At 44.1% G+C, this 127,447-nt stretch overlaps 1 protein-coding gene and 1 non-coding gene across 2 annotated transcripts; both read right to left on the bottom strand.

Moving 5' to 3' along the window:
* Window positions 1–52,373: 52,373 nt before the first annotated feature.
* Window positions 52,374–125,377, bottom strand: BARX2 (BARX homeobox 2). The gene is made up of 4 exons (XM_032359348.1): window positions 124,808–125,377; window positions 67,221–67,521; window positions 62,572–62,656; window positions 52,374–53,356 (listed from the first exon to the last, which is right to left on the bottom strand). The coding sequence occupies exons 1-4, from the start codon at window positions 124,992–124,994 to the stop codon at window positions 53,090–53,092; spliced, it is 840 nt and encodes a 279-aa protein (XP_032215239.1). The 5' UTR covers window positions 124,995–125,377; the 3' UTR covers window positions 52,374–53,089.
* On the bottom strand, window positions 57,200–57,301 carry LOC116600411. The gene has a single exon (XR_004289625.1). It is a non-coding gene; the product is annotated as a U6 spliceosomal RNA (small nuclear RNA).
* Window positions 125,378–127,447: the final 2,070 nt, after the last annotated feature.

Below are 127,447 nucleotides of genomic sequence, written 5' to 3'. Positions count from 1 at the left end.
CTAAGTACCAGTAATACTGGAAGGACGGACAGATGGATGGATGGAATCATGGATGGATGGATGGATGGATGGGTGGATGGATGAATGGGAGCTTTTCTCAGTGCTCCTCTCTTAAAATTACATTCAAGCATCCCTGCACAAAGCATTTGGCTTCCACAGCTGTGGGAAGCAGGGAAATTCCCCCCACTACTCCCAGTTCAGTTTTCTGACCTGCTGCATAATCTACCATCCCAGAGAGGAACACTGGAGTATGGAGAGAGAGCATGATGGGGCAGTCAGGGTGGCTCCTCCTTTGAGAATAATAAGAATAATTAGAGGATAGAAGAACAGTGTAGGTTGTTTGAACTGAAAGGCACCCAAGGTGACTTTTTTTGGTCTCTTGAAGATCTACTCTGTGCTAGGACTGGGACACATGCACTTTCTGCTGTCCAGAGGTTGAGTCTAGTGAGGAAGACAGACATCGGACAAGAAACCCCAGGGAAGACTGGCAGGATTGCTCAATGACGTTTTATTTATTTATTTTTGGGGGGGATATTGAAGCGTTTATTTTTTCTTTGGTTTTGTATTTTGACTTAAGTTGGAAACCTTATAACCCATTTAAATTGAACAAAGCAATTAAAACTAAACAGATTAACAAATATTAACATAACCCTTGTATTTGACTAGTGGTATAGCTCCTAATATCTTTTTTTTAAATTAAATTGATTTATTTATTTTCAGCATAACAGTATCATTATTTTTTTCACCACACCCAGTGCTCCATGCAATCTGTGCCCTCTATAATACCCACCCCCTGGTACCCCGACCTCCCACCCCCCCGCCACTTCAAACCCCTCAGATTGTTTTTCAGAGTCCATAGTCTCTCATGCTTCACCTCCCCTTCCAATTAACCCCAACTCCCTTCTCCTCTCTAACACCCCTTGTCCTCCATGATATTTGTTATGCTCCACAAATAAGTGAAACCATATGATAATTGACTCTCTCTGCTTGACTTATTTCACTCAGCATCATCTCTTCCAGTCCCGTCCATGTTGCTACAAAAGTTGGGTATTCATCCTTTCTGATGGAGGCATAATACTCCATAGTGTATATGGACCACATCTTCCTTATCCATTCGTCCGTTGAAGGGCATCTTGGTTCTTTCCATAGTTTGGCGACCATGGCCATTGCTGCTATAAACATTTACCCCAAAGGTACAGATGTCGTGAAAAGAAGGGCCATCTGTACCCCAATGATGTTTTATTTTAACCTGGGCTCCACAGTTCTAGGGAAGTTCCTGTTGCTGAGTCAAAAGCAGACCCCCTCCCCCACTTTTTAAGATTTAATTAATTTATTTTATAGAGAGTGAGATAGCACACAAGCAGTGGAGAGGGAAAAGCAGGCTATCCATCAAGCAAGGAGTCTGATGCAGGGCTCGATCCCAGGACCCTGAGATCATGACCTGAGCCAAAGGCAGACTCCTAACTGACTGAACCACCCAGGTGCCCCTCAAAAGCAGATCCTTGCCTGTCTATTATTTTCCAAAAGCTTGAGAAGCTCCTTGGATGACTCAGCTGGAATGGGTCACAGCGTGAGGAGGGATGGGGTCCCCAAGACAGGGAAACTGATAGAATCCTATGAGAATGGCAAGTGGGGGAGAGCTGGGAAGTTGGAGAACCTCAGAAGCAGCAGATGGCTTTGGGATACACCAGGGAGGTTTGGGGACTCCCAGCCTCCACAGAGGTTCGTGGGCTTAGTCATGGTGCTGAAGCTGTCATCAGGGACCACGTGGAGTTACATCATGAAGACAGCAGTGGTGGCGGTGTTGGGTAGGCAGAACGAGGTCCATTCCCCCAGGATCAATCTCACAGCCCTGAGATCATGACCTGGGCTGAAATTAAGAGTTGGACACTCAGCCAACTAAGCCACCCAGGTGCCCCTAGAAATCATTATTAAGAGTCAACACATTCCTTTCCAGCTATGATGGAGTAGCTTGTAGCACGCCAACACACCTGCTGAGAACAACTAGAAAAGCCAGGCAAAATGCAGATCATCTCTCTCTCTCTTTGAAACTCTTCTTGCAGATTTTCTCTTTGAAGGCACTGGGGATCTATCAAGCAGCTAGGACTTGAGGGGCCACATCCTATAAAGAGGGGAAGCTTATTGAGTTTGGAGTTGTGGGGCAAGAGGTGAAGAAATGGAAAGAGAGTGTGCTGCTAAGAGGCAGAGAATCAGAAGAGCTTAAGGCAACCTTACGAGGTGGAGAGGTACAAATGGAAGTCTCTCCAAGGTGGCCAGGACTTGAGGGCTAAAACCCGGGAGAGGAGTGGGCCTGACACCCAGCACGGATCCCTGAGGCCTTTACTCTCAAATCTGTGTACAGAAGAGAATAAGTAGTCAAGTGAAAGAGACTGAGAGTCAGGAAAAAGCTATTACGAGTGTCTCAGTCTATAGGACAAAAATTAAGATTTAGTATCTCCTCAGGGATGGGGGTGGGAAGGTCCTAGAGCAGACCTTGGGTTCTCAGTGGGGACCCCTGAAGATCTACACTCTAAGGGTGAGAACAAACCCGCCGTATATAGAATCTTACAAAGACTGCAAATAGATCTCAAGTCAACTTAATTCATGTTGGGTTGAGGAGCTCTGATTCCCAGTTACCTGCCAGGGGATAGATCTCTCTTTTCTAGAGAGGAAGCATCCTTCAGAACCTCTACAATATTCAATGCACAATATCCAATATCCAACAAATGATTATCAGACATAGGAAGAAATAGAACCAATGGAAAAAAACAGAAGAGGGGAAATAGACACATAGGTGATCCAGATAGGAATTATCCGACACAGATTATAAAATACCTATGACTATAATCAAAAGAATGGACAACAAAACAAATAGTCCTACCATAGAAACAGAAGCCTTAAAAATATCAAATAGAATCCTAAATCTGAAAAATACAATAACTGAAATTATGACATGGATATTGCCAAAATCAGATTGAACATAGTCAGAGAGAGGATTAGCATGTTGGAAGATAAACCTAGCTAGAGACAGACAGTAGACTATGTGCAGATGGCCCAGTGCTTGCTGGGATCACATTCCCAAACATTAGTATGCCAGCTGTGGCTTCAGGCTTTGCTTTGGGGAGTGCCTGAGGTTGAGATCAAATGAGCTCTGTTTACCATGAGATCATCACTGCTGGGCCGGCAGGGGGTGGGGCCACTCTAACTCCAGCTGCAGCATTACAGAAACAAAGTATCTTCAGAATATTCTCTTCCCGCTCTTCCTAAGGCCAAACAGTGTTGGGGACTAGATCTCAAATGAGATATCCTACCAGATTGCCACCTCCAGCTCCAAGCCTTGAGGTCTTATTGGCTGTAACCGTCAAAAGAGACCCCACATGAGGGGTTGTTTGAAACCAGCTAGCTGTGCAGACATATGCACTTATACCGGGAATTACGTGTAGATGATGTTTTAAATCACCTAACTGTTGCAGGGAGGCCCCAGACTGGATGAGTCTTCCCAGCTGTAGATCACTCTAGACCCTACTTAATGATGCTTGTGGGGAACAGACATATACTTTCCCAAGTGTTGTGTGCTAGACATGTCACATTCCTTTATTTTCTTTAAGTCAAAATAAATCCAGTTTTGAGCACCCCGTCTTATTAAGATGGTGGCAAATGCCATCTCTGTCACCATGGGCAGCACAGTGTGGTGGTGACAAGCCCAGATTCTGAAGCCTGACTCTTGGGTTCGAAATCCAGCTCTGCCACTTACGAGCAGAGCTTACTCTGCTTCTCATGAGTATCTGTGTGCTATTATTATCCCCACTTTACATGACAAATACCTTCTTGGTTGGCTGGTGGTGAGGATTAGTGAGTAAATATGTGTAGAAGGCTTTAGAACACTGCCTGGTGTTTTAACCACATTACCTGGGATAAGGTAGGGTGAGGCTAGACATACACCAAGACAGAGAAATTGGGAAGAATTTCCAGGTGGTGTTGGCTCCCAGCCCCCTGCCAAGAACACAGCAGGCCGTGCAGGGCTGCTTGGGGAAGCAGTGGGGCGGGTCGTGAGACAGAGGTGGGAACTATGGGCAGGTCCCTCTGTTGTGGCTTTGGAGGGAAAGAACAGGCAGGGCCGGGCAAGCAGGCTTAGGAATGGGTAGCTTAAATCATTTCACAGGGTTCTGAGGCAGAGCAGTTGCCCTAGAGCCTAGCCCTGGACAGTTAGGGTAGCTGGAGGGTGATCTGGAATGTGAGAGCCCTATCAAACAGGCAATTAGGGTTAGATGTACTCCACTACTCAGGAAGGAGAGCTGACTGGCTTCTAGTCAGGGCCTGAAAACTGGGTCAAGACAGCATTTTTTGAAAACTGTATTATGCCTGGGACATAGAAAATTCTCAGTGATGGCCAATTCATAAGCAATTATGACTCAGGGTCAGAGGTCAAGAGGGAGGTTCTCACACTCTGACCCCCTCCCAGGAATGCTGTGACAAATTATCACAATGTAATGACTTAGGGCACAAATTGATTATTTCCCAATTCTGGAAGTCAGTCATCTAAAATAGGTCTCATGGGGCTAAAATCAAGGTGTCCAAAGGCTTCATTCGTTCTGGAGACTCTAGGGTGAAATCAGTGTCCATATTTGGCCAGATTCTAGAGGACACCTGCATTCGTGGGCTCAAAGCCCCATCCTCTGTGCTCAAATCCAAAAGCATCTTCAAGTCGCTCTGTAACTATGACTCTCCTGCCTCGGCCTTTTACTTTAAGAACCCTGGTTTTGGGGTACCTGGGTGGCTCAGTGGGTTAAAGCCTCTGCCTTCGGCTCAGGTCATGATCTCAGGGTCCTGGGATCGAGCCTCGCATCGCGCTCTCCTCTCAGCAGGGAACCTGCTTCCCTTCCTCTCTCTCCGCCTGCCTCTCTGCCTACTTGTGATCTCTGTCTGTCAAATAAATAAATAAAATCTTTAAAAAAACAAACAAACCTGGTTTTCTTGAGCCCACCTGGATAATCCAAAAAAATCTCCCTATCTCTAGGTCCTTAATTTACTCTTGTCTGCAAAGTCACTTTTGCAGGGGTGCCTGGGGGGTTCAGTCAGTTAAGCATCTGTCTTCAGCTCAGGTCATTATCCTGGAGTCCTGGGATCCCGACCCTCATGGGGCTCCCTGCTCAGTGGGAAGTCTGCTTCTCCCTCTGCCTCTCACCTCACTCATGCTCTTTCTCACTGTATCTCTCTCCAATAAGTAAATAAAATCTTTTTTAAAAAAATTGTTTAAGTTCCCTTTGCCATGTAAAGTAACATAGTAGGTTCTGGGGATTGGCACATGGATAGATCACTGGGGGATCCTGGGGGATCCCTGTTTTGGCTCAGCAGGGCATCTGCTTAAGATTATCTCTCTCTCTTTCCCTCTGTCCCTCCCCCCATTTGGGCTCTCTCTCTCTCTCAAATAAATAAATAAACAAATAAATATCTTTTAAAAAATAACAACAACAACAAAAGATTTCTAAAACACCAGTTTATTGAGTCGATTTCAGTGACCCTCACTGTCCTTTCTAGTTCTCATCAGCTGTGAGTTCAAACACATTGTTCTCCCATTTCAGGCCCTTCTTAGCCTCTTAGGAACCACCTTCCAGTCACGATGAGTGGCATGCTGGGAAACCTCTTAGTCGTCACTCAGAGCCCCTCATGGCCCTTTGCTCTGTCCGTCCAACCTCTCCCCTCCTTCACTGATACCATCTTGCACATCTCCCTATTTCCTGACATTTGCGGAGTCATGCCCTTAACACTTCTGAGTGACAGTCATCTCCCCACAGGGACAATCAGGGCCCCTCTACCTGCCCTGTGTTCCCCTTTTAACACCAAGCCTTCCCTCAAACTCAGACACAGACACTGCTGACATCTTCTGTTTTTCTTTAGACATTTGGGGACAAGAAGAGAACTTCCATTGCCCTACTACTATTAGCATGAGCTTTCCGACTTTCCTGGGGATTCCTCTGTTACTCAAACTTCACTCCTGGTCTCCTTTCCAGTCTCCCCCCAGGTAACCCACCTAGCGGCATTCTTTCACTTGACTTTCCAATTTAATCTTGCTCTTCTCCCTTGTAACCTGTTGTCCTGGAAAAGTATGGGTTTGGGAGTCAGATAGACTAGAGTTGGCATCCTAGCTCCGCCATTTATTTGGGAACTCACCCAGTGTTTTGAGTTTACCACCATAGATGATAAAATGAAGATAATCATTTCTGCCTCACATCATTGTTGTAGGGAATAAATGATACCATCTCTCCAAAGCACCTAGCCAGAGCCTGATTATTTTCTTCCCTCTTCATATGCTAAAACCCTGTCCATTTTGCCAGTACCCCCTCCTCCCTCACCTCCTTATCCTCTTTCATCCTTTTCTTCCTATGACTCATTAGGATTTATGGGAAAGAAACCCAGGTTCTAGCTTCTTCTTTGTCACTGACCTAGTAGCAGAACCTTGAGCAAATCACTAGCTCTCTCTGATTTTCACCTATAAAAGAAGGCCTGCAGGAGACGACCTTTGGGATTCTGTTCTGAAACACACTGTAATATAAAGCAGTTCTGGAATTCTGTCTCTTTCACAGAGACTTTTCAACTGTTGAAGACAGTGGCAATTCTTTCTCCTTTACCCACATTCCATTGCCTTGTTTGAACATGTCCCTTCTGCTTTATTTTTGCTCTTTACACTAAAAACATTTATCTGTAAGGATTTATGTCAGCATGGCTGGGGGCAGGGTGGTGAAATGATTTCTTTACGTTGATAGGGAGAGTCTTAGCTCTGCAAGAACAAAAATGTTGCCCTCAAGGGGGAAAAGCTGTCCTTTGTGGAGACTGTGTCCTCTCCATCCCCATCCACAAAAGAGCCTGATGGCAATGCTTGGCTGAGTTCATGACAAGCAACAATCAATCACTCTTCCTCCCTCCCTTCCTTCCTTCCTTTCTTCCTTCCTTGCTTCTTTCCTTGGTGTAGGCTCACAAGAAATACACAAAAGCATTTTACCAAAGTTTTTTTCAATCTCTAGATTCGATTCAATCTATTTACATGTTCATGCATTCTTTCTTTTAGTTAACAAATTGCTATTGAATGTGTATTTTCTGGGAGATACCGTGTTAATTTTTATGATTGTAAATGTGAATAAGACATAATTCTTGCCTTCCAGGAACTCACTGTCTACTTAGCTCACTCATTTAACAACTCTCTTACTATCTTGTGTCACTCTGGGTTCTCGGAAGCAGTCTGTGAGATAGAATTTGAAGTATGAGATGTTTATTAGGGATGGAAATCTGCTAATGGAGGCCAGGGGAAAGCAAAAGTGGATAGAAAAAAAAGTTGACCGTGATGCAGGCCTGATAGGACCTTGGGACCCCACAGAGAACTCTGGAGTGGGGAATATTCCTCAGTCATGCCACAGTAGCCCAAATACCGGCCTTTATGCCCCTGAGTGCCAGTTTCCTATAACAAAGCACAAAGCAGAAATTTATTCCCTCACAGTCTTGGAAGCCCAAAGCCCAACATCAAGGTGTCTGCAGGGCAGACCCCTTTCAAAGGCGCCAGCAGAAATTCCTTCCTTGTCTCTTCTAGGTCCTGGTGGCTCCAGGCACGCCTTGACGTGTGACAGCAACACTCTAGTCTCTGCCTCTGTCTCCACAGACCTTCTCCTCTGTGTGCAAGTCTCAAATCTCCCTCTGCTTTTCTCTTATAAGAACATCCCTCACTATATCTGAGGCCTATTCTAACTCCAAAATGATCCCATCTTGAGAGCCTTCATTTAATTAGATTCACAAAGGCTCTTTTTTTCCAACAAAGTTCTCATTCATAGGTTCAGGGGGTTAGGACACGGATATATCTTTTGGGGATCGCCACTCAACCCACTACACCTTGCCTCAGTCACTGAACAGACTGTCCCCCAAAGGGTACAATTCTCAGGTATGCCACCATCTATAACTGAGGCAGACTCTCACGTTATTGACTGTTGGCGGCTGTCTGCTGGCCATGTTCTCCACAGATGGGCAGTAAGTTCTTCCTTGCAGATGGTCTAGGTGGCACAGCTTGTCTACTACACATAGCCGAGCTCTATGCTAAGAATCAAGACAAAGTGGTGATAAAATCAGAGAGCCTCTGTCCTTACCACACTTACAGTGCAATAGGGGAAGATGGATATTAATCATATAACCCCACAACTCTAGGTAAAACACATCAGTAGCTCACGCTACCAAGTATAGTCATGTGTTGCCATCAGAATATGTGGAGTGGAGACCTGATGGTGCTTGATTTGGAGTAAACAATATTCAGGACAGAGAGAAGAGCTTAAGCAAAGTTGGGTCCTGAGCCTTCAAGAGTGAAGGAAGCCAGTGAGGCCAGAATCAAAGAGTGGAGAGGGATAAGGTGTGCCATGAGATTGGGGAGGGGAGGTGCTCTGGGGAATGTGAAAGCTCTGACTTCAACAACACAATTCTTTTTTTTTTTTTTTTAAAGATTTTATTTATTTATTTGACAGAGAGAAATCACAAGTAGTCGGAGAGGCAGGCAGAGAGAGAGAGAGGGAAGAAGGCTCCCTGCTGAGCAGAGAGCCCGATGCGGGACTCGATCCCAGGACCCCGAGATCATGACCCGAGCCGAAGGCAGCGGCTCAACCCACTGAGCCACCCAGGCGCCCCTGAACAACACAATTCTATTGAAGAGTTTCAAGAAAGAGTATGATGGCGTGCCAAGTGTTGGAAAGAGATCAGACTAAGCTGCGCATGAAGGTGAGGTTTATGACCATAATGGTAGGGCAAGGACAAGATTTCAGCAGAGAGACAGTCATGGCAGTGGACCAGCCAGGAGCTGATAGAACCTCAGTCCTGGGGGATGATAGTAATGATGGAGAGAAACTGATGGATTCCAGAGAGATTTAATGGATATTTAACAGGATTTGGAGATGGACTGGGAGAGAAGTGCAGGAGGAAAAGATGTTCGGGATGAATGCTAGGTTTCTACCAGCGGATAAGGGAAGCTGATTCTCACTGAAATAGGGAGCATTAGAACGACCAGGTGTGAATGAGCATGGAATCTTCAAGAAGATGGGAAGAGTTTTCCATATGTGGTCTAAAGGGAGACCAAGAGTTGAGAGAGAGGTTTAGCACTCTCCTGCCTCCCTTCACCTGCCACTGTTGAGTGCACACTGATGCCTCTCCATCTTCATGAACAAATCTTCCCCTTTGAGGTTTATTCTTCCTGTCCATGTGATATTATTGCCCTCTCTTATCATTGACAGGTACTGACTCATCTCTTGGTCCCTCCCCACATTTGGTGAGAATTTTGGCTTGTGGCCCAGACTTCCTACTTCATGTCAAACTGACATTCTGGGTGACCTCTGTATTTATGTAGATGTCTGGATCTCACTGACTCTACTTTACCTTGGCTACTTATCCTACTCACCTTGTCCGTCTCAGCCCCCAAACTGTACCATGTCGGATCTTAAATGTCATATCCTACTGTCTGAATACAATCTTCTATCCTTCCAGTTTGCTTGTAATTGACTCCCATAACTGCTGTTTTTGTTCCCTTCATTTTCTCCTGGTCAGCCACCCCTGGCCTCACTTCCTTCCTTTCCAGCTTACATGGAGAGGGGTATTTCCACATTGCATGGCCCTATCTGAGCGTAACCTTGAATTTTGTGTCTTAGTTTCCACATTCACCAGCATTCTCAGTTCCCCTTCAATTTTGTCTTTCCTTATGTTAGGCAAAGCATAAACCAGGATTAATCCTGACTATGCCTCCTCCTCTACTTCTGCCAGGATGCTCACACTGCTGGAGATAGTCATCAGGTTGTAAGACTGGTCTCCAACCTCGGCTTTGCCCTTGGACTCCTGGAGAAGTCACCAGCAAATAAGGTACCTGTGACATGCTCTTGGTTGAGGTTGTCCAAGGAAAGTGGGAGACAGGATGGAAGATGTTAGATTGCAGTAGATCGAGGCACGCATGGATAATGAAGTGGAGACTAAGCAGGAATACTTATTCAGAAAACTTGATAGAAAAGGGAAGGGGAAAGATAGGGGAGTAGGTTTAGTACCCTAACTGTAGGATAAGAGAGATGAAAGTGTGTTCACATGTTCAGAGGAAAGGGCTAATTAAGAGGGAGAGGTTGGGATTATAGGAGAGGGGGTGTTTGCAACTAAATGTCCAGCAAGAAAGGGATAATGAAGCAGATGACTGACCTCAACTCAGTGGAATATTTTATACATATGGAAAGGAGACATATACCATTGTTATGCTATATTACTATAAGTCCATAAACGGTGTGTCCATCTGCATAAAGTTTGGACAGGAATAAAGAAAAATGAGGAGTTCTTATGTTAATGGAACAGATTCAAGGTTAGGTATTCAAGGCCGGAAATTCTAGCCTTATTTGTGGAGACAGATGAATCTGGGTTCATAGCTTGATTTGTCACTTTCTTTGTTAGTCATTAAAAGCATCTAAACCTTGGTTTTCTCAAATATGTAAAATGGGGGTAATAATAATTCTTTTTCATGGTTGCAAGGATTAAATGAGACAAAGCATGTCCTTATGGTCTGTGGCATACAGTAAGTGCTTAGTAAATGTTACTGATTATTATCATTGTTGTTACTAGCTCTGCCAATGTTCTGAGTCAGATGCTCTGTCTTCAGATGTCCTCACAGCAATTATAGCATAGCATAGTGGAATGAGGAAAGGCTTTGGAATTGGACATACCCTACAGTTCTACCCCTGATTTAGCAGAATAAATTTAAATGAGTTAGTTAATTTCTGAGACTCAGTTTCCACAATTTTAAAAAAGAACATCTACCTCTTGGAGCACCTGGGTGGCTCAGTCAGTAGATAGTCTGTCTGTTGGTTTCCATTCGTGTCCCGGTCTTAGGGTTATGGGACTGAATCCCTCGTCAGGCTCTGGGTTCAGCAGGGCATCTGCTTGGAATTCTCTCTCCCTCTCTCTCCCCCTCTGCCCTTGCTCATGTTCTCTCTTTATATCTGTCTAACATGAATAAATAAAAATAAAAATATATTTTTTAAAAAGAATATCTACCTTTTAAAATCAAAATCAAAATTCTTACTCTACAAGATCTTGGCCATGCTTGTCTCTCCAGCTTCACCTTATATTTCTTCCCTGTTGCCCTACACTCCAAACTGATTCCTCCTACACAGCCTTCAGATCTGTGTCCTCATTTCCTGCCATTTATTTGCTTCAAGTTTCTTTATTTCCTCCCTATCACTCTACTGATTTATAAACTATATGCTCTAATTCTGTAAGTATTTTATGTGAATATGTTTTAGCTACCATGAGTACCTTTTCATAGCATGTAAGTCACTTGCCCAGTATTTTAATTTCACTGTTTTTATACCCCCGTTAATGAACCATCTTTATTTTTCCTGTTTAGTAGTCTATTCATGTATTTACCTATGGGCTTATCAATTTCTTTGCTCAAGATTCCTTCTAATACTTTTTGAGTTAGTTCTTTTTTATATATACAATTTAATAACTCTTCCAGTGAGTTTCTGTTCATGATAAATTCTTAATTTTCATTTATCCAAAAATATTTTAATTTCGCTGCCATTATTGCATGATACTTTAACTGGGTATAGGATTCTAGGTTTTTGATGTTAATCTCTTATCACTTTGAAGATAGTATTCTATTGCCAATGGTTAGTGTTTTAAGTCAGCTGTTAGTCTACCTCCCATTTCTCTGAAGGTATCTTAGCATTCTCTATGTTTAAAAAGATTTCTCTATGTCTTTCTGGTTAAAAATATTTTTCTTCATCTTAAAAAGATTCATAGGGGCACCAGGGTGGCTCAGTGGGTTAAAGCCGCTGCCTTTGGCTCAGGTCATGGTCTCAGGGTCCTGGGATCGAGTCCCACATCAGGCTCTCTGCTCAGCAGGGAGCCTGCTTCTCTCTCTCTCTCTCTCTCTCTGCCTGCCTCTCCATCTACTTGTGATCTCTCTCTGTCAAATAAATAAATAAAATCTTTAAAAAAAAAAAAAAAGATTCGTAGTTTAGTTAAATTGTGTCTGGGTGTGGGTCTTCTTCATCATGTTAAATATTCAGTATGTTCCCTATATCTGAGGATTCATTTCTTTAATGATTCTAGGAAATTGTCTTTGAACATTTTCTTTTCCCTATTTTCTCAATTCTGTCATTTTAAAACCCATAGTAGATGTAACTTTGTGTTCTCAGTCTATTCTCTGTGTCTGTTTATCTCTTTTCCAATTTTCCATTTTTTCTCTTTCTGAGCTTCAGTTTCTTTAATTTTTTTGACCTCATCTTTCAGTTTATTAATTTTTTCTTCAGCAGTCTCTAATCTACTTAATTCATTTTAATCTGAGTGTATTTTTTTTCTTCTAAAATTTTAATTTTGTTCTTTTTTATAATTTCCTCATTTTTTTAAAGCATTTTTGGTCCTATTTTTGTCAATCCCAATTTTGTATGTTTAATAATTTTAAATATATTTATCTTATGGGCCTTTTCATCTCATTCTGTTACTGAAGTTCTCAGGGATCTAATTTTTTAAGGTCTGATATTGTTTTGTTTTGTTTTTTATACTCCTGATGACTTGCTTCTTTCTGTGTTTGATAATGTTAAATTATGAACACATCTTGATAAGTCATTTATTTGTGATTTTATTTGTGGAAATTTGTAGAATTTATGGATTACATCTATATTTATGTAGAGGTGAAAGGAAGGCTTTCTGTCCCTCCAGGGAATTTCTGTTTTTTTCTTGCCTAAGATATCAACATAAGACCACCTTTTATGTTGCTTCCTGCCTAAGGTCATAGATGTTTAAACCCCAAATTCTTTGAATTTATGTAATTATAAAATTTCATGGGCTCCTACTTCCCTCCACCAGAATCCAGACTAAGACAAATAAGTGTCCTCATATCCCTTTATCAGTTGTTTTGCTTGTTTGTTTGTTTTAAGTCTATTCTTTCACTAATACTGTGAGTGTCTTGGATTATGTGAATATCTCAGTTTTTTAAAAAATTTATTTATTTGTGTGTGAGAGAGAGAGCATGAGAGCACAGGCAGACAAAGTGGTAGGCAGAGGCAGAGGGAGAAGCAGGCTCCCTGCCCAGCAAGGAGCCCGATGTGGGACTCGATCCCAGGAAACTGGAATCATGACCTGAGCCGAAGGCAGCCACTTAACCAACTGAGCCACCCAGGCATCCCAGTATCTCAGTTTTAAGTAACCACCTTTGTGGAAGTGCCGAAGGTCTTCTTTCTTGAACTAGTGTAAGTATTTCAATCTAAGCTCCATAAGGGCAAAGATAATGTGTAATTTGCTTAACAGTAAACCTCCAGGGCCCCACACCAGTGCTTGATACATCATAGGTCACAAATAAAGGTATGTGGAATGGAAGGAGTTGTGGGATTTAAGTGAGAAATGGTATGGAATTAGCACATAATAGGCGTACAACTACTAGAAGGCATTTGTTCATGGTGTCCTTTACTTTCTTCCTCATTTACATGGATTCTTGCTTCTGAAAAAATTAAAAATCTTCAATGGGACCACATTATCTTATTGTGAACCTACGATTTCCCTACCATTCTCGTAAGCCAGTTAGATTTAAAACAGCCCCAGATATGGGGGTGTGAAGTCTCTTCCTCACACCTGCACACCTGGGTGCAATTATATTTTTTGAAATGTATTGTGGGGAGGGTGTGGATGGAAGACAGAGATGGGCATCTGATCCTACTGGGCTAGCCCCTTTGACCTATATCCCAACATATTTTCTTCAGGTCTTTCTCTTCAGTCTGTTGCATTCTCCAGCATCCACCTGGGCTCTTATTGGACTAGCACAGAACTAAGCCCCAAAAGATGAAAGTTCTATCCAAGTTCTGCCACTGACAAGCTATATGATCTTAGGCAGTTCACTTAACATTCTTATATTTTGTTCTTAATAAGGAAAATTAAAAATTGGGGCCCCACTGAAAAATCTTCCATCATATGAATAGTTTATAACCTACTATAAAATTGCTTGCCTGTCAGACTATCTTCAACCTCCCATCACTACCAAAGCAGGATGCTTCTTTCTGCAGCTTGCTTGTCTAACTTCTGTCCGTCATTGTGCCAGTTGCTTCCTCCTTTCAATCCATACCTTCATCACTGGCTTATCCCCTATTATAACACGTAAGCTACTTGAAGGTGGAGTAGTATCTGTATAGAATATACAGATTAATAAATGATTATCATTATTACAATAATAATTATACTTTATTTTTACCCTGATCCTTTGAGCTCAAATTAATCCTGCCCTACCTTCCTAAATCCACAAGTAAAGAATTGTTTGGAATCTCCTAATAGAAGGATTTGTATTTTCCAAGTGTCTCACTCCCTGTGACACCTTGTCACTATCCTCTCTTGTTTACCAAGGAGATGACAGTGGCACAAGGGAGGGAAGAGTTCCTTCCAGAGCCTTGCAAGGATTCAATAACTCCCCATATCCTCTCAGATTACAATAGCAATGAATAGCCTAGAAGGGGAATATAACTGAGGTTCCGTGGTCCTAGTGTTGGTTTTACTAGAATATCTTGGTGTCTTAAGGCAAGTCACTTCACCTCTCAGTCTCATTGTATCTCTCTGTCATAAGAAGGATTAGATGAGATGGCTGGTAAGCATGGACCTTAAAGTCACAGAGATCACAGTTCAAATATGGGTTCTGCTGCCTTAGCAGCTATATACCTTTGGAGTCATTAAACTCTCTGAGGCACAGTTGCCTCCATTTCCTAATTGTCCAGCCTAGGTTAGCTATTAAGCTCAATATTTCTATCTTAATTCACTCCACTTCATTTCCTGTCCCAACTAATTCAGTTATCTCACATCTTCCCTCACTGTTTTCGCTTTTCACCTTTTTCTCCCTCCCAAGGCAGCTCTCATTCTTCACATTTACTGGCCTCCACCTAGTCTCATACCCCTCAGAATCACACAGACTCAGGCTTAAAGCTTACCAGGGATTTCCATCCTTTCTCATATGCCTATGATCAGCACCAAGGAAACATGCCCAATTAAGAGTCTCCCCATCTCTACCACCACTACCACCACCCAGCCCTTGCTTACGACCCTCCAGTGATAAGGAGCACACACCTGCTGAATCGGCCTTTGCCATTTTAGGTTACCTCTCTATTCATCTCATCTATTCCAGCAGACTAGCTTTTTTCCATGTGCTGAAAATATGGCCCTTTAGTTTTTCATCTTATCACTTCACTACCAAGAGAGAAGAAGGCTTTAATTATCTGGATCTCAAACATAGTAATCCTGGAAAAGATATTTGTTGCCCTAGTTCAGAGGAAAACATAACTCCTAAAAAAGCCATATAAATGGGGCAAGGATGTAGTTGCCAGGAGAAAGGGAACGAGCTTAGCTGATAGAGCAGAATTATATTTCACAAGGTTGTTGTTCTAAAAGCATACAAAAGGACTAACATGGAGGATATGGGGACATGGAGAGGAGAGGGGCATTAGGGGAAACTGGAGGGAGAGACCAACCATGAAAGACTGTGGACTCTGAAGAACTAACTGAGGGTTTTGGAGGGGTTGGGTGAGCCTGGCGGTGGGTATTGTGGAGGGCACATCTGCATGGAGCACTGGGTATGGTGCATAAACCATGAATTTTGGAACACTGAAAAGAAATTTTAAAAATAAATAAAAAAATTTTTAGAAAGCATACAAAAAGCAAAAATCAAAAATCAAATATAGCATAGATCGCCCTTTTAAAAACCATAGGTAAAAACTGTGTTAGAGACTGAAATCCAGTATCTCCCTAACTCCAAAGTCACCAGTGCCTCTTACAGTGTTGGAAGGCACTAGAAGAATGGTGTGCATTAGGTTCAGCGGCCATGTGATCCAAAAGGAAGCAAACACAAACAAACAAAATCTCTGAGCTGACATTCACATTCGTCTCACTAAGATTTACTATGCGGGGGCCCACATGTGCTGTTTGGTGCTGTGTGGAAATCCCTCAGGATTGCTTGAGTACTTTTGAAATAACATCTAACTTCCTCCCTCATTCTTCCTCTCTCTTTTTAATATGGCCATTACAGGTGAGCTCATGCAAATTTAAACCATAGAGGTGGCCTTTCCACCCTATTTCTACAAGCCTCTTTAAAAATCTTACAGCTTAATTTAAAGAACAGACTGGTAATGAGCCAAGAGGATTGTCGTAATAGAAGCAAATAAAAGGTCATGGGAGTCCATTGAAGAAATTCAGTATAGGATGGGTCAGGAAAGCGGCCCATAAGACAGGACAATCAATTCTTCGGGAGACCTGAAGAACAGAGAAGAGTTAGCCAGAGTGAGGAGAAAAGTGATCCAGGCAGAATGTACGAAGGTCAGGAGGCAAGTTGGAGCATATCGTACTAGTTCAGAGTAGGCTCTAAACACTGCAGATATATGACAGGAGAGGCAGGGGACTGATGACCAAGAATAGCCTTGAATACTGTAACTAGGGAGTTTGGATATTATTCTAAAAGCAGTAGGAAGCCACTGAAGCCGAACAGAAACATGATCCGGTTGTGTAGTACAAAGAAAATTATGGCTGTGCTTTGCAAGTGAGAGTAAAGAACAACAATGTACTAGAAGAGATAAATGAAGAACATCCCAATAACGCAGGTAAGAGAGGATAGGGGCCTAGATCATTGGCTGTGGAGGTTTAGTCCACAAGCGAAAGGAATTAGTGACACTCTCCCAAGTGCCTGGCTTGAACAATTGAATGGTGGTGCCATTTGCTTACATAAAGAATAATGGGAGTATCTTCCCATTTTCCAATGGGCTTTAAATTACTCTTCCCACTTCCCATCCAGCCACCTCTGTTCTTCCTCTCTCTTCCCACTTCCGGACAACGAAGACCAGCAGAGCAAAGCCTTTCCTATCTTCATTGCATAGGAGTCTAGACAAAAAGAGCTCAGAAAGGACCTTCTAACTTCAAGACTTCTCATTTCTTAGTCCTTAAAATGGTGACTTGATGGAAACAGAGAAAAGATGGGGCATGATGGGATATGGAGAAAGATCTACCTATGGGGTAAAGAGTGATTTGGATGGCAGTTGAGAGATGACTGCAGTCCTCCCCTTTCCCTTGGTAACTCAAATTCTGGGATGCCAACTTCCTTGCTGTTCCCAGTTTCTCCATATCAAAGCCTTCCTGGTGATGGCTCACTTTGGCCATGGTTGCCTCATCATCTTCTTTGTTTGTTTGTTTGTTTGTTTTTTTTAAGATTTTATTTATTTATTTGACAGACAGAGATCACAAGTAGGCAGAGACGCAGGGAGAGAGAGAGAGAAGCAGGCTCCCCACTGAGCAGAGAGCCCGATGTGGGGCTCAATCTCAGGACCCTGAGATCATGACCTGAGCCGAAGGCAGAGGCACCTGATGGTTGCCTCATCTTACTCAGAGTGTCAAAGGTCTATTTCACCTGACAGGAGACTGCCACACAAAGAGCCATTGAGAAAAGGAAATCTAACACGTGAAACCTTGAACATGATGGATTCCTCCTGACCCTTCCCTTTTTGGTTATAGACCAAAGGGCACACATGAATCCCAGGTTTTAGGATTAAGAGATTACCTTTAAAAAAAAAAAAAGAAAAATAGATAGTGTTAATTAATTTTTATTTGAGGCCTCCACCCTTTTTCTGCTCTCTATTCCTCTTTTGTCTAGTCCCAGGGAAAACCTGTGGGAGAGGCCCAGCCCGTCATCAGAATTGCTTCTTTGGCAGCAGGGGCACTAACTGTGGCCACTGTGAGCCACCCTGCCCCAGCCACTCCTCTTCCCCTTCCAGCTCTTACACAACAGCCGAGCAGACAGATGGGGAGTCCAGTTTGTGCTTTTCCTTCTGGGCTCCCAGGCTCTTCAAAGAATCCCTTTGTTAGTTAATGTCAACCTTTCCCCAAAGGCCTGAAGTGGGAGCCAAGGAGGCTGAGCCCAGGTGAGGTGAAGGCTTCTGTGAGGGGTGCCGGAAGGATGGGGATTTGCTGGTTGCCTCTGGGGTCACCTTGGCATCTGTGTGTTTTCCAGGGTGAGAGTGGTCTAGGACTTTCAAAGTTGTTTATAATCTCACCTACTAAAGGAAGCCCTCCTAATTATTCCCATTCTTGCTCCAAGTGTCTCTTCGTTGGGCATCCTCTCGGGCTGGTCTGCAAGTAATGCCTCTTCCTGAGGCATTTCAAAGACCACTGAACACACAGAAAAAGGTAAATGCTTGGGTCAGAGGCAAATTCAAAGCCAAGACTCAATCAAAAGTCTGTGCTCTTTCTACCTCACTAAGTTCTCTGGCCCATTCAATACTCTAGAATCAATTACATAGTTTCAGGTGCCCAGTGGGGAGAGGCCGAGTCCTCTTGTAGGACATATACCACTCTCTTGCGATGCTCAGTGTCCACTCATGACCTGAAGTCGCTTCAATACAGTGAACTCTGTCTTTCTGGAATCCTGAGCAGTTAAAGAGTATTTAACTCTCCTCTAGGCCATAGCACACCTCTTTTCCAAGCAAGCCCTCTCAAGGACTCCTGACATGGTGACGTTCGGGTTAGGGTGCAAAACCACTGGCCCCAAGAAAGGGAGTGGGATGGAAAGCTTTCATAACTTGTATTATATTCTCCATCTTTGATGCATTTTCACCGACAGGAGTAAAGAAAGAGGCAGCTAATGTTGGAGAGACTGCACAGAGGAGCATTTCAGAGAATGAACTTGAAACCAGATGGCACAAGTGGACCTCAATGCTGGTGGTATTCATTCGTTGGATGGACTTGGAAAAATTTACTTCTCTCTCTCTCAACTTTATTTCTTTCTCTTTAAAATGGGATTTATAATATATCTATATAAGTAAACTGTCATGAGGATTAAATGCAGTAGGATAATTAGAAAGTACTTAGCATGTAGTGCTTCTTCAATAAGTGGTAGGTGGTGTAATGAAAGAATTCTGTTCTGACCAGCCCCGGGTTAAAACTGAATTCTGTCTCATTTGGGTCTTTGACCTTGAGCAAGTCACTTAAGCTCTTTGGAACTTAGTATCCTTTCCTTTAATGAGAGATTAGACTGAGGACCTTCAGGTTCCCTCCCAGCAATTTCAATTCCTTCCAGAATTTTGAAAAATCAAAATTCTTTGATTTTATGTGTCTATCTGCCTCATACCCATGTCTGACTCCCAGTTCACCTGTAAGCTTCTCAGTGGCAGAGACCATTTCACTTTTAACCCTAGAGCCAACAACAAAAGCAAGGTTTAGTGGACAATTGTGTTTTTTCTAGTAGGAAAAACCTAGTGCTAGGTGTTGGGATTATCTTTCTTGGTGCCTTAGGGATCCACTGAGGGAGGTTTATCAGCTGCTCCGAACTTAGACGCCACAGAGACATCCTGTCAAGGCCAAATCATCAAACATGCTGGGGAAAGGTTGGCTGAGGGCTGGTGACTTGGTGCCTGGCGGGCCCCGGCTCATCTAACTGGGCTTGAATCCAGCCAGAATGAAGGAACACCAGGCATATTATGCTGGAAGCATGACACTCGGCTCCCTCCTCCTTTTACTTTCCAGACAGGGCTAAGCGGGACAGATCTCTGACCGGGTTACTCTGCCATGCAGGAGGCACGAAAAAGTTAAACGCCCACCCTGTTCTCTCTCCTCAGTTCTTTTTCTAAAACAGACAAACAAATTAACAAAACCCAGAAACTCCTCCAAATTCAGATCTACTGGAATTCTAATTCCTCCCTTCTTTCTAATTTTTTCTGACCAGGTGATTTTAGTTAGACTACCTCTGTTGGCTTCAGAAGAAAAGATTTATTTTCAGTTTGATTCCCGAGTACGTCTCATTAGGGAAGATGGGTGGACAGATGTGGGATTAGTAGATTATAACAGGAGCCAGCAAGGAGGTTTGATTCTGGAAATGAGGCCAACCCAGGGCTTTTAAAAAGGGACAACAAGTGACAACTCAAGATGCCTAAAAGCCTGGGACGCTGACAGACATGACCACTAATCATGGGACACACTTCATGTGTGTGCAGTGTAGACACAGCTTTGAGATCTTCAGCTTTGTGGGATAATAGGAACATTTGATTAGTCACAAAGCCTCGTGGGTCCCACATTCATAATTTCCTTCCCCACTTTCCATTCCTTCCTGCTGCTGCTGCAGTGACCTGCCCCAAGGTGCCAAGGTTTCACAAGTCTGTGAATGCAAGTGGGAAGATCTGAATGCCTATCTGCCGCAAGAAGAATCCAGCCCTTCTCAAAGTTTCCCTGGATGTCTGGGATTCTTCAGGTTTATCATGGATGCTCGTAACATATGCGGTCTTCTGATCAATACACACACACACACACACACACACACACACACATGTGCACCTCCACCAATTCTGTCACCAACACTTTCCATAGGATGCCCATGTTTGACCTGGGCTGGGTTCTACACCAAAAAGGGAAAAGTCTCCCTGCCCCCTGTGCTGTAATTTGGTCACTGCTTTGATCTGGGGGTCCACAGAGATCACTGTGGAATTGGCTCCTTTTTCTTTTAGCTCTACTACTTTTCTCCCCAGGGTCTCCAAACTAGTCTAACAGGCAGCTATCAGGCCATTCAACCATTCTCCTCAAGGTTTCCTCTTCTTTCCCCAAACCTCTGGATGATTTTTGTTAAGGGGGAGAGAGTCCTACGCACATTGGTATATTCAGTCAAGAACCTGGGGTAGGGAGGAGAGGTCTAATGTCATTTCTCAGAAGCATCCAAGTCCACTGTGGCCAAGCAAAGATGTCCCGTTAGAGCAGCTGAACCACCATTATCTTCTGTTTGAACTATTGATTACCAAATTCTTCCTGGTTATCAGTCTCTCTTTCTTCCAGTATACCACCCACACAGCTTCCAGAGTGTGGAAGCTTCTAATCCGACAACAATTGACCATTGTTCACAGAACAAAGAGTACGTTTTTCAAGGACCTGCCAAATCTAATGATTGGCAATGCCACCAATACTACCGCCAATACCACCTCCTCTGCACCCCAGAATCCAGCCACTTGGTTCTCTTTCCAATTTCCTAAATAAGCCAGGTGTTGTTGTTTCTTGATCTTTCGTTGACTCTGTTTTTCACTTGAATTCCTCTCCCAGCTAACTATCCATATACTCTCTAGTTGATTAAATCTTACTGAAATCTCAAAGCCCAGCTTATATAGCATTATGAAGAAACTCCAGCTTCCTCTTTCCCCAAGAACCAGAATTCTTAGAAATGGTTGGGGCTTCGAATTGGGGAATCCCATGTTTATATCCCAGTTCTGTTTCGTAGCTATGTGAAATATTTAGAAAGTTATAAACTCTATTGGCTTCCCCTTTCTCATCTGCAAAATGAGGATAATAACTTTTTTCCTGGGAATATTTTACAGATTAAATATATATGTGAGATACATGAGATAATATATGTGAAGTGCCTGGCAGAAATTCTTGTGACTATCATTTATGAGTTATCTTCTCCAAGCTTCAGTTCTTCATCAACTAAAGTGACTAAAATACCAAAAGTGAATGTATTTTTTTAAAGTGATCTATCAAGTGCTAAATGCAATTCACTAATTTCAGTATTTTTGACTTACAGCTATAGGTGGTTTATCCTTACCTGCCTGTATTCCTGTGGTTTGCTGAATGACGCAATACTTGGTTCTGCAGTTAAGTGTTGTCCCTGGGTTTTTCATTTGTGTTCTACAGTTTTATCTACTTTGGGAGGAAGATCAGAAGATATTCAAACTATGGTGTCACTACTGCCATTTTCCCATTACAACAACACTCCATTTTTTTTTTTTGCAGCTTTATTGAGGTGTAATTGACAAAATTATAAGAATTTCAAACATAAATCATGATGATAGGCTATACATATACATTGTGAAAAATTTCCTCCCTCCCACATCCATCCCCTCACTTATTTGATGTTTTTTCTTTTTATTTTTTTTGTGAGAACATTTAACATTTATGTCCTACTTCCTCCGCAAATTGTAATTAAAATGCAGTGTTATTAACTTCAGTCAACATATTTTACATTAGATCTTCAGACTTTATTCACCTTCTAAGTGGAAGATTGTACCCTCCCTTTTACTAACCTATCCCCACTCCACCACCTCTCAGCCCCTGGAAACCACTTTCCTACTCTGTTGCTACAACGTCAACTCTTTGAAATTCCACATTGAAGTGATAACAGGCAGTATTTGTCTTTCTCTCTCTGGCTTATTTCACTTAGCAAAATGCCCTGACTTTCCATCCATGTTGTCACAAATGGCAAGATTTCCTTCTTTCTTATGCCTGAATAATATTCTGTTGTGTCTCTCTTCTTTATCCATTCATTGATCGATCGATTCTTAGCTAATGTAAAATGCAAATAATGCTGCAATAAACATGGGAGTGCAACTATCTCTTTGATATCCGATTTTAGTTTCTTTTAGATATATACCCAGAAATGGGATTGCTGAATCATTTTTTAAAAAAATATTTTATTTATTTATTTGTCAGAGAGAAGGAGAGAGAGAGAGAGCGCACACAAGCAGGCAGAGAGGCAGGCAGAGGCGGAGAGAGAAGCAGGCTCCCTGCCGAGCAAGGAGCCCATGCGGGACTCGATCCCAGGACTCTGGGATCATGACCTGAGCCGAAGGCAGCGGCTTAACCCACTGAGCCACACAGGCGTCCCCTGAATCTTATGGTAGTTCTATTTTTGCATCACATCACATGCCCTCCTTAATGCCCATCCCCCACTTACCCCATCCCCTTCCCTGGTAGTTCTATTTTTAATGTTTTCAGGAACTGTTATACTGTTTTCCATAGTGGTTGCACCGATTTACATTTCCACCAACAATGCACAAGTGTTCCCTTTGTTCCACATTAACACTTGTTAGATCATGTCTTTTTGATTACAGCCATTCTAAGAGGTGTGAGGTAATATCTCATTGTGGTTTTGATTTGCATTTCCCTGATGATTAGGGATGCTGAGTACCATTTTGTGTAGCTGTTAGCCATCTGTATGTCTTCCTTTGGAAAAACATCTATTCAGATCCTCTGTCCATCTTTTAACAGATCATTTGCTTGCTAAAAGTTGTTTGAGTTCCTTATATATTTTAGATATTAACCCCTTATCAGATACATGATTTGCAAGTATTTTCTTTCATTTAGTGAATTGCCTGTTCCTTTTGTTGATATTGACCCACTACTAATATCACACTTAATGGCAAAATATTAAACACTTTGCCCTTAAGGTTAAACAAGAGGAGGATGCCTACTTGTATCACTTCTATTCAACACTGTATTGGAAATCCTACCCAATGTAATAAGGTGAGAAAAAAAAAACAGGCAAAGATTAGAAAATAAGAAATAATATAGTATCTATTTGCAAATGATAATAATATAATATAATATAATTATATATTTATATTGTATAATTATATGTTATATATAATTATATTATCATTATAATTATTTATACAGAAAATTCTAACAAATCTAGCAAAAAAAAAGAAACCTTAGTAGAAAAAGTGAATTTCCTCAATTTGTGGGATATAAGAAAAATATAAAGAGCCATTGTGTTTTTATGTTACAAGCAAAAACTGGACAATGAATTTTTTAAATACCATTTATAGTAATGTAAAAAAAATATGAAATAGTTAGGCATAAATTTAACAAAGAGCATTCCAAACCTATTAATAAAAATTACATAACACTGCTGAGAGAAATTTTGAAAGACCTATACAAATGGAGAGATATACTATATTTGCAGGCTGGTGGATGCAGCACTGTTGAAACAGCAATTCTCTCTAGGTTGATCTGCAGATTTAATGCAAACACAATTGATGCAGGGCCTTTGTATACACTGAGCAGCTGCTACTAAAACTAATGTGATAATGCAATAGACCTAGAACATCCAAAAGAATCCTATAAAACAATGACCATGGAGAAACAAAAAAGTGTTCACACCAGAACCTTTATTTTCTAGCAGCTATATTTATAATTGCCCTGAAATGGAAATAATCCAAATGTTCTTTAATGAGCGAGTGGATAAACAAACTGCAATGTGTTCATAAAATGGAATATTACCCAACAAATAAAAGAAATGTTATTGATACATACAACACCTTGTTTGAATTTCAGAGACATCTTTCTGGATGAAAGGAGCCTGTCTCAAATGTTTACACATACTATCTGATTCCATTTAGATTACATTTTCTAAAAGACAAAGCTATAATGACAGACTAGATTAGTGATTATCAGGGTTTAAGAGCAGGGAAAAGGTGTCAGTGTTCTGTATTCTGAGTGTGGTAATGGTTACATAGATTTATGTATGTGTTAAAATTAATATAATGATACAGTTTTAAATTTGTTTTTCCTAGATGTTCATTTTAAAAATCAAATCTTAAAGAGGAACAAATTTAAAAGACAAAATATCTAACTTCAGAACATATTATAAGTTGTAATGATCAAGACTAGTGCTACTGGCATGAGAATAAATCAATGGTCAATAAAATGATACAGAGACCCACATTTATACAGCAATCTGATTTTCCATAAAGACATAAAGTCAAGCCAATGGGAAAAGACAATCTTTTCTACGAGGATGCTGGAACAACTTCATACAGAAAACAATGAACTCTGACTGCATTTCCTACACAGCAATTAATTCAAAACAAATTAGAGATCTAAACATAAAAATAATTAGAGATTTAAACATAGAAACTATAAAACTACCGGAAGAAAACTTCAGAGGCTATCTCTATGACCAAAAGGTAGATGGAGATTACTTCAGCAAGATTCAGGATTCAGATTCATAAAAGAAATAATTGATAAATTAGATTTCACCAAAATTAAACACTTCCCTCAACAAAAGAAACCATGAAGAAAATGAATAATTAAGCCACAGGCCAGGAGGAAATGTTTGTAAGGCACATACATCTGCCTAAGGAATTATACCCAGGATTTCCCTTTAATGGTGGAGGATCTTTCAGAGACCCAGTGAATTTTCCCACTATAAGGCCAGTTCATATAGACGGCCTAAAAAATGGTGTGAAGTGTCTATAGAACTCAGAACATATCCTGAAAGTTCCTTCTTGCCTAACCTCTACTGTGTTTTTGTTTTCTGATAATCAGAATCTCTCTCTCTTTTTTTCTTACTGGGAAAGACACAAATGCTACACCCCTCCATGGAAGGCCTGATTTAAATGCATACCAGAAGCTTTGTTGCATCAGTCAGGTCTGTGTTTGCAAACAACAGCGACCAGCCTGGCTAGTTCATTAAAAAAAAAAGAATGTGCAGAATTGTTAAGGGATATTATGAGCTCACCTATTTTCCAGGGGAGCCAGAGAGGCAGAATCTGGGGCTGGGCAGCAATCACACTTAAGAGCTTCTCTAGCAGAAAGATCTCCACAGATGCTGCTGGGCACCTGTAATGCCCGGAACCAGATGCCAGAAATTCTACCAGTGTCACCCGTGAAGTCTCAGCCTTCTTCCCCAGCATGCTCCCACACATATAGACACCTCCTCACATGGCCTATTGTGGAATTCCAGCAGAATCTATCTGATTGACAAAATCTTGATTGCATTTTTGCACTTTAGTTGGCTTCTTTCTAGAAAAGGAGGTCTTAAAATATAGGAAATTAGGGGATGCCTAGCTGGCTTAGTGGGAAGAGCATGCAACTCTTGATCTCATGGTCATAAGTTCAAGCCCCACATTGGGCCTGGAGCCTACAATTAATTAATTAATTAATAGGAAATTAGCAAAACATTAGCAGGCTGTTCAAAAATGCTGGCTGCCAAGATAATCTTCTCTACACATACCAAACAGATGAGTTAAATGGAGGACATGATAGGAATCACTGTATCTGCATCTTTTAAGTCTTTAAAGTTAAACAAATCTTTGTAATTTCCCTAGGACTGTAGAATTTCTTGTGTTTCCAACTGTGAGAACTGGGAATTTGGTGAGCACCCAGACCCTCTATTGTAGTTGCTAGAGATACACCTCTGTTTATCAGACCTAGGAATTTTTTTAAATCTCTTCTAGAGTTGAAATAAAACACTAATGAACGGACCATTTCAGTCCTTGAGAATGTATGAGCAATTAGTAATGCTAATGATTGTTCTAGTTACCATGTTAAGCCTGCTAAGTTATGGTGGTTATGGGGCACCTGGGAGGCTCAGTGGGTTAAAGCCTCTGAGCTTCGGCTCAGGTCGTGATTCCCAGGTTCTGGGATCGAGCCCCGCATCAGGCTCTCTGCTCAGCAGTGAGTCTGCTTCCCCCCTCTCTCTTTCTGTCTGCCTCTTTGCCTACTTGTGATCTCTGTCTGTCAAATAAATAAATAAAATCTTAAAAAAAATTATGATGGTTATTATGATGGTTATCCCTTTCACCCTCATTCTTGTACAACAAAGGCTGGAAAACTGAAAGCTACATTTCTTGGACACCTTTACAGCTGGACTCTAGATGGAATTTAGGTTCCACCAAATGATGTTTTTTGCATAAAATTTGGAAGGTCTAATTGAGGAAGAAACCATGCTTTTGCTGCTTCTATTGGTTCCCCTAGCATAATTACATAGCTTGTGTATGGCTGTACTGAGTTTTTCTTTGTCAGGGTTGGCTGGATTCCCAGTATTCAGTCCTTAAATTTATGGGTTTTAAGAGGTGGGACAGGGGAGGGGAGCATTTTGTTTTGCTAGTATGGACCTAATCGGCATCATTTCATTCTGGAGTTAGCTATTACATGATGGTGGCTTATTAGTCTATGGATGGTGGGTATGGTATATTTCTAGAGCTACACTTATAGTGGTGACTTTTGATTCGCTATCTTCCTGATTCTTGAAAATGTAGGAGCTCAACTGACTGGCAGTATTGCTGTAAATGTCAATCCCTCAACCCTTCTAAGGATTTTTGTAAACACTAAATTGCTATACTTAATCTCTTTCTGGCAGAATGCTTTTTGTGACTTCTCATTGAGCCTTTCCTAATATAGATGTTAGATGGTTTCCTTTACACACTGCCTTAGCTGCACCCACTAAATTTGATACGTTGTGTTTTTATTCAGTTCAAAATACTTTCTGAATTCCCTTGTACTTTGTTTTTTTAGCCTATGGGTTATTTAGTTGTGGTTAGTTTCTAAATATTTGGAAATCCTCCTAGTATGTTTTTGCTATTGATATCTAATTCAATTCCACTGTAGAGAGACAACAAATTTGATTTGAATCCTTTAAAATTTATTGAGATTTGTTTTATAGCCTAGAATATGCTTTATCTTGGTAAAGGAGTGTTGTATACCTTTACTGATTTTCTATCTCTGCTTTTACTTTTACTTAGGTGTTTCTTTGTATTTGAAGTGGGTTTCTTGAGGCAGCATATAGTTGGATCTTGGTATTTTAACCCGTCTTAGAATCTCTGCTTTCTAATTGGAATGCTGTGATCATTTACATTTAATTGAGTCTTTCATCTTACTATTTGTTTTCTATTTGTTCCACCTGTATTCTGGTTTATTTTTCCTCTTTTGATGACAATTTTAGATTGAGAGTCATCTCATAATGACAAAGCAATCAATTCATCAGAAGACATGAGAATCCTACATGTTTATGTGCCTAGCAACATAGCTGCTTTCTCTCTCTACCAATCTCTCTCTTTCTCTCTCTCTATATAGACAGATATTGATATATAAAATCCTTTAATGTATACACATACATAGATAGATACAGATATCTATGTAATATATATGTATATATACATCTGTAACTATGAACTATCTTAGAGGTTGCTTTCAGGTTTATAGCACATATCTTTAAGTTATCACAGTCTATCTTTATTTTTTTTTAAAGATTTTATTTATTTATTTGACAGAGAGAGTATCACAGTCTATCTTTAAATAATATTATACTACTTCACATAAAGTATAGGAGCCTTATGATGATATACTTCTATTTCTTTCCTCTTGGCCCTTGTACTATTGTTGTCATACATTTTTCCTTTTCCATATGTTATAAATTCCACAATGCATTGTTATTATTTTTGCTTAGTCAGTTATTTTTATTTATTAAAATTTTTTTTTAAAAGACTTCATTTGTTTATTTTGAGAGGGAGAGAGAGTGTGAGAAGCGGGGAGAGGCAGAGGCAAAGGGAATGAGAGAATCTCAAGCAGACTCCACACTGAGTGCAGAGCCCCACAAAGGGCTGAATCTTATGACCCTGAGATGATGACCTGAGCAGAAATCAAGAGTTGGACGCTTAACCTACTGAGCCACCCAGGTGCCCCACTTAGTTACTTTTAAAAAAGGTTTTTTTTAAAAAATGAAAAAAGTCATATATTTATCCACTTAGTTACCATTTATAGTCCTCTTTAATCATTTGTGTAGATTCAAAATTTTCATCTGATATCCATATTTTTATTTATACACATACAATAAACTGCATAATAATTGTGATTAATTTTATTGGCACTGTCAATTTTCTTTTTAGAAGGTTAAATAATAGACAGAAATATTTGTTCTTGATCCATGTAGTTATCATTTCACAGTATTGTATAGATCCTCATTTCCAACAGGCTTCATTTTCCTTCTGCTTGGAGGACCTCTTTTAACATTTATTGTAAAATAGGTCTCTATCTTAGACTGATAAAGTGTGATAAATTCTTTCAGCTTTTGGGTGTCCGAAAAAGTCTATTTCACTTTCATTTTTGGACAATTGCTGGTTACAGAATTCTAGAATGATTTTTTTTTTCCTTTCAGTATTTTAATAATGTTACTTCACTGTCTTTGGCTTGCATTGTTTATGACAAGAAATTTACAGTCATTGTTATTTTGTTCTTCTGTACATGATTTTCTCTTTATCACATTTTAAGTAAGTGATTAACTATGATATGCCTTGGTGTAGTTTTCTTCATGTATCTTGTGTTTAAGATTTATTGAACTTGGAGCACCTGGCTGGCTCAGTCAGTTGGGTGTCCAACTCTTGATTTTGGCTCAGGTCATGATCTCAGGGTTGTGAAACTTAGCCTTGTGATGAGTGTGGGGCCTGCTTTGGATTCTCTCTCCCCCTCTCCCTCTGCCCCTCCCCCACCTCTCTCTCTCTCTCAAAAATAAATTTATTGAACTTGCTGGATCTGCGGACTTAAGGATTTCATCAAATTTGGAAAATATCCAGCCACTATTTCCTCAAATATTTTTTTCTGCCATCCACCCTTTCTTTCCTTCTGGGGCTCTAATTACATGTATATTGTGCTGCTTGACATTTTCCTACACCTCACTGAGGTGCTGTGGATTTGTTTAATCTTTTTCCTCTAACTGTTTCATTTTAGATAGTTTCTATTCTAAATGTTTACTAATCTTTTCTTCTGTAATACCTAATCTGCTGCTAATCTGTCCAGCAAATTTTTCATCTCAGACATTGTAACTGTTATAATGATTGTGTTTTTTTTTTTTAAAGATTTTATTTATTCATTTGACACAGAGAGATCACAAGTAGGCAGAGAGGCAGGCAGAGAGAGAGAGAGAGGAGGAAGCAGGCTCCCCGCGGAGCAGAGAACCCGATGCGGGACTCGATTCCAGGACTCTGAGATCATGACCTGAGCCGAAGGCAGCGGCTTAACCCACTGAGCCACCCAGGTGCCCTATAATGATTGTTTTAATAACTTTGTTTTCTAGGGGTGGCTCAATCGGTTAAGCAGCTGAGTCTTGATGTCAGTTCAGGTCATGATCTCAGGGTTGCGAGATTGAGTCCCATGTCAGGCTCCAGGCCTAGCACAGAGTCTGCTTGACATTCCCATTCTCTCCCTTGGCCCCTTCCCATGCTTGTGCTCTCTCTCTCTCTCAAATAAATAAATAAAATCTTAAAGAAAAAAAAAGCTTATTTTCAAATTCCATCATCTGTGTCAGTTCTGAGTCAGTTTCATTCAATTAACTCACCTTTCTTCATTATAGGCTATATTTTTCTGCTTATCTGTATGTCTATAAATTTTGATTGGATGCTAGACATTGTATATTTTACTATGTTTACTGCTGAATATTTTATACTTCTATAAGTATTCTGTAGCTTTGTTTTGCAATCCAGTTAAATTGCTTGGAAACAGTCTGATCCTCTCTAGTCTTATGTTTATGTTTACTTTGTTGGTGTCAAAGCAGCATTTAGGACTAACACTTCCCCATTACTCAAGCAAAAACCTTCTGTAGACTCCATCAGATGCCTTATGAATTACGAAGGTTTGCGCTCGGACAGGTAAGAACAGGAACTATTCTCAGCCCTGTGTAAACTCCAACCCTTCTTCATTCTAAATCTTTAATGTGGTTCTTTCCCTGGCCTAGGGTAGTTTCTTCATGGCATTCGTTAATCTTTACTCTTATTTACCCTCCAGGGGGGATCTTCTACAGTCCTGCAGTACTCTCTCTCCATGCAATTGTTTCCTCTTTGCTCTGCAAACTCTAACCATTTTGTACTTCCTGCACTCCCAGCTTTGTCTCTTTGATTCAAGGACATTACAAATTCTGCCTGGGTCTCCCTCCCTGCATCAAAGAGAGTTCCCCAGAAACTGTCTCCAGAATGTATATTAGTATCATCATAAAAATTCCTTGATTTGTTTCTTATTTCTCAGGGATAATTTGCCTTTATTACCTGATTTTTAATTTTTAAACCATTGCTTCTTTTTTTTTTTAAGATTTTATTTTTATTTATTTGACAGACTAATCACAAGTAGGCAGAGAGGCGGGCAGAGCGAAAGGAGGAAGCAGGCTCCCCACTGAGTGGAGAGCCTGATGCGGGGCTCGATCCCAGGACTCCAGGATCATGACCTGAGCTGAAGGCAGAGGCTTTAACCCACTGAACCACCCAGGTGCCCCTAAACCATTGTTTCTTATTTTTTCTTCTCATTTTTTGATATTTTAGGTGGGAAAGCAAATCTGGTTCTGGCTCTTTCATCTTGGCCAGGAGCCAGCCAAAGTTCTTGTTACGTACCATTGAACCTTCACTCATATATACATCAACCTTGCCTTGCCTCTTTTTGGGTAAAGTCTGCTACCTCTGCTCCTATACTACTCCATAATTTTCATTCAATCAAAGTGACGATTTCAATAGAAATATCTTCTGTATGTATCCCCAGCCTGCAGAAGATAGCAATGACAATAAACACTGATCCATTGGTGTTCTCTTCACTAATGTTGTATCTCAGGGCCTTAGAGAATGGAGTGCCTTCTGGGTTCTTTCAAGGACATAGTTAAGGGCTAGTGAGTGGGTCACATATGATAAATCTACTCCAAGATTCTTTCTGTAATCTTGAGAATTCTTCCTCCCTACATTTTCCCAGTGATGTCAAATATCTCAAGTTTTATTTGGCATAAATCTTTGCTGACTAAATTTTAACCAATTAAATGAGAAACCCCTAAAGTTACTCTCAACCATTTGAACTAACACATTCAATTCAAAATCTCCACTAAGTGAAACCATATTGACCAGCTTATCCTTATCTAAGTTTACATTTCTACTCACCCAGCCTCTTATCATCTATTTCCATATATATTGCCCAGATTTTTTTTTTCCTGAGGAAACACTTTTGTATTTCTTAACCAACACTTATTTTTTTTTTAATTAATATATAATGTATTGTTTCAGGGGTACAGGTCTGTGAATCATCAGTCTTACACAATTCACAGCACTCACCATAGCACACACCCTCCCCAGTGTCCACCACCCTGCCACCCCATCCCTCCCAGCATCCTCCCCTCCAGCAACTGTCAGTTTGTTTCCCGAGATTAAGAGTCTCTTATGGTTTGTCTCCCTCTCTGGTTTCCTCTTGTTTCATTTTTCCTTCCCTTCCCCTATGATCTTCTGTCTTGTTTCTCAAATTCCTCATATCAGGGAGATCATATGATAATTATCTTTCTCTGATTGACTTATTTTGCTTAACATAACACCCTCTAGTTCAATCCATGTCATTGCAAATGGCAAGATTTCGTTTCTTTTGATGGCTGCATAGTATTCCATTGTGTGTGTGTGTGTGTGTGTGTGTGTGTGTATACACACACCACATCTTTTTTATCCATTCTTCTGTTGATGGACATCTAAGCTCTTTCCATAATTTGGCTATTGTGGACATTGCTGCTCCAAACATTGGTATTTTCCAGTTTTTAACCATAGAAATTAGGAAAATCTTATTACTATTTGTGTCACTTCCACAGATTGACTTTGTAATTGCCTCCCTGGCATATCCAAGGATTTGACTTTAGTTCTAGATCTGAAGGAAGTGCGAGGTGGTTAGCATAGCCTGTGAAGACAAAATATTACCTCTATTATAACATCATGCAGAAACAATAGACTGAATGAGAAAGAGAGAAAGTCCTCTTCTCCTGAGACTTTGGGAATTGTGATGATTCAAACTTCCCCATACAACTCTTCCTGCCTTACTCTTCCCCAGTCAGTGTTCTGACTTCCACGTAAGAATCTTCTTAAAGCAATGAATTCAACCTATTTTAGACATTGGTGTTCCACTGTGAATTTTATTTTCAGTTACTTCAGCCCTGTGACTTTAAGAGATAGCATAGAAGCTACTTGATTACAAGATAGTCTCATGTGCTACAAATTTTAACTTTTGACTTAACATTTTCTTTCTTTAAAAATTTCTTTCTTTAACTTTCAGCAAAGTTAAAAGCACCAAGCTCAGCCCATAGTACTTGCATTCCTCAGGCCCTCCAACCTGAAGGCCACCAAAGCCTTGGGTTGTAGGTAGGTCATAGGTTGTATGGTAATTTATGTAATTGTTTCCTCACTGTCCCTGAGGGGCTACCTGAATCCTCAAACACCAGCTAAACAATCATTGCCTTGCCATCAAATCCAACCACTTCAGACAACCAACCATTAGGTTCCCATTTCCTTGAGCATTTATCCCTGGTAACCATTCCAACTACCGATCAGTGCATCTGGCAGGGTCTTTATTCTTTATTCTGGCACTTTAAGCTAAAAAAATTTTTTTAAGACTGTTAGATAACTCATCAAATCTCCTGGAGGCCAAGAGACTGAGACTCTGAAGGTAAGCAGTCAAAACAATGTCCATCCATGTAGTCTCACAGCAGTTAGTCTCACAACAGTTCACAACCAGAAAGTCCACCACACCCAAAGATCTGGAGACTTCTGCTACTACACCTGCTTGAGGATTGATCACTCATGTATGGCTCTCTCCTCATATTTCTGACTTCTGAATCCAAGCCTCAAGAGGGTGTGTCTGATTTCCAGAACCTAGATCGTATGACTGCACCATAGTTGGGTGAGGTCTGTAGTTGTGAATTTTCTGGCTTCTACCTTGGGAAGAAGCGCTTCAAAATATGGTAACTTACCAAAACACAAGACAGAATTGAGAGCTGCAGGATGGCCACAAGTAATTAATGTTCTTTTTATAATATTGTAATTTATAATCATTGGTGCCCATAGTGAACAATTATGAGTTGATATACACAGATATGCAATTTTAGTTTCCCAAAGATCTCTGAGATTTAGGGATCAGTCAAAGCCTCAATCTAGATTGTGTATCCATAAACTACTTTCTTTCACTAAAATGGAAGCGTGGGTGATACAGAAAGCAGCCAAATCAGCCCACAGTGCAGTCTTGCTTAAGACAAGCAGTCTAACTCCTGGAAATCCCATCCCTCTATCACCATGCAATATGCTTCAGTGACCCTTGCTGTAATCTTGCACATGGGTTCCTCTATTTATAAAGCAGGATTTCTGGGTAGAAGAGCCTTGGCGAACGTCAGGTTGCCTCTGTGCCAAGATGGGATTAGGGTTCTCTGCATCTTGGTCACACCAATGGCTCCCAGAAGACACATAGGCAGGCTGTAGCTAAAATTAAGTGTTCAGCCCCACCTGACCCCCAGTAGCCAGCCCATCATGCCCACTTTTGGAACAGCTAATGTTCCCTGTCTCTTCTGGGGATCAGGTGGCTGGGGGACGGCGGCCAGGGCTCTTCTGTATGGTGATGCGGACTCCAAGCTTTCCCGCGGAGGCAGTATCACCTGGGATTAAAGGATTGTTGCCTCTTTAAATCTGATCTCTCTCAGGATTATTGGTAGGCTGCTCTTTAGACTTATTTCTCTATCAGCATTCATTTGGGACAATAAGTGGATCCAGAGAAAGAGATCTCTGGGTTCAGGGGGATCTTTTCAAGCCAGACGGCTGTGTGGGAAGATCACCATTAAATAGACACATTCATCAAAAACCTGATTTCCAGCTGCTCTCTTGGACTCTGCAGAAAAAGAAGAGGAACATACCCTGCTTCGGGGGGCATGAAACTCAGCACAGATATGGGGGCTCAGACAGCTCTGTAAAGGACACATGACAAAAAAGAGCAGGGAGCCTCTGACTCATAGCCAGACCACAAACTATGGGGCTAACGTCAGAACCACGGCTGTTCACCTCCGTGCAGCTCCTCAGGACCTCAGCCCGGAGCTCTGTGAGCAGCCTCCTCACTGGCTCCTCTCGGTCCAACAGCTCCCTTCCTCCACCCACTCTGAGCTCCCGGAAGTCTTCTCAGAAGCCTCCGGGGGTGCCCCCTGCTCCCACAAGCCCTTCTTAATCATTCTGCCAAAGAAATTCACAGCCTTCCCCATCCTGGAAGTTGTACCATATGATCTGCTGAAAATAGCCCAAAGCCACTTCCTATTCGAGAAGTCTTTCATATTAAGTTATAGTTTATCAGCCCAAACAACATCTCACTTGCTTCTCCACGTCTTCACCTTTGCTCATGCTTTTCTTGTTCTGAAGGCTGTTTTCTACCCCTCTCCCTCCACCATCATCTGCTCAAACTGTCTCAATTGTGTGAGGCATGATTTGAATGCCACCCACTATGAGAATCATCTGCATGTCTTTTTTTTAAAAACATGGATTCCCCAAGGTCCTCGTTTTCTATTTCCTTACTTCTGGGACAAAGCCCAGGGTTCTATTTTTTATTTCTCCAAATGATTTTTACACCCCCCACATTTAGGAACCACCTACTAGGACCATGGATCCTAAACTTTTGGATTTCACAGAACAACAAGATTTACACATGCATGTGCACACGCATGCACAAATGCAATCGAAGGACTCAAGGTAGGCTGCCAACTTTGTGTTTTGTTCAATAAGGATATTACAAAACATCAGGAGAAAAGCCCATTGTTTTTTATGTCTCCTGAATAAAACCATTAGCTCAGAAGCATTAGTTGGTGGGACCTGAGCATGGGCTCAGCCCTAGTCCCAGGTACTGGAGGGTTGGGGACACTGGAGGATGGTCCCTGCCTGAGGGTCCTACAACCTGGGAGGTGTGGGGGGCACAGAATAAGAATCATCAACTGAAGAACGATTCCAGTCCATCTCAATCAGTACTAGAGAAGGTGGGAGGGGGAGCTGACTCCCTGGGGCCAGGACCTTCGGAGAGGTCTTAGGGGGGAGGGAGGGTAGAATGCAGCCAAAGTCCCATGAATGGGAACCCAAGGGAGGGGAGAGGTGGGTTGTGATGGTGAGGGGGCAGACTGCGAGAGAATTACCATCTGAAAAGAACTTTGTTTCCTCAAGACAAGAATTCAGTAGCCCTGTCCCAAAAAAGAACTTAACCCAATGAAGAGGGAAATAGAGGCAAATATCACTGTTATCAGCTGAGCTTTAAAATCGGGCTCTACAACTCTGCTAGGTCTCTATAATTTAGCAACCTGTGTATGGATTGTAGAAGTGTAATGGACAGAAAGGGTAGGGAGCTTGGATTCAACTCGCAACTCTGCTTGGAAGACAAGTCATGTGACTACACCAAGCCTCAGCGTCTTCATCTGAATGGTGGAAATAACATCTGCCTGCCTGGGATGTTGTCATTAAGTAAGAGGAGTGATGCGTCTCAACTATTATGTTTTCTGTGAAACTTTTCTCTTCTCAGGCTCCTGATCCCATAGTTGGAAACAATCACTTCGTGTTTTATGCCCTATTGTGCTTTATAGAGATTTCCAACACATCTTCCTCCATGCTTATATCCTTCTGCCAGACTAAGAGTTCCTGGAGAAAAGAACTATATCTTACTCATGTTAAGTTCCAGTGCTTTATGCATTCTTAATGCAACTAAAAACTCAATCAATATCCATTTGATGACAGACAAAAATGAATGTTTTATAACATAAATAGATATTAAATATATATATATATGTGTGTGTGTGTATATATATATATATAGTGTAAAACACTATAAAAATGGTAGCAACTCCTTCCATTCCTTTTAGGAACTTCCTACATTTGCAGTATTTTCTTGTGCTTGTAATGGCTGAGTGGTCATATGACAAAGGTAGTTAGCTAAAAGAGAATTCAGCTTTAAGAACTGTAACAATAAGGACTTTCTGTAAAGAAAACAGCCCCCCTGAATTCTTGGAGTGGTGAATGATCATCTTTTTATGACACCCCTGACATTTTGTCACTATGGGTCAAAGACTGCTATATTAAGGCAGCTCCCACTCATGGCGTGTTGTTAACATCATGGCTAAGGGTTCAACAGAGGCTGGTAATTAGTAATGTATTCACTGTGCTTTTGTTTATATTTCCATTCCCAGAGGCAATTGTTAAGTAAATATTTTGACCTGATTATAGATAAAAATAAACCAAAGGGCACTCACATTTCCTCAAGAATGTCTGAAATTCACAGGTCTAGCCAGGATCACTAGACATTTGTTATCACCTCTAATCACATTAAGAACCTTATGTAAACAGCTAATTGGCCTTCAAAATAGAAGGGCAAATGGAACTGTGATTTTTGAAGATATTTTGAAGATATTAATTTATCTTTTTGTTGTTGTTGCTATGAGTTGACTTTGAGTCTTCCTCTCTGATCATGAAGCTGGTAGACACCTCTAAGATCATCTGGTCCAACTTGCTCCAAACATAAAATTGCCTCTCCTCTACTGGAAAGATGGTTATCTGCCCTGAGAACTTTTAGTGACAATGTGCTCTCATTTTTAGATATTTGTAATAATTATGAAAATTGTTCTTGATTTGGCAGATTCTGGCTAAAGGCTCAGCAAACCAATTTCCTTTTCTTCCTAGGAACACAGCAAGACTGTGTCTCTTGGGTTTCCTTGAGTGAGATGTGGCATGTGACTGAGTTCCAGCTACTCTTGGCGGAAGCACGTATCCCACCTCTGGCCTGGGCCACTGAAACCTCTACTGTGTTGCCTGCCACTCACCCACCAGCTGGAGGCAGAGGATTCAGAGAGGCATTAAGAGAGGGAGGGCCCCAAGGGACAGGAGCAGACAGTTCTCCAAAGAAAACATCCAGAGGACCAACAGACACAGGGAAAGGTGCTCAACATCATTCATCACCAGGGAAATGCAAATCAAACCTACAAGAAGATGTCAGCTCATACCTGTCAGAATGGCTAAAATCAACAATACAAGAAACAACAGGTGTTGGTGAGGATGTGGGGGGGAGAAGGAGCCCTCCTGTGCTGTTCGAGACAATGCAAACTGGAGCAGCCACTCCGGAAAACAGTGTGAAGATTTCTCAAGAAGTTAAAGATAGAATGCCTTGTGATGCAGTAATCACACTACTGGGTATTTACCCCAAAATACATAAAAACACTAATTCAAAGGGATACAGGCACAGTTGCATCTGTTTATTGCAACATTATTTACAACAGCCAAGCTAGAGAAGCTGCCCAAGTGTCTGTCGACAGACGAAAGAATAAAGAAGATACGGTTTGTATATATATGAAGGAATATTACTCGGCCATCAAAAAGAATGAAATCTTGCCATTTGCAATGACATGCATGGAGCCAGAGAGTATAATGTTAAATGAAATGAGTTAGTTAGAGAAAGACAAACATCATATGATCTCACTCACGTGAAATTTAAGAAACAAAACAAAGAAGCAAATGGGGGCACCTGGGTGGCTCAGTCAGTTAGGTGTCTGTCTTCGGCTGAGGTCATGGTCCCAGGGTCCTGGGATCGAGCCCTGCATCTGGTTCCTTGTTCAGCAGAAAGCAAGCTTCTCCCTCTCCCTTTGCTGCTCCCCATGCTTATGCTCTCTCTCTCTCTCTCTCTGTCAAATAATTAAATAAATAAATAAATCTTCAAACGACAACAACAACAAAGGAGCAAAGGCAAAAAGACAAACCAAGAAACAGACTGTTACCTTAGAGAACAAACTGATGGCTACCAGAGTGGAGGTAGATGGGGGGATGGGTGAAATAGATGATAGGGGTTAAAGAGTACACTTACTATGATAAAAAAAATTTTTTTAATCGACTCAAATAAGACAATAAAACCATGGGAAAGATCAAAAGAGAGAGAGAGATGGTTGAGCCCCTAGAGTGAGGTCTCTGATGCTCAGTTTGGAAGAACGCCATGCGGGAGAAGCACGGGACTGGGAATATACTCATTGGATCGAGGCAGGAACAAGTGAATTTTCTTGTGCTATGTGATAGAAACTGGGGACTATCTTATAAAGCAATTAGCATACCTCGACTTTCACAACCTTTGTACCTTGAAATAGAGCCATTTCAAAACCCACAAAAGGGCTCCTGGGTGGTTCAGTCATTGGACGTCTGCCTTTGGCTCAGGTCATGATCCTGGGGTCCTCGGATCGAGTCCCCATTCGGCCTTCCCTGCTCAGCGGGGAGCCTGCTTCTCCCACTTTTACTACCTCTTCTTGTGTTCCCTCTCTCTCTCTCTTTCTCTGTCAAATGAATAGATAAAATCTTAAAAAATAAAAAAATACTCCCCCCCCAAATCCCATGATGATATGACATTGGCTTAGCAGCGTGATGACAAGAGAACTGGTAATGAGGGCTGGGAAAGGTTTATATAATGGCAACTCTTTGGTACTAATTTGCCTGTGCTAACTCAGAAGGCAGCCCCATGGGTACCAAGTGTACAGCTCCAGGGGTGATGGCTGGAAAGAACCCAAGCGTTAGCGTGTGTCGGTTACTATGGGCTGCCTTCAACAAATACTCCAAGAAAGAGATACGCTAAGAAAAGAAATTGACCTTTAGTAAAGATGAGATTAAGTGTTGTGGCCTCTTCACCTAAGCCAATGAACACAGCTAGCTTCAAAGGAACAAATAAAGTTGGTGAGGAAGCAAAGTAACTAATCAAGGTTGAGAATTATGCTCAGGGAAGAAATTTAGTATAGTTACTGGCACAGGGCGCTGACTAGAAGCACACAGAATGGAAACCCTGTGAACTTTTAACGATATTATATTACCAAAGAAGCCACAAAACCAAACTAAAAAATCCTTCACTGTTCCAACTCAAAACTATCCTTGGGTCTCAGAACTTTTATAGGCATGAATGAGGTACCAAGGCGGTATAGGGAGTGACGTCACAATTTCTTTGTCACTTGAGTAAAAGGAATTATTTGCCTTCCACTCATCTCCTTTGCTTATATGCAAAATTTGTGTTCTGTAAAGTATCCCCCCCTTTTCTGTGGGGGATGTATTTCAAGACCTCCAGTGGATTCCTGAAATCACAGATGGAGCCAAATCATCTCTCTCTATATATATATATTGTGTTTTTTCTCAGACATTCATACCTACCTATGGTAAAATTCAATTTGTAAATTAGGCACTGTAAGAGATTAAACCACAATAAATAGGAAACATAGTAATTATAACAATAATGCTATAATAAAAATTATATAAATACGGTTTCTTTCTTTCCCTCAAAATCTCTTATTACTTTGTTGTTATGTTATTTTTAAACCCCATCGACTCAAACACCCCCTGGGAGAGATAGCAAAATTAACCTCAGTAATGGGTCAGAATAATTATCTAATAGGAAATGGTAGTTTACCACAAAGTGCTAGGATAGAGGCAATATATGAAATACAGAGCATGACGGGGTAGAAAGGGTGAAGAATACTTTCTGAGTTTCTGACCTGTCTAACCAGATGGGTGATGATGCCGTTCAAAGGGACACAGCATAATATACTTTTGCTGCCTTTGATTTTCAAGAAGGAAGGAAGACCAAGTTTGGGAGGATATCATGAGTTCAATTTTCATACGTTGAGTTTACGATGCATTTTTTTTAGCAGCTAAGTGTAGATGTTGAGTAGGCAACTAAATTATATTTGAAGTTGTAGATTGTTATGAGATGGACTGTAGCCAGGTGCAGGAGAGCCAGAACACCTGGTTCCGGGGTCCCAGACACAGCAGGTTCCGCCACTCCCTTCTGACAAAGTCCACAGGCAGAGAAATGAGCAGTGGTGAAACAAGAAAGGGATTTATTTTGGTGAGTCCTACATGGGGAAAGACAGCTGATTAGTATTTCAAAGACTCTCTCCAAAGTGCCCCCCAATACTTCCCAGTTTCCATAAGGAAAATGTGGGGCAAAGGTGAGTGGGTACGCACAGGTGGGCAGGAAAGATCAAGTCAATCATTGTCTTGGAGTCAGTCACACAGGGTATTGTGTCTTGCTGGCTCAGGTCTGTCCTTATTGCTTGAGGGGGTAGTTTCCGTTTCCATCAAGGGATGCTTTTTCTGAAGGGTCATCCACCAGAGCCAAGAGAACTGCTGGAAAGAAGAACCCATCTAAAAAGTTTAAGGTCCAAATGGAAATTGCCAAAGTCTTCTTTAAAGACAAGGGAGGTAATATAGATTATGGAGAAAATAGAGGCTCTGTGTAGAAACTAGAGAGATGCAAGGATTTACTGGCCTTAATAGATGAGAATAATCCTACAAAAGAGGTATCAAAAGACAGACAGTGAAAGAGCCTGGTATCATCAAATCCAGCCTGAGAGGATCCAAGAATGAGGGATTGGTCAAACAAGAGGAAAGACCAAATTAGACGAAGTCTGAGAATTGTCCACCAGCTTTAGAGACATAAAAATCTTAGCTCTTAATTTAAAAAGTGCTTCAGGACACTTGCTAGGCTCAGTGGGAAGAGCGTATTGCTCCAGATCTCAGGGTTGAGAGTTTGAGTCCTGAGTTGGGCGTAGAGATTGCTTAAATCAACTTAAAAACAAAACAAAACAAAAACCTTCAGTGCGGGGAGAGCAGAAGCTAGATTGGAGTCAATGGAACAAAGACATGGAATACAGACAATTCTTCCAGAAAAATGTGGCTGGAGGCAGAAAAAGGTCAGTACCTGAAGATTAAGATATATTTTAAAATGCTGGTTGTTTTTTAAAATGGGAGAGTTGATATTTCAATATGTAGGAGATAGATTTCTGTTTCTGCCCAGGATGGAGTCACAGTGACCAGATCGACCCTCTGCCTGAAACAACAGCCACCAGTTAAAGTATACAAAACAAATTATAGGAAATAAGGACAGAGCTTGCCCTGAGAGAAGGGGAAACAATGAAGCAAGCCATAAGACTGCCTCAGTTTACTTTCTTGAGAGAGTTTCCAGGCTGTGGTTCATGGATGGGAAATTCAGGCAACATCTGGTAGACCCCGATCTCCCTTTAAACAGGCAAAGCCAAGGGTTTGGGGATACCAAGACAGCTAGAGTTGGCAGGCCAGAGTACTAAAAAAGGAGAACACGGCCCACAGGGAGAATCCTGGAAAGCTGAAGATTGTTCCCTTGAGTGTTTAGCAGAAAGCTGACTATTTACAAAAATATCAGATTATAAAATACTTAGGGATAAAATTCGATAACAATAGGACAGACTTGCACAACCAAAATGACAAAACCTTGCTGAAAGAAATGAAAGAAGACCTAAACAAATGGACAGGCATGCCTTAGTCATGGGTGGGGAGATTAAATATTGTTAAATTGGTGATTCTACCCAAGTTAAATGCATTTCCAATCAAAATTTCAGCAGGCTTTTCTGTAGAAATTAACAAGGTGATTCTAACAGTCATATGGAAATGCAAGGAACCTAAAACAGCAAAATGAATTTTTCTAAGGAAGAAAAAAACTTGGAGGGTGGATGTTAGCTGATTTCCAGAATTATTATAAAGCCCCTGTAGTTAATATAGTCTGGTATTGGTTTAAAGATAGAAAATAGATCAGTGAAACAGAATAGTGAGTTCAGACTTACGTGAATGAGTCTAGATATGTATAGACAAATTTTTTTGAGAAAAAAATATAAAGCAGAAATCTACCTCACTTATAATTTTCTCAATATAGCTATGAAAATATTGGCTGTCCATATGCAAAGTGAGAGAAAGAAAGATTAAAGTAATGACAAAGAACTTTGATCCATTCTTCACATTTTTCACAAAAAATGACCTAAAATGGATCATAAACTTAAAGACAAAGATCTAAAATGAGGGGCACCTGGGTGGCTCAGTCAGTTAAGCATCTGCCTTTGGCTCAGGTCATGATTCCAGAGTCCTGGCATCGAGTCCCACATTGGGCTGCTTGCTCAGCAAAGAGCCTGCTTCTCTCTCTGCCTGCTCTCTTTCTCTCTCTCTCTCTGACAAATAAATAAATAAAATCTTAAAAACAAAAAAACAAAAAACAAGTATGCTGAATGAATACCAGGCAAAAGCATGTGAATTGATCCCATCAGTATGAGTTGATACGAGATGATACCATCTATCTAAATCTTCAGAAGACACCTAGTAATCTTCAGCGACAGAAGGCATGTCAGTGTTTGCCTGGGGACGAGGGGCAGGAGCAGATTAGCAAGGGGCATGTGGCAATCTTCTTGGTGGTGGACATGGTTACTATCTTGATTGTGATAATGGTTTTACATGTATATTCAAACGTCAAACTTGTCAAATGACACACTTTATGTGAAGTGTTTTGCATGTCAATTGTGCCTCAATAAAATTATTTAAAAATAATACTTACATGATAGATACAGAGATTGAAGAGTTGAGAAATGAGAAGGTATAACCGATGTGATAAAGTACCAAAAGTTGGAGGTGGGCATCCAATACACAGGTCAGAGATATAATTGTGCATAAATGTAGGGACATTTCTTCAGTAGCAAGAGGCAGGAAAGAGAGACTGGGGACGGAAGTATAGGTTTATGGCTCAGGTAGCAGGGTGTTGAGGGAGTCCCATCTACTGGCTGCTTTTTTTATTGGGAAGTTGGAAGCATCATTGCAGATGCAACACAGTGTGTCTTGTAAAAAGAAGAATGGGGGACACCTGGCTGGAGTGCCTGTGTCATGATTTCAGCTCAGGTCATGAGTTCAGGGTCATGAGATTGATCCCTGCATCTGGCTCTGTGTTCAGCAAGGAGCTGTTTCAGATTCTTTCTCCCCCAGGCCCTCCCAATCATGCTCTCTCTCTCAAAAATAATACATAAATACATCTGTAAGAAAGAAGAATGGAAGTCGGCATTTGAGAATAGTTGTAGGGGAAAAGGCTGAACTAGGAATGGGAAACATTGAAAGTCATGATCAGGAAGCAGAGAGTAAAATGTTTCAGTTAGTCATTTTCCAGGTAGGTAAGTGTGGGGTGGTGACAGGGTTCACAGTGTGACTGTTGAGATAGGACATTGAGGGTGACCGGGTGAGGGACATTAAGAAAGCCCACTTGAATGCATTATTGGGGAAATCATCTGGATTTTGCTGATTGAATGTTTCACTGGAACATCGTTTAACATTTCCCCGTCCATTTTTTTTTCCTATAAAATTGCTATCTTCAGGTAGAGCTCAATCAGGTTCAGATCCAACTTGTTTTTCCCTTTGCAAGATTCCCTCATAGGTAGTGGTGTGTACTTTAATCAGGATACAGAAAATGTCTGCTTGTGGCTCTTTCTGTAATACTAGCATACATCAGTGATCTTCACCCAGATTCATTCATTCCATGAGGTTCTGAATAGTGACATTCGAAATCAGTCATTCCTTGTTCACTTACTGTTTTTTCTAAAGAGAAACTTCCCTCAATTATTTCACTACCTGGGGGCATAGTTCATGTAGGGTAAATGCTTGATGCTTTCCCTCTTATTCACCAGTTTTCAAAATCATAAATGGGTTTTCTAGAATCCCTTCAAAGGTAATGAATTCATTTTATTTTTTAAATTCTGGACACATGAATTTATACATATTTGATATACTTCAATCCATTGCAATTATTATTCTTACTGACATTCGCATTGGCCCCTCTTATAGTCCGGGAAAGCTTGTTCAAGTTATCCCCTATGGCCCCTCTATCCTTTTGACATGACCCAGCTATGTTTGATAGCTTCACTGCCTTCTAGAACAAGACATTTCAAACCAACCTAATGCTGTTTCTGCCCTTGACCTGGAATGAGTCGTTTCCAAGGAGTCCCTGTTCCTTTTAGTGGAAAATAAGATTTTGAGATTATCATCTAGTTGACAGACATTTCCACTGCTACTGGGCTAACCGTTGTTTCTGGTCTTTTCCAAAGGTAGAACTAGAAAACACTTAAAAAAAATAAAAAGTAAAGATACTATACTTCATGAGTTCATACTGATGGCAATATCTTTAAAATTCATGGAAACAATATGTCCAATTAGACAATAAATTGGAGGTGAGGAAAAAAGAAAAGGGGGAACATATAGACAAAAAAAAAGAGAGAGACTTAGGAACCTACCAGCTCTTAAGCTCAGACTCCTGTTTATACCCTAAAAAGGTGAAGAACTGGGCATTTCCCTTCCTATAGTCCCATTCACCAAAAGAGAATCAGATTCTTATAGCTACAAGATGACCCCAAATCACTTTAAACTAGAACCTTCCTTCAGCATATGTAAAATAATATGTAAAAACGGAAAAGATCCATTTTGAGCATGTATTTATAAATGTTGTAAGATGTGAAACTATAAGGTGAATTGAACACTGGAGACTCAGGTGAGCTAAACTCACAAAAATTCTCTTACATTATTTCCATAAATACTTTTTTCTCCACTGTTAGGAATTAAAACTAGCTGCTTCGGGAGCACATTCTGTATCAGCCAGTGTTTGAAATAGTTAGAACCTGACTAAAAAAATCAGTCTAAAATCAGTCTGATTCTGGAAAGTAAGTCTCGTACAGCTGCCTGTGTGCCTCCCCCCGCCCCCCGTCCCAGGAATAAACACTCATTGAATTGATTGTCATGCCCCCACATGTGTTCCGGGGTCCAAATAGGCACAATGGCCTTGATTATTTAATAAAAGCCAATGTTTGCCATCCTTAGAAAGCACCACAAAACAACCAGCTCCAACATATCTCCAGCTTTGGTATGTGTGAGTGAACCCTGCTTCTTGCTTCATATTTGCATGTTGAACATCTGCTTTGATTGTACATTGTATCTGGGTAACTATGCTGTGATTCAGAGTGACTTTCTCATATGGAATTTCTTTGCATAGTGCACAAACTTCAACTAAAAAACAAAACAAAACAAAAACAAAAACTGGCTGAAAGGGAAGCCAAGAAGAAGAAGAAGGAGAGGGCGATGGCAAGGAACAGGAAAAGGAAGACTGGCTCTAGGGTCTCTGAGGGGCAGAAGCGTGATGAGGTGGGTCCAGAGCCAGGGCGCCAAGGCTGGCTTTGACCTCAGAGGTCGCTGCGAGAGCTCCTGGGAAAGAGCAGCATCTGCGATCCGAGCTAGAACAGAGGACGCGGCATTCTCAGACGCTTCTACCCAGCATCCTCAAGCTTCTGTGGAGGCCGCTCCCTTTCTGGGATGGAAGGCAACTAGCAGTGCTTGCCGTTCTGAAGTGAGGATGCTGTCCTCAGAGTATGTTCCTTCCTGGGGCCAGCATTCCCTTCCAAAGTCACTGCAAAGGACAATACCATACAAGGACTATTCCCAAGCCCCTGGATCCACAATAGAAAAGTTGGGAGGGGCCTGGACTGCTTGCTGACTCGAGTAGAGGGAGGGGCAGAGGGAGGTACTAGGGTCTGCAGGCCAAACAGGAGGTCGTGCTGTGAAAGATGCCCCGGGCTACAATAGCATGAGAATGGGGGGCAGAGCCCCCTGCAGGGGAAGCTGAGGGACAAAGGGGGTCTACCTACCTCCCTGCTCTGCCCTGAGATCTGCCTCAGTCCACCTAGCCTGGGGAGAAGTAAGACTAGCCCAGTTCGGGGAGGAGCAGACTCCCTAGCTGTGTTGGGCAACTTTTGTGTGGTGACTTATGTCATCACACGTTGTCTCAGCTTCCCTCTGTCTGAAGTGGGGCTGGTGACGGCGCCTCCTTCACAGGGCTGCTGAGATGAGGCAGTGTGATGATGTGACGAGCTCTTGTGACCGTGCACGGTCAGGGTGCGTGAAGACAGCACCCCAGAGTCTGGCAGCTTCCAGCAGAGCTCTGTGTGTGTGTGTGTGTGTGTGTGTGTGTGTGTGTGTGTGTGTGTGTGGTGAGGTGCTTAGGAAGAAATGCCACCTGAGGAAGGGAAGCCCTGGCAGAACCAGGAAGGCCCTCAGATCAAGGACGTTATCTATGGATCCCAGAACAGCAGGGATTCAGCCTGACATGCCTGCTGGTTCTTGGCAACCATTTTGAGCAGGTGCACTGCTGCCTCTCAGCCCTGCCCCAAGCTGTGTCTTCTCACGCAGCTGAGACAAAGGAATGAACTCTAGACCCCAAAGTCCTGCGGGAGAGATGACACACGTCTTGACGGGCAGGGTGAAGTAAAGGCAACTTGGAGGGCCCGGGTGCGTTCTTGAGCTGCAGGAGAGGCCGTGGTTTAGGTTTCGGTTGTTCTTGGCCTCCCGGCTGACCTGGGGCACTATTTCCTCCTCCTCTCCCCCATGCCTCCCCACCTGCTTTTTAAAAAATGTTTAAAGGGTTTTGTCAGTGAATGATCTTATTCATAAAGCAGGCGCGATGACAGTTTGCAGAGCTAAATGGGCACTTAACTGCGTGTCTAATAAATCTGTAACAAAAATAAACAGAAGGGAAGCGGCTTTGGGGAAGAAAGGAGGTCAGGTATGAAAGAAGCCTGTCACAGTGATTTACCACCCACCCCCCTCAGCAGGCCATGTCCGCCCGGTCCCCGCCTGGCCACCGTCGACCTGGAGATCCGAGAGGCTGACGACAGACAGCCCCAGGTGGAGGCCTCTCCAGAGCACGGCGGGTGGACAGGGCCTGGGCGTGGGGTGGGAGAGGACACAGGCAAGGCCACTGCGGCTGCTGCCCATCGGTGGGCGAGCGCAGAACGCATGGAACCAAACGTGGGCTGGAGTCAAACCTCCCTCCTTCGGGCATGCACGCCCAGGTCACAGATGGTACGATCAGCATCTTTCTGCCTGCCCCAACCCACCCAGGATATGGGTGACAATCTCTGGGATTAGAGGCATATATATTCAGGTGAAACTAGCAAACACCTGTTGTTCCAGTGTTAATTGTTCTTCCAGGCGAACAAGGGGCCTGCTTAAAGCATTAACCCTTCCCTAGTGGGACTAGCCTGGTGAATAACAAGCACAGGGACGTATTGTCCATAAATCACCTTCCTGGCTCTGAAAGAACCATCTCGCAGGGAAGGGCAGGCGTAAATACCTCACAGACCTAGCTGGAATCCGTGCGGCTCCTCCAAACTCACTCACGTAGCAGTTTCTCGGATGAGATGCCATCGGAGGGCGGGGCCGTATTGCGTTCACCCCTCCTCCCCCCCAGCCTTCCCCACCCCCATGCTAGCACAGTGCTAGGCACAAGGGTTTGAACAGTGGCTAATGCTGCTTCTGGGGGTAGAAGCCTGGAGCGCTCGGCTTCCTGAGGGCTAGCTGGGGGCCCTCTCTCCGTTTCCCTTCTGTGGGTGGAAAGGACGTTTCTGGCTCCTGCCCACCCCAAGGTTTTAGACTTGGCCGCAATTCCTCAAAGCTGAGCCCTGGGGTCCACTGTGACCTTCGGGTCATAGCCTCCCAGCCGTCCTTGAGGATGAGTTCACCTCCCTCCAGCCCTTTTATATCACCTTGTGAATCAGGCCAAACAAATTCACCAACCCACCTCAAGCTACCGACCATGATTCGGGTATAGACAGGATGTTAATTTTCGTTTTAGACAGATGTCTCAGGAGGCATCGTCTTCCTCCCAGCCTGCCCCTGGCAGCGCTGCCTGTGATCTCCTTGAGGAGAAATCGTCTGAGGGCATCTTTTTCAGAGCCCTGTCAGCAGTTTTTCCAAAAGGAATGAGCCAAATGGAGGGGGTGGAGTGGGGAAAGATTGGTCCTTGGCCATGAGGGTCTTCAAGTCTGGGCTCCTCATCCTCCTTTGCCTTCTTTGGCCCTGGAGAAATGGGCCCAGCATGGCTTCCCTTGGGTGATGGGAATGTTTCCACAGACAACCAAGATCCTTTGCTCTGCCTTCCCTCTTGTCTCTGAAAAGTGCTGGCAGCCCCAAGCCCTGTAGCCAATGAGTGTGGCTCTGACAATGGCCAATGCCCAGGAGAGTTGCTTCATGATGGGGCCTCAAGGCTTCATGACAGTGGGCTGTACCCACCATACTGCTGAGAACTCAGAACCTCTGGGCCTCCAAGAAAGATGTCAGCAGAAGACCAGGAGCATCCAGGTCCTCTCATTACCCACCCATGGGCCTTGGAACTCTGAGCACCGGAAAAGGACGTCAGAACCTGTGAACTGAAAAACAGCCTCAAGGAATTTAGGCTCTATTTAATAGGGAAACAAAACTAATCCATCTCCTCTTTGGAAAGATGGCAGGCCCACGGTGCTAATGACAAAAGGTGCATTAAGAGGAAGAGGTGGAGAGGAATTAACAGGTTAGACTGGAGAGGAGGTGAGGTGAATAAGGAACAGGAAGACGTGGCTGAGAAGGGTAAACGAAAGGGGAGCCAAGGCAGGTAGGAGAAAGGACGTTGTCTCTGCGGCACAGCGCAGGCTGGGGGTCAGCCCTTCGGAGCGTGATTGGAAGAGAGGATCTCTCGTGGAAAGCGTGATGCAAGGCAAGACAGTGGAGAAGAGAGTAGTGAAGGGGCTGAGGTGATGCCTGTCCACACAAGGAGCCACAGCAGCTCCTCAGAGCTTTAGGCAAACATAAGCAACTCAGTGCACAGAAATCCTGAGAAACAAGTTTGCTTTTTTTTTTTTTTTTTTTTCCTACAAGACTCATTTCAACCCTCTAACCCAATACTTCCTGCCCTTCAAAGATCTCTCAGACCTTCAGACACAGTCCAGGGCAAGATTGAGGTGGCAGCTACAGAAAATGGCCGGAGGATCAGGCAGTGACCTAGTGGCTGACCCAGGCTGGGGAGAGATGGGGAAGCACCCCTTGGGACTCGCTTTAATCTGGTCCTGCGGAGTCCCGGCTCCTTTTCTGTTGAGTGGACACCACGTGACCAGGGTGACAAAGCACAGCCTACTGAGGAAAGCGTTTCTTCTTCAGCAGCAGAGCTCCAGCCCAGCCCAGCCCAGGGTGTGGGGTGGGTGGTGGTGTCAAGTTGAAAGGTCGCGAGGAGGACAGGGAACTCGAAGCACCTGGGGAAGGGAAGAGGGGCTCACAGAGGTCCCCACAACCCCTTCTCTAAGGCAGCTTTACAACTGACTCATCTCTGAGAAAAACCTGAAAGCAGCCTAGTGAGGGTTGGTGTCTGATGGATCTGTTCAGACTGGTTTGAAGACTCCAGGCTCCCAGCAGGAGACCCATTTGGTTATTGTTTTGAGTCAAGCTTGGGCTGAGCGTTGGGTCTCAACCAGCCCTCATAGACTTTGGAGAAGCAAATCTGGGTACAGTGACTGAGAACACAGACCCGTTGTTAGACACTTGGATGCTTACTGAGGGTCTAGAACTTGTTCCAGGAATCCTTGTGAACATAGAAGGTGCAGGGGGCGACCTGAGGGGGCTGTGTTTGTCTTGGGGACAGGGACGGGCGCCAGGGGGGCTCAGTTGGTTAAGTGGCTGCCTGCAGCTCAGGTCATGACCCTGGGGTCCTGGGATAGAGCCCCGCATTGGGCTCTCTGCTCTGCGGGGAGCTTACTTCTCCCTCTCTCTGCCGCTCCCCCTGCTTGTGCTCTCTCTGTCAAATAAATAAATAAAATCTTAAAATAGATAGATAGATGGTAGATAGACGATTCAAGGGGTGGGAGCACAGGTGGTGGCTCCTGGTGGCCTCACCTACTGTAGCCTGGAAAGCCCCCATCCCCTCCTAATCCCGGCCTAGGACAAAGCACTCATGCTCTCGGGGCAGACAGTTGCTGAAAGCCCCCTATGTCCCCATCCCCCTGCAGCCTCGGGAGGGACAGCAGGCCAGCACTCACCTTGAAGGTCCCCACAGGAAACCTGCCCGGGGCTCAGTTCTCAGCATGGCTCCTGACCTGGGGAGAGCCTAATTAACCTCTCCCTGGTTAAGAGGCTTCCTATAAAACTGGAAGAAATAGCCCATTTCAGAGCCTGACGGGGCAGCATCGGCTTCCTGTGTGGGCAAGTTGGCTTTGGCTTGCTCCCTTCCTCTGGAAAACATCAGAAAGCATCAAGTGACCAGACCCGACAGTAAGACCCTGAACCCTCACGGGGTCACTATCCTGGATGTCAGACAAAGGAGGGAATACTTTTGTTTAGTGAGGCCCACAAAGGTGGGTGAAGGCCCAGAGAGAGGCCTCCTAGAAAGCAGCTGAGAAAGCGAGCAGACTGGGCTTGGTGCAGGGGAAACCCTGGGGTCAGGGGTCCCTGAATGGGTCCGCTCCAGACTGCGCTGAATGCCACCTACTAGTCACAGTGCAGAGACACCCTGTGGAGCTGGGTTTCTGGGTGCCATCACATGTCTCAGGAAGTAGAGGGCAAATGGGAAGACTGGAGGGAAAGGGGAAGGTTAAGGATGAGCAGGGCTTGGTGTGGAATCGATGCCCACTCACACGCCCGCAGCCCAGCCCTGACCCGTCTTGCAGTTCCAGAGCAAGGCTACACAGAGCTGAGGCCCCAGGACAAGCCCAGGGCTCCGAAGCGGAGTTGACCTTGAGCTCAGGGCTTCCAGAATGACAGGAAAGATCAGGGGAGGTCTGAGACCAGGCACTGAAATACCTCCAATCCCTGGAAACACTATAGATGACAGGCCACGGACAGGGTCACAAGTCAGAAACAGTGCCCGGAAGTCTAGCTCAGGATTAATTGTGTGTGACAACAGTCAGTGTCAGACCCCTCAGAAGGGGACGTTGTGAGAGCCCACGACAAGAGACCGAAAACCACCACAGGAAAACAGCATCCTAATGCAAAGTCTTTCCAGGTTGGGGCTGGACAGGACAGAGCAGTTCCTTAGGACTGAGCCCCGATTAACACAGACCCATCTGCTTCCTGTGGCCAGGGGTACACGCCAGCTCACTGGGTCCCCCCCTTGGCAGGCAGATCGTAAACCTGTCCTGGGGGGGAATGGGCTCGAGGTGCGGGAGGCAGCGTCCCACGTACACAGCCCCAGAAACCTCCAGAAACCTCACCTGCAGCTGGGTGTGGTCTGCACAAACTGGTTCTCGGAGGCCAAATCTTCAGCTCCTTTGTTCACTAGAGGCAGGCAAATGACTGGCTTTCTTTTTGCTGATCTCGAGAGCAAAGGGAAAGGAGGCGCTGCCTAGCCAAGTCGAAATCGCAGTCACTCTGATTGGCGGTGTTAACGGGGGGAAACTGGCGGCCTGATGGTTGAAAACAAGCAGGTCATCCCCATGTGACTTTCCAAAAAATGACATGAGTTGTTTTACAGCAGCAGGTTCTGCTCCCTAGTTGCAGCCATTACGAAAGCGGGTAGATGTTTCCTGAGCCCACAACTGGGCAGAGTTACCACGTGATCAAGAATTGCTAGTTGGGGGGCTCCTGGGTGGCTCAGTGGGTTAAGTCTTTGCCTTCGGCTTGGGTCATGATCCCAGGGTTCTGGGATCGAGTCCTGCATCGGGCTCTCTGCTTGGCGGGGAGCCTGCTTCCTCCTCTCTCTCTCTCTCTCTGACTGCTTGTGATCTCTCTGTCAAATAAATAGATAAAAATCTAAAAAAAAAAAAAAAAAGAATTGCTAGTCGGTGAGCTTGGCGCTCTGCCCCTATGGGCTCAGCAACCCCCCCCCGCCCCCTCCCCCCACCCGCACGACAATCAGATAAGAAAGGGTCAGAGTTTTCCTCCTTCAGTGAGTCCAGGGCCTCCCTCTTTCCTGGTCTTCCTGAAAGTGGGACATCGTTTTAAATTTAAAATCGCAGAGCACCTCTAGCCAAGAAGCTCTCAAATCTTCTTTTGCTAAAAGCTGCCGAGCCCATCACCCAAATGGATACTTAATAAAGATAAATAAGAAACCCATAAAAATGGTGACCTGTGCAGGATGGGGGGGAAGAGGGTACGGGAGTTGGGGGCGGGGAGAAGCAAGACTTCTTTTTGTTTGACTTTGGAAGCACGTACATTTATTATGTGCTCTTCAAGAAAGTGAAGCCGTTTTTAAAGCTGGAAGCCCACGGTGGAAAGTGGCTGACGGCAGAGCGGCTCTGGCAGAAGGCGGTGGGAGGGGTGATGGGCAGAGACCCATCTTCTATTTTATAGTGGGCAAAATGAAAGCCTGCGGAGCTGGGCTATCTCTCCGGGTCTTTCCACAAGCCGTATCCAGACAGGGCTAAATATACTCCCCAGAAGACACAAAACACCCGATCCTTTTGAAAGATTTATTTTTAATTAAAAAATAGAAGTTATCTTAACAGAATCTGCTTGGCAGCTTCGGGGAGGGCAACTCAATAAAGCGAGAAAACCAGGGCTTCTCCGCTCTTGGGTCACCTGACTTAGAATGGGTACAAAGGCACACGGGTCTTCAAACGAACTTTATTCAGAAACAATTCTAATAACTCAGAACTGGCTTCCCCCCCCCCTTTTTTGCCCACCCTCACCAGCCTGGCCCCACCCCCCCCCCGCCCCCACCCCCAAAAAACAACCAAAAACATTAAATTCTCTTTTAAAACGACAGAAATAAGTGCTGAGTTAAGAAGGAGGCCAGGCTTGCGGCCCGGGCTCCACCATGATCTCTCTGCTTTGATGACGGGCTGTGCAGGGGCTGGAGGGAGAGCGCCGGGGCAGCCCCCCGCCGTGCCAGCCCCGCAGCCCTCGCCCCAGCAGGGGCAGGCAGTTCCAAGGCACTGTCTCCCTTCATCAAGGGCATCCCGTGGCTAAAACAGCCTTTCAGGAAGAGAAAGGCCTAAGGCAAGCAGGTCTTCATCAAATGCTTGTGATGAAAACCACTGAGACCCGTCGGGGCTGGGAGACTGGATCTCTTCTCGCCAAGTTTACCAGGCTTTGGGGAGCGTATCTCTCTCTATTCTCCCTGACTTCCCTCTTTCCATTCCTCCCCATCTTCCCCTTCCCCCAACTGAGTTTTTATTTTAGCTTGATGGTGGGGGTTCCGAAGAGGCTATTGGCAACTCCTGGGGCTGGCCGGGGGGCTCTGCCACCTCTACGGAGACGTCGCATGCTTCCGATTCCTGGGGGTCACAGAGCTCCTCCTGTCCCTGGGAGGGTGCAAGGCGCTCCTGGCTCTGGGCCTGGCTGTGCATTTTCTCTTCAGCTTCAATCTCTTCTGATGTGGGGATGGAGTTCTTCTTGGGACGACCTTTGGGTTTTGTAGGTGCTTCCTGTCCACCTTTAAGAACCTTCGTGGGAGAAAAAAACAGTCATTAAATCTAATAAATAACTCCCTCCCTCCACTTTCCCACTCAAGAGGGTCTATAGGGTTCCTTCCCAGCAGCGATGGCCTGGCAAAAGGTATTTTCAACCCATCACCTGTAGAGTATAAAGACATCTTCATTCTTTTTATTATTGTCATTATTATTATTTTAGAGTGACATTTTAAAAAGGATTTTTTTAAAAAGATTTTATTTATTTATTTGACAGAGGGAGAAAGAGCACAAGTAAGCAGAGGGAAAAGGGGAAGCAGGCTCCCCATTGAGCAGGGAGCCTGATGCAGGACTCAATCCCAGGACCCTGGGATCATGACCTGAGCTGAAGGCAGTCGCTTAACCAACTGAGCCACCCAGGCACCCCTTTTAAAAAGGATTTTATTTACTTATTTGAAAGAGAGAAAGAGAGAGAGAAGATGTGCTAGCAGGAGTGGGTGGTTAGCAGAGGGACTCCCCACTGATCAGTGAGCCCGACATGGGGCTTGACCCCAGGACCCCAAGATCATGACCAAAGGAACACACTTAACTGACTGAGCCACCCAGGCGCCCCCAAGATATGTTCATTCTTTAAATGTTCAATGTACTTTCAGTGAGTATCGCATATTTTGGCTTTAAATAAAATGATCACAAACACATTAAATAATCCAACTTCAACAGTAAGGAAAGAAATAACAATTAAAATATTAAAGCAGTACCTATCAAGTTGACAAGGTAAAAAGCCAATATTTATAGCAAGCAGGAAAATAAATACTCCAGTGTGGAAGTGTCATTGGTACAACCTTCTCAAAAGGGAAACTGAGAATTCAAATCAAGTCTTAAGATGTGTATACTCGGACAAGAAATTTCACTTCTAAGTAAGTCATCAAAGACTGAGATGAAGACTGATCTGTAGAAACGTTCATCAAAAAGTTGGTTGTAACAGCAAAAACTGACGGGGGGGATACTCTAAAGTTTAGTTATATGACTGAGTAGATAATTATAGCATATCCCAGAGAGAGAATACTTGATAAACATTACAATCATTTGTGTAGAATGTTTAATGACATGGGAAATATCATTAACGTACTTCTGTGGAAAACAGGTTATAAACCAGCATAACCCAATCTGGAGGACGGATGACCTGTTTTCAGTATCAGGATCATGAAGAATTTTTAATTTTTCTTTCTTTCTTTCTCTCTCTCTCTCTCTCTCTTTTTTTTCGTAGTCTCTATTTTTTTGGTACAATGATCATGTGTAAGTATTTCTGTAAGAAAAAATGTTACAAGAGATATACAACTGAATGGCTCAAAGATGGAGTAGAGAATAATAGTAAGTTCCAGCCAGTTTCGAAAGTCGAATCACTACGGTAGTTGAATTCTTACAGCTGCGTCTTTGGGAGAGTTCCTGAAAGACTGAGCCTCAGCTTCCTAGTCTACGAAACCGAGATGATCCTCTCACAGGGGGATGACGAGGGTGACCAACAGATGCAACGTATACAAGAGAGCAAGAACTCTTCCTGCTCGGCAGAACCCATCTCCCCGCTCTCCTCCCCTGAGGAACTCAGCTTGCAGGGTGCTCCTGTGGGGAGCCTTCCCTGACCTCCCAGGTCCACGCCAGAGGCCCTCCACCAGGGGCAAGGTGAGCTCTTCCCCTTCCTCCGTTAGAGCACTTTTCACAAACCACTGTCCCTGCACATTTACTTGCCTGCTCCTCCCACTCTGTCGCTGCAGGGAGCAGACGTTCAACAACTGGAGGGGAAGAAAGATACAGAGCAAGAAATGTAACAGCACGCCAAATAGCCTTGGCTGATTGCAATGGACTTGCACATTTATTGTCCCAATGTGTGATGTGGAGAATACCGTAACTTACAAAGGCAGAACTTTAAAAAAAAAAAAAAAAAAAAGACGTGTATGTTACTTAAGAATATCACAGACGGTCCCTGAGCTCTGACTTGGTGTCCTTGCAGCTTTCCTGGGCGCTTCAGGAGGACCTGGATTAGCACGGATAATTAGGAGTGAAATGTATTGTGCTACTTACATAACCCACTTAATCTTATCTTCTGTACTTGAACAGAGGTTCCTTGAAGGTAAATCCTGCAACTTTCCCTTGCTTCGTGCTCCAGACAAATCACTTTTAACTAATTCTACACAGTTACTAAATACTTATCAATCAATTATACCTCTTTCTTTCAAGAGAAGCACAGGACCTCTGGGTGCTGAACTGTAGGAATGAAGGCAGTAACTCAATAAGCCAGAAATTCTTGTTTTAAACAGCTTTATTGAGATAAAATTCACATACCATACACTTCCTAGTGACAATTAAGTGATCTTTTGTACAGTCAGAATTGTACAACTATCACCAGAATCCAATTTTATTTTATTATTTTTTAAAGATTTTATTTATTTTACAGAGAGATCACAAGTAGGCAGAGAGGCAGGCAGAGAGAGAGGGAGGAGGAAGCAGGCTCCCCGCTGAGCAGAGAGCCCGATGTGGGACTCGATCCCAGGACCCTAAGATCATGACCTGAGCCAAAGGCAGAGGCTTAGCCCACTGAGCCACCCAGGCACCCCAGAATCCAATTTTAGAACATTCTTAGCACCCCACAAAAGAAACCCCATACCCATTAACAGTCACCTGTATTTTGTCCCAGGCCTTGCCCCCCCGCCAACCCTAGGCAACCCCTCTTCTGCCTTTTGTCTCTACAGATTTGCCTGTTCTTGCTATTTCATATGAATTGAGTTACACAATATGTCATCCTTTGCCACTGGCATCTTTTCACTCAGCATGAGATGCTTTCAAGGGTCATCCATGCTGTAGCCTAGATCAATACTTCAATTCCTTTTTATGGCCAACTAATAGCCATTGTGGGAACAAATCATATTCCATTTACCCATTCATCCCTGGAGAGACGCGGAGGTTGCTACTACCTTTTGGCTGTTGTGAACAGTGCTGCTGTGAAGAGGGTACAGAAACATCTGTTCACTTCTTTTGGGTGTATCCATACAATTGGGATTGCTGCGTCATATGGTAACTCCGTTTTTTTGTTTTTTGTTTTTTGGACCTTCCGGACTATTTGCCAAAGCGATTGCACCATGTTCCAATCAGCAGTCTATGAGGGATCCAATTCTCCATATCCTCACCAGTACGTGATGGTATGTCTTTCTGATATCAGCCACGCCAGAGGGAAGGCCGTGGTACCCCATGCTTGTGAGTTACATTTCCCTGAGGACTGATGAAGAGGAGCATCTTTTCCTGTGCTTATGGGCCAGCCATATGTTTTCTTGAGACAGAGGTCTATTCAAATCCTTCACCCAAGTGAAATTTGGTCACCTTATTATTATTGAGGTGTAAGGGTTCTTGTTTTTTTTTAAGATTTTATTTATTTATTTGACAGACAGAGATCACAAGCATGTGGAGAGGCAGGCAGAGAGAAAAGAAGCAGGGCCCTTGCTGAGCAGAGAGCCTGACTCGGGGCTCGATCCCAGGACTCTGGGATCATGAACAGAGGCAAAGGCAGAGGCTTTAACCCACTGAGCCACCCATGCGCCCCGAGGTATAAGGGTTTTTTATACACATTCAGGATACAAGTCCATCATCAGATACAAGATTTGCAAAGACGTTCTCCCGTTCTGTGTGTTGTCTCTTCCCTCTCTTGGCGATGTCCTTCACAGCATACAGGCTTTTAGTTCTGATGAAGTCTGATTTATTTTCTCTTTCATTGCTTGGGCTTTGGTGTGCTCAGGCGATTTTGCCAAATCCAAGGCAGTGAATATTTACTCTTAAATTTTCTTTTTTCAACACTCCTCTGGTTATTCGAGGTCTTTTCTGGTTCCATAAAAAAATATGGAGCGCTTCACGAATTAGCGTGTCATCCTTACACAGGGGCCATGCTAATCTCTGTATCATTCCAATTTTACTATGTGCGGCAGAAGCGAGCACTACTCTTAAATTTTCTTCTAAGAGTTTTACAGTTTTAGTTTTTACCTTTAGGTCTATAGTTCACTTTGAGTTGTTTTTTGTATAAAGTGTGAGGAAACCCAGAGGCTCAATGAACACCTCTTTTTAGCTGGGGATCTGCTCAGCCACTGCACTTTCCACGCGAACAGCAAACACACAAGTAGGAAGGGGACCTCTAACAAGGTAGAGACGCTGACAGAATGCACCTCTGGGGAGAAGGCGTCCCTATATTCCTTTTCACATAAGTCAGCATCTGATTTTTATTTCAGTCTGAGTGCAGGCTGTTGAAAGTGCCCAGATGTGCCAAGATGGAATTTATGTGTTGAAAGCAGCTCCACTTGGTATGAAAGAGGTTATACAAAATTAAGTTGCCCCATATAGTAATCAAGTTATAAAAGGGCAGGTCTAAGGAAGCCACCTAATTGGCAAAAGAAAGTCCAGCCCAGCAATTAGAGAACACCACCCACACAGCTTGGATAGACCCCACCTGGCTGTTTTCCTACTGCACAGAGGGAAAAAAAAAAATCAAAACAATCAAGCCATTTTCTAAATGGGATAAAACATTCCAGCGCAAGCAATAATTAGGAGATAACTACCCTCTTGGCTGCTTCCCGCACTCGACCTCTGGCCCCTTGCCTCCCAGCACACCTGAGACAAGCAATTATCTCATAACCGTCCCATGCCAGGAGCCGTGCGTTCTCATGCACCCCGTGGCCCTCCTCCCCGGGGTCCCTTCTGCCCAATTATTCCTAAAGCCAGTTTAGTCCCCTTGGTCGGGGGAGTCCAGACAACACACCACACCTGAGGCCACATGCCCCTTTGAGAAACGGCTAGACACCATCTACTTCCATTAGTCATGTTTGCTGCTAGCCGCAGCTCCCCTCACCCCTCAAAACCCTTCAACGAGATATTCAAATATGCTGTGGCTGAAGATGTCAGGACAGGCCTGTTTCCTTTCCAAGGCACTTGGGTGGGAGACACGCAGTTAGATGGCAGAGCACGGACCGTGAGCGCAGGGAGGGGCCCTCTACCTCCCCCATTACTCAGACAGGAAACTGAGCAGGCACAGGTAATCTGCCTTGGGCCAAGAGCAAGCCAAGGGCAGGGCTGGGATTTGAACACACAGCCCTGCCCACTTGACTCTAACGCTCTTACCAATATCTCATTGTGCATAATGAGCGAGCGATGTGTCAAATGTGCCTCTGTGATTTCTGATTCTAACACCGCTCTGCAGTTCCCCAGTCTCCTGGCAGAGCCTGGGTCACGGGCGCCTTTCCCAGGGGTGCTTTCTGCACCTTTTTCTGTCTTCATCTGCAGCTCTCTGGAGCAGGGAGAGTCGGATCAACTGATGACTATTTCCATGAAGCTGAGAAGTTGGGATTCCCTAGCACAAATCTTTTTCCTGCACCCTGCTCGACAGCCTTTCCCTGCTGGAAGACGCCATGCTCCACATGCTAGAGCACTGAGCAGGAGCAGGCCTGGCGAGAAAGGACAGCCAGGATGGTTCTCATCCAGAAGACAGTTTTGGGGCCCCAGAAACCTGTAGAATTCAGTTTCTGCTTATATATTCTCTGGCCTCCCAAACTGGATTCTCTGAAGATGTGAATTACATGGCTAAGTAAATAATAATAATAATAATAATAATAATAATAATAAAGGAAGAGGAGGAAGAGGAGGATGGTGGTTAATACTTCTCAGCTGCGTTCTATGCAGGAAGCACTGCTCAATTAGCACCACAGCCCTATAAGGTATTTATGTATGAGGCATTTTATTAACGGGAAGACAGGACCCCAAAGGTTAAGTAACCTGCTCAAGATCACATAGAGAGTAGCCATTTCATGGAATTGTTGACTATCTGGAGATCTGCAGTGCCCCAAGATGAGGACAGCGCCTGCTCTGTGGCCCACCCAATCCTGTGACCAGGGCAGGAGGCTGGTGTCTCTTCGGATCCTCTCACGGAACTGGGTTTTAGAGCTGAGAGAGATCCCTGAATGATAAGGCACTTTCGGCCCGTTGCAAAACTCTGGGTCCTCCTGGAACTCAAGCCAAACAGAAATGGAATAGAGGGTGAGCGTCCCATCTCATGTGCAAGATGAAATTTACCCAACCCGCTAGAAGTTACCAATGCTGACCGGTAGGAACTAGTCCGAGATGCTATCTGGCCTCTGGCAGCGCTCTCCTTGGCCGCCCTGTGAGTAACTCTTGAGAACCAAGTGCTAATCTTTTTCCAGTTCCAATTAGGTGACTAGCCTTGAGACATCTTTATTACCCAATTAGCTTTTTCTTTTCCTCCCAGTACTTGAAGAGATAGCCTTGAAAGAGTTCTACCAGGAAAACATATGAGGCAATCTGGATCCCAACAATGCCTCGCTGTTGAGGGGGAGTCAGAACTCAGACCCGCAATGGAACTACCACCCTCCCATTTGTAGTTCTGGCCTTTCTGAAGCCGTTCAAAGAGGCCCCGGGTGTTCTGGCTCTTTCCTTGTGACTGTGACACCCTCCCCACCTTTGCCTGGCCCTCTTCTATTTGTCTGCTGAAACCATTTTAGACACCTCTTCCCTGATGCCCTCCCTTTCTCTATCCTGATTCCAAACCCAGTAAAGTCCACTGTGGTCCCGATCCCTCTGAATAATTACTAGTTTCACAGGTCGGTCACCTCCCACCTGACAGGGTACTCTTTTCTCATTTTATTTTGGAATGGACATGTTCGTGACTTATCTTGGCATCTCCGTTGCCCCGGTGTTCCATTCCTACGCTCAACATTTAACTGCTAGAGCGGACACAGCGCTTGGCACTCCCGCCTCTCCTGAAGGGACCTGGGTTCGGCTGGCCCGTGGAATGCTCTCTGAGGTTAAATCTGCTGAGTGACTTCCATTTTGCTTTTGGTGACGGGGCTGACCCTCACTAACCAGCTCGCACTTGTGCCGGCAGCCCAGTAGCTGGTAAACAACAGGTGACGTCAGAGGCAAAGGCACACGCTCGTCCCATGGGCAGCGGGCGGAGCTGGCAGGGATGGCAGGCTGTCAATTCCTTAACTGTCTGACTCATGAAGAGATCGCTGATAACTGATTTCAACAATGCCTCTGCCACTCGGGAGACATTGATTTCGATGATGATGATTGACGAGGAAGGAGGTGGGTGGCGGACTTGCCCAAAATCAGCTGGGGAGGGACAGGCATGGGAACTCGGCCCAGAGTTTCTAACTCCCAGATCTGGTTCTTTCCGAGATCAGTTCCCCGGGAGGTTACCGTATTATTTTCTTCTTTCTTTCTTTTTTTTTCCCCCCTAGATTTTATTTATTTATTTGTCAGAGAGAGAGGGGGAGAGAGAGCAAGAGTATACACGCGCAAGTGCGCACACAAGCAGGCAGAGAGGCAGGCAGAAGAGAAGCAGGCTCCCCGCTGAGAAAAGAGCCCCATGCGGGGCTCAACCCCAAGACCCCAAGATCACAACCTTAGCGGAAGGCAAACGCTTGACCCACTGAGCCACCCAGGTGCCCCTCAGCCATCATCTTCATGTACCGTAGCATTCTGGAGGTTTTGGAACGGCATATTTCACCAAATCCCATTTATCCTTCAACTTTTCCTTACACCCTTCTCAAATACCCAGCCCCTGAACACTTCTGGTTCATATACCTACAAGAATTGTAATTCACCATCACATGCTCCCTGGCTGCTTTCTGGACCTTGACTCTCCAATGGGGTCACAAATGCCATGAAGGCAGGCTTACATCTTATTTCATTACTTCCTATCGTGCCTAGGATAAGGCACAGTTCACAAGAGATGTGAAGACACACGAGTGGAGTCATTCAGGATATGTGTGTTTGTACTGACATCTTGGCCTCTCTTTGCAAGCTCTCTGGGAGCCGTGCCGCCTCCCCCTGAACATCCTTCCCTGGCAGGCTCAGGTCCCCCCAGAGGAAATGATGAGATTTGCCCAGGAATTCCCTTCCAGGAATATAATAAATGCCACCTGGCTGGCTTTTTTTCCTGTTAAGAATTAATTTACAATGTATTTCTTTTTCTCAGATGACAGCAAGGACTAATGTTTTCAGAAAAAAAATATTGGACAAAAGCACAAAATTGAGAAAATGTCTCTGTATCTAGTAGCTATTAAAAATATCTATTGACTCACCTGTTTTCCTGAAAACTAGGGGCCAGAGAAGGACCTCAGTTTTAGTAACTGTAAAAAAAACCCATCATATTCTAGCTCTTGAACACCAGGAAAGATGGCTTGTGGCCAGATGGGTTAGTAAATTAGAGTGTCATCCAAGCAGGTCTGGACTACCTGGTTTGCACCAGAGGAGAAAGGGCCAGAAAATTTCAGTGAGGGTGTGAGGAAGGCCCAGGTCACAGGCCGTGGTTGTACCTGGTTTCTCCAGAAAACAGGCTGCTTCCCACCCTCTCGTCCCAGCTTACCTCTTATCTCTGGGCTTTGACCTTTTCCCTTGTGGTTTACAGAACTGGCAATGAAACATGCAACCACTTTGGAAAATCCAGATTTAACAGATTTTTCATAGTTGCTCTTTTTTAAGAAAAAGTGAACTATGATGAAGCTGAATCCTTCAAAATATGGAGATGTCTATTTGGTGTTTTTGTTTGTTTGTTTGTTTGTTTTTTAGCAAGGGGTGTTTATGCTAATAGGTCCATTTAGAAACCAAAGATGGACTGCTCGATTAGCAAGGTAATAAAACAATGTTAGGGAAACCACCAGGGGAACCTGGGAGCTTGCGATCACATGAATCCCCAGCCCTGTCACAGACCTCTGCACTCGGGATGCGGGGAGAGCCTCGACTTCTGCATTTGTACCTGCAATCCAGGTTCCTCTGATCCCCACTAAAGCCTGACAATGCCTACATTCTAGCCCATGTAGCCCAGGAACAAATGTGCCCTATATGTCATCATAAACAAAGAGTCCTGACTTCTAATCTTAGCTCCTGGTGGGAGGGGGAAGGAAGTTCTTAGAAAAGGCCAGCAGGTGGGGTGAAAACTAGCAACTGAGAAGCTTGTGAGCTTTCTTTTATTTCTAAGGAAACTGTGGAAAAGAATATCCTTCTGGTCAGGAAATCCAGGTCAGGAGGAATGGCTTATCTGACCATGCCAATGGCCTCCCTCCCAGCCAGCATCATAAAAGGCCTTCCACTCTCCGACACCCAGACCACCAGTGGTCCCTCCTGTCTTCTTCCCAGCCCTGTGGTAAGAATTTTCCCCATCATGGTGGGCACGCGGTGAGACTCCCCCTCTTCCTTACCATTTTCTTCCACTTCATTCTGCGGTTCTGATACCAAGTCTTCACCTGCAGTTGAGTGAGTCCCAGAGACTGGGCCAAGTCCAACCTGGAAGGCACGAGATGCAAAGGAAGGATGAGGAAGGAGGAAAGGGGCAGAAGGGATGGGGTCCCGCAGACTAGCTCCAGGCAGCGATATCAGAGTGCGGACGTCCCCCATTGAAGCAGTTCTTCCCCAGAGAGCTTTACTTTCCTTCCAAGTATCTCATGGATGAAACTCTGGGAACCTGAGAAATGGATGCCTACAACCCAAGGGCACCTGGGGCCATCATCCTGGAAACATCCACTGTCTGCTCTGGACCCGAAAAGGATTTCTCAGCCTTGATTATAAAGTTCTCTTTCTGACCTGACAGAGTCTTTACGTGGATCCCATATAAAATGAGGACGCTGTCCCCAAATCCAAACTGGAAAGGAAAAGTAAAGACCCGTCATCCTTGTCAAAATCCTCATCAACCCAGATGCAGCACAAGCCCTCCTCCTGCAGGGGGGCCTTCCCACCCCCACGACACCTCCCACAGCTTTTCCCCCCTGGACCTTCCCACCAGTCAGCTATCACCTGGGGGGCTCCACGTTGTCAAGGGTTCCCTGTTCCTGCCTCCCCAATTTAACAGCAAGGGCCTCTTTTCTGTCTACAGATGTGCCTATCAGGTTCTCAGTCCAGACCAAGGGCTCAAAAATACTTTCTGATAGACAGATTCATTCATCGTAACTGCCCTGAACTGTTAAAATTTCGGTTCCAGAAGAAACATTCAATCTGTAACCCCTCCTGCTTCCCATTCGATCGATAACCGTGGTTCTACATTTCTCTGTAGCCTTCTGTGAAGCCCTGAAGGTCAAAGCCATTCCGGGGAAGTGTGAAGTTCGGAGCTATTTCCAAAGATCCAGCAACCCTTTCCAGGGAACCGCGGTGGGATCCCAGCCTCTAGCTCAGACCCCAACAACCCATGCTGTCTTATTTATTCCTTTCTACGATGCTATGAAGTAGGTATAATTATTCCCATTTTACGGATGAGAGATCTGAAATTTGGAAAGATTAGAATCTCTCGGTAACCACGGTCAAATCCTGTCTGCTGCCTGTTTTTGTAAATCAAGTTTTTATTGGCATATGGACACCCATTTGTCTGCCTACGTCCATGGCTGCTTTCCTGGTCCAGGCTTGGAGGCGAGCGGCTGTGACAGAGACTGAAATGACTTTCTTTCTGGTCCCATACAAGAAAAATTTTGCTGAGCCCCGGGCGATGATCCTAGAGTGAGAGGTGCAACTAGGACGTGAACCTACTTACGTCTGGCTTGTCTGCCTCCTCCTGTATGGGACTCCCCTCCACCCACCATATTTTTACACAAGTTTGATTTGTCCAAGGGAAGCTCCTGCTCAAAGCTTTTGAAGAGAAAATGCAAACAACCCAACTGGAGTATATCAAATGTGAAAGAGAGCCAGGCTTCCAAACTCAATCCTCAAGACTACAACTATGGACCAATGTTGAAAAAACCCCGGGTCTACTACCTGAGCACCAACAGGAAGGACCCCTCCTTGAGCCAACATGAGCAGTCTCCCTGTGACCTCTAGAGTGACAGCCTGGGCCAAGCACCCTTGCTATAGGGAGCGATGGTCACCACTTTCAAAGTCCAAGGTTTCTGAAGATTACAGTCTGTGGCTCTGAGGTTCCTCCTGTTACACAAACCTTCCCACCCACAAGCCTGCGCCATGGGGATGCCCAAGAATGTGTTCTCTGCCACACTTTCTTTCCCCAACGTCTGACCGTGAGCAAGACCAGCAGGTATTGGCAATGAAGGTTCCAGGTGCCACTTGCTGCACTGCAGCTGCCCAGCTCCCCTGCTCTGACCAGAGGGCACGATTGCAATCTCCAATAATAAAAACAGTCTTCCTTCCCCCAAAACCTCAGAACCTGTCTCACATCGGCAATTCACATATCTCCAGTTGTCCCAGGGAAAGGCGACTGGAAGCTAACAGTTTTATTCAAAGTGATTAACAGACTGAAGCTAGTAAATTCCCCGCGCTGAGAGCACTCAGCCTTCCCCATTAATGAAGCATTGCTTCCCAAGCAGCCGTTCATTAGGAACCAAAACTCCAGGGGGCTGTCCCACAGGCTTCTGGTCTCCCAGGCTCCCACCGCGCCTGGCAGCCCAGTTCACCTGAGGCCATCAGGTGCATGAGTCAATGGCAGGCTCAGTTCACGGCTCTGCATTAGCAAGTGGTGTTAGCTCACTTGGGAAAAATGCACCCCTGACTCACTCTGGCTACAGAAAGGCGCTTCACTGTCATCGGCTTTCTCTCATTACCTGCCACCGTTACAAATTCTCACTTCCCTGCGTATTCGCTTAAATGGGGTCACCTAGGAAACTGGAGAAACAAACAAAAGGGAAGAGGGAGAAAGCTGTGGGAGGAGGGAGTGCTCATGGCCCTGGTCACGTAGGGAGGTGAGGAACACGGGAGAGGGCGGGTGAAGGCGGCAGCTCCCATGCCAGCCAGATGGTGTCCTTCTCCCCAGGCAAGTGAATCAGTCCTGCGTAGGTCACCTGAGAGGTGCCTGGGCAGGTATCAGGAAGTCCCAGGAGCTTGATGAGGAACGAACAGTTCTGTTAAAACGTTCTCTGACTTCCAGAAAATAAGCCTAACATTTTACCCTTGCTTGTTGAAGCCCTTTGGGTGTTACTACCGTACAAGTCATAAACAATGGTGCCCACCTCCACTGGATGCCCAGCTCCCCGAGGCCCTCCTTTACCTTCTGGGGCCACCAAAACACCTGCTGATAACTGGGCATCCCTTCTGTCACTCCCCGATTCACAGCCGCGTCTCCACTGTCTGGCCAAAGCCTCCTTCAGAGGCTCACGCCCCAACAGGACTCCCACTTTCCCCCACCAAACCCTCTTTGTCCTCTGCCTTGCAACTTCGGTTGTGGTATCCCTGTCTATGCAGTGACCCAAACCAGGAGGCACAGGCTTCCCAGCTCTCTCTTCCCTTCCTCACGCCGGTGTCAAGCCTGTCCATGCCACCTTCAAAACTGTTCTTCAATCTATTCCCTTTCCTCCGTGTCCACTGTCACCACCTTAATTCAGGTCTTCAGGGACTATCCCTGGGTTTCCTCCCACTCCCCTGCTCCATCGCTTCCATCTCAGATCAGACACCGAGGGTGCCACCAGGGCGAGGAGCCTAAAAGGTAAATCTAGCCACATCCCTCCCCACTCTTAGAGGCTGCCAATGAAAATGAAGTCAGCATTCTTTGGCCAGACACATGAGCCTTCCACCTCCGGCCTCCTCCCCTGCTGCACTCCCATTTGCACTGTTGGGAACCTGCAGTTCCCTCAGCGTGCCCAGTGAGCTGTACCTCAGTGCCCCTGTGGGCCACTCCCTCTGGGACATAAGAGTCAAAGCTCTTCTGAAATGTTGCCTCCTCTGAGATGCCTTCCTGAACCCCATCTCACACATACTCAACAATGTCTCTGGGCTCCTCCAGCCCTTGGTAACATACCGGCACCAGGACCCGTGCCTTGGGTTGTGGGTACTTGTTGTCCTGCCCTCCCCTAGCATCTCCTGCACAGCAGAACTCTTTGCTCCTACTTTCTGGATGCACAGGCTTGGACACCATGCCCGGCCCCCAGCAAACGCCCAGCACCCAGCTGATAAGGGCTTGACTAAGTGAAATCAGTAGCCAGATGCTCTTTAGTGAGGGATTTGTACACGCCTTTTTCACTTAAATTTGCGTCAAACAGCTACTAACTAGCTTAAGAGATGCATGAAAGTTTCCTTCCCTTTCTCTTCAATAGGACTAGGATCAAACCTAATACAGACAAGGAAATGAGCAAAAAGAACAGAAAAAGGACCTGGAAAATCCTCCTAGTAAACAGGATCACATATTAGCTCAGCCCTCTCCAAAGCCCCAGAGTGAGTTTGAAAGAATAAGTGAAGACATACATTCTTGCATATTCTGCAGTTAAGATACTAAAATTAAAGAAAGGAGGTGAGATATGAAGGTCTTTGAGTAAATCAGGGGTCACAGTCCCCTCACCTGGATTTCAAAAGGGTTTAAAGAAAGAACCCACATCTGGGTCCTGCTCGTCTCTTAGCCAAGTGGTTCTGACTTAATATCCATCAAATCTACCCGAACATCTAGCAGCTCCTGAACCAAATCCATCCAGGCCTTCCCAGTCAAGAACCAGGCCTGCAGCCTGAGTCAGCTGGGGAATTGCAGAAGCCCGAGAAGGTCCCGGGTCCCCATCCCACAGCTAACCCGTCACTGCGGCTAAGCCTACATGTAAGTGGCTTTAAAAACCAAACCTGTTTGCCAGCTCAGAGCCTGAGCAACCTATTCACTAAACTTGACTTTGATTCTCACACTGGAGTAGTTAAGTTAAATATGGGGATACAGCTGGGGCTTAAGGAAGATGAGCACCAGTGGGCTGGGTGCTGTCGAACAGGCTGTGACATGCACCAAGGGTAAGACTCCTGCCATCGTGTAGAACCTCTCTCTAAAACGGTCCTTGCCCCTCTCTCTAAATGAGTCCCTGTGGCTCTCCATCCCGGCCCGAGAGCAAAAGGTGTCACCCCTTCCCGAAGGCCTTCCCTGTGGACAGTCCCTTCCCCGGGTTCTCACCTGTCCGGGGTGGACAAGTACTTCTGCTTCTGGAACTTCTTCTCCAGGCCCATGAGCTGCAGCTCGGTGAAGATGGTACGGCTCCGGCGGGGCTTCTTCTGCCTCGGCGTGGGCTGCTCCGTCTCCGACTCGCTACTGCCAAGAGCCTCACCCCCTGGGGCCTCGTTGGACGAGGCCTCGGAGACCGGGTGGCAGGACAAGGCCTGGGTAGCTCCCGGGGGGGCGGGGACCAGGTGGGAGATGACCGCGGGCTGCCGGGTGATCACTGAGAGGAGAGGGTATGCCCGAAGGGAAGCGGGGCCTGGAAGACAAACAGGGCACCAGGTCATGAAAGGAGCCGGAGTGGAAGAGAGCCAGGGCCTCTCAGAGGACCACTCGCCCACGTTCGTCTGACGGGTGGGGCCTCCTGATCATAAGGAGGTAGAATGGAAGAAAGAGAAGAGGACCTAGAACCGCTTTGGGGGAGGCAGGTGAGCATTGCTCAGTCTGGGGTGTGAGAACATTCAAGTTCCTTGCAGCTAAGAGGAGATTCCTGCAATTCGTCTGGTTTTGAGCAGGCATGTCCCCGCCTCCTCTCCTTGAAACCCCTAAATTCTGGTTTCAGAGATATGGGTCAATGGTCTGAGCAGATGAAATAAAAAAGCTCAAAAAGTTATCAGAAAAAGATATAAACATGTAAGGAAGGATACAGAATAGCTTTGTAATATACAAACTGCCTGAAACCCCCCTGGGTGTTTATAAAAATACATACTCGAAACTATGAATGAATTCCTCCTGAGAGGTCTCTAGACATTGAATCATGACATTTTTCAGAGCTGGAAGGAAGCTTAAAGGTGATTTAATTCAACTTTTTCATTTCGAGACAAGACTGAGTGAAAGGCTAAGTGACTTGCCCAAGATCACAGAGCCAGGAGCAAGAAAATCCAGCAGTCAAACCACGTTCTTCTGGCTTACTGTCCAGAGGTCTTATCACATCAGGAATCACAGGAATACACCAATCACCAGAGGGGAGGTGCAAACAGAAACAGACTTTAACTCACATGAAAACTTAGATCCATTCTGACCTGCTGCCTCCAGCACTGTGTGAAGGAGAACTGTCGGGTTGGGTGAGGGCTTGGTTGAGGAAAGAGAGCTGGGGTTGAACAGCCGACATCTGCTGTGGGCATTTGCGGGGGTGTATGGTGGCATGGAGGCCAGTTATGTGCCACTCCTGCCTTAGGAATTTCTAGGCAGAAGTACCATTCCACCAAGAATCTGTTATGTCTTTAAAGTTCAAGTACAAGAGCTCTTCTTTTTCATTATTCGATAGGATTGTGCTTAAAACATGATGATCCTTACCCATCTAAGTCATTTTATCTTACTGGGCCTCAGTCTTGCCATCCAAATAGCGAGTAAAAGCAAGTAATTTTAAGGAATTCTTCAAGCCCTAATATACTGATGCCATAAAAGTGCCTCTCATCCCAAGCCCATCTTGACACCTGATAAAAGATAGAGAAGACTCAGGGGTTGCCATTTGGGACTCATCCCAGCCAGGCAGCTCACTAACAGGGCAAAGGCAAGCCTGTGAGCTAACCAACGATCCCACTAGCTCTGGATTAAAACCAACCCAAGTCACAGAAACACCCGGTGCTACTTGGGCTGTACTTCCCTCCCCTGGGTTGGCATCTGTCTTCGTAGTCATGCCTGTGCTTCTGTTTCGGGCCCCAGTCATAGTTATTAAAATAGATAACTTCTCTTGTTCTTTGAGTCTTTCTCTTAAGGCCCAGTACAAACCACAGACTTGTTAAATAGTAAATCACCAATGGCTATGTCTTCCATTAACTCTCCAGCCAATGCCAACATTTGAGGTTGTGTGTTGTGGATTCTTTCTCAGGGGGAAAAAAATCATCCAGGAATGAGTTACAGCAAGAAAATGCGGATCCCTGGGCCTGTGGTTTTGGATCTCCCAGGACACATTATGAAATATGTCTTCTCATGAAAACAGTATCTGAAAGTTTCTTTACAGGTACAACATAGTTCTCATCTTGAATCACTTTATTCCTTTAATTCTGACATTTCTTTTTAAAAGGAACTATCTTTATGAAACAGGCTAACTTAGAATCCAGAACCTTAGGAGCTTACCAGTGTAGGAAGTGGCTGGTTATCTACCGGCCTGTAAGATTTTCAATCACTAGAGTTTAGGCTTTCTCTTTTGCAAGAGAGTAAAACTTTTTTCCCCCAACATTAAAAAATATTTGGGATGTGGGGTAATACCTGGTGTTGGCCAGGATATGGGGAAATGGGCCCTCATCTATTGTTGGCGAGATTGTAAACCAGTATAGTGTTTTAGAAGGACAAACTAAGCAATACCTCTCAAGTACTGATCCAGGCAGTTCTATAATTTGAGACCAATTTTCCCATATGCACAAAGATTTAGGGACAAGCATATTCACTGCAGCCTTGATTATAATAAGGAAACAGGGAAAACAACCCACATATCAACAGGAAAATGATTAAATAAATTATATATCTATAGTATGAACTACAATGTAAGCACTAAAAAGACCTATATAAATACATAGATTACATGAAAAAATAAACTAAAATGGAAAAAATTCTAAAGTAAATTACTGAGCGAAAATAAAGGTATGGAACAGTTTGCATTTCATTAAAAAAAAACAACTGGATGTGTATCTGCATTCATAAATGCATTGTTTTTAAGCCCAGGAAGTTAGTCACCAAGCTATTAACAGTGATTAGCTCCAGAGAAGGCGTGGGAGTGAAGCAGGGCGAAAAGTACTGTACATGTATGACTCTAATCCTGTATTTAATCCTGCCATAAATGTTTACTGAGCATCTACTATGGGCTGTACTCTGTTCTAGAAGTTGGGGATAGAGCTGTGACCCACATCAAGTCCCACCTTCAGGAAGCTTACATTTCAGTCGGGAAGGTAGACAGCAAACAAACAAATATATGATGCCAGGTAGTGATAAATTCTCTGAAGAAAAACACAGCAGACTGTGAAGATGAGGGAGGGAAGGAGGGGGCAGGTATTTCCGAGAGGGGAGGCAAGGCAAGGCAAGGCAAGGAACAGATAACAGTTCTGGCAAATGGGTGACTCAGGGCAGAGGAGAACATTGGGAAAGGCACCCCGGGGGCAGAGAACCAGCTCAAGCAAAGCCCTAAAGTGGGAATGGGCTTGTGTTCAAAGAGTAGCAAAAAGGCAGAGTGAACCGTGTGGGGGCGGGGGGAGGGGGAAATAAAGGTTCCAAGAAATAAAAATCTGGAGAAATAGGCTGTAGCCAGATCACATATGGTCTTGAAAGTCAGGGCAAAGATTTTCTTCAGAATGTGATAAAAGCCTTAGCGAGATCTGAGCTGGAGAAGGACATGATGTGCTTTCTGTCCTGAAGAGCCCCATGGCTGCTGTGCGGGGACCTGACTGCAGCAGTGAGTGTGGAAGCAGAGAAGTAAGCTGGGAGGCAAGGCCACCTTCTAGACCAGGCACCACTGTGGCGGGAGCCAGACAGGGAGCAGCTGCATCATGAGAGGGGGGTCCGCTCAGCGTGTGCTTTACAGTGAGGGGTGGAAGAGTCTACGGATGCTGAGTGTCATGTCCAAGCTACTGAGAGCTGCCATCTCAGGTCTGGATTTCTGGCCTTGGCATATACAGGAATGACGGTGCCATTTGCTAAGGAGGGAAAGACAGGGCAAAGAAGAGACCAAGATTTCTGTTTTATTTTTTATTTTTTAAGGATTTTACTTATTTATTTGGAGAGAGAGTTCAAGAGAGCACAAGTAGAGGGAGGGGCAGAGGAAGAGGGAGAAGCAGGCTCCCCGCTGAGCAAGGAGCCCAACACGAGACTTGATTCCAGGACCCTGGGATCGTGACCTGAGCCAAAGGCAGATGCTTGACCAACTGAGCCACCCAGGGGCCCCAAGATTTCTGTGTCAGACAAGTTGCTGTAACACACGGTAGATGTTCTGAAGAGGCAGCTACCCATACTGGTTTGGAGTTTGGAGAAGAGCTTAGGCTGGAGACACAGCCTTGACTCTTGGGAGCACAGGTGGTGCGGAGAACCACAGGATTAAACGACATCACCTAGAGAGCTAGTAAAATAAAGAAATAAAGAGATCCAAAGATGGAGCCTTGGGGTATGCCAACATCTGAGGTCATAAAAAGGGAGAGAAGCCCATCAAAAGGACCAAGGAAAGGGAACCAAAAAGCAATAGGAAACCACTCTGCCATGTATCCCAATTTCTAGATGATTCTTCTGTCTTACAGCTGACCTTTGAGCAATAGGGGGTTAAGGCACTGACACAGCAGTTGAAAATCCATGTATAAATTCTGACTCTACAAAAACATAACTGCTAATAGCTTTCCAGTGATCAGGGGCCTTACCAATAAACAGTGAACACATATTTTTTATGTTATTGTATTTCAGTATACTGTATTCTTACAGTGAAGTAAGCTAGAGAAAAGAAATGTTATTAAGAAAGCTATAAGAAAAAGGAAATACATTTGCAGTATTGTACTCTATTTATTGAAAAAAATCTGTAGCTAAGTGGACCATGCAGTTGAAATTCATATTATTCAAAGGTCACCTGTATTTAGATTTTACGTTAAGCACATATTGTTTTTCTAATTCAAAAAAGGAAAAGTTAGACTAAACAAACTTCAGTTTTGTTCTCATTGTTAAGTTTTAGTATACATCCAATTTGTCAAAAAAAGAATTTTCGTGCTCATAAATGGTTAAAATTTCTTCTAAAATCTCGGCCAAACAAACAAAAACCCTCAACAACCTAGAAATCCCAGCAATGGAGTATAAATTATGTTTGGTTTTATGACACTGTTAGTAAAACAAATATTGTGTGTTCTGAGCAAAGGGGACTCTCTCTCAGCCACCCCTGAGCCAGTGGGTCTAAGGAATTTTCTCCTTTCATGACAGATGATGTTTGAGTTCTCATGCTAGACAGAATCACATTCTTTCTTTTAAAATAAAAACTGTATAATATGGAGAAATTATGGTCTTTAACAAGCGGTCCTGGAATGACTCGATATCCATATGCAAAAAAAAAAAAAAAAGTAACCTAGAACTCATAACTTACTTTAAAAACTGAAAATGGATCATAGATCCAAGTAAATAAGAACTTATAAAGCTTTTAGAAGAAAACATAGGAGAAAAATCTTTGTGACTTTGGGTTAGGCAGGGAGTTCTTAGCTATATCACCCAAAGAATATCACAGTAAGGAAAAAGGTCAAATGCTGGTCTCCATCAAAAATAACAATTTTTACTTGGCAGAAGATACTACCAAGAGAACAGAAATATAAGCTACAGACTGGGAGAAAATATTTGTAAATCATACACCTGACAAATGATTTGTATCCAGAATATACTAAAACAAACAAAAAAAAAACTTCTCAAATTTTAGCAATTTAAAAAATCACTCCATAAGAAAATGAACACTTTTATTTAAAAGATTCTATTTATTTATTTGTCAGAGAGAGAAAGGGAAAGCATAAGCAGGAGGAACAGCAGGCTCTCCACCAAGCAAGGAGCCCAGTGTGGGACTCGATCCCAGGATCTTGGGATCATGACCTGAGCCAAAGGCAGATGCTGAACTGACTGAGCCACCCAGGCTTCCCTGAACAAAGATTTTAAGCAGATACTTCACCAAAGTGGATACACAGACAGTATATAAGTACATGGAAAGCTGCTTAGCATGATTAGCCATTAAGGAAATGTATATTAAAACTATGACAAAGGGCAACTGGGTGACTCAGTTGGTTAAGCTGCTGGCTCTTGATGTGGGCTCAGGTCATGATCTCAGGGTCCTGGGATCAAGCCCCGGTTGGGGCTCCACACTCAGTGTGAAGTCTGCTTGGCATTCTCTCTCTCTCTCTCCTTCTGCCCCTCCCCCCACATAAAAGCCCAGGTCCAAATGTTTATAGTGGCATTATTAGTCATTATCAGAAATGAAACAGTCCAACAGCCCACCACTGGGATGGAGGGACAAACTGTGGGACATCCATCCAATGGAATCATGGAATACTATTCAGGAATAATAGGGGAAGAAAGTGTTGATACACACAGCATCAAGGATGAATTTCAAATGCATTACGCTAAGTGAAGGAAGCCAAGACTCCAAAGCTATGGAAATCCATTTACAAGACATTCTGGAGAAGGAAAACTCGAGATGGAGAAGACACCTAGAAATCAGTGGCTTCCAGAGAATAAGGGCAGAGGAAGACTTTGACTATAAGGAGGCAATATAAGACAATTGGGGGTGACAAGCAATATCATTATTATTGAAGTGCAGTTAACATACAATGTGACATCAGTATCAGGTGTACAACAGAGTGATTGGGCTACTTTTCACCTTACACTATGCTCACCACAAGTGTAGTTACCATCCGGTGATGAGGCTGGTTTGTATCTTGACTGTGGCTCTGGGTTAGACAATTTGACGCATTTGTCAGAACTTGTAACTGTATACTAAAATAGTGAACTTTTACTGAATATAAGATAAAAAAAATTTTAAACCCCCCAAAAGGTAAATAAGTACTTTGATTGCTATTTTGTTTTGGGGTGCTTTTTTTAAAAAAAGATTTTATTTATTTATTTGACAGAGAGAGATCACAAGTAGGCGGAGAGGCAGGCAGAGAGAGGAAGGGAAGCAGGGTCCCTGCTGAGCGGAGAGCCCGATGCGGGGGCTCAATCCCAGGACCCTGAGATCATGACCTGAGCCGAAGGCAGAGGCTTAACTCACTGAGCCACCCAGGTGCCCCAAGTTTTGGGGTGCTTAAACACATTTTTTTTTTAATTTGAGCATAGTTGAAACACTGTTACATGAGTTTCAGGCGTACAACATGGTGATTCAAAACACATTATGCTAGCTTGTAGTGTTGTCACCGTGCAATGCTAATGACAGTTCCAGGGACTGTATTCCCTATGCTGTGCCTTTTATTCCCATGACTTATTCCTTCCATAACTAAAAGCCTGTACCTCCCACACTCTCCCCTCTGGCAACCAAAGGTTTGTTCTCTGTATTTATAGATCTGATTCTGCAATTTGTTTGTTTGCACATTTGCTTTAAGGTCTTTCTTTCTTTCTTTCTTCCTTTTTTTTTTTTTTTTGTTCAACATATAAGTGCAACTACATGGTATTGGTCTTTCTCATTCTGACTTATTTCACTTAGAATAATACCTTCTAGGTCCATTTATGCTGTCTCGAATAGCAAGATCCCACTCTTTTTTTTTTTAAGATTTTTATTTATTTATTTGACAGACAGAGATCACAAGTAGGCAGAGAAGCAGGCAGAGAGAAAGAGGAGGAAGCAGGCTCCCCGCTGAGCAGAGAGCCCAATGTGGGGCTCAATCCCAGAACCCTGGGATCATGACCTGAGCTGAAGGCAGAGGTTTTAACCCACTGAGCCACCCAGGCGCCCCAATCCCACTCTTTTAAGGCTAAGTAATACTCCATTGCGTGTGTGTCTGTCTGTCTGCATCTGTGTATATATATATGTCACAACTTCTTTCAACAGGGAAATGCTAGAATCAAAAAGACAAGAAATAACAAATGGTGGCAAGGATGTGGGAAAAGGGAACCCTTGTGCACTACTGCTGGAGGTGTCAACCCATACAGCCACTGTGGAAAACAGGATGGAGGGTCCCCCCAAAAATTAAAAATAGAACTTCCCATATATGACCCAATAATTCCATTACCGGGCATTTACTCAAAGAAAATGAAAATGCTCTTTCATTTTAATTATAAAAGTAACACAATCTGTTATAAAAGAAATTTAAAACATTTCGGAACTATATAAAGTTGAAGTCTCCTCTCACCACTGCCAACCCTGGGCCTTAGAGCCTAACTTCCGTCACTATCCCCATGTATTAGCAGAAACATACAGATGCTCCAAATCTAATCTCTTGAGACCTGTAGTTCCCAAGTGTTCATTTGGGGAAGTATAAATGCGTCACTTTTTTTCTCTAAAGGGGTAGCCAACAATGTCAACACCACCTACTGACCAGTCTAGTGACTTCAATGCTACCTTTAAGATTCACTAAGTTCCCAAAGAAATGAGACTGGGAATTTTTGTTCATTCTGGGAATTCTTGGGAGTCTGCTAGGGACTTCTAGTCACCAGAGTTCTGAGACTCTCCTGCTCTCCAGAAAAGCAGCACTACCCTTCCCCCAAGGGCTGCCTTCTGGGGAGGTGATCGCCCACTGCTACATTAAGGTGGTGGGTGTGAGGGGACGATGGGAGACGGGGAGACGAGGGTTAGGAAATCAGAGAAAGGGGTACATTTCTAGAGACTGCTGTGAGTCTGCAACTTTGGGGAGAGGAATGGCTATTAGAGAAGATTTCTGAAAACCATTTAGGGTGTATACTTTGTATAATCCATGAATATACCCTTTCAGAAGATCTAAAGAACGTCATGCTCCCGGCTTCTGTAGCCAGATTTTTATTGTCTTTGAATATGATTCTGAATATACACTGGGTCATATGGGGCCCTAAAAATAATTAGGATAGGTACTGGATTCTTCTAACCTACTGAACTAATATACAAGCTGACCACTCCACTTTAATTATCGTGGTTTTTAAAGGGAGTTTTGTTATCTGGGAGAACAAGTCCCCTTCTCTATTCTTTTTTACAGAATTTTCTTGGCTATTGTCATTACTTTATTTTTCTAGCTGAATTTTAGCACCAACTTGTTAGTCTCGAAAAAACCAATCCCACTAAAGTTTTGGTTCAAATTACCTAACCTTATAGATCGATTCACAGAAAAGTGTTCTTTTGAGGATCCTACCCTCTAGTAGGTTGGAATCAATTGCTGTTATTTAAAGTGGCTTTTGGAGGAACACTCATACACCACTGATGGGAATGCAAATTGGCACAGCCATTATAATAGTATGGAGGCTCCTCCAAAAATTAAAAATAGAAATACCATTTGATCTAGTAATTCCACTATTAAGTACAAAATACCAATTCAAAAAGATACATACCACCCTATATTTACTGTAGCATTATTTAAAACAGCCAATATATGGAAGCAACCTAAGTGTCCATCAATAAATGAATGGATAAGGAAGATATGGAATATATAAAAACATATCCATAATGGAATATTATGCAGCCATTAAAAAGGATGAGAGCATGCTTTTTGAGACAATACAGATAAGCCTAGAGAGGATTATGTTAAGTGAAATAAATCAGACTGAGGAAAAAAAACCCACATGACTACATTCATGAGTTAAGAAAATTAATAAAAAAATATTTTTTATAATAAAAAAATTTTAATAAAAAGCAGAATCAGACCTAGAAATAGAACAAACCAAGGGTGGCCATAGAGGTGGGAGATTGGGGAATGGACAGAATGGGTTCAGGAGAATGGGAGGTAGAGGCTTCTAGTTATGGAATGAATAAGTCATGGGATCAAAGGCACAGCATAGGGAAGAGAGTCAATGATATCGTAATAGCTATGTATGGGGACAGAGGGTGGTTCTTCTTGTGGTGAACACAGTATAATGTGCAACCTTGTCAAATCACAATGTTGTACACCTGAAACTAACATAACATTGTGTGTTGACTACATTCAGACAACAGATAAATGGCTTTTGGACATTTATGCAATTTGGTTCTGATGCTTAAACCCAGCAAAAAACCTTCATCAAAAACAAAGCAAACAAGGGCACCTGGGGGGCTCAATCAGTAGAGCACATGACTCTTGATCTCGGGGTCATGAATTCAAGCCCCATGTTGGGCGTGGAGCTTACCTAAAGAAGAAAAACACAAATTTCTAAGGAATGACAGTGATATAAGACACCATCCTTTACAGAAACCTATAGTTGCAGGCATCCTGACCTGACCTCTGAGGCAAGTTCAAGGACAAAGCTGCACTCTACTCCCTGGCTGGGAGCACCGCGTGATGCTGGAGGTGCACACAGGGCCACTGGGATGAGCAAACATGTTTGGGGGTTTCAGGAGGACCTCCCTTGTTAGTAAGTATAGGACGGCAGTGGAGCAATGTGTTGAGTTGTGCGTCCTTGGAAGGAAGGAGCTTGGCTGCACCAGAAGTCAGGGTAGGAAATGTGCGCGCTTTGGAGCACTGAGTCTCCCAAAAGGCAAACCCAAGGGGAGCAGAAAAGTGAGATAAAATGCATTTCAGCCAGCTGTTTGATGTCTTTTCTTGTTTTATTATATAACCCAATTCCCAACAAAACAACACCAGCCCCGAGCTTTAGTGTCTCGAAGCACTGGCAACTCCCATTTCATATTCCCCCAAAAGTACTATGTGACTGTCCAGCCACATTTTTATATTTTGGCTAAAAACCCAATGTAGGTTTTAAAAATAGTAGGGAAAAGCTTGCAATTAACACATTCGTTAGGGGGCACTGCAGTAGCTGAGAAGGTGGATGGTGTATAGTGCTGTGTATTAAGTAGGTCTTTCCCTTTCCCTGAGAATCATCACTATGTGAAAATGTTGACTGACGACAGCTGCCTTGCTCAGCTAGATCATTTACATACACTTGTGAAATTCAAGCACGGTATCTGCCACCGAGGAATGACTGCCCTAAACCAAGGACATTGTTTAAACAAACACATTTTTTAGTTGACAAACGGAGGGTAAACATAACCACAATGAATGCGTTTTCTAATCATTGTTTTCCTTCAAGCAGTCCCCCTCACCAATGCTTTGCTGCAGGATGGATATCACATTAACTGTGTGTATTGTGTACCTAAGAGTGGTTCCCTGCCACTTGACTGGCTGTTTTGAGAATCGGGTTTGGGATTCGAAAATCTGAGCGCATCAGCAGTCGGTGTGCCCTGGGACAACCCAGGGTGTATGGGATGATACAGAACATTCGGCAGGCTCAACAGAACATTTTCCAGCTGTGCTGATTCTGGAAACTGTAACCTCGTGCGTGTGACTGTGTCTGGGCCAAGGAGAGGCACAGTCCAGGCACATCTCCTCTGTATAAATCCTCCTTCGTGGCAGAAGCCTGTCCCTTCCAACTACAGTTTGATTTGAACTTCAGGGCAGAATCTCCAAAGAACAGTGTCTGTTCCTATGCATCTCCTGTGGGCTTCTCTTCCATTCTTCCAACATACCAGTCCCCAAATTGACTCTCCACACCCACATTTCCTGTGGACACGGGCGAGGGCCAAAGGTCTGAGTGGATAAGAATCTCTAAGCTGCTTGCTTGACTGATTTATGTTCCAGGAATGTGTGACCTATATATCTGCTGAGAGCTTCAAAGGGTCGAACGCAACACATACAAAGACATGGAGCAGAAGTACTCAGATAACCTGGCAGACTCCACGGGACAACTAGGTGGTTTTAGCTGAGTTTCCTGGGAAAAATCATAAAATCACCCATGCCCAGCGATTCCCATAGGCTCACATTCCTGCCACTTGGCTGGTAATGTGGGGTAGGGGAAAGAAGAGGCTCTCTACCATTCACTTGTGGAGTGATCTCGAACAGGTTCCCAACACTTTCCTCGTTTCAATTTCCTCTTCCATGAAGCGGGGTTAGTAAGAGTTCACCCCTGAAGATTTCTGTAAGGATGAAGTGCGTTACCATTTGTGGAATGCCCAGCGGGTTTTCGTTGCTGCTCCCTCCCTTTCCTTTCCTGCCTTCACTGGAGTTGCCTGATGCTCTCTGAGTAAGCCAAAGGAAAGCAGGTAACATTTTCTTAGAGAGAAAGCAGAATGTACCCGCATGTACTCAGGAGCTAGGCACATGGGTCTCCTCATCCTCTGAGCCTTCATAGGCAAAGCAAGACCATCCCATCAGAGTCCACCAGTTTCTCCTCACCACATGGTGGGGGGAGGGAGGGTCTTCAAATGCCTTACAGCTGTGTAGTGAGACTGACAGCAGCAAGGGGTCTAAAGGAAATTGGTGGAAAGGCTGACCTGGTGGGACATGGAACATCCCCTAAAATTATCAAGACTCTAGAAATCATGTGCAGGTTTTGCAGGCCTGTAAAAAAAGACTTCATAGAAACACTTAAGAGGCGCAAAGCTCAGCTCTTCCCAAGGGGAAGAAGGATGGAGGCAAAGACGGCTGCAGCTGGGACAGACCAGAGTCAATTTCTGACAACTGTGGAGAAAGGAGATGCGGGGGTTAGAACTCATTTGCCCTGTCTAATGCTGAAAGAGGGAGGAGGTGAGCCGAGGGTAAGTGGTCAGCAGACATGACGATTCGGTCACTGTGTGTCTAGATGGATAATCTGTAAGCGTGAGACAGAAGGGGAAGAGGAATGAAAGCAATCATAAAGACGCTCCAAGGGGCCTTTTAACTCTGGCACACGCCAAGTTTCTAGAATGGTTTCGCACAACTAACGAAAAGAGAAAATGTTTAAAGAGGCCAACTCAAAAGCTGACAAAAATGCCTTAGCCAGGGGCGCCTGGGTGGCTCAGTGGGTTAAAGCCTCTGTCTTCAGCTCAGATCATGATCCCAGGGTCCTGGGATTGTGCCCTGCATCAGGCTTTCTGCTCAGTGGGAAGCCTGCTTCCTCCTCTCTCTCTGCCTGCCTCTCTGCCTACTTGTCATCTCTGTCTGTCAAATAAATAAATAAAATCTTTTTTAAAAATGCCTTAGCCATTAACTACTTCACTAAAAGCGGGGGGCATTTTGATGGGTTAGGTGTAAATTAATTAAAAACACACAGAATAAACCTATTCCAAAATCCACACAAGACTGTCATACTGTCGACTCTGGAATAAGCATCAGCTAAATAAAAACTTAAGAAGGTTTACGAAGGTTGAAAAGTAAAGGAGGTAGGGAGAACACATTTGGGAGGAGTATTTAGAAAATCATAGGAAGTTCAAAAAACAAGCAGAGGATATTGGAGCAAGGCTGGTAGGCTGACGGCATGGCGCCATCTTTCCAGATTCTTGAGCTTTGCACAGAGACTAGCTCAGTCTTTTCACAGTCAGCCTGCAATGTCGTCAAAGCTGCAGCTGCCCACAGGAATACTAGGCTACACCAAGAGCTCGATGAAATCCATTAAGCCAGTTGGGGCAGAAAGGTTTAGGACCTTCCCCTCCTGCCTAGAACGTTGAACTACCCAAAAGTGGTCACCATCCACCCTCCGCCTTTGCCACTCCCCGGCTCCTGCTGCCAAGGAACATACTGGAGATGGCACTGTCTCTCTCCTCCCGGCCATTCTGTTTTCTACAGACGCCCACACCTGCTTTCATCCACACCTCATAACCACTCACTGACGGAAAGCTTCCCAGAGCAGCTGTTGCTCAGCACAAAGACTGAATTAATCACTCCTACCTTCATGCGCCCACACCACTGTGTTTGTGTCCTTATTCACCCTTAACTTAATTCAGACCTTGGAGTTAATTTGTTTACTCCTCTACTTCTCACGAAAATGCAAACTTCTTTAGGACAAGAGCGAGAAGTACATCTTCCTGGCATTTAACTCGGTGTCCTTACTTGAGCTGATTTTTACCTGGAACCAGAAGATCAGGACTGGAGATGTGCTTCTGCCACCTTTGGGATCTATGGCCTCAGGTCAAACCAGATTCCCAAGTTTCTGTTTTCTCTCCTATAAAAAGGCAATACGATACGTCTCCACAGCTTGCTGAAGGTTCACATGAGATAATGAGCAGGAAAAAAAAAATTCCAACAATGAAGAATAGTACCAAAGGAGGCACTGATTTTTTTTTCCCCCAATGCTCAAAAGGAACTCATGTTCCATATTTTGGAGTTGCCTCTATTCATTGGAAGTCACAACACAGCTCTCTTGGGCTAACCTAAACCCCCCTCTGCTTCATATCTTGTGCTTTGCCACTTCTAGTTAAGGTCCTGGTGTTCCACGGGTGCAGTCTACACAAAGCTGACCAAGAGGAGTCCTCTGATTCACCGTCACTGTCATCAGTGAACTTGACCCACAGCGACACAGCTCTATGCCAATTGCTAGAGACAGGAAGACAAACCATTCCTATCTTTGCCCTCAAGAAGCTAATTACTCATTGGGAAAATGAGACATTAAAATTTAAAAAACCAAACAAACAGGAAAACAAAGAAGAATGTGGCAATGCTGGGCACCATGAGAACCCTTGGAATTCAGGACAGATGGCTGGATTCTAGAGAGTACAGGGCCTTGGCACAAAAAGAGGAGCTGGGTTGTGGGGAGAAAGGAGGGAATGGATGCCAGAGCCACTGTCAAGGAAAAACCAATGGGACCTGGAAAACCACGAGGCTGGGGTAGGAGGTAGGTGCAGACACAGGCAAGGCACAGGGAGACTCAAAGACTCGAGTGGTCCGTGATGGAAATGTGGCACCCTTGCCCGGTGAGAATGTCCTGGTAGAAAAGACAAGGCTTACAGAGGCTTATTTGTTTGTGGTGACAATTAGATACCCAAGTGATGATACCTAACAGGCGGGGACAGGAACAGATGGTTCTGCCCAGAAACAGTCGGAGATGGATATGGAGATTGTCCCGAGAACCAGAGTTGAAGGGCTGAAAGTCAAATCCATCTCCTAGAAAGAAATACTTACAAACAACAGAGGATCAAGGACTGGGTCCTGGCGTACGACTTTGTTGATGGGCCTGGAAAAGGAAAAAGCAATAACGGGCAAGACACACTTGCCTAAGGAGGAAGCAGCACAAGGGCAACAAGTACAGGCTCAATGAAAATGGCCAGAGAATGACAAACTTCTAGTAAGTTTACTCACTCGGGAATCATCTGCCTTAAGTTCTGAAACTTTCCCCCCTTCTCTGCTACGTCCAGACCGATCTTCATAGTATCTCTACCAGACAAGCTGGGAAAATGGGCCTCATGCCTCATGCCAGGGCACTGGGCAAAGTTTCTAGAAAAAGCCACAGGAGGTTACTTTTCTGCAAATGGCCCCGTGGGTCCATAGGCAAGCTCCTGATTACCCAGAAGGAAAATCATTTGCCAAACTTAGAACCTATCTCATGCCAAAATGTAATTTTCCGAATTCAAGTTCATTTCCTCCTTCTCCCTGTGCATTCTAATCCTGGTTTAAATGTATTCTCTCTAGCTTGCCTTTGGTTGCAAAGAATAGAAACAAAGTGGGATAAAAGAGAATAAAATTCAATTTAAGTTAACAAATTATGGAATACCTCGCGTAGACACTGTGCCAAGAACTGGGGATAAAACAGTACGCAAGACAGACCAGGTCCTTGCCCAGCTTATGTTCTGGCCAGATGGCAGACACTTAAGAAAGCAGTAATTCAGGGTGCTATAAAGAGCATTCAGTAAGAGGATTTAACCAAATATAGGTGGTCAGGATGCCCCCACAAGAGTGTCATTTAAATGGAGACATGAAGGAAGAGATTAGTGGAGATTCTAACCAGAGAGTAAGAGGGAATAAAAAGAAACAGGTAAAAGTTTACAAAGTTGCCAAATACGGACTGTAAAAAAAAATTTTTTTTTTTTGAGAAAAACAAGAAACCCAGGATGGAATGGCACTTGGGCCTTATCAGAGAACACCTGAAGAGCTTCTAAGGTGGAAGCTGGGTCTGCTGAGTGGGGCCATTGGGAAGAGTTCTCTGTTGGAACACGAAGGCAAGTTGCTAGACCGGACTGCTCTCAAACAAACCAGGGTCTGGTAAGGCCCCCCAGGTATAGGCAGGGATTGGAAGATTTCCCTTTGCCATAACGATCGGCAACATACGGGCATTTTCTAAGAGCCGCCTCCATGTCACGCACTCATATCGTTTCTGCATAATCCCTTGTTTTCTGATGAAAGTTCCTCCTTAAAGGTTAAACAGCGAATGAGCTCAGGGAACACAGAACCACGTGGCAGAAAGGGCTCAAACTCTGGGGAGATGCACCCCTTGAAAGAGAGGAGGAAAGAGCAGCTCCATGTTGGGCAGAAAGGTCTTGTTGGATGGAATGGACCCGTTCCTCTCCTTTTCTCTTCTACGCAAGCCAGTAAGGTCAAGTGGGAGACAAAGAGCAGTCAGACAATTGTACAGCAGGAATATCAGTATGTATTGCTCTTGTAGGTTGTAAAAGGCAAGAGTAATGAAGCATCATAGTAGGAATAACAGTAATAAGATTCTGCAAAACAGTGAATGTGAATCATGGGGACCACGGTTACCCAACTGGCCGACGGGCACCAAGGATAGTTGCTCCCTACAGCAAGAAGGCTTTCCCCTTCCCTGCGCGGAGCCAAACCTTGTCGGTTAAGATGCAGCTCTCCCCTCAACAGCGCCAACATTAAGCTTATGGGGGTCGCCTTTAGTCCATGATGAGATCTTTTTCGGAAACTTCCTCATCTGTACACAGGGGAGCTAGAGGGTTTTAAGGTCCCTTTTGGTACCGAGATGCAATGATTTTATGAGCAATCATCACACTCAGAGCCAATGTGTCTCCTTTCCATTTCTCGACCCGACTGTACAGTCTTTGCCTTAGCTTTCTATTTCCCATGCTATACCTCCCATGCTTTGCCAGGACACCAACCGAATACATTATTAGCTGAATGAAGCAAGTGTGCTGAGAACAAGAGTGCTACTGCGTGCAGGTAAACTTCTCCAGCATGACTATGTTTCTGTTCACAAGGAAGTGATGAATTGTGTACTCATCCAATATCTCCACAAGTGATCCAGATCATAACTACTCAAGGCCAAAGACTATCTTTGCATTCAATCTAACCATGTACAATTAAGACTTTGAGGCTATGTGATTTATAGCTAATGACACAGTGAGTAACACAACACAGACATTACTTTTTCTAGCCCGGCCTTTGATGTATGAGGCAGATGGTATTTGACAGACACAGAAAGTCGATGTCTGAACTAGGACCAGAGCTCAAACCCCTAAAGGGAAGCACAAAGGTTCTGTTTATGTCACATATTGCCTTTCTAGGTGGGAATGACCAAAATTCTGAGTAGTGGTTGGCCCCAGACATTTCTTTTCTTCCTTAACGTGGTGTGTTGTGTTTTTTTTTTTTTTTTTAAATCATTAACTGATTCTGCAACCCAGTGTTACAAACACTGTGATTTTAATAATGAGAGGCCATGGTAAATACCACTTTGGAAGTTTCTGGGCCTTTGCAATTTCCTTTCATACACCGCCCCCCCACCCCCAGCTATACTGAAGCATAATTGAGAAATAAAAATTATATATACATATAAAGTATACAACGTGATGATTTGATATAGGTACACATTGTGTAATGATTATCACAATCAATTAAATTAACATAGCTATCAGCTCACATAATTGCCTTTTTTGTGTGTGGCAAGAACACACTTGGCAAATTTCAAGGATATGGTACATTATTATTAACTATGGTCACCGCCTGCTATGCTTTAGGTCTCCAGAACATATCTGTCCCATAAATGGATGTTTGTACTCTCTGACCAACAATTTCCCAATTTCTCCAACCACCAGCTCTCTGTAACTCTTTCCTTCTCTGTTTCTAGAAGTTTCTAGACTGCACACATGAGTGAGACCATCTAGTATTTCTCTATGTCTTATTTCACTCCACATAATGTCCTCCAGGTTCATCTATGTTGTCACAGATGGCATGATTTTTTTCAGGCTGAATAATACTCCATTATATGTATGCGCTACATTTTCTTTATCCATTCATCTGCCAATGAACCCTTGGGTTTTTTCCATGTCACAGCTAGTGTGAATAATGGTGCAATAAACATAATAATGCAGAAATATCTTTGCAAAAATGATTTTATTTCCTCTGGAAGTAAACCCAGAAGTGGGACTGCTGGATTCTATGGCAGTCCTATTTTTCATTTCTTGAGGTACCCTCTGTACTGTTTTCCACAGTGGCTGTAATCCTGTGGCCCATTTTTAAGTTTCCTTAGCTTAAGTGTTTTAGAGATGAACAGCTAACAATCTGATATGTCACAAACCACTGAAAGACTTCTGATTAGAAATTTCTCCTAAATCAGGCAAATACACATTTAGGAAGAGTAGAGGAATGCAAGGGCAGACCTCTGATTTATGTATTACAACTTGATGGCCTACAACGTTGGCATTGATTTGCTCACTTAAAAAAAAATGATAATAATAATTCACCCTGTGTTAAGGACAGTAGGAAGGGTCAATCTCTAAAAGAAGAGAGGCTCCCTTGACAAAACACCGCATTAGTCTCATGCCTCTTAAATTCTACCCATATCCGAAGCAATGGGCAGACAGAGGGGACAAAAGAGGGAAAGCTTATTGAGCACGATCCTGGGCTAGATTCTGTGTGTACCTATCTCTAAGTCTGAACAAAAACTACCAGTGATGTGGCACATATCTGGAATCTGAACAGATATCTGTCTGATTCATGGCCATGCTCTTTTAATTATACCACACTACCTTCCAAAATTCTAAAATACAATTTACCAGGGAACTTCCCTTCTGATATTTCTAGTGTTTCCAGGTAATCAGTGTATGTGCATACATAGCTAAAGCCTTCTGCTTCTTCCAGCGGTTGCTTATGAGTTATGCACTGGTGTTGGCTCATATTGCCTGAGCAGAGTCCATCCTTATCTCAAGGCCTCCATAACTTTCATGATGCGGTGCCCAACTCCCAAAAGAAAAAAGCAGGCAAGGAGATATTTTGAATTCTTCTTAAATCACATTAATTCTTTCCCAGTAGGAAGCAACATGTTTCAATGTATAAAATTTAAATCTACAGAAATATAGACACCAAAAAAAGTATATTCCCACATACAGAAAAACCAGTGAAGTTCACAGATTTCTGCAAGATAAAGGGGTTCCTATTTGGAGACGCTCTGCTTGGAAGAAAGATGGCACCGCAGTTTTAGCCCAGGCCAGAAAAGAGAACAAACAGTCGTGTTTCCTGGGGAGCAGCCTGGGTTGAAACAACATATGACATTCTGAAATCCATCTAACACAGAAATAATGGCCCTATTACCAAGACGTAAGAAGTGAGCCAACCCATACACATGGGCAAAGAATTCAGATCTGTAGCCAGATGCCCAGGTACTTTCTCATTTTCCATGAGCCTTTTCCCCATTGACCCTGTGAGAGGTAGAGAGGCATTTTTTATAGAACTTGAAACCATTATTCACAGAGATATGTATCAACATTGCTTTGGGTTTCCCTTAATTACTCAAATACATTTCCCCTCCGCTAATAACAAGTTAGCAAATGCTGGAGAAAAGTAAGGGGAAAAACAAATGCTCCCCTTCTTCATTAGATTCTGAGCTCAGGATTATAGGCTCGGGCACCTGGGTGGCTCAGTGGGTAAGCCTCTGCCTTCAGCTCAGGTCATGATCTCAGGGTCCTGGGATCGAGCCTCACATCGGGCTCTCTGCTCAGCAGGGAGCCTGCTTCCTCCTCTCTTTCTGCCTGCCTCTCTGCCTACTTGTGATCTCTGTCTGCCAAATAAATAAATAAAATCTTTTTTTTAAAAAGGATTATAGGCTCAAAATGGTCATTCTGTCAACAGAAAAAAAATAAGGTCAATAAACTGCGGTGTAGAATTGTGTCAAGATTTACGTCAAAGGGATGGATTTTTAAAATAAGTACATGTTAAATTTTAGGATGTCTTGGGTCAACTGAATAAGATGGATGTTAGGACAAGGTTTTGAAATGTAATCAGAAATGTTAATGCCATGGTCAGCATATTTCACTTTCTAGGTACTATTCTCAGCCGAAAGGGGTAATACAAACGTGAGCTATACTTATCTTATGACAGGGACTTCTGGGCTAGCCCAGTCTTTCCTAGAATATCTCCCTTCTTGTTGTCAACACTACAGAACCCACTTCCCACACCAAGTATAACCACCAATGCAGATATGACTTGGTTCTGCCACTGGTCCCCCTCACGCCTGTGATGTATATTCCTCTCCGCTCTTCAGATGCAGCACAAAAAAGAGGATTTTTGACAAGAGCAACTCACAGGCCCCCAAATGTGCCCTGCTGGCTTGTGCTCCTTGAATTGGACCATGACTGTCTTCCCTGACCCAACTCCACTGGCTTTCCGTCCAGCTGCCCATTCAGGCCTTTTCGGGCCAGACCCTGCCTTCCCTCTGCCATCACACAGCTGACAGCATGAGATGAGAGCTACTCTGGGGCCAGTGCCTTCCCTGCCCTGGGGGATGGGGCAGAGAGAGAGTAAGAACACTGGGGTGTTCCTCTCTGATCCAGCTATATCCACATTACGACCCCACCACTCGGAGAAGGACTGGCAGAAGGCAGGAGTGCCACATACAAATAAAACCATTGGACAGACAGACTCCCGGGACACTCCAAAAGTCTCCAAGAGTAGCCTCAGGCAGCAACCAAATTATACCAGAGATTTAAAAATAAAAAGCACATTCAACCTCATCTTCTGTACCAGCCCCCGGCCCCAGATGCACCTGCAGACCACGGGAAGGCCCACAGAGAGAAGAGCCAGCCCGTCTAATTCAATCTTACGAGAGGCAGATAAAGCGAAGGGCAGGAGAGTCTTAAGAAATCCACAGCTCTGAAACCGGATGGGTCTTTCTGGACACAGATTCTGAAAAGGGAACTAAAAGCCCAGGTGACATCCGACCCCCAAAAAAGAAGCCTCAAGAAATAGTATCATGGGAGATCCAGGGACATCGGGGGGACGTTATGTTAGGCCATCTGTTCACTTCGAAAACATGTAGGGACACTACTTTTTTTTTTCAGGAGGAAGGGTAGAAGGGAAAGTTGGGGTAGGAAGAGAGGAGTCTGTTATACCAAATCTTGATAAATGTTTTAACACATCCTGTGCAATGGATACTCTCATTCCTCAGCTTATGAGTCTTTGAGAGATTTAGTCCTAAGAAAGAGTCAAAAGGTCCCAGGTCAAAGAAAGTCAAGAGCTTAGCTGTCCAAACTTTGGGGCGCCTGGGTAGCTCAGTCAGTTAAGCGTCTACCTTCAGCTCAGGTCATGGTCTCAGGGTGGAGGGATCGAGTCCCGCATTGGACTCCCGATGCCTGCTTCTCTCTCCCTCTGCCCCTCCCCACTGCTTGTTTTTTCTCTGTCTCTTAATAAAGAAATAAAATCTTTAAAAAAGGAAAAAGAGGTTGCGAGATCGAATGCTCCATGATCTGGGAAATGATTTGTAAACATGTGGTCGTCTCTGAGCAAAACAGAAAGGTGCTGAAGGTGACGGCTGATGCATTTAATATTACATACAATACATACATATTGTAATAACTGGGTTCAGCAGGGCAACTGCTGTTGCTTAGCCAAAATCTCTGGACTGAAGTAGGAAGAACAGCTTGCTGTGTGCAATAGTTATGTGAAAGCATTTCCCACGATATCCTGCAGGCTTTGTTTAAAAAAATTTAAAAATAAATAAATAAATAAATAAATAAATAAATAAATAAATAAAATAATAGGTAATAATAATAATAATGAGGTGAAAGTCTTCTCCTGATGCTTCTGGACCTAAAAGGGGAAAGAAAAGGGCCATGAGGAAAACTGGCCGGCCTAGCCCCACATAATGATGTCATGGAAAACATCTCAGAGCCTTGCAGTAATAGGCAACACCAGCACACTTAAAACTCACCATTGTCATGATTAATACCATCAAAACACTTATTAAGAGCCTAATTATGAGGCCTATCATAGGGAGTGAACTGAGATCACCAAAGCCACACTTGCTCATAGGTTTATAATGGGGTTGAGGTGAGGGGAATCATCTTATTTTTAAATTAAGATTGGATATTAAATCATAAATAAAAGTAAAATCAATTAACATTAAACTGACCATTTTAAACAAAGGTATAAATGAATTGTACTACTTACTATGACTTGAAATGAAATACTTAATGCCCTGGAGCCAAGAAGAACAATGAGTCCATTCATTAATTGCTATCTCATTATTTGGGAGCTCTGCTGACAGCTCTATTGTTCACCCTAATTATTTTTGGCCTAAACTCTCTAGCCCTTACAATAATCATTAGTAAGGATGCATCTGAATTTCTCACACCTAGCTCAGGTAGTATTTTCACATACCTAGGATATGTGCAGCTGAGGCCCTGGGTCTTTCTTAAGCCAATGCATGACAAAGATCACAAGAGAGCTACAAACTGACTCAAATTCACTCCTGTCTTCCTAGCGCTGGGATTCCCACGGAGAGCTAACATAGGATTTGAGCATACAGGTATCAAGAGAGCATTATGGAGGCCTACGAGAAGGATCTCTGGAAGCTTCCCATCCCAGAGCTGGAGATCTCATTCAGTGGAGAAAGGTCTCTGGTCATTAAAGACCAACCAGTCCCTAGTAGCTGTAATTAATACTCAAGAGAAGACAGCAGGGGAATGAGAAAGGAGGTTGATGGGTGAGCTGAGAAATACTGCCAGAGCCCTCCATTAGAATCAAAGATGGTACTCCTTATAATTCCCTTGTCTCAGATCCTCTTCGAGAAGCCAGATAAAGTAGCTTAGTCACAAGGCCTAAATTATAACAGCCAGAACTGAACTGGGTCAAAGGTCATATTATCCTCACAATCCTAGCACTCTCAGAGCTTAATTTCAGAAAAAAATCACCCCTTCCTTTCTCTTAATATTCACACCAAAAAGTACACTTTTTACTCCAAAATCTCTCTACCTTACTCATGTAAGGAAATTCAAACTAACACCACCCCGAAATTACCCCTGACCTAATTCTTGTTCTATCCCACATACCCGCCATCTCTGGACAGAAGGGCGGGCCATCCTTCTCCAAAGTGCCCCACACCGTTCCCATCCCACTGACTGACTCTGTTTAGGCTTCCTGCAGTGAACACTGACACATCTTTTTAATTGGTGTTCCTGTCTTCAGGTTTGAAGCTTTTCCCGAAAACAACTTTTCATCACTACACCCCTTCCCCCCAAAACCTTCAAGGAGCCTCCAGTGTGCAGAAGATAAAGGTAAATTCCACGAAATGGCAGTCAAAACCCGTGACGAATGGAACTGGTCTCCAAGTTGCCTTGGCAATAATCACACAGTTACCCAACCTAACCCGCTACTTAGTCAATGCACAAAAAATCCACGTTGCTCACTCTGGCCTCCCTCCTCTGCTCACGCTGGTCCTACAGATGGTGGTCACCAGCTCAGCTCAGGAGCCAACACCACTTAATAACTTGTGTGACCTTGGACACATTTCTTTGGCCTCCATAAGCCCTGGCCTCCCCACCTGCAGCACAGAGAACGAAGGCCCGCAGCTCTGAAGCACTCTTCAAGAACTTGATCCGTGCACGGTGCTCCGTGGGGTGCATGTCATCATCGTCTGCTTTATAAATTATAAATGAAATGAATTCTTTGCAACTCTTGAAGGTGACGCCCAAAGTTCACCTGCAACAATAGAAACTTTTCCCAAATACATCCGAGGCTGCCTCTTGGAATTCTTAGTGTGCTTAAATTTCCAGGCATAACATAGCAGCAAATAACCCCGGTTTTCTTCTGGTTTGTTGGGGTTTTGTGCTCCTCTACCCAAAATTGAAGTTTCTTGTGTCTTTGTTTCCTGTGTGTCTCCAGCAGAACTTCCTTCAGGGCCCAGCGCAGAACCGGCACTTAGTCCCCCGCTATCCCCTAAACAAAATGAATCTCCCTATTCCAAACTCACCTGCGCCCATTTTATCCATTACTTCTTTGGCACACCTTACATTATCACTTTAAGTTTTCAGCATTAAATTTCAAGCTCCAATCAAGCACCTGAAGGACAGGAGCCCGATTTTATACCTGGTTATCTTCCGAAGAGACTCTTTCCTAGCAGTGTCAATTTCAACTGCAACTTAAAATGACCTTGGGAGCTTTAAAAAAAAAAAAAAAAAAGGTAGTAATTCCCAGTCCCCATCCCCAGGTGTTCTGACCTAATTGGTCTTTGGCCAGGCCTGGGGATTCTACCGTGCAGCCAGGGTTAAGAGTAGCTCGCAACCAAATACAAACTATAAGTCAACAGATTGTTGCTGACTTACTGATCAGCAGCCCGCTGGACTCTAAGGAAGCCTCGCAGTCTTCCTGTCCTCCAAGTTAACCAACCCATTTTCTGTGTTCTTTGCCCTACATGAGCCTCATCCCAGTTCCTACCGTTTTCCTGATTCCACCCAGCCCGTTAACCTAAAATTCAGTTACGGAATTTCCGTCTGAGCCCACTACCCTGAAGATTTAAAGGGCTACTGACAGAGCATAACTTTGTTGTGTCCCTAATATTCTCATTAATATCCACTCTCTGCCTTACTTTATAGACTCTCAGCTTCAGTGGAGGGTTACCAGAGCACAACCAGAGAAACCATGAAATCCGCTGTATTACAGACCTATTTCAAGCCTGTCCAAGAATGTCCTTGGAAGGAATCCTGTTACAGTGCAGGCTTGTTTAATACAGCCATTACTTTGGATTCTGGGTAGTGTATTAGACTCCCCTTTAATTAGCTAAGGGCAGCAAAGGTCACTGCCCGTCTCTTAGGGTTTGAGGTCAATCATACTCAAGTAGTATTCCCATAGAAACTTCTCTTTTAAGAGCGCCTAAATATTTCCTGAGCTCCCGCAGTAGACAAAATAGATAGGATCTCCCTCCTTGGAGAGCTTACAGTTTAGAGAGAGAGTGGGCATAAATGATAATACAATACACAAGTAAACAAAGAGATAACCCTAACTCATGACAAGTGCTATGAAAGAGAGAAACAGGTTGAGTGACTTAGCATGGCTGGGTATGGCTTGGGGGACTGAGGAAATGGAGATCTTTTAGAAGATATCTCAAGGTTAAGAATCAGCTGCAGAGCACGGGGTGTGGTGCAAAAATAATGAATACTGTTATGCTGGAAATAAAAAAAAATAAAAATAAAAAATATATATATTAAAAAAAAAAAAAAAAAAAAAGAATCAGCTGCAGAAAATGTTCCAGGTAGTGGAACAGCATATGCAAGGGACCAGAAATAGAGAAGAGCTTAGTGTGTTCCAGGAACAGTGTAGAAGATGTAGATGAAGCACAGCAGGGCCAGGCTGAGCAGGTTGATGTGGGCTTTGCTAGGCCTGTGGACTGTCTGCTGACCCGTCCCGTTCAGCGTTCACAGCTCCCTTCCAAGGCAGGTTGAGGTGCTCAGTCCTTCTTTTATTATCCCTTTTCGGTGCTTTTACCCAAAATTTGTCTGGAAGCAGACAAGGTGTGCTTATCAAATCCTCTCATGTCACAAAGAAGTAATATGTTGCATGAAATAACCAAGATTTTTAGTGCTTGGTATGGACTAAGTTCAACAGGAGTGAACCCATCCTTCAGTGGCTTTCAGGACAGAACCCAATCTCTTCGGCCAGCCGAGCGAAGCCCTGCCCACCCCCGCTCTTCCGCCCTCATCAGGGAGCCCGTTGTTCAGCCAGTCCTGCAAGTACCCTCGGGCCTTTTCATGCCCCTTGGTCTTGCAAAGTTTACTCTGTCTGCCTGGTTCTCCTCCACCTTCTTAACTTCTATTTGTCTTCAAAGAGGTGACAGAGATACCAGATCCTCCCAGGATCCTTCTCTGGCCCTCTCCCCACATTCTTTCATTCCAACAGGGTTAGACAGCCCTCCTTTGTGACCGCCTAGCACCCTGCATACACTCCTATCGGAGCGCTTGGCCCATACTGGGAATTTCCATTTAATTATGTGTCTTTCCTACAAGACTGAACTTGGTGCCAGTACTGCACGGTGGTTCGGAACTGCATCTGAGAAACAGTATCCAGTAGAGCCCCAAAAGGTACTCAAAATTTACTGAATGAATGAGTGAATGAATGAAATACAGGCTGGAAAGCACCTGACTTAACAGTTGTTTGTGGAGTGCAGATGGGTGAAAGGTGGGATTCGAGTTGATCACAGTTCCAAGAGCCCAGCCAAGCCTTCACTAGTGGAAGTACAAAGCACAGACTGTGCAAAGGGCATTGGGTCCAATTGCTGAAACCATCCTTTAAATGCAACTTCGCTCTCCACAATAAGGTGATGGAAACAATACCATGTCTGGATTTCCAGATGAACCAGACAACGAGCTCCTAGAGGAGGGAAAAGCTGTGTCTTATCATCTTTGTGTCCCTAGCAAGGAGCATTACACACAGAGTAAGGGCTCCATGTAATATACGCCCACTGCATATATTAAATGAAGGTGGAGGGAGTTTAGTCCAACATGACTTAGCAGGACTAGAAGAGCCTTTGGATATCTGAGGGTCCCACACCCGGACAATTAGATTCCTACTGCGTGGCTCCAGAGTCTGAAATGAAGACTGTGAGTAGGTGGGTTTTACTTCATGAACACCCACAAAGGAATGGGCTGCCTAGCACAGCAGCGGGTGCCTTCTTCCCCACCGGACGTGCAGGCAGAGGCTTGGACAACCTGGGGGTTCTGCGGAGGAAGTGCCCTCCGGCACGTGGGAGGAGAACCAGGTGGCCTCTCAGGTCCTGTCCAACGGGCTCTAAGACTCGGAGACTCCACACTTGAACATGAAAAAGGTGTGTCTGTTTCAAACATCCTTTTGGTAGGCCACGGTCAGCGTTTCTCATCAGATACCCACTCAGTGCTCCCTGGGTTCTCCTCCAGCGTGGATTTTTGAAAACAACAGAAAATCACAGTGGCTTTTTTTTTTTAACTGATTTTTAAAGGTTTTGGTTTTGCTTTGTTTTACAAACATGTGTTTTATTTTATTTTTTTATTGAAGTTTTCGGTGTACAACATACGGCTTCAACATTTGTATGTGAAGTGATATGGCTTGAGCCACCATTTGTCACCATACAAAGTTGTTACATATTAGTAACTGTATTCCCTGTGCTGTACATTGTATCCCCACGTCTTCTTTATCTTATGACTGCAGATCTGTACTTTTTAATCCCTTTCTCCTATTTTTGCCCATTTACCTGCTCTCTAAAACAAATTCCTGTGGTCTCTCCAATAGTCTCTCTCTTCATCTATTTTATGCGCTTTATTTATTTTTTAAATTTTATCCATTTTATAGGCTTAACTATTACTTTAGAAGCCATAAAAATCCAAAAACTTGAAGGTAAATTCACTGTTTATCAGAAAATGCATGCTGAGCTGAACGGAAACCCTAAGGAACAGAGAAACCCTTAAGCCTTGTTGAGTCTGGTTCGTCCAGCACAGAGAAAACCCATATGTCCATGCTCCTCACAGGGCCCTCAAAGACACAGTCCACTGCTTCTTGTGACATGCCCTGACCATTGTCCCTCCCACCCCGTCCCTACAGTGCCTGACCACAGGCGCCTCTCCTCTGGCAGCCTGCACCTTCGTCTCCCCACCAGCCTGCCAGCTCCTGGCCAGCAACTGTGCATTACATACCCTGTCTTGACACAGGACATCTGAGGGACAACATGGCCCCGAAATTTAAATGCAAGTTTGGGGAGTCAGACCTGAATTTGAGTCCAGAAAAATTGTGGGGGTCCTGACAGAATTATTCATCTCTCTGAGCTCCATTTTTCTAAACTGTGAAACGAGGACAAAAGTAATAATTATGCCATAGGATTATTGTGGGAATTAAGTGACACTTTTATGAGTTTTATTAATGAGGAGTTCCTTAAACACTTGCTTCAAATACTCGACACAAAGGCAGAGAAAGACAAATACTGGCTGGTGTCTCATACATGGGTTCTAAAAGAAAGTTTGACTCAAAGGAACAGAGTAAGAAAGTGGTTGCTAGGGGCTAGAAGATGGGGGGAAATAGGACAGGTTGGTAAAAGGGTATCAGATGAGTAAGTCCTGAAGATCTAATGGATAACACCATGTTGTATAATTAAAATTTGCTACAGGAGTAGAACTTAAAAATGCTCTCTTAAACAAAGAGAAAGAAAGAAAGAAAGAAAGAAAGAAAGAAAGAAAGAAAGAAAGAAAGAAAGAAAGAAAGAGGGAGGAAGGAAGGGGAAAGGGAAAAGGAAAAGAAAAGGAAAGGAAAAAAATAAAGGAGGGAGGGAAGAGGGAGGAAAAAGGAAAGTATGTGAGGTGATGGGTATGTTAATTAACTCCATGGAGAAAAATCCTTTCACAGTGGATACATATACAAAATTATCATATGTACTTGAAAAATCTTAAAATTTTATTTATCAATCATACCTCAATAAAGCTGGAAACAGAGAAAGGGCACTAGAGATATTAGGTGAATGTGTAGTTATCATGATTTAAGAAGGTCCATTTATGTTTTAAAGAATTTATTTAGGAGTTAACCTTATGCAATGGGCTACGCTTTGCTCTGTAGTAACAAATCCATGTAAGGAAAAAAAGAAGCCATTTGTCCAGGAATTCATAATCTAGTACAGCACTAGATAAGTAAGACACATAGATATTCATAAAGCAAGGCGTTCCATTACATATAGAATAAAAAATCGAAGGCCTATAGAAATTAGGAAGAGGGAGTGAAAACTTCTGCCCACCATGTTCGGGGAAGGGAATGGCAGTGAGCTGCGCTCAGAGTAACGGGATTTTGATCAACAGAAGGAACAAAGACAAGCACTGTAGGCAGCAGGAACATCATGACCAAGATAAAAAGACAAAAACATGCAAGACAGGTTAGGGAGACAAAGTCACAGAAGAGAACCAGAAGACCTGCGCTCGGATATGAAACAGAGTTTCTGTACTTTGAACCTCTCTTGTCCATTAAAGTCGCTGTTTCTTCCAAGTTCTCCTGGGAGCCAACGCGGTATGTCTCAGCTTTTCCTTCCACCATATGGATTACTAAAATGATTTTAATTTATCTTTAAATGTAAGGACATGTTATCAGTGAGGAAGCTGTTACATTAGTCCAGGTAATAATGGCCTGAACTATGAGTATCAGTGAAGAGAGAGGCATAAAAGAAAAACTCCACACTTTCTGGAGACAGATCAGAGGTGGGGGTAACGGAGAAATCAGGGACACTCATCCTTGAGCTTGCTGCCTGGGACCAGGCGAATGGTGATCCCATTAAATAACAGATGGATGTCAAAAGCAAGACCTCCTTGGAAGGAAGGGGCACAGGAAGAAAGATGAATTTATCAGACTTGAAGACTCTATTGTATGAGGGTAAATTGGTCACCTCCATGAGACAGTCCACTCGAATTACCTACCCTCTGGAGGGTGAGTGGCACAGAAAATTCCCTCAGTTTTATGATACTATTGTTGGAATGTCTCAGAACTGTCAGGTCCAGAGGAAAGAAATGCTTCTGCCCAAATGCTTGGAGGCCTTCAACCCCTCAGAGCATTAAGGGGCTGGATTTCACTGCATCCGATGGAAATCTCTCTCAGATCATGCCATGGTCACAAGGAAGCAAAACACGGATCAAGAGGATATATGCATGAATGTATATATAACCCACATATTTTTTGCATACTTCCAAATTGCATTGTTTATGCAGCTGTTCACAAACTCAGCTTCTCTGTTTATTTTTGTCCTTAGAGGAAACAGAGCAGAGGGTTCTGCCTATTAGGCGAAGGAAGATCAAAGAGTCCCCTTCCCGGCTGGAGAGGGTATTCCGCTAAAGCCTTCCATCTGAGCGGAGATCAAAACAAGCCTGCTGCCCTCCGAATGGCTCCTCCGCCGGCAAGCTTACAATGGCACCTGTTCGATGCCTCCTTTCACTGCTCCCACCAAAGGGACAGGCTTTGTGCTTTCCTGGGAATGAAACGTGAAATAACAGCCAGGCTCTCCAAAGAGAAAAGCACTTCCCACCAGGTTTATTCAGGCAACATTCCTCTACCAGAGTAGGTAGTGTGGTGGTTGTCCTATGAACCAAGGAGTGACAAGAGCCCAGAAAGGTCAACCGGCAATGGGAAGGTATCCAGCCATTAGTACATGGACTTGGGAAGCAGGAAGACACTTGCTTTCTCTCTTGGGCCAATGGTGGTTGTGTGTGTGTGTGTGTGTAATCAACGCCCTCTGTGTTTTCTCTTCCCGTCTCTACAATGTGTCACCCTCTTAATTGGTTCTAATCACCTGAAGCAAGACGACAGGGTAACATCTCTTCCCGGCACCATTTTGATTGGCACATGAGACAGGCCTACCCTTGTACCCTGTGAATAGAGCATTGTTCACCATGTCAGCCTGTGGCCTCCCGTGAAGCCCTCTCCAATCTGACTGGGGTTTACTTCAGGATGTGCCGATTCCCGTCAGAACTGCAATGCGGCTAGCTGGGTGGCAGGGTGCATGACTCTGGCCTCTGACGCTTCTCCTTCTGGGAACTTTCAGGGCAGAATGGCCACTAGACATACCATCTCTCTCGGAAATTTGGATAAGATGATTATTTAGGATAGTTCCACCCCGCAACCCCTGTTCTGGGGCTGCCCTTACCACTACTGACCTTCCTGTGCCTTCAGAAAAACACAAGTTGCCATTTGATCCCAAATCAACTTGGGGTGAGAGCCATGAAGAACTAGCTCTGCAGAAAACGGGGTGGGGACTTCGGTTACTTCTTTCATGTCTAGGTACCCGCAATCCGCTATCAAGTCTGCAGCAAAAGGTGCAAGTGGGTCATATGGCTGACATAAAGTGGACAGTCACGCGTGGTAGAGGGATATGCCTTGCGTAATCACACTGGACCAGGGCCAAAGGCAGCAGGGCGTGCAGGGACGGAGGTTGCTATCAGAAGGCTGAAGGTGGAGATGCCAACAGGAGCCTCCTGGAGGAACTGGGAAGAACAACCACAGACAGATCTGGACTTCACTCTGCCTTTAAATAGGACTCCTTCCAAGAAGGAGTGCAAGGATCACGCAGTTTCCATGATAAAAATTACATCTGCGACACAGCTGGGCTATACCCACTTCTAGGCATGGAGTAATGGAAGGGGAAGAAAGAATTATACACGTACACGGCTGACAGCGATGACCATCCCAAACAGCTAACTGCTGACGGAAAACCCTTAAGGAGGCTGAGAAAACCAGTGGAGTTCAGAGCTCTAGAAAGCTGTGGAGCTGCCGGGCATGCCAGTTCCACCCAAGGACTGCAACATTTCATTGCAAGGACACCATCAGCATTCCACCTCTTGCCTTGCTATGTGCCAACGTCTCCAAATATTACACATGCGCGTAAAAGAAGTGATTTCCTACCGCCCTCTTCCTCCTTGAGGCACCTTCTTTGGATGTCCTGTTGGAGCGCCTCCCTTGGCCTGAACCACTTCCCTCCTTGACTGTCTTCTCCTTGGACAGACCTCATGCTCCTCCTGGTTTCTACTGCTGTTGTCTGTCTGTTTTGGATCGCCCTCAGGGTCCAGAACGTTCTCTCACATACTTGAGACATTCAATTTGCAGTTGTTGCCTGATTTGTTAACTGACTGATTTCTCCACAAGACGATCTACTAGGAACCCGTCATAAGAGGAGTCAGCCAACCAGGTAATCGGACCGCTGAAGTCCCAGGATTTACAAACATAATGAAATGCTTCCTTTAACTTCTGAAATGTTAACATATCATGAAAACATTTCATAAATAGCTCGTTTGTCTCTTTGTACAACCCTGTACACAATGAAGGCGTTATTATTCGCCCTTCTTCACAGATAAGGAAATTGCAACATTCCTGTCTTAAGCAGCCTGCCTAGTCACGCACTGATTTTCACATCACTGCAGTGAACTCAATCATTCAGTTGTCAAGAGCTGATCAGATCTATACCAGTAGGTGACACCTGAGAGTTTACATACATACTTTCTCATTTAATCACCCTAACAATCCTACATTATGGGTATCATTATGCCTTTTTTTTTTTTTAAGATGAGGAAACATGCTCAGAGTGTCTAAATAATTTGCCCACAATTACACACCTGATGGGGACAGACGGAGAATTTAAACCAAAGTCTGTTCCTTAAAAAGCTGTAGGCTATGATGCATACACAGTGATGCTTCTCAGGGAAACCTGGAAAAACAGAGCCAAGCCTCACCACTCCAGGGCACCAATCACCCCCACTGCATCCCACACGACAATGGCTTACATTTGTTCAGACACTTCTAGGTAAGTGTATGAATGTCTTCGACATATTTGTTTTTATGTTACCCACCTTCCTTATCATAAACCGCAATCTTTCTAGTTTCCTGTAAGCCAAACAGCAGGCACTTGAGTCTCTGCCATGCTAAAAATGTGGTTTCTTGACTTGTCCCCTTCTCTGACAATTTCTTCCTATCCTACTTTAGCCGAGTTCCTTCTCGTCATACAGTCACATCCAAATTCACCGCGATGGTGGTTCTGTCCCAACCATCTGAGTGAAAATGATACGTCAAGGTCATTGACAACCAAGTGTGGATCATGACTCTGCATCTCCAGCCAGCTCCCAGAGACTGCCGGTGCCGCTGGCCTGGGGACCATACCCTGTCTGATGCTGCTCTTGACACTTCTCAGTCTTCAGTTCTTCGGACCCCTCAACTGCACTGAACACCCTGATCACTTACTCCTTTCAAAATTTTCTTCTGGACCCTCTTATCTGATTTTTCTTTCATCTCTCTGATAGGGGAGGGGGACTGTTTTGCTCAGGCTCCTAGTTCTCTGCTGTTCATTAAATGCTGGGATTCCCCAGGGCTCCCTCCTCGGCCCATTCCCACCACTGCCCCAGTTCACGGTCTCTGGCTGGATAATGACAAGAGCTTCCTAACTGCTTCTCCTGCCCTCAGTCGTCTGCCTGTCAAAGCCATCCTCCAAAATGACTCTCCCCCCAAGCCAGACCCAAGTGTTAGTCCCTTGCTTAGAACCATGATGTGATTCCCCAGGGCCTCCGGAATAAAAGCCCTACTAGCGCCTTCAAACTGACCCGCCTGTAGGTCCCAGACACATGCTATGCTGTCTCAAGCCACATCATCCTTGGTCTTATTCTCCCTCTTCTCAGCATGTCCCCGGCTTCACCCCAAGGAGTCTCATTCCCCTGGCTAATTCCTATTCATCCTTTAAGTTTCAGCTTGGGCTTTCTCATCCATAAACCCTTCCCCAGCCTTTCTTTTCCTGCTGCCTCCTACACAGACTGAGCTAAATCCTTTCTTTTGTGCTCCCACGGTGCCGCCACGCTTACCTTTTCCAGAGCTCTCCACAGAGTACTTAATTGACTTATAATATGTTTGTATCCCTTTACCACTCAATGAGCTCTGCGGGGATAATTCATCTTTGTAGCTGCTCCCTCAACCTTTGGAAAGGAGTGGGCGTTCAATGAATGTTTTCTGAGCTGACTTAAATCTCTATTGCTCCTGTGCCAGATGGAGGTGCTCAGTTGGTGAGCCGCCACGTAAGGGTCTGTGGTTCTAATCAGAGGACCGTCTTTCTAGATTCAAGAGAAGTGGCCACCGACTTCTGGCTGAATTTGTTCTCTTGTCCTCCCGCTTTGCCCCCTCAGTCAATCCGAAAGTCTTCCCATGAGAACAGGAATCCAAATGGGAAGCTGTCTCCAGCAGGACACCCCTGGAGAGACGACAATGCTGGCACTCTGTGTGTTACCAAGTAATACTGAGGAACTTGCCTAGTGGGCAGACCGGAGCTGGTCCAGTGGCCATCATATCGGTACACGGACCATCATACAGGGAGCCTGCCACGATGTTCCTTGAGCAGCTACTGACAAACGTCCTCATGCTGTTTCTCTTTCTGAAAATATCCCTACAGTTGAACTGCAATCCTCAAATGGTTAGCTTAAGTAGGTAAAGTAGTCTGGCACGATTTTCTCTGAGCAGGTCATCACTAAGGAACAACACAGCCCCACCATTCTGAGAACAAGGAAACTCAGATCTACCCAGGCCCCTTCTCTCCCAAACCCCATCACCGGCATCCCACTCTCTCAGGGTTTTATAAGCCATATATTTAGAACTGGATTCAAACATGTCTTTTGCCACTAGTGCCCCACTGTGTTCTGAACAAGGTGAATGAACACATTTACTGGGCTCCCATGCTGATTCTGATAAACTCAGTCAACCAAATGATCAATGAACCAGAATCAAAATACTCATATGTGAAGCTCGGAAATTCCAATGGGAACAGCAATAATAACTCTTTTTTTTTTTCATTCACTTGTTGCAACTACAATTCTAATGCTTTGCAATGAACTGTGAATGATTAAACTCTCAGTTAAATTCACTTCCGCAAACATTTATTGAGCATCTGCTTGAAACAGGGAAATGTGTACACCATGTAATTACATTGTGCATTTTCCTAAGTTTCCTAGTTGATATTGAAGAAGCTCCAAGTATGCCACAAATGAACACGATATCTGTGTTCAGAAGAAAAGTCCAAAAGAAGTGAAATGACTTACTCTAGGAATGTAAGTCACTCTAGGAGCTCACTACAAAATTAAAAAATAAACTCAGTAAATAAATGAGCCTCCATTCCTGGTAAAACAAAGCCCTAATTTCGTCAAGAGACACAGATGCTATCCTTACCTCTTAAGACAGTAATGATGAAAAGGAGGGATTTTTGAGGCAACAGGGACTCATGATTCGAAAACACACAACTCACCCCTAATGGTTTACATTGTCCTTCTGCTACACAAGTCTTAGGTTGAGTTTATGTGGGCTTATTTTTACTTTTATTTATTTATTTTTAAAGATCTTATTTACTTATTTGAGAGACAGAGAGGGTAAGAGTGCGGGAGTAGAAGCAGAGGGAGAGGGAATAGCAGACTCTACATTAAGCATACAGGCTTGATCCCAGGATCCTGAGACAGTGACCTGTCACTTAAGAGTCAGTCACTTAACCAGCTAAGCCACCCAGGTGCCCTTATATGGGCTTATTTTTGAAGATTTCATTTTTATTTATTTGACAGAGAGATAGTATGAGCTGGGAGAGGGGCAGAGGCAGAGGGAGAAGCAGACTCCTCTGCCGAGCTGGGAGCCCGACATCGGGCTTGATCCCAGGACCCAAGATCATGACCTGATCCAAATGAAGGCAGACGCTTAACCAACTGAGCTACCCCAGCATCCCTGTGGGCTTATTTTCTCAAAAACACGACTTCCAAAGAGGCATTTCAGACAGTATTACCATTAATAGTCTACTAATATTTTGCACAACTACACTTATAACAATACATAAAGACTGGTGATAAAAATAATTTCCCTAAGGTCACAAGATCATCCACCATCAAAATAATGTTCAATCCCATTTGCTATAATATTCAAGAAAAGGAACTCATTTTAGCAATGTCTGCCTCTGCCTATTCATCCTGGAGGCCTCAGCTTAGAGGCTGCCTTCCCTGGACCTTCCCTCACTTGTTGCCCCAAGTTCTTGTCTGGGTTAGGTGGCCCTTGACACATCTACCTTCCCCCCTCATGGAATCTGTCATTTGATATTGTACCAGTTACCTCGTATTTCCTCCTCTACCTCTCCCACAAGAATGAGGGCAGAAACTTTGATGCTCTGTCATCACACGTGGGAGATAAGTGCTTGAGAGTTTTTTCTTAATGAACGCTAGTTGAAAGAATAAGGGCTGTTGTCTAGGGTTGTTTTTTTAAAAAATATCTATTTATTTACTTGAGAGAGAAAGAGAGCGAGAAGGCACATACGTGAGCAGGGAGAGAGGCAAAGGGAAAGGGAGAGGGAGAGACAGACTCTTCCAGCAAGCTCCCTGCTGAGCGTGGAACACGGGTTTGGTCCCAGGACCCTAAGGTCCCAACTGGAACCAAAATCAAGAGTCAGCCACTCAACTGACCGAGCCACCTAGGCACCCCGCCATTTCTTTGTTTTAGTCAGAAAGTTCAGTGTGAATCACTCCATCATTTAAGAGTTAAATTGAATTCACTAAGTTTTTTAAAATTAATATAATGAATGAACAGTGTTATATTAGTTTCAGGGGTACAATATAGTGATTCAACAATTCTATACATTACTCAGTGCTCTTTGAAATAAATGTACTCTTAATTCCCTTCACCTATTTCATCCATCCCCCACACCCACCTGTCCTTTGGCAACTACCAGTTTATTCTCTGTATTTAAGAGTCTATTTTTTTTTGTTTTCTCTTTTTTCATTTGTTCACTTGTTTTGTTTCTTAAATTCCACATACAAGTGAAATCATGTATTACTTGTCCTTCTCTGGCAGACTTATTTCACTTGGCATCATACCCTCTAGATCCATCCATGTTTTTGCAAATGACAAGATTTCATTTTTTGAATGAGTCATATTCCATTTTAAACACACACACACACACACACACACGTGCACAGGTGCACCCCGCATCTTCTTTATCTGTTGATCTACTGATGGACACCTGGGCTGCTTCCATAATTTAACCGTTGTGACGAATGCTGCAATAAACATAGGGGTGTATGTATCCCTCTGAATTAATTCTTTATATATTCTTTAGGTAAATACTCAGTAATGGAATTACTGGATCACATGGTATTCTATTTTTAATTTTTTGATGAGCCTCCATAACTGTTTTCCACAGGGGCTGCAGTAGTTGGCATTCCCACCAAAGGTGCACGAGGGGTTCCTCTTTCTCCACATCCTCGCCAACACTTGCTGCTTTTTGTGATTTTGATTTTAGCCATTCTGACAGGTGTGAGGTAACATCTCATTGTTAACTCACTGAAGTTTCTAATGCAGACATTGTAAATTCTTGATAAGCTTGTATAGAATCCAGGGCACCTGGGTGGCTCAGTCAGTTAAGCATATATGCCTTTAGCTCAGGTCATGATCCCAGGGTCCCAGGATCGAGCTCCACGTCAAGCTCCCAGCTCAGCAAGGAGTCTGTTTCTCCCTCACCTTGCCACCCCTGTTGCTTGTGCTCTCTCTCTCTCCCTGTCTGATGAATAAAATCTTTTTTTAAAAAAGCTTGTTTAGAATCTGATTTGTATAAAATCTGAAAAAAATCATAGCCATCTATACAATTTCCTGAGCACAAAAATAGGGTAGTGAGTTCATTAACAACTTTATTATTAATTTCATTAATATTAATAATTCTACATATTTAAATAATTATTTAATAATTTAATCTAATTTAAATGATTGATATTAATAATTTTATTTCCAAATGGGTTACACTCTGAAACGATGCTATGACCGATTTAGGGCATCTTCCAGTAACTGCCAGCAGGGGATGGATTCTTTCATGCAAAGATGTTTAATACAAGTTTTATATATCAGGTGACTTAATTCTTGCAATTTCTTCATGCTTTTCACACCTCAAAGTCCTAAGAGGTTTTGCAATTATTCTGTTCACCAAATTTATGGGACATGAAGGTGGCAAGAACTCTGTCTCTATTTTACAGAGGTTTAACTAAGGAAGAAAGGAAAGGATGTTGTGTGACAACAGAGTGTAAAGCTCCCTGAGCTACACTGGAACTGGCTGATGATTCCACCAGCCTTTCCTCTGGGGCGTCGTGGAGCTAAGGGTTCAGGGACTCTGGTCTTATGAGACGTAGTCATCGTCTACAACTGCAAGTTCCAATCCCGTGTTCTCTAGCATGCGGTGTCCTCATCAAATTCCAGCATATTCTATTACTCCCATTCCCTTTTCATGTTTAAGCCGTTGTGAGGAGTTGCTATGCACTGGTTAACAGCTGCCATTGAGCTCCTATCCCCCCCACCCCAGGAGGTTACACTTTAGTCTTGTAGATTAACTTGAACTGAACCATCATCCCTCCTGGGGAAGTACAATCAGTATGAACTTAGAGAATTAAAACAACCGCAGACACTTTAATATAAATAATAAGGGCTTAATTTAAGGATTCACACACAAGAGTGGACAATTCCACATAATAAAGGCTATAAGCCAAGTGTGACAAGCTGCATATTATAAATTCTTGGACCAAAAAAAAAAAAAAAGGGGGGGGGTCTGAGGAGGAGCAGCAACATCTGACAACTGGAGGTGTGGGATCAAGATGGTCCCTTGATAGGAGAAAGATCGCCTGAGTGGAAAACAGGGAGAAAGTGAGCAAGAGAAAAATATATTGCCTAGAGTAAGACGAGTGCTGAAAGGAGACACCGGACTAATCTCAGCGGGTTCAGTAAGTTATAGTAAGGTTCAAATCCACACTGTTGGGGCGCCTGGATGGCTCAGTGGGTTAAAGCCTCTGCCTTTGGCTCGGATCATTGTCCCAGGGTCCTGGGATCGAGCCCCATATCAGGCTCTCTGCTCAGCAGGGACCCTGCTTCCTCCTCTCTCTCTGCCTGCCTCTCTGCCCACCTGTGATCTCCGTCTGTCAAATAAATAAATAAAATCTTTAAAAACAAAACAAAACCACACTGTTTTCTCGACCTATTAGGCACCTAAAATATGCTAGGTGCCAGGGGCACAAGGATGAATAAGGCATATTTCTTGCCCGACAGAAGCTCACAGTCCCACAGGGGAGACAGTCAAATAAATATGAAATTTCAGGACAGTATACGGGCTAAGCCAGGTACTGCTGGAGTTGGGTGCAAGGGAAGGGGGCAGCTGGTGTGTGACAGGCTATGCATCTAGCCATCTTGGTGACCTTGCTCTGCAGATGTATTCCCCGACTCTCTGATGCAGAAACCTAATGACATATAGGTATATACATACACACACACACTTCAAATGTATTTCAGAGGTGAATTCCTTTGTCCCATGAGATTCAGGAGATCTAGCTCAGTCAGTCTCTACAGCAAACCCAGGGGCACCCAGCACTATGACACACCCATTTCCCAGCCCAGGAGGGAGAGGCTGAGAAAAAGCAGGGCAGCTTGCCCAGTCACCCACTGCATGCACACGCTCTGTCTCCAGGACCCATTGCATTGCTACGCCGTTCTTAAAACAGACTGTAAACTTTCGGAGACTGTCATTCAGAGGAACCAAGTCAAAACCCAACCCATCCCCGCCACGGCCCCCATTGGCCCATCCCCCTGGTAAATGCAGAGTCATCAGCCCATCAAAATTAGAGGAGCACTGAATGTCTTCCGTGCTGAATCCTGGCTATTTCAGGATGGTGGCAGAGGGAGAGGGCTGGACGGGTGCTGGCAGGGTATGACGGGAGGGTCCAGGGAGATTCCAAGAACACGAAGAGTCTCATACCCACCCTTAAATGCGTGGACCTCCCTGGCCCTTAATCCAGTCTAATCCAAAGGACCTCATTAAGATCTCTCTTGCAAAGTCTCCGTTTCCTTCCAAGGGAAAAGCCCAGGACAGCCTGCGGACAAGCTGAGGTCGAGGTGCCCCGTGCTACTGCTGGGTGATGCAGCCACGGGATTCTTCAAGCTTAGTGCTTCTCCTCGAACGTGGGTGGCGGCAGCCGAGTCACGAGACCGTGGAAATACTGTCAGGGACAGAAGCCCGGCTCTGGGAACCAAGCACAATCTCTCTTAGGTCAACACAGTCGACCGGGTGGGGAAAAGCAATCGACAAATCACACCTTAGGCCGTCATGATAGATTTCATTGATGATTCCGTTTTTTAAATGATGCTGAGTAAGTTAAGATGCACTGAAGCAAAAAAATAGGACTATGACAAGACGCTGCTGGTTTCTAATTTACAAGTGGAACTATAGGTTCCTAGAGCTATTTTAGAGGAGCTATATTTAAAGGCATAGTAAGACCTCACCGTGATCTTGGTTAAGTAACTTAGTCTGGGATTTGGTTCTCTTTCTAGCAAAAAAACAGCGCAGTGGACTATAAATTCTTTCCTGTCTTAAACCTCCGTGCTTTTGTATCTTTCTGCAGATAATTTCAGAAAGTTCTTAAAGACTATCTTTTTAAGTTGAAAAATGTCCAAATTAAACATTTCTTTTCTAGTCTCCAAATAAACAGGGGTTGGGGCAAAGACCGTCTTACCTAAGTAATTGTCCTGTTTACCGTTTGTTGCTCTGGATGACAAAAGCTTATTTAGTATCTCCCTTACAGAACAAAGTACTTCACGTTCTAGTTAAAATTATTTAGTATTTTTAAACACCTATTTGATTAAAATATATATAAAACTTCTGTGGTAAAATGTGACTTATTTTCCAGTGATTTTTACAATAAATACTTCAATTTGTTTAGAAAATAATACTTACAAATCATTCTCAATTCTAGGAAAAAGTTAATCAAAAAATCAATTAAAAATAAATCCATTTAATATGCAGTCTGCATCCCCAAATAAAAACTACACCTATCTGTGCAAAAAATAAGTATTACCATTTTCACTAAACTGTAAGACTATCCTTTTCATCGGAAAGCTATTTAAGGGAGTCCTCTGATCACTGGTTTTAAGAAAAGGCATTTAACAGGGCGCCTGGGTGGCTCAGTGGGTTAAAGCCTCTGCCTTCAGCTGGGGTCATGATCTCAGGGTCCTGGGATCGAGCCCCGCATCGGGCTCTCTGCTCAGTGGGGAGCCTGCTTTCCCCCCTCTCTCTGCCTGCCTCTCTGCCTACTTGCTTTCCCTCTCTGTCAAATAAATAAATAAAATCTTTCAAAAAAAAAAAAAAAAGAAAGAAAGAAAGAAAGAAAAGGCATTTAACAAGAATGCTCAAAGCAACAATATCCCCGGGGTGTCTGGCTGGCTCGTGGGTAGAGCATGTGACTCTTGATCTCAGTGTTGTGAGTTCCAGCCCCATGTTGGGTATAGGGATTACTTAAAAACAAGATCTTAAAAAAAAAAAAAGGCAAGACAACAGTATCTTTAATGAAGACTGGACACAACCTAAAAGTCCATGGACAGAATGGATAAATACATTGCATTATATCTCTACACTGGGGAGCACACAGTCATGAAAAACTGAACAAACAGCAGCAACATATAACATACACGAAGCTTGGGAATGTAATGCTACGTAAAGCACAAGTCATCAAACATACACATGGGACGCTTGCATTTCTATAAAGTTCAAAAATGAAGAAAGCTAAGCAATCTCTGATTTAAAGATTCAAACATATGGTGAAACTACAGAGAAGAGCAGGGCAGAGAACTGAGACACTTGTTGCCTCTAGCGGAGGAAAAGAAGGGGACAGGGTCAGGGAGGGGCACAGGGTAACCCCAGGAGAAATGTCCTTCCCTTCAACTCAGTGGCAGGTACACAAGTGTTCAGTTTTATCGACTCACATTTAATTTTTTTTCTGATATTAACAATAAAATAAAATAGGGTTAAATCATATCCATCCTGGAACAGTACCTAAGGCAGTAAAGCGTAATGAGTAAAACACGGAACTACGTCCATCTTTAGCTTACTTCGCAAACATGGACACTAATAGGTTCCCTTAGACTTTAGCCATGGAAGAACTTCACTGTTCTTTGGGGGAAAATACATCCTAATCATTCTAGGGACAGTTGTATAGCCTAGAAATAAAGGATTGGGTAAGGAAAGTCAAATGAGTCATAATAAAAAAAAAAATCAGAAACATTTTTTAAAAATATTGCTTATGATCTATTTTGCACCCAGCACCGCTTTTAAAAATATGAAATTCAGGGCATCTGGCTAGCTCAGTCAGTTGAGAATGCAACTCCATTTTTAAAAAATTTTTATTTATTTAAATAAACTCTAACCCAATGTGGGGCGCAAACTCGCAACACTGAGATCAAAAGTCGCTCACTCCTCTGACTGCGCCGGCCAGGTGCCCCAAATGTGTGACTCTTGATCTCGGGGTTGTGAGTTCCGGCCCCCATGCTGGGTATAGCAATTAGTTAAAAATAAAATCTTTAAAAATTCTTTAGAAATAAAAAATAAATAAATAAAAAGAAAAGAAATTCTTCAGGAGTCTAAGCTCCCTATTAAGCAACAGAGCTCCCTATGTGGGACAAAGTTGTGATTTCTCTTCTCCTCCTCCAGCCATATTTTTTTGAGAATCCCTGTTTGAACACTGCAGAAATCAGAGATTATCCCCTCTGGTACTTGATCTCTAACCACGTAAACTGTGATTTCCTCTTTCCTGCCACCCTATGCCACCCAAGCAGAGGTCTGTCTTTTTACTTCTCTGTTTCCTCATTTTTAAGTGCAAGGAATACTAGTCTCTCACATGACTGTGGCAGGAATTAAATTCATTAATTCATGTAGGGCATTGAGAGCAGTGCCTGGCACACAGTAAGTGTTAAATAAACGTTTGCTGTTACATTTATTTTTATATTTATATTTATTTTGTTTTTCATTGTTATTATTGTCCCTTTGTCAAGTTCACCCCCACTCAGAGAAAGAAATCACAGGCAGCATGTCCCATGCATGCTTCTCTTTGAGGTCGGATTTTACCCACCAACATCAGTGACTACTTCTTCTTGAGTTAACCTACCTTCTGGGTACACACCCTTCACCAAGGCCATTTTAGTGATAAGGCCAGTACCTGAGGGATTCTCTGCTCGGTGGTTGGATAAACACAACGAGGAGGAAGTTATCACCAGTCAGCTTCATTTCACACCTCCTACTTCCCAATGGGCTTCCTCAGTCCAAAGGCTGCCTGGGACAGGGGAAGTCTCATCCCAACCCCAAGCACCTAAAACAAAATAAGAGTGCACTGAGCACCAGGGGAATCATGCTTTGTCCTTCTTGAAAGGTCTGGGAGCCCCGAACCTGAATGGTAGAAAATTCCAAAGGCACATAGAGATGGGTGTGCATTTCTGCAGCAGAATGCAAGCTGCATTGCAGTCAAGTGCTTTACCCAGTCAAGTAACTGCAGAACTTGTATTATTATTGCTATTATTTCCAGGGATGGGCAATAAGTTAAAGTTAAATAAGAAGCCTATAAAATGTCACCCTCAATGTCAACCTCAAACAGATAAATCTCAGTCATTTGGAGACTCCCAAGCTCTTATAAGCTGTCGTTCTCAGCTTTCCTCTGGGAAAATGAATTGAGAGTTGGGACAGCAAAGAAAATTTCCCAGAATTCAGCAGAATCTTGACCACTTTACTGTCAATATTTCTAACCCCACTCTTGGTGCAGAAAAATCTTGTGTTATTTCTAGAAAGGTTTAGAAATTCACCCTTAGTTTCAAGAGCCTTGTCTCAATTTAAGAGAGTCCCCGCAAAATTCCCACTAAACTCCCATTTCCAAGGTCGTTCACATGTCACAGGAGGACAACAGAGCCTTGGTCTGTGGTGAATCAAAGGAGGGGTTTGGTGGCCTAGAATAACTAGGATGACATCATCTGTTGTGGATCAGAAGTAACTTTATTAGCCAACTGTGGAACCCTGCTTCCAGTAGTCTAGTTCAAGGGCCTGCAAACCTTTCCTGTAAAGGGCCAGGCAGTAAAGAGTTTAGATTTGGGGGGTCATACCGTCTCTGCCAAAACTGCCCCTCTCTGCTGTCACCCCATGAAGCCCATCAAACACAATATGTTGGCAGGTGTGGCTTTGCCCCCATCAAACTTCATAGTCACCGATATCTGGACTTCGCGTAATTTTCATGGGTCACAAAATGTTCTTCTTTTGATTTCTCTTTTTTCCATTTACAAATGTAAACACCAACAAATGTTAGCTCCTAGCAGTAGAAAAAACAGGTGGTGGGCCAAATGTGGCCCACTTATGGTCCCGCTGTCTTAAAAAAACACAGTAATGCGTGTTAGTACCCTGAAACAGAGGCAGTGAAGGGCCCAAGACAGGTTTTCTGACAGGATTTGCACTGCGAACTCTGCTCCCACTCGCCCTGTTTACAGCAGGGGACGTGCGATTTCCTGCCTGGCACTGTACACATACGGTTACTGTATTATCGTATAATAATGATCTTTTGTGACCCAGGATGATGAAACTCTTCAACGCATCATTAATGTATATGCTAATGAGGCAACGTGCATGGCTGGGCAGGCTGCTGCCCAATCAGGGGTCATCAACTGCCCTCCGGGACCAGGAACGCCTCTGGTAATAAGCAGGTACTCACCGGGCAATTTCCATAATGAAATATTCCATTCCCATTTTTGAATCTGTTCTCCTGATGGGGACAGCACATACTGCACAGATGTCGAAGGACCCATGCTCCAAGCTTCAGTAGTATAACCTGTTTCCTGACCCCTAACTCTTCTTTCCTCGTTTGCCAATGTTCTCTCCCACACCCCACCTCCCACCTCTCACCCAGTTCTGCCTACTCCCCTCCTACTGGGTTACAAATGCAGCCACACTACTTCTCTGAATTCATAGCTTTAACAGAATATTCTCAACAGGCTGCCCCAAATCCTTATCTCCCATTGAGTCCTATTTCAACAATGGTCCTGAGGAACTTAGGGAACAAGGTGAGTCCTCCCCACACAATTCAGTCCCACTCCATGGCAGCCATGATGACACACCAGTGGGTCCTACTCCACTGGCTTTCACCTGCCCCTCCCCCTACCACTGAGCCTGGACGATGTCACTAGACACTGCCTGTAGGAATAATCACTGTAAATGGTGGGACAGATGTCCCGCCCTGTTCACCGGGGCTTCCCTCACACCACTGAAAGGGAGAACTCCTCGAGAGAATTTTTCTCACCCTATGGAGGGGATTAATCAATTAAAGTATTTCAATAGCAGATACTGGACCTCCTAAGATACCACTGACTAGTCAAGAAACAATTCCAGGAGAAACCCATGTCCAACTCCAGTCCACGCAGCTCCTTCAACACAACAGCCAGCATTACCACTTGAAATGCAATCTTAAACTAGCCCCAGGAGCAATTTAAAAGCTGTAAACCAGGGCCTTTATTTGGAACTCCCTGTGAATCACAGACCCAATAATATACTGCGACAACAACTGTTTCCCAACCTGCTACCTTTTCCACATCGCCAATTAAAAAAGATCCCAACTGAATTTTTTTCTCTCAGTACGCTGAAATAAGAGAATATTTGGGCTCTCTTGCACAAGAAAGGACTATCCTGAACTGTACTCTTCAAAGAAGAAAAGAATGCAAACTGGCTGGGAAATCCTGCCACTTTTCTGGAACAGTTCTTGAGATACACAGCTGTATGATGAAATATTTCCTATGGGTAATTATTCCCAGGCAACTCTTGTAAAAGAATAAAGGAACAAAGCACATTTTGTGACGATGTCACATTGACCTGTTTGTCCCACTCGTTTAGGAATTTACAAAATTCTGAATTCATATTATGAAACAGGAAGGTGGGGAATCTAACGTACCCATTCATGAAGACTTGACCTTGGCTCACAGACCACCCGGGTTGCAAGCAGCCTTAAGAGGCAGTTGGTGCTATGACATAACTCACAAGAATGCCCAGGAGTGAAGGGGTTGTTTTTAAAGATATTTAGTTTTTCTTGAGTTTAATTCATCAAGAATAGTGACTTTTCTCTAAAGGGCTGTGCTTCAGTCAACCAAGATGCTGTTATGATTATAAGACTATTATTTTTAACAGAAGCTATCAGTTACTGAGCATTTACAAGCCGGGAACTATGCTAAGAGCTCTGTATGCATTATCTCATTTAACCTACATGACTAACACTATTAGGCAGCTAATATTATTTTCCTTTTGTAGATGAAGAAATTGAGTGTCAGGGAGGTTAAATGACTTGCTGAAGGTCAGGCAAACAATAAAATGCACACAAACCCAGTACCCTCTGACTCAAAATCCATCTACTAGGATCATTCCACTAAACAGCTTCCTGTATTCGAGTTGTGGGGTACAAAGGACATCAATCTCACCATTAAGCTGATATCTATACTACAGTGGTTCCCAAACTTGACCTTTCATTATAAGCTCTTTTTAAAAACAGAGACTCCCAGGGGCGCCTGGGTGGCTCAGTGGGTTAAAGCCTCTGCCTTTGGCTCAGGTCATGATCTCAGGGTCCTGGGATCGAGCCCTGCATCAGGCTCTCTGCTCAGCAGGGAGCCTGCTTCCCTCTCTCTCTCTCTCTGCCTACCTCTATGCCTACTTGTGATCTCTGTCTGTCAAATAAATAAATAAAATCTTAAAAAAAAAAAAAAGAGAGAGACTCCCAGAACTCACCCCAAGCCCCACAACATATAATGTGAAACAAAATAGTCTCTTAACCTATGAAGTGATGCCAAATAAGAGGTCAGATTTTTTTTCCCCCACTAAACTTAATAGTGAGTATTTCATGAAAAATATTCCAAGCTTTCACTCTCCGGGCAAGTGGTGGTCATCTAGTTGTTAAGCATATTCTGTGGTTCATAAGAATGAATGGATGATGGGTGGAGGGAGGGAGGGATGGGAATTCCACCCTTGAGCCCCAGAGAAAAGCTTTCTTCAGAGGACTGCAGCTCATGGAAGTAATGTGACCAAAGAAGCCTCAGGCATGTCACACGGATCAGGACACCTGGAGCAAGGAAATGGGTTAAGAATCACAACGCCAGAAGGCAATAGGTCCACGATCTCGCTTCCTCCAAAGACAGTACCACTTCTTAGAATTCATCTAGATGCATTTATAGACCCAAATAATCACGGAAAAGGAAAGGCTGACTGGCACACAGTGATTGTAAATATGTGTAAAGGAGTTAGCAGGTGCAAAATAAATTCCTTCACAAAGTTCATCAGACCTTGCTTTATATACAGTATGGATCCGACCCGCCCCCATAGAAAGGAACAGGCTTGACTTCTAATTTGCGTACTTCCCTATAATTACACATAGCATGGAGCTTTATACGAAAGAAACAGACCTGAATTCCAATCTCAATGGTGCCACCTACTCATTTGACCTTGCTGCCCTTTCTTCATCTCCCCGAGTTTCCCTTTTCCCATCCGAAAAGCAGTGCTTATTACAACAGCAACGATTTCATTAATGTAAACACCCTCATGTAGGCAAACACCTTATATCTGCCACAGGGTTACCATTTACACTTATTGTTATTGCTATTTTGCAGTTACTTAAAAAGTGAAACGCACTCTGTTGGCGCAGCAATTGTTCCAACTGCCAAGGCTCGAGGTCCCAGTTTAAAAAAAACAAAACAAAACCCAAACCAGTACTCCCATAGAATGTTCCTTTATGCTGTGCTCAACACCGGGGATCGAAAACGTGCTTCCAAGTTACACAGCTGTCTAACGTGCTAAGAGCAATAATGAGTTGCCATGATATGCAGGGATAACAAAATTAACAACACCCTCCAAACAGTCTCCTCTGGGGCGACTGACCAATTATTTCAATAAAATGCTCAGTCATGAGAAGAAAAGGACTCAGGCTGGAACGTAAGTCAAATATATCCCTATCTGTCTCCCTGGGTGAAAACTTGCTAAAAAGCGACTGCAGCTATTCTAAGTCCTCGCCTGTTTTTTCCCAAGTAGTTGCAAACGGAAGATCCAAGGTGGCTCTCTCCAATTTGTTGCCAGTTACGGAGCCCATTGGTTGCGAGAACAAGTCCTTCTGCAAGTTACTTACTCCGAGAGTCGCACGGCAGCTCTTTGGAACTTTCCTTCGTAATGTGTTCTCCATCGACAGCCTCCAGCCCAGCCAGTCCCTTTTATGAGGAATAAGATTCCACGGAAAAGATCCAGAAGGTTAACTGAGCAAGACGCAGCGAAAACTGCCGTCTGTCTGATTTCCTCCAGCCACAGCGCGCGTCCGCGCGGGTCAGATGAATTGCAGACTTGCTCCTGCAAACCATGAAAGTCCACTCACTGGCAACAAATCTGACAGATCCACCGTCCCCTCGGCCGTGTCCAAATTGGCCACAGTCCTTTAGATGTGGTCATTAATTCCTGCTGACTGTGCCACTGCCGAGCACTGGTAAAAGCTCAGTGACACCGGCCGCGGATGATCTGGGCGGGACGCAGGCCCTAAGTGCTTGGATTGATCTGCTTCTCCGTATGCACAGTGGGCTCCTGGGCAATAAGGGGTTTGGGGCGCACTCAAAAAATCACCGTTGAGCTTCTGACTCCCCGCAAGTTTAGCAAGTTTTCACCCAGTGAGACAGATAGGGATATATTTGACTTAGGTTCCTACTAACAGCCTACTGCTGACCGGAAGCCTTACCGGCAACATAAACGGCTAACCCGTGTTTTGTATTCTGCGAACACGTAAGCTGGAGGAAAGAAAATGTTCCGAAGAAAACAGTAAGGAAGAAAAAAATGCTGTATGGAATTTATTTTTAAAAATTCATGCATAATTAGACCTGTGCAGTTCAGACCCGTGTTGTGCAGAGGTCCACTGTATTTAGGCAGAAAGGAATGGTCGAGGAAGAGGAACACGTTGGCCAGCTCTGGACTGTACGAGCTGTTTCACCTGCACTGAAGAGTTTTTTTCCCTCTGAAGGGACACAGAAGGAGAAAGCTCCCAAAGGCCACTTTTTGGCCAAACTGTCTTAGAGCACTATTTCTAAACTGGAACTACGTTGCAGAGAAAAGAGAAATGTCCCGGCTGTTAAGACAGACTGAACAGATGTCACTGTAGAGTAGCAAGGTCTCCGTTACCTTCTCCAAACCATAGGATGGCCATTTATTATCCCTAACACACAGCTCTCTGTGGGATTTCCACGGTAACAGTTCTCATCCCTTCCTAACAAGCCCTGCTACCACACGTCAATGCTTCCACAGCAAATCATGGTTCCAAAACATAAGGAGAACTCACCCAGTTTACACGCCAACACCAACATCATTGGTCCCTGTTTATAATCTACATTTTAACATTTTTAGATTCTTTGGTATTCCTAGCTATCCCTAGACAATTTTTTTTTTAAGTTAAATTGTCCATAGCAATGGACCACAGGTCAAAAGCCAAGGGTTGTATACCAGCTCAGCAAATAGATACAAAAGCAAGATGCAATAAAAGACAACTGATTGTGATTTTAAACATCAACAACATTAAGAAGGGAAAACAACCTAATGGCTCTTGCTCGCATGATTATTGATGTGTACCTGAAATAAACAAACACTTCAAGGAGCAATTTCTTCCTAGTCCTAGTGACAGGCTCAGAGATGGTTTACTCATATGCAAAAGTATCACTTGGGGGAATGGCAGCTATCTTGGTGATAAACAGTATCTCCATCTAGCCAGGGGAGGAAAGTGAGATCCAAAAGCCAATTACAGCAGCTACAGTGGTTGTTTTAGTGAGACATGTACACATGTGTCTAATTATAAAGTGTTCTTATTTCCCTACTGTGAGACTGCCTACAAGTTCTGCATTTAAAAGCTTCTGTGTCAGGACAGAAAAGCTATTAAGAAAACCATCAAGCGTTCCACAAGATCAAGGGCTTTGTGAATATGTGAGGTCTCCCACACTATCACTTTTCAATGTTTACATTATGAAAAATTTCAAACATAGAGAAAAGTACAAAGAGTAATGTAATGAACACCTGTATACCTATGACCAGGCTTTGCTAAATCTGAATGCTTAGCCATATTTACATTAGGCCTTTTCTTTCCCTTAATAAATAATTACACAGGAAAATAAAGACCAGTGGGTAGCCCTCCTCATCCCATACCCTTGCCTCCCTCAATAATATAACTATTAGTCGGCTTGTTTTCAAGCAGTATATAAATAGTATCAATCTACAACTTGTTTTATGCTCAACACTGTCTTTCTAAAACTCACCCACATTCGGACATGTAGAATATGGTTCTGGCTCATTCATTTTCATAACATAGAAATTCATTGCATGAATAGACATATTTTTTATCCTTTTTTCCTTCTGAAGAGTGGTTTGTTTTTGATTTGTCATTATCATAAGCAACACAGAAATGACCAGAAATTCTTAAGCATGTGTCCCTTTGCACACGTGTACAGTTTTCTCACGGCATCAACCCAGAGGTGGGGCTGCTGGGCTGTAGCTTTTCTGGGTGTTACCACATGGCTCTCCAAAGGAATTGTACCAAAATAATATTCCCACCATCAGTGTATGAGAATATCTATCACGCCACATCGCTGTCATCAGTTGAGAGTTTCAGATTCTTCAATTTTTCTCTATCTGATTGTGTGAAATGGTACCTCATTTTAATTTGTGTTTTCCTGATTCCCAGGGAGGCAGAACATGCTTTCATCTTTATTGTCTAGATATTCATCTCTAAGAACTGCAAATCTTTCTACTTGCCTTTTTACTGCTTTGTAAGAGATCTTTATGTATCCATGTGACTTTGAGAAAGTTACTTAATTTCTCAGCTTCCCATCCATGGCAGTAATAATACCTACCTCCTAGGGATGACCTCTAGCTGATCTTAAAGCTCTTAGCCCAATGCCTATTATATGATAGGCACTCAAAAAGAAAAAAGTCACCCTTTCTAGTATGGTTACAAATGTGAAGAAGGGTCTTCAGGCTATTTCTAGCATTTCTCCCAAGTTTGTAGCTGCCTTTGGGATAAATAAAATAGGACTCAAGAGGAGGAATCTCAGCAAATTTCTTTGCCCAGGCGGCTCCCCCACCACAGAAGACATAATATCAGGACTTGGTTGTTTGTAAACTACCACGAGGGAAATGTACAAAGTTGATTCTCCTAGCCATTGCTTAAACTAAACTTCCACGTTACACTTCCTTCAATATACAAGACCTTGTCTTTGAAATGACCATAATCCTGAATTTCAACAAAGGTTAAGTTACACAGTGCAAGGAACTCTGAGAAGAGGGAAGTGAGTGCTGGAGGTTGGCAGGTGAATCAGTATTAGGGACCTGCTGGGCATTCCTGGGGTGGAGATAAAGCTATGGCTTCCTAAGATTCCACAAAGCCCTACACCATTCCATCTTCCCACATCATAAGCAATCCTTGAATTAGAAAAGCAAAAAGAAAATCACATTGCTTATCACACATATAAGTTGTTTTTTTTTTTTTTAAATAATGATACTGACGTCACCAAGGCAGCAGGTAATCCTACATGACTCACACTGTGAGAATGCTTATGTGTCCCCCATACCCAGAAGAATATGTTCCTCGGGACATGCTGGTAAGCTAGAAGGATGCAATAAAAAGGAGCCACGTAAGCTTGTCTGCTTGGACTCTTAACATATTTAGTTTCTTGCGGAGATCCTCCCAGATTGGCTTCTACTCAGCTGTATCTTGACCTTTCCTTGGAGAAAGGCCATGTTCATCTTTCTGAACTCTGCCAGTGGGAGTCAGGGAGCGTAGATCGCTGTCTTCCAGGCCTATCAAGTAGTCCTGACATCAGCTTCAACTAGTGACTGGCAGAGTCCCTTTTCAGATGTACTTGCACATCATCTAACGTTCAGAATTCTCTCCCTCCGTATTTAATTTCAACGGGCGCTGAAGAAACCAGAGACTTTGCTTTGCAGCTAAAGAAAGAGGCCCTCTATCCCCCTATCTTCTCCAGGGCAATCATGTGTCAGAGTCAACTCCAGCCCAAACATAATTAGACCATCTTCTGATACCTATCTAGCAGCACTGCTTTCTTCCTTAAACGTGTGCCAAGTTTCCACTTTCAAGAAGTTAAATTGCCATATAAAAATGCCCTAGTGATGATGAGTAATTAGACACTGTAATGGAAAATTAACTGTGTTTTTATTTAGAGCATTCATTTTAACAAGACTCTTTTTTTTCTTTCCTAACTGTTCTTAAGCCACAATGAAAATACATTAAATCCTGAGGGGTTGGGGAGGTTTTCTGGTTAAAAACACACACACACACACACACACACACACACACACGTAAACTTCTTCCTGGAACCACTTACTTTGCGAATATCCCCAAGTTTATCCAAGGTTCTGATCTGAACCACATTATTATTGCATTGTAAGGCCAGTTCTCACCCCGTCATTTGTGCTATGGAGGAAGAAATAGCCATTCCAACCCCACAGGCCCCTAATGCAGAGGTAAGCACTGGAGAGGTGGCACACAGGGTCTTGTCACATGTGGGGAGCCTTCCCCTAATACCCTGCAGTCCCCTCTTCCCCTCTCTGTTCCCGTTGCTGCCAAGGGAAGCGGGTTGCTTGCAGCTGTGGCTCTGGACGACTCCATGAGCAGCCGGGGGCTCTGGGCAGCCCTCCGTGAGGAAGCTGTGAGACTGGGGTTCAGCTCTGGGGCCGCACTAAAAATGACCCCACGACACAGCACATGTGACGGCCTTCCCCAAGGAAGAAGGGTGAAAGAGGCTGAAATCTGGACATCTCATCCCAGTCCCCATGGCCCTCTAGTCCCACGTTCCAGTGACGAGTTCATCATGGGTTCAGCCACAGGACCTGAGTGCACTTCAATCTGGAGCTGGACGAGGGGCCAGCGGGGCAGTGTCCCTCTGGCAGTGTCCCCACCCATACAAGTTCATGGGTGTCATACCAATGAACCTCAGACCATGTGGCCTACCTAAGCTTTCCAACTTTGTTCCTGCGGGACCTCAAAAATAAAGTGCAAATGACACCTAAAAATGCTTCTGGCCTGACATTTATTCAGCCCTCCACAGTGAACACCGAATGCTGGGCAGTGCCCAGGCCCTGGGTCTCTCGTTTCAAGGGGCTCCCTGTGTATCCAAGTAAAATCAATCTTCGCCACTGACTATCCAGGCACTGACAAGCATTTCTTAGGTTGGCCCGTGCAGTCCCACAGAAGGACACTGGGCTTTGGGCAAGGCTCCCTTGAGCAGTTACAGAAGTTTCAGGCAAACCTGCTCTTTTTCTTTTCCTCTATCACTTCCTTTTGTGGGTTTTTTATTTTTTCCCAGTTTAATCTCTCCTTATAATTTAAACAACCTTTTGTAATCATTACTGCTTTCCCTATAGATCCCTGGAACGTATTCGACCTACAATCTTTTCACTTCGATTCCTCAGTTGGGTTACAACCAAAAACTTTGTATAGTCCACGCTTATATCCAAATGTGGTTTCAATCTGGACACACAACTCACAAGAACACCGGCAGACTGGCTTCAGCAGAGAAGTACCACAAACACCGTTTCATTCTGGCTGTATTTAACGAGGTTAATATGACACGTTGGCTGGCAATGACACCCCTTAGGGGGAGTTCAAACAGAAAAAGCTATCTGGTGAGCAAAAATATTTGTCCCAATGCTCCCCGGTCCCAATTCCAAACTGCCCAGTATGTTCTAGAGAATGACAAAGAAGGGTTTGGCAGTGGTTCTACGGATAGTTTAGAGGAATCTGTAAAGTATCCCAACTGTGAGTCAAGATTTAGAATAAACGGGAATGTAATGAACTCGTTAACAGTGCCATCACCAAGCAAGAATGAAGATGTGTTGAATGAAACTGCTGAAATTCAATGATACTAGAGACTGTAGACATTTGGAGAGACATTTTAACCTGTGGACTAAATTTCTAATCATTTTTCCCTTGGTTATTAGGGAAATCAGAACCAGAGAAGAAACCACTGAGAAGCTATATTCACCAGTTAAAACGGACTCCCGGGGAGACCCTCAGCCTCTCTGTTTCACAAAGGCATTATAAAATTGAAGGAGTAACAACTGAGGAGGCCCAAAGAGCTCAGCTCAGCTCCAGATCCACTCTGACCCTGGATGAGTCCTATAGCCTGTGCGTCCCTCGATTTGTTTACCCTGAGAATGGGAACAGGAGGAGCAGTTACAAATAATCACTAATAAATGCCCATCTGCCTCTGGCAGAAATACACATGCCTGTTGGTAATGGTCACCCTCCCAAACCGCAATCTACCTTTTTCCATTCCAATGGAATTACATTCCAATCCCCAACCCTGAGAATAAAACCCTGAGGGTTTTAGGACTGAAAGGACTGAAAGACCACACTGAGATTTGGGGAGTCCCGGGAGCCAACCCCATGAAGCAATGGCTGGCCGCCCAACTCCCAAGAAGTCATTACACGTGTCCCTACCTCATTTCATTTTTCACTGGGATGAAACCCAATCTTTGTGATAAAATGAACCCAAAGACACCACCCCAAAGAACTTCTTTCTCGTGGATCCACCGAAGCATAAAATGTTCTCAATGCCACCTCTTCAGATAAACACCCTTCCCCAAGTGCCCCTCTTAATTGGCTGGTTAACTGTCCCTTGGGTGCGAGTGCCCAGACTTATCCCGGGTATGTGACCAGGTTGGAAAAGTCCTCCTGATTTCTGAGTACCCTAACAAGGATGGCTGTGGAGAGCGTGGACTAAAATGGTGTCTAAGCACTGATGTGACCCTAGTGCTTCACAAAAAAAGGACACTGTGTTCCGGGAGATTGGTCTGTGATCTCTGTGACCCCTTCCAGCTCCGTACCTCCACAGTTGGTTCTACAAGGCCAGCCAGTGAAGGTTACTGGGAGACTCAACAGAACCATTCCCCCAGGGAAGGAGAAAGAAATTCATCTGTAGGTTTCAGTGGGTTAATGAAAAGCCATGTGCTGGTCCGAGGCAGCACAACGTCCAATATCTACATTCACCCCCTCCCCTGCAAAACGCACATGGGCAAGTCTAGGGTCATTCTAGGTTCTAAGTTTAAATATCATAGAATTGTAAGTAATTAGCACAGCAGGCTGGCTTCTCAGTATCCTCAAGAAAACTCGTAGGATAAATTGTTATGTCTTTGTTTTCGTGAAGCAGGCCATTCATCTTTCCACCCTCCGCCTGTCTCTAAATATCAAACTGAAAGACAGAGCTTTCAAAAACGACCCGCCGGCATCTCTGCCCCATACTCCACCCCGAGAAGCCAGATTTCTTTGAGCAACTCTTCCACCAAGAAACAGTAATCACGACCAGAAAAATGAAATTATGCACTCAAGAGTTCAGCAGTATTTATGACAGCCTAAACGGCACCTCATTTTTAGCTTTTACTCACTGTCAAAGTTCTAATGTTTCTGAGAGATTGTTAACTGATTTCTAAATGGCAATATATTTCCATTCCAAATGGGGATGTCTGTTACCACATTTTAAAATAAAACCAATGTGTTATACACTAAATAAATCCCAAACATATTTCACACCTCATCAGGGGTCCGAGCAACAAACTTTTCTTTCAAAAGGAGGCTCTCTTTGGGCATGGTGTTGTAAATTTTATTTTAGATGTTCCTTCAGTTCGCCTTCAAAGGACAGGATCCCCTTTCTCACTGTCTAGTTCGTGATGTAGAACATCATGTAAACTTAAATAAATTTAGAGACAGCCTTCCAAGCCTAAAATTACTGTATTTGTAATAAGAAAGGGCCTGTTTAAACAAACAACAAATTTTTTTTTTTTTGGAGGTGAGCATTCCATCAAGGTTAGCGTGTCTAATAATAAACTGCTGTCAGGTAATGATCTGCCTAATGAAAAATGTTTCCATTTCTCAATTTACTTGAATACATGCTCTTCTGCCTGAGGAGTTTCAGTACCATAAATTGGCATTTGGATTACTAAATCCAAACAATGTAGACTGCTTAATTATGTAGAGGCTTCTTAAATGCTGTAGCTTTTTTTTTTTTTTCACCCCAATTTTATATGCTTATTGTGCAGGGTGATAATTTTTTTTTAATCTTATTTCATTATTTTACCTGGCAAAGGTCACTTTTGGTAGTTATTTAAATCTTAAAGACAGCAAATCAATGGATGAGGACAAGTTCAGTAATTTCAACTCCATTGTATGCCTTTCACTGGATTTGAACTTTTTACATATGGGTTCTACCAAAAGTGCTAAATATTTATCTCTATCCAGAAAAAATAAATACACACACATATATATACACACATATATTCATATGTATTGTAGATACATACATATATAGTTGTATTGAATGTAGAAAGCCACTAACTTAATGTCATTTTTAATTAATAAAAAGGATTAAATTTATCCAATCTAAGATTTTTGATCTTGAACATTTTGATCTTAACTGTTAAAAACAACAAAAATGCTTTGAAAGCATGGTATTTGCAAAACCCTTGAGAAGTCACTAATGGGATTCCCATGATCTAATACATGTAAGGCTTTAACTGTAATTGAAAACCCACTAAAGGCTTATGACCTGAAAGTATGGACTATTGTAGCCAGTTTTTATGGGTTTAATTCCACTGGCAAATCCCACTTTCTGTATTTTAAATTTCAATGAGCACAAAATCACAACGTTTTCGTAAGAACCATCTAAAGGAAGTAAACACTGGAATGACAGGGCAAGAAAACCATTAGCAACAACCACCCTCTCACATAAACCATCAATGAACTTAAAAGCACAAGACCAAGCAAAACTTTTAGTTCGTGATACATGTGCAATTCACCCTTAACATTCTCAGAACTACCTATGAATCATCTTATTTTCCTCTGACTTATTTCCATACGAGGCTCAATGAAACACAGAACTTAGCCCCTGTTGATCACTGGATCACTGTTTTCTGAGACTATTTATTACTTTTTTTTTTTTAAGCATGTTTTTACTATGATCCCATTCCGTGACTGCTGAAAGCCAGGAAAATCTGCCTTCGGGTGAATGCAGAAGACAAAGTCATTAAAAACTGTGCCAGCCCTGAACTAACCTCAAATATTCAGAATTGTTCTGTTTCCTCCTTAGGTCCTGCAGAAATGCAATTCGTAGCAGGGTGTACTGAAATTTGTGATTAAATCTTTTTTTTTTCCCCTCAAGGAGGTTTGACTTATTATAACAAGTGATGATTTATGCTCAACACAAGACTCAGCCTACCTCCCCTATCTAATATATAGGTAGACTACTCATTCAAGGGCATATATATGCATGGCAAGCACATAAATGTAAAAACATAAACATCAAGGATATCTACCTTATTTCCAAAGTTTCTTATTTGTTTCTTCTCTCATATACTTCTTGGTCCTTAAAATTTAATATTACAAGTCCTGTTATGGGCTATCAGGCCCAATTCTACCTTACAGATAAAATTTATTTTACATAGGCATATCTTAATATTGTAATCATTTCATATCCAAATACATGTGGAAACAACTTGGTTTTCAAAGAACTTTGCTGTAAGTATTTACATACATTATTAACTGATGGTCCTACAGGGGCAACCTATTAAATCAAAAGAAAATACAGAATTCTAAGCATGTGCACTAGAAGCTTCTAGCCTGGATGTTTAAAAAAAAAAATCTTTTAAAAACACTGCTAGCTCTTCACTTCACTTTTTCAGTGAAAGTAACAATTTTTTTTTTTTCTTTCAGGGCATCCATGCAACAAACATAACCTCAAAGTTTCTTTTAGTTGGGAAATACTAAATTTTTACCTTTAGATGAAAGCACAGACAGTTACTATTTTTGATAAAAAAAAAAAATTGCTTGAACTTCTCTCTCTCTCTCTCTCTCTTTTTTCTATACTTGGTTTTCCATAGCCTAAATCCTTATAAAGCCGGCGCACTTTGAAACTTGGATCTTCTCTTAATGCACTCAAAGTTTTCAAAATACCTTTGGATTTACTTTCCACATAAACCTACGACTTTTTCAAAGTATTTATAAAATGTTCTTTATCTTTCCTAGCGGTCTTGGTTAGGCTCTTGTGGGTAGAGGAAACCAGACGTGAAGAATGTTTTTATTGTTATAACTGTTGTTTTTTTCAGTCCCTTAAAACCAAAAGGGGGTGATCTCCCCAGCTTGCACTGCAGACAGAACTACTGCCCCAGAGGGAGAGCCTTGTAAGTGAAGTTCAATTTCAGGGTTTGGTTAAGAACCTCAGGACACTGATTTACTTGTAAAATCCCCAGTGGAGACAAGAGGAGGCTGGACAACTGAACTCAAGGCGAGCAGCAACACCACCACTTCCCGAAAAGAGTGATTTAGGCGCTGAACCGGGTCAAGGGTTTGAACTTTCTGACCGAAAACCACAGCGGCGCCAGGGAGGAGGAAGCTTTCTCCCCCGAGCAGGATCGCCGGCGTGGCACGAGAGGCCGCTGCTCTGGGCCCGCCGCCTCCGCTCCACGGCCAGCCCTGCGATCCACACCTTGCCTGGCCCGTCCCAGGTCGCCGACGCCTCTGCGATGCCCGCCTCGGACGAGTCTAGTCTCTCCGGCACCGAATCCCCTCGCCCTCCGGTGGGAGGACAGAGGCGGGGAGGCGCCTGACGCCCGCGGGAGAGCCACCACACCCGACTAATGCCCCCACCACCGGCGGGGCGTCTTACCGGTACAGGAATGCAGGGGCTTGGGTCGCACGACCAGCGACGGGCACACGGAGTAGAGGGAAAGTTTCTCAAAGTAATCGCAGGTCTCCTTGGAAAGGATCTCGTCGATCATGAAAGTCTTGTAGCGCCGCCTGGCTGCTTTGAGCTGGCCGGGAGAGCTCAGCCGCAGCTCCGCGTGGCAGTGCATGGTGAGCCGGGGAGAGCGCCTGCCGGCCGGGGCCGCAGGAACTGGCGCGCCGGCGGGAACCTGGGCCCCGCTCCTCCGCCGGCGGGAGACTGCGGGCTCGGGAGGCGCGCAGAGGGGAGCGGGCACCGGGCGCGCCGGCCGCGCGTCTAGACCCACCCGCGAAGCAGCATCTTCGCGGAGCCTTTTTGGGACAGCGCAGCTGTCAATCAGCGCGCGCTTCCTGCGGGGCCCGGTGCCGAGCCGCGCCGAGGGGCGTCGGCGCCCACCCCGCCCAGCCCGCCCGTGCAAGTCGGCCGCGGACCTGCACGCCTCGTGCCCGCCTCTCTCGCTCGCCTCCTCCCGCCTCGCGGTGTCTCGCGCTCCTCTGCCAGCCTCTCTATTTTAAGACACTCGCTTTGGCTCTCCTCCCCGCCCCCCTCCTGGGACGCGCTCCAGGTGTGTGTGCAGGGTGAGCGCGCTCGGGTGTGCGCGCGGTGCGCGGTGCGCGAAGCGCGCGCCGCCCCCGCCCGCGGGCCGGGTCTGGGCAGCTCCTCTGCGACCCGACCCCGCGCACCTCTTGGACTGGGTCGGGTGCGCGCAACCCGCAACCGGGGGAGCAGGCGCGTCTAGGTCTCTTGCTAGAAAGAAGTCGAGTCCTTGCTGAGGCTCCCGAGGCTGCGGGCCACAGAGCCGACACCCCAAGGACCCGTGGGTCGTTCTTCTCGGTTTCCCAAGGACCCGCGGCCTCCTCTGCAGTTCTACGCTCTCAGCCCGTGCTGAACCGCACACTTGACCGCCCCCACGAGATCCTAAATCATAAATGACACTTGCCTGACCGTTATCCCAATAACAAATTGTAAAAATGGGAGGGTAATCCTCCAAAAGCGTGCGTTCTTTCTTGTTTTAACGTTTATGAACTGTTTTCGCCGCAGCAAGGGCCAACGCAGCACGATCCGGGTTGCTCGCGGGCCCTCCGGCGGTCAGCCCCACTCGAGGATTCTGGTCGCCCGATGCTCGGGGCAGCGCAGCTTTCGTTCCCCGGTCGCTCACGTCGCTTAAGGTTCGGGGAGCCCCCGAAGACACGCGATTATTGGGTGGCCTTCCTCCCTCCCCCTGGGGTCCTAACCCCGAGTCTGTTCCAATCAGTATCTGTACGAACTTATGTGTTCGATTGGAATTGGTGGGCGAGGGGGACCCCCAACCAGTCTAGGCGCCCGGGACGACTCCCGCTGCCTGCGTCCTGCCACCCAGCCCGGTAGCCAGCCACAACCGCCCGGTGGCACCGCTTTTCCACGATTTTGTCTCCGAACTGGTGTGTGTCCGGCCGGAAGGAAAACGCACAAGAGGGAGACAGAATTATAGACGCATGGCCTTCTCCGAAACCGAGTTTGGGGCTGGTGACATCTCGCGGGAAACCTGTAAGCGGCCCGGAGTCGTAGCGGGCTCGCTGCAGAGCTGCTCACCCAGGAGCCCGAGTCGCCGCTGTAGAAAGCGGACGCGCGCCCCTGGGTGGGTGGTTCAAGTCGGACCGAAGGGACACACCTGGAGGACTAATAAGTAGGCACTTAGAGAAAATAGCGATCAGCCGAATTAGAGCCTCGTATTAGACACGGATCGCAATGCGAATTTGAGGCTCTTCATTCTCGATGTGTTCACGTGTGCCGAAGTTCCCTACTCCTACCCTCCTCTCAGTTTAGAATTATTTTTCGTTCATTCTCCTCCACGCGCGGGCGGCTCGGAGGCCAGCAAAGACTGCGGCTAGGTGTTCCGGCGGCGGAGGACGTCCCGCCGTGGGGAGGCGAGGTCGCCGCGATGAACCCGGGAGCGCCCCGGGCTCTGGTGACCAGCAGTCCCCGCCGTCTGTGCGCTATTCCCCAAGGGTTTTTCCAGGGCGCGGGCGCAGCGGGGACCAGCGGCGCCACGAGCTGGGGACGGTCCCAAGGGCGCGATGCTCACTCCGAGGGCAATGGGGGCGGGTGGTTATATTTTGCCCCTGGCAAGCGTAGAGTTGTTGACAGGCGCCGAGAAACGGTGTTTGGTGGGGGCGACCCCACCGGCAGCGCGGACCTCGAAGTGTGCTTGGGGCGCAGCACCTGAGCGACAGCCTTTCCTTACACCTGGCGATCCTGGCGAGGGACTGAGCGTTACCCGTGTGGACTATTCGTCCGGTCCTGCCGGGCGCTTACGGGACTAGCTGACTCCAAGTTACTCTTCCGGGCCTCCCCCGCGCCACCCCGCAACCCCTTTTCTCCCTTTCCAGAATTATTCCATCTCGCCTCACCCCGCCCCGCCCCCTCTCACCCTCTCTGTTCCTTTAACTGCCTTGACTCCTTCCCCCTCTTCCTCCCATTCCTCCCTTTCCCCCACTCTTACCTGCACTTGGGCCTCCCCCCCCCCCTCCTGTGGGACGTCCCCCTTCTCTTTTCTCTTCCGCCCTCCCTTTTCTTCACCCATCTTCCATCCCGGTTTCTCTT

This window comes from Mustela erminea, chromosome 9 (assembly GCF_009829155.1).
Source record: "Mustela erminea isolate mMusErm1 chromosome 9, mMusErm1.Pri, whole genome shotgun sequence".
NCBI classification, from domain to species: domain Eukaryota; kingdom Metazoa; phylum Chordata; class Mammalia; order Carnivora; family Mustelidae; genus Mustela; species Mustela erminea.
Note: the sequence above shows the minus strand (reverse complement) of the source record. Positions and strands in the feature narration are given on the sequence as shown.

What these genes read in the sequence shown, in the direction of transcription:
- BARX2 (XM_032359348.1), bottom strand. Translation starts at nt 124,994, where the DNA reads ATGCACTGCCACGCGGAGCTGCGGCTGAGCTCTCCCGGCCAGCTCAAA. An exon ending in TACTTGTCCACCCCGGACAG is followed by an intron (nt 62,657 to 67,220) that starts GTGAGAACCCGG and finishes CGTGCCTTCCAG; the next exon opens with GTTGGACTTGGCCCAGTCTC. An exon ending in GAATGAAGTGGAAGAAAATG is followed by an intron (nt 53,357 to 62,571) that starts GTAAGGAAGAGG and finishes TCTCCCACGAAG; the next exon opens with GTTCTTAAAGGTGGACAGGA.